At 40.1% G+C, this 144,179-nt stretch overlaps 1 protein-coding gene and 2 long non-coding RNA genes across 3 annotated transcripts; 2 read left to right on the top strand and 1 right to left on the bottom strand.

The window, feature by feature from the left end:
* Positions 1 to 25,779: 25,779 nt before the first annotated feature.
* On the bottom strand, positions 25,780 to 94,503 carry LOC131996350 (uncharacterized). The gene is made up of 3 exons (XR_009397790.1): positions 94,021 to 94,503; positions 66,223 to 66,289; positions 25,780 to 25,866 (listed from the first exon to the last, which is right to left on the bottom strand). It is a non-coding gene; the product is annotated as an uncharacterized LOC131996350 (long non-coding RNA).
* An 18,940-nt stretch (positions 94,504 to 113,443) lies between these two features.
* On the top strand, positions 113,444 to 123,830 carry LOC106082462 (uncharacterized). Its single transcript, XR_001220510.2, has 4 exons — positions 113,444 to 113,878; positions 113,939 to 114,464; positions 123,176 to 123,390; positions 123,460 to 123,830. It is a non-coding gene; the product is annotated as an uncharacterized LOC106082462 (long non-coding RNA).
* A 5,287-nt stretch (positions 123,831 to 129,117) lies between these two features.
* LOC106082458 (leucine-rich PPR motif-containing protein, mitochondrial) lies at positions 129,118 to 141,011 on the top strand. Its single transcript, XM_013244972.2, has 6 exons — positions 129,118 to 129,351; positions 129,638 to 130,166; positions 133,462 to 133,936; positions 134,002 to 135,413; positions 139,047 to 140,229; positions 140,297 to 141,011. The coding sequence occupies exons 1-6, from the start codon at positions 129,212 to 129,214 to the stop codon at positions 140,839 to 140,841; spliced, it is 4,284 nt and encodes a 1,427-aa protein (XP_013100426.2). The 5' UTR covers positions 129,118 to 129,211; the 3' UTR covers positions 140,842 to 141,011.
* Positions 141,012 to 144,179: the final 3,168 nt, after the last annotated feature.

Genomic DNA, 144,179 nt, shown 5'->3' with positions numbered 1-144,179 from the left:
TTAAATGTGGCTTTTATGGGCCTAAGACCCTAAATCGGTGAATCGGTCTATATGGGGACTATATCAAGAAATAGTCCGATATAGCCCATCTTCGTACTTAACCTGCTTATGGGCAAAAAACTAATCTGTGCAAAGTTTCAGCTCAATATCTCTATTATTAAAGACTGTGGCGTGATTTCAACAGACAGACGGACGGACATGGCTAGATAGTCTTAGATTTTTACGCTGATCAAGAATATATATATTTTATAGGGTCAGAAATGGATATTTCGATGAGTTCCAAACGTAATGACAAAATGTATATACCCCCATCCTTCGGTGGTGGGTAAAAATATATATAAGGTGCAAAATATCACACATTGGCAATTTTTATACCCTCCACCATAGGAAGGGGGTATACTAAATTGGTCATTCCGTTTGAAACACATCAAAATCTGGATCTGAGACCCAGCAAAGTATATGTTTTCTTGATCACCTTGACATTCTAAGTCTAATTTAACCAGGTATTATCCTCAGGGTAGTTGTGTAACTACGAATTGCCCTTTGAACAAACACTCAGTGAATTGTTGAAATGCCCTACACCAGATTAAAACACCAGGAGGCCACTGTAGTGCAGAGGTTAGCATGTGTGCCTTTGCCGCTGAACGACGGGGTTAGAATCGTGGCGAGAACATCACAGAACAGTTTTCGGCGGTGGTTATCCCCTACTAATGCTGGTGATATTTGTGAGGTACTTTGCCATGCAAAAACTTCTCCCCAAAGAGATGTCGCTCTGCGGCACCCATTTCGGACTCGGCTATACCAAAGGAAGCCGATTATCATTGAGTTTAAACTTGAATCGGACAACACTCATTGATATGTGAAAAGTTTGCTAGATCTCTGGGCAACTAGAATTTATAGTCAGTGCACAATACGCAGTTTAAATCCCAAACCCCCTTACAGGAATATAAGGCAACATTTGTTAACCTTTCCCAGAATGTTAGATTTGAAATTCACTTTTCTGTGAACCAAAACGCCAGGTATTTTACGGTCTAATTAAACGAAGAATTCTTTTTTTCCAAGAAGACATTTGCAAACATGTTTACTTTATATCTTCTACGAAAAAGAACAACGTCTCCAGAGTTTCAAAAAAAGCATGACAGCCTAATGGGCGAAAATCTTTTGTCTTGGTAAAATACAGTTTGCCCGCTTTTGGAATGAAAATGACCTTTGTGTCCGTCCATGCCACAGTATTTACCAACCTGCCGATATAACCTGAATGTAGCTCAATAAACAAGCGCTTCAATTCGTTTAATAGCTTGCAATTCAGCTGATGGTAGATAATCTGGACCTGGCGATTTAAAAGGGTAGAAAGATGTTATCGCATAATCGACTCTTGACTCAGGCACAACTTCCAACCATTCACGATGAATGCATCACAGTGACAACCTCTTTATTCGTTGTCATGGGAGAACGTTTGGGGAAATGTGAATTGAAGAGTAGTTCTAGTGTTTCCTCACTAGACATTGTCCACACATTTGATATATGACTCTCAGCTAACTCTTGTATTCTCTAAGCTCAGTCTTATATATGTCCCAGACCTTCTTGTGGCTTTTGCTTTATTAAATGAGTCTTCTGTAACCCTTCCTTAGACCAATCACTACTGTGGTCTACAATGGCGGTCGCCTTTCTCTCTTGATTTGCTTAAGGACATGGACATAAAATAACCATGGGTACCTCACCATGGGTAACCTATAGGAGACATGTCTTCGGATTTTGGAAAAAGAGATACCATAAAGTCCGTAGCACCTACGATTTGGTGATTTGATTTGCATATAATTTGTTACAAACTATTTTTATTTATATAAGTGACCAAGGTGGCGTATGACGTATGAATTATATGAGCATAATTGGAGAATAATAACCATACGTACCCCGGGCCAATAAATTTTATAGAGACATTATTTTAAATTCTGTGCGGAGTTCCATGCTGCTTCTCCCATCGGACGCCTCCCAGGTGGTGGATTGGGGAAGCTTATAAGATATGATGGCTACCGCAGAAATCAAATATTCGGGGCAAACCAACAAGTTCGCACAAACAGGGGGTGTCCCGCTAAAGGAAAAGCCAAAGGAAATGGCAGCGGATGAGCCAAATGAAATGGCCAAAGCGGATGGGCCACAGGAAATGGCCAACGGTGGCGCTCGCAAATCTTCAGAAGATCCGCCATCAAGAAAGCCCCGACTAGAGGGTCGCTGGCAGCCCCAACACTAGGTTTCGAAGCGATGGCCCAATCCGCCATCCATCAAAAAAAATCACGATTGCAGAAACATCAACAAGACATAATGGAACTGACATTCCCCCGATGACAACCTATGGATTTAGAACACGATTTATGATCAGAACCCTCTCAGAAGCATCGAGACTTTACCAAGTCCAGAAGAAGAGATCTCAAACTGTAACCTAGACATCCTCGGTTTAAGTGAAGTACGATAGCCGAAATCCGGAACTATGGACCTTCAAGGTGGCTATTACTTAATTTTTTCAGGGAATCAAATCTACGGAATAAATTGGATCGATCTTTTATTGTCGCCGAAAGCAAAGCCAACTCTTCTAGCATACAATGTTATATCTGAACGCGCCATGACGGCAAGATTAAATTCAAAATTCCGCAAAATATCCTTTGTACAAAGCTACGCGCCAACCAAACCCGATGACGACAAAACAAAGGATCAATTCTTTTCCCAACTCGACTCAGTGACACGCCCTCTACCAAAAGGAGACATTAAACTTGCTATGGGAGATTTTAATGCCAATGTGGGCAATAACAACAATAATCTTCAATCAATCATGGGAATGCAACAACTTGGTGATAGATTGCTTGATTTCTGAGCAAGAAACCGGCTCTTTATTGTAGCCACAAAATTCCCCCATAAAAGTATGCCCTAATATACTTGGGAATCACCAGATGGAAAAACCCGCAATCAAATCGATCACATACTTATCAGCAAATTCTTTCTGGGTTCGCTGATGGATGTGAAAACCAGACGAGGAGCCGACATCGATAGTGACCACATGCTCTTGGTGGCCACTCTACGTCTACGCCCAGTCGTAGTGAAAATGACTCAAACAAAAAGCACAAAGTTCAACCTTTTAAACCTAAAAGACCCCGAAACAGCGCGCGAATACAAAGCAACATTAACGAGGAAGCTGCAAAATAATACCCATACATGGGCCGTCATAACAGCAGCATGTACGGAGACGGCCACCTCTATCATAGGCATTGCTCGACGATCCCAAAGACCACAGATAAGCAACGAAACTATAGAGGAAATAAAACAGCGGAAACGTCAAAATCAAGTGTAACTAAAATCGCGGCCAGAACTGAATATCGCGCACCGCCTCGCTGGTCAAGCTCCTAGTTCGCAGAGATAAGCGAATATATTTTAATATGCTGGCAGAGCAAGCCGAAAATGCAGCTAATATTGGAAACTTACGCGGTGTCTACGAGTCAATAAAACAAATGAGCGGCAACACTATAAGGCCAACTGCAAAAAAATTAAGACGGAGCAGAATTAACAACACCCGAACAGCAATTAGAGCGATGGCGCGGTTTCTTTAGCTCCGAAGAATCAGTAACCAAAGACGTAAGCTCCGACACTCTTAATCCCCCTGTACGCCAAAACCCACTCAGGGATATATCTACTGAAGAAATTGAGGCCGTTCTGGTCTCGCTCAAAAATGGCACATCAGCTGGTCCTGATCATATACCTGCTGAACTGTTGCGATATGGGGCACACCCCATAGCTACAGCGTTCACCCCAATGATATAAAAGCTGTCTTCACGGAATGGAATAAAGGGATCATGGTCACAATCCCAAAAAACGGTGAGCTCACTCAGTGTAAAAACTGAAGGGGGATTACGAGGGTTGCCTTTTATATTTCGGAATTGGACAACCCTTGTGTTGCAATCTGCCAACTGAAAGCTCTATCGTAAAGCTTGACATTTTTGGGGTTATACTCACTCAGAACGTTTTGACATACGAGCGTTATTTGTGTGGTTTACAGTAATTTAAACGATTCATCTCACCCAAAAAATGGAATTAAATCGTGAATATTTTCGTGCGATCATTTTTTTACAGCTTTCGACGTGGATTAACTCAACAACAGTGCATCGCTGAACTTAATTCAATTTTTGGCAATGAAGCTCCATCAAGGACCAGTGTTTATCAATCGTATGGTGAATTTAACGGAGGTCGTAGTTTACTCCAAGACGAATTACGTGAAGGTCGTTCAAAATCAGTTGTTCCAAAAACAATTGATGAGGTTGAGACTACCATAGGCATTAGTGGGACCAGCATACATTCAAAATTGCATGCACATTTGACCGCTTAAAAAAATTTTTAGCGTTGGATCCCACACAATTTGTCAATCGCTCAAAAAAGGCTCGTGTCGATTAATCGAAAGAAATGCTCCAAAAATTCGAAACAGCTGAATTTTTGAGCACTCAAAACATCGATTTGATGAGTCATCCACTGTATAGTCCTAACTTGGCACCGAATGACTTATTTTTATTTCCGTAAGTAAAAAATAAAATGAGAGGTCAACGTTGTTCGACGTTAATGCGTTCAAAATTCATGTTTTGGAGATACCTTCGACAATTGGTTCAAACGCATGCAAAAGTTTATAGATCTTAATGGGAAATATTTTGAAAGACAATAAAGCTATTTTTGATGATTAATATTTGCTTTGTGTTCTATAATCCCGAAATATAAAAGGAAATCCTCGTAGATTGCTAAACGCAATAAATAAAGTGATGGCAAGACTTCTTCTGCAGAGTATTTCGCCTGCCTGTTTTCGGCCACACACAATGTTTGAAGATTATTCCATGCATATATTGACCGTTACTGTGCCTCAAATGGTCCATTCGCTTAGTACAATTTCGGCATACTTTTTCCAACATTTCGGTATCTCGCGAATAAATGATTCTTTATTGTCTTCCAATGCGTCAATTGAAGCAAACTTGTCTGTTGGGCATGAGCTTTAACATGCAAATGCAAATTTTGCCAATGAACATTCCACTAAAGAATGGCGTGCCCGCACCGCGGCACGCCGTTCGCACTCGGCTATAAAATGGAGGCCCCTTATCATTGAGCTTAAACTTGAATCGGACTGCACTTATTAGTATGAGAGAAATTTGCCCGACACCTCTTTGGAAAAAAGTTTTACATGGCATGGTACCTCACAAATGTTGCCAGCATTAGAAGGGGAAAACCAACGCTGAAAATTTTTTTCTAATGGTCTCGCCAGATTTGAACCCAGGCGTTCAGCGTCATAGACGGACATGCTAACCTCTGCGCTACGGCGGCCCATGAGCTTTAACTTAGCCCCACAAAAAAATCTTTACCTTACTTTAATTGGCTATTACAGAATATTTGTTCCACAAGCCGAATGTGGAATAGCGTTCAAAGCGCCTCCATTTTATGCGCTCATTCATAAATCTCTGACACCAAGTTTCGTTGTGTCTCCCACCCCTTGATATTTCCATCGGGCATTTGGTCTTCCCGGTTTGCGTGTACCACTGTGTTTGCCTTCACAAGACTTCTTTGCTGGAGCTTCTTCATCCATTTTGACAACATGGCCTAGCCAACGAAGCCGTTGTATTTTGAAGCGTGTAACTTTGCTATCGTCGTCATACAGCTCGTGGTTCAGACGCCGCCTATATTCTCAATTAACGCAAACTGGTCCATATATATTACAAAAAATATCCTAAAGGCGTTAAATTGCACGACGCAGACGGCCAATTAACCGGTCCCGAACATGAAATAAAATATTCACCGAACTCGCCTCTCAATGCGTGCTTGCCCCATTGTTATGCGTGCTGTGTGGCATGTAGCACCGTCTTATTGAAGCCACATATCATCCAAGCCAAGCTCTTGCATTTTGGGCAAAAAAAAAAAAAGTTGGATATCACGATTCGCATCATCTTTGAAGAAGTACGGTCCAATGATGCCACCAGCCTATAAATCGCACCAAACTGCATTGGTAACTCTTGCCATGGTTCTGGTTGATCTTCACTCCAAAATCGACTATTCTGCTTATTTACATATCCATTGAGCCAAAAATATATGTCGTCGATCAATGAAAGAAGAGCGCGATGAGCCTTCCTAACAGAGTACTCATTTTGATAATAAATTTCAATAATTTGCAAGAGTTTGTTTCGTTTGTAAGACGATTTATGGTTAAATTATAAAAAAAAACTGAAAATGTTTGAGAGTGAAAACATAAAACACGAAACGTACGTGAGCTGTTTAAACAGGTGTTTCCAAAAAGAGAATAGCTAAAAAATCACCCTTTATATTCTTGATCTTCATGTCCGTCTTTCTGTCCGTGCGTTTGTCGAAAGCACGCTAACTTTCTTACGAGCAATGGAAACCGCTCGATATTTTACACAAATACTTCTCATTAGTGTAGGTCAGTTGAGATTGTAAATGGGCCAAATCGGTTCATGTTTAAATATAGCTCCCATGTAAGCCCATGGCCTATTAGACTTCTTCACCCCCCAAGAGGGCGCAATTATTATTCGATTTAGCTGAAATTGGAACGATGACTTCTTTTATGACCTCCAAGTCAAGTATGACCCCATCGGTTCATAACTCATACGTCTCATCCAAATATGTTTATAAAGATCCATGAGGATTTCTTATGACTTCCCATTATTTTTCTGCCTGAAAAGGAAAACCGTCCAGAAAACTTGAAAAATACTCTTCATGGTGGAGGCTATATACGATTAGGCCGAGCCGAGTCCAATACCCATTCGCTTGTTTCAATTTTTTTTTTATTTTCTAATTCTTTTCAGAGTGGAATTTTTAATTTTAAAATGTCCGTTTTATTGAAAACCATTAAATTTTTTATACCTATAAATAATTACTACACTTGTTGTGGGCCCACATAATTTGGCAATAAATATGGTCCCCTTATACCCATACATTTAGACAATACATGCGTATATGCATCACAGAAATCCGCCAATGATACAATTCAAATTGAAGATGGCATCGCACTCAACGAGAGAGCCATAGAGCGAAGAATACCAAAATCAACTTCATGCAATTGTACTTGAATTTACTTTGTAAACTTCATTATCAACGCTGGCAATTTAGTGAGCATTGTCATGACAGTGGAGAAATCGCTACATTAGCAACGTCAGCAGAGACGTCGGCAGCAAGCAAACACATCAGCACAGAAGATGCAATCACAGAGGTCAATGACACAACACAAAAAAAAAACACACACACACACAGAAAACCCTGTGTTTGTTGCGGCACCATGTCGCGCACAACAAAATACGAAGCAAATAAAGAACAAAGAGTAACAAAGTTTAACTTAACGCTCTCTTTTAGATAAACTCTCTTTAGATTCTGCTACAGCTCAACTGACAAGGTGTTCAAGGGAACTTCTTTTTGGTTTTCTGCTTTAAGAGAACAAAATGGCAACTCTTAAAATCCATATGCAAAACTCGCACCCATACAAGCGCTCTTTATACATATATTTCGCCTCCTTGGGTGGTGGTGGTGTAGCAAGAGCGTAGGTCGAATGTATGTTTCCCAATTGGTATTTCATTGCAATTCACCGTTGGAATGCTTTTGTCTTCGATTAGTGAATGTTTGTGGCGGTGCAGTTGTTGTGCGGCGCATGCATTTGTGTGTGAGTCGGAAATTCAATCTTTGAATGCATCTCTCAGCTACGTGTAGCTGCTGAGTATTTTAAAAATATTTATGACTTAACAATGAAATATGTACAAAAAAAAAAAACAATAACAAAAACATTGAAAATAAAATTACAAATCAATTTGTTGAATTTCAGTGTTAATAATTTTATTTAATAATAAGTAAAATCGTGTTAAGTTCTGCCGGGTCGAATCTAATGTACCCAACACCATGGATAGTGCGCAGTAAATTTCTTAAAAAATTCGATATGAACAACTTTCAAACTCCATATAAAAATAATTACAATAAAAAATACCTGAAAAAATTAACGTTTTTTTTAGGTCATTGAAATAAGAACCCATGAGGAACTCTTCCTGGCTGCCAGTGCGGGACATACACACAACAGATGTTTTATAGTCTCTTCTTCCTCGATGTCCTCACAGCTTTTACAAAAGTCGTTACTTGCAACCTTCAGTCTGTCAGCATGATCAAACAGTGACCTATCCTGACGGACACTATAAACGATTAATCTTACACAGAAAAAATTGCAAAAAATGTAATTGAAAACAAAATTGTTTTCAAATAAAAAATTAATTGATTCAACCATTTGTTAATTGGATATGATTTTTTTACTATAACAGTCGTGATTGCAATTTTTTTCATTGTCAATTAAAAAATTAGTTGATTCAATAATTGTTTTATGGATTCTGAAAATTTCATCACAAATATGATTGAAAATTTTGAAATTATTGATTAAAAAATTCATTGATTCAAACATTTTTTTAAACGGATCTTAAAAAATGTTCAAGTATGGTGCTTAAGTAAATTCATTTTAAGGTAATTTTGTCCCTTAAAATATACGCCCCACATGGAGGCCACCTTGGCGCAGAGGTTAGCATATACACGTACGACGCCGAACACTTGAGTTCAAACCCTGACGTGGCCATCAGAAAAATTTTTAGCGGTGGTTACCCCTTACTTTTACTTAGTACATTTGTGAGGTTTCCTGCCATGTTAAAAATTCTCCACAACCCCTTACCACAGAGCTTAAACTTTAATCGGACTGCACTCATTTTTATGAGATAAGATTGCCCTCTAGCTAACGAAAACCGCATAAGACCCTGAAATTGGCATTCAATAGCCACTTTGGCCAAAGCAATTGTCTGTATCGCAAGCCACTTAAAAACAAAGTTAGCTAGAAACACACGCACAAATACAATAGAGTGAGAGATGCGCGAACGTCTTAGTATTCGTTTAGTGGATGTGATTTGCAATTTTGTCGACGGACATCGTGTGTTGTTTTTTTTTTTCTTACAACCAACACGGAGTTGATGTCCCCTATGAATGCAGCGCATTACGTTGGCGAATGGAAATTAGGAATTGAAGAGGGGAAGTGTTTATAGACATTCGTCTTAAATCCATATATATTTATTGACATTTGTCTTAATTCCACATAAGAACGGTTTGGGTGAGATAAGAATTATCTATAATGCATTGTACTGTCCGCTAGCCAATCCATTACAAATGGGTGTGAGTTCCCGGAATGTCTAGTATCTCTGACAAACATCCTTACATTGGCAATAAGAAAACGAATGTCAGATGAACACACACCATGAAAGTACCTCTAGAACTGCGCCAAACAACCCACATTGCGACGATGTTCAACGGAGGCAATAGAGTAAGATACCCTACTGTCCACAATCAAAGCCATCGCTCACCTCTGTATACGGTCCAGTAGCTCTAGGGATGATTTTGGAGCTCCAGCCCATACATGTGAGTTGTACTCCATTATCGGCCTTATGAAGGTGGTACAAATGTTAAGAAGATCAGAAGGAGTGAAGTAATTCTTACGCCGTTTAAGGAAGCCCAAGCATTTGAATGTTTCTTTCGACACTTCAAATACATGTTAAGCCCAACGGACATCACTTTGTATTTTCAGGCTCAGAAAATCAAGAGCTTCTGATTGCTCAACATCAACATGATCGTAATGGGTAAGCAAATCGTTTGTAAGACAAGAAACAGCACTGAGTCTTCAGTGCATTAAAATCTACTCGATTCATTCGACCCCACTCAGAAACGGCCAGCAAATCCTGGCGGAAGGTATCTTCCATAACACGCCTTTTGTCCTCAATCTCTCGAAGACTCGGCCTATGGCCGAATGGGTACAAATGACACAGATTACTGTTATCCGGATTCGATGTCTGGCTCAACAGCTCGTTGATGAAAACAAGAAAAAGAGAAAGAGAAAGGACAGTGCCCTGGGGTACACCTGTGGTCAATTTATGCTCATTGGATGAGAACCCATCTCTAACGACTCGCATGGTGCGTTCTCTGAGAAAGCTCGAAATAAATCGAACGAAGATTATGAGAATTGCTTTTATCAATGACGTACGTTCTGCCTGTCTCCGCCTTTTCAAAAGTGATAGACTTACTACCATTTTTTACCCAATCCATTACAAAGCACGCAAATTAATTTCAGCTCTCGTAACTTTGAAAGGTTGCGCTCAATGCGAGCCATCATTGCTTAAAGTGCAAAATATGATTGATTGGCAATCATTTTATGCTCATCGACAAAAAAGGATCATTTTATGTTTTGGCCGTTGAGAGTCGTAAGCGCCAACAACGATTGCTGGTATAAGGTGTGAGCTTGCCATTCGCTTCATATATATCGTGTGCACTTATTTTTAATGTGACTTGCTGCTGTTCTCTCTGGTTTCTAAATGGAATGTTCGTGGGAAATTTAGTATACGTCCCACCACAACAAGAACAAATCTATAGGACAACGTTACCCAACACTCACAATTTTTTGGAAATCTACCGCAGGAGAGTTTTGTTTGTATATGGGTGCCCACAGACATTTTCTTAAACAATGCACCTGAAGTTCATGTTTCAGAAGGTAAACATCTGTGTACCAAATATAGAAATTAATTGGAATTTTCAAAAAATTTCAATGATTTTTTAATTGGATCAAATAAAAAATTAAATGAAAATTTCAATCATTTTTCAATTGGATCAATTACAAATTATTTGAAAATTTCAAAAATTTCATTAATTTTTTTTAATTAAAAATTTTCTCAATTATTTTTTCAAAGACGGTGACTGATTTTATCATTTTCGTGATTGAATCACTTCCAACTAAAAAAATTAACTGAATCAATTAATTTCATTTCTGTGTACGGGAAGGATACCAATCTCTCCGAGGTATCACCTGGGATTTCTATCCTTAACCGGACAAATTGGTCCTCATGAAGCGTCCCCCATCTAGCTTGGACATCATTTTTTATGTCAGTTTTGTAATTTACCTCTAAATACCTTTAATTTGATACCCATACTATCCCAATCGGTAAATGTGTAATTTTGAGGATTTATTTTAGAGGGGGTCTGCTCCCAGAATGCTTGGGCTAAATTTGTTACGTTAGAGTCGTACTCTACTTCAAATACCTTTTCTTTGATACTCATATTGCCTCAATCGACAAAAAAATCCATTTTTGGCGTGGGGCGTCTCCCTAGGTTATCTGACCCCTAAGTAAGATAAAGAAGGAGAAGTCGCCAAATTTGTTTCTATCTCGCTCACTTGTTGCTTCGCAGCGTGTCTTCAGCGCTAGCCTTGAAATTCCTCCTCATAGACTCGTTCTTCTTCGGGAGTGTGGAAGTGTCGCTAAGCCCAGAAATAGACTTCAACAGACTACCAGAACTCCGGAAAATATCGAAAGAGTGAGGCGACTGCCTCTCCCCGGCGTTCGACTCGCAAACATACAACTGCTATGGAAAATTCTGACACCACTGTTCGACGAATCGACATCAAGACCTTAAATTTCATCCCTATTAATTGGCTGTCGTGCAAGAATTACCTGAATGAGGTGACACTCGCAGCAACAGCGAGAACCGCTGCGGTTGTCTGGCGTTTAAAGCCATGCATACAACTTCTGAAAGATGGACAAAAACATGGGTATGTCATGGGAGTGTATGCGATGGGAGTAGTGTAGTTGCGTAGACAAAAAATCTGCCACTGGACACACTAATACATGCATTGGGAAAATAAAAGCTGGCATGCAGGATATCAAGCGTGGTTAGAGAAGCCTTCACACCTAAAAGTATCCGATTATATATCCATCAAGACTTGCATCATACTATGGTTGGTATTGTGGTATCTTCTGCTTTTACTTTTCCATTGCAAAATTCGTCGCCTCAACAGAGAAATAAAATGAGAATTATAAAATAATGATTTTCGCCTAAACAGGCAAAACAAACTTCAAAACACTATGTTGTTGCCTGTGGAAATGCAAGTGGAATTGATCACTTGCCTGAACACGTGATAATATTTTCTAGAGACGAGGCTCAATTTTGCATTTCCGGAGGCGCCAACAAGCAAAACATGCTTTATTGGAGTGGTATAAATTCTCAAGAACAGCATTCGCGACGCTATTGCCAACATACCGATTGAAGTGCCGCAAAGAGCGGACACGACTTTTAAAAATCGTCTTAATCGGTGTATGCGCAATGGGGGTCGCAATTTACCCGATGTCATTTTCAAGACTACATGAAACAGATTGGGATATTGTATTCTCAAATAAAAACAAATCAAATAATAACTGAAGTAATTTTGGGACCATTGTAGCGCAGAGGTTAGCATCTCCGCCTATGACGCAGAATGCCTGGGTTCGAATCCTGGCGAGAACATCAGACAAAAAGATTATCAGCGGTGATTTTCCCCTCCATTTTGTATGGCTGCCATGTAAAAACTGCTTCCCAAAGAGGTTTCGTACTGCGGCACGCCGTTTGGACTCCATTATTAAAAGGAGGTCCCTTATCATTGAGCCTAAAACTTGAATCGGACAGCACTCATGGATAATGTGAAAAGTTTTACCCTGTTCCTTAGTGGAATGTTTATGGGCAAATTTGTATTTAATTTTGTTTTTATTAACCTTTCAAATATTCTTTGAATTTCCTAGTTCTTGCAGAGCTTTTGCCGACACAGGGGATCTACAGGAATCTATGCTTTAAGATGTGTTTATATCAACCTATAAAAAATCTTCAGCATAAAAGAAGACAGGCTAACAGGTCGGAAATCTTTCGCGTTTATGTTGTACAGTTTTTCTGCTTTTCATTAGAGAACATTTTATGAAAATTTGTCTTTAGAGAACATTTCATAGAAATTTTGTCTTTAAAGAATCTTTCATGGACTTCAGAAAAATTAATAAAAATTTGTCTTAAGAGAAAATTTGATGGACATTTTGTTTTTAAAGAAAATTTAATAAAAAATTTTGAAAATTTTGTATTTAAAACAAATTTTATGGCAATTTTGTCTTTAGAGAAAATTTTAGGGAAATTTCGTCTTCAAAGAAAATTTAGTGAAAGCGAAGCGAAATCGGGATGTCGTTTTATATGGGAGCTGTATCAAGCTATAGATCGATTCTGACCATATCGTATGTTGAAGGCCATGGGAGGAGCCGTTGTACAAAATTTCAGTCAAATCGGACGAGAATTGCGCCCTCTAGAGGCTCAAGAAGTCAAGACCCAAGATCGGTTTATATGGCAGCTATATCAGGTTATGGGCCTATTAGGATGATACTTCGCACAGTTATTGAAAGTGATATCAAAACACTATGTGCAAAATTTCATTCATATCGGACGAGAATTGCGCCCCCTATAAGCTCAAGAAGTCAAGACCCAAGATCGGTTTATATGGCAGCTATATCAGGTTATGGACCGATTTGAACCATACTTGGCACAGTTGTTGGAAGTGATATCAAAACACTATGTGCAAAATTTCATTCATATCGGACGAGAATTGCGCCCCCTATAAGTTCAAGAAGTCAAGACCCCAGATCGGTTTATATGGCAGCTATATAAGGTTATGGACCGATTTGGACCATACATCGCACAGTTGTTGGAAGTGATATCAAAACATTATGTGCAAAATTTCATTCATATCGGACGAGAATTGCGCCCTCTAGAGGCTCAAGAAGTCAAGACCCAAAATCGGTTTATATGGCAGCTATATAAGGTTATGAATCGATTTGAACCATACTTCGCACAGTTGTTGGAAGTGATATCAAAACACTATGTGCAAAATTTCATTCCTATCGGATAAGAATTGCGCCTTCTAGAGGCTCAAGAAGTCAAGACCCAAGATCGGTTTATATGGCAGCTATATCAGGTTATTGACCGATTTGAACCATACTTGGCACAGTTGTTGGAAGTGATATCAAAACATTATGTGCAAAATTTCATTCATATCGGACGAGAATTGCGCCCCCTATAAGCTCAAAAAGTCAAGACCCAAGATCGGTTTATATGGCAGCTATATCAGGTTATGGACCGATTTGAACCATATTTGGCACAGTTGTTGGATATCATAACAAAACACGTTGTGCAAAATTTCATTCCTATCGGATAAGAATTGCGCCCTCTAGAGGCTCAAGAAGTCAAGACCCAAGATCGGTTTATACGGCAGCTATATCAAAACATGGACCGATTTGGCCCATTTACAATCCCAACCGACCTACAATAATAATAAGTAGTATTTGTGCAAAATTTCAAGCAGCTAGCTCTACTCCTTCAAAAGTTAGCGTGCTTTCGACAGACAGACGGACGGACAGACGGACGGACATGGCTAGTTCGACTTAAAATGTCACGACGATCAAGAATATATATACAATACTTTAGACGCATATTTCGAGGTGTTACAAACACAATGTCGAAATTAGTATACCCCCATCCTATGGTGGAGGGCATAAAAAATTACGAAAAGATTTTAAGGATCAAAATAAAGTTGCTGTGTTGTAAGTCATGTGGCCTAAGCACAAATAGCACTTGCAGTGATATTCCATGTGATGTGTTTGTTGTTCTTCGCATTGATGTTTAGTTTGTAACGGAATAGTGGGAAGTAAGGCTTTCTTCTTTCTTACTGCACTACGAAGAGTTAGAGGACCTTCGAGCCCTGTTTCAAAACAAAAGCGTGCTCTACACCGTACTCAATAGTCGTTGAGTGTGTAGAGCACCTTAATCAATTTGACATAGGTGTTGAAGAAGATACATGGCGTAACAGAAATAGTGATCCACCATGCCAGTCAAAGTCTTTTGATAACCAGCACACACTTGTCTAAGTTCTTTGCTATGCTAATCTTTAAACAGAAATCATTGAATATGATCTCGAGCTGGAATATGTTCCAAAAATCGCGAAAAGATTTTAAAGATCAAAATAAAAGAGCGCAAGCAGACATAAAATTTTACTGAAAAAAATGTCTGACAAATTCTGCCTTTAGAAATATTTTTCAGAAAACTCCGCCTCTTGGGGAATTTTCGTTCTTTCCGAATATCCTTATCTTTTTTCTGGTGTTCCACTTACCCTGAATAGTTCCTCACTTATATCTGAAACTCTTCACAAAACTGTCAATTAATGTCAAAATTCTAGTTGGCTCTTGTCAAAAAGTTAATTTCAAATACTCTCCACCTCCCTTGAGAGTAGCTTGATGACCAAAGGACGAATCTGAAACCTAAACCCTCTCCATGAGTGTCTAATTAAATGTAATAAATTTTTAACACCATTCAAGAAAGGATCGACCACTCAAAAAACTGTTTTAGCACTTTACTAAAGAATTGAACCAAAAACAAAAAAAAAAAATGAAAGAAAAGAAACACGAAACTAGCACTCGACTGAACAACTAAAATCAAACAAAAGAATGAGATCGGAAAAAAGAAACAAATTTGTCCCTTTTTCAACAGTCTTTGTTTCAAAGACATAGCATATGGCCATTGTTGTCCATACTTGACTGAGCATGAATGAAAACTCTTTAAAAAGACAACAGAAGAAAATGGAATTACCACAAGACCAGGGGCAAAGGAGAAACGCAAAACTAAACTAAAGATGATGAAATTGCAAAATATTGACTAACTCAAGTGAGAAAAAGAAGAGAACTTCCCAAAAAAACAAAAGGATATAAATCGGCAACTTATTGTTGGACAAAACGTAGAAAAACATCAACACATGCACACACACACAAACACACCCATGCTAACATCAATTACTAGCACCCAGCTTTTCACAAGGATATTGGCTGTAGTTATCCTCATACGTCATCCTCAAAATGTCAACACTTGCATAAATTTCAGCATACTGCCTGCCTCGACAGGAAGCAACACCAAAGTAAACTTGTTTCAATTTTGCTATTTTTTTTTTCTTGTTTTGTGGCCTCTTTTGCTGTTGGATTTTTGGTGGTGCATCCTTTTGGTTTTGTCCCAAGCTTAGCGGCAAAATATTTGCTTTGCATTGAGATCCTTGTTTGTGTGACACAGTTGAGTGATATACAAACTGGGCTGGGCGCAATAACAAAACTATTCAACTTGGCCATTGACATGAGGGCTTGCAACTCTGTTATAGCAAAGACTTAAGTCTTGTGTTGCTTTAAAAGGACGATTTTTGCCATACATGGCATATAAGAATACAAAAAGAAAACGTTTTTAGAGCAAGCAAAGCAAGCAGCTTAAAAAAAGTCCTCTTTATGTTTGTTGGTATATGTTTATGAAGATTACTTTCGAAGAAAAGGAGATTCTTTTTGCAGCAAGCAGAAACTTTTTGAATTCAAATCTATTGGTCAAAATCCTCAGTCTAAACACATATCACCAATATTGCCAAAGGGTGCAAAATAAACTATAGAGGTAATTTTTATACCCTCCACCATAAGATGGGGGGTATACTAATTTCGTCATTCTGTTTGTAACTACTCGAAATATTCGTCTGAGACCCCATAAAGTATATATATTCTTGATCGTCGCGACATTTTATATCGATCTAGCCATGTCCGTCCGTCCGTCCGTCTGTCTGTCGAAAGCACGCTAACTTTTGAAGGAGTAAAGCTAGCCGCTTGAAATTTTGCACAAATACTTCTTATTAGTGTAGGTCGGTTGGTATTGTAAATGGGCCATATCGGTCCATGTTTTGATATAGCTGCCATATAAACCGATCTTAGGTCTTGACTTCTTGAGCCTTTAGAGTGCGCAATTCTTATCCGATTGGAATGGAATTTTACACGACGTGTTTTTTTGTTATTATATCCAACAACTGTGCCAAGTATGGTTCAAATCAGTCCATAACCTGATATAGCTGCCATATAAACCGATCTTGGGTCTTGACTTCTTGAGCCTCTAGCGTGCGCAATTCTTATCCGATCAGAATGAAATGCGCAATTCTTATCCGATTGAAATGAAATTTTGCACGACGTGTTTTGTTATTATATCCAACAAATGTGCCAAGTATGGTTCAAATCGGTTCAAAACCTGATATAGCTGCCATATAAACCGATCTTGGGTCTTGACTTCTTGAGCCTCTAGAGTGCGCAATTCTTATCCGATTGAAATGAAATTTTGCACGACGTGTTTTGTTATTATATCCAACAACTGTGCCAAGTATGGTTCAAATCGGTTCAAAACCTGATATAGCTGCCATATAAACCGATCTTGGGTCTTGACTTCTTGAGCCTCTAGAGGGCGCAATTCTTATCCGATTGGAATGGAATTTCGCACAACATGTTTTGTTTCGATACCCAACAACTGTGCCAAGTATGGTTCAAATTGGTTCATAACCTGATATAGCTGCCATATAAACAGATCTTGGGTCTTGACTTCTTGAGCCTCTAGAGTGCGCAATTCTTATCCGATTGGAATGGAATTTCGCACGACGTGTTTTGTTTCGATACCCAACAACTGTGCCAAGTATGGTTCAAATTGGTTCATAACCTGATATAGCTGCCATATAAACAGATCTTGGGTCTTGACTTCTTGAGCCTCTAGAAGGCACAATTCTTATCCGATTTGAATGAGTTTTTGCACGAAGTATTTCGTCATGATATCCAACAACTGTGCCAAGTATGGTTGAAATCGGTCTATAACCTGATATAGCTGTCATATAAACAGATCTGGGGATTTGACTTCTTGAGCTTCTAGAGGGCGCATATAATCTAATTGTGGTCCGAACCGGACCATATCTTGATATCGTTTTAATAGCAGAGCAACTCTTTTCTTATATCCTTTTTAGCCTAAGAAGAGAAGCCGGGAAAACAACTCGACAAATGCGATCCATGGTGGAGGGTATATAAGATTCGGCCCGGCCGAACTTAGCACGCTTTTACTTGTTTAAAATAACACTTCCTAGGCTTTAAAACAATTTAGCCAAAATAAGATAAATGGGAAGATTATGGATGGCGGCAACCCTACTTCACTTGAGGTGCCATCAGGCAGTTGTGGGAATAGGAATTGCCATTTATGTTGTTGAATTTCGTATGTTTTTATACCCACCACCATGATCTTGATCGTCTCGACACTCTGAGTTGATCTACCCATCCCAAGTCCTTCCTTTTATCTTTCGAAATTGCGATGGCGGTCGAGCGGGTAAAGCTAACCGCTTGAAATTTAGCACAGATACTTAAAATTGATAAAAAGTACTGTACCACTTATCCTGATAGAACCGATTGGAACTACGATATCCCTGGTAACAGAAGCTACATAGACTACTATACGGATGGTTCCAAACTAAACGACCAGGTGGACTTTGGGGTGTACTCTAAAGATCTAGAACTGGGCATATCGAAGAGGTTACCCGACCACTGCAGTGTGTGCAATTAAGGAAGGGATGGCAGCCCAAAAAGTAATTGCGGATTTTTCATATAGTCGGCGTTGACAATTTTTTTCACAGCTTGTGACTCTGTAATTGCATTCTTTCTTCCGTCAGTTATCAGCTGTTACTTTTAGCTTGCTTTAGAAAAAAAGTATATTTGATTAAAGTTCATTCTAAGTTTTATTTAAAATGCATTTACTTTCTTTTAAAAAATCCGCAATTACTTTTTGGGCAACCCAATATAATGTCATTACGACGATTGACATAAATATCTTCTCAGACGGCCAGGCAGCCATTAAATCCCTGGAGCACGTATTTCTGAACACGAAAACTGCCCTCGACTGTCGCAAATCTCTCAACAATTAAAAATTCACCTGCTCAGGGTGCCGGGCCACAGAGATATCCCAGGGAATTGTAAAGCGGACGAGCTTGCGAGACTAGGAACTACCCTTAACATGGCAGCCGGTTGTACGTACCGCATTGACCCGATTAGATCCTTCATTGGCAAGGGCTGCCGCCTCAGTGTACAACACACTGCTACAACAACAACTCTACACATTCCAGGGATACTGGAATCTGTGGGTATGCCTCTAGCGACTTGTAAGCTAAGTTTTCAGGACTAGGCCCGAAGTACAACGAATGATAGATGGTCACATAGAGGGGACTGTGAGCATTCCAAAACTATGTGGCCTTAACTAGACTTTAACAGGTCTGCCAGCTGTTATGGCATCAGTCAGAGTGTAGGAGGCCACCATAGCGCAGAGGTTAGCATGTCCGCCTTGTCGCTGAACGTCTGGGTTCGAATCCTCGCGAGACCATCAGAAAAAATTTTCAGCGGTGGGGTTCCCCTCCTAATGCCGGCAACATTTGTGAGGTACTATGCCATGTAAAACTTTTCCCCAAAGAGGTGTCGCACTGCGCCATGCCGTTCGGACTCGGCTATAAAAAGGAGGCCCCTTATCATTGAGCTTAAACTTGAATCCGACTGCACTTATTGATATGAGAGAAGTTTACCACTGTTCCTTAGTGGAATGTTCATGAGCAAAATTTGCATTTGCAATATGGTGTTGAAAGTGTCGAAGGTATGCGGTGTCCATCCCATTTAACTGCGATCCAGGCATGTGAAATCTCTTTAATGTTGCTCCCTTCCGAGAAATGTTCCCGTTATTGTTGTTGTTGTTGTAGCAGTGTGTTGCGTTCTATATTTCGTCTGCTTGATTCTGTTGAGGAGACAGCCCGTCGCAGTTCGAAGGGCAGCATTCTGACAGATCTGAATATTATTCCACTGCGTGTCACAGAGCTGACGAGACCACATTGGCGCTGCATAACTTACCATAGACCGGCCAATTGCTTTGTACTTGGTCAGCAAGGTTTCTTTGTCAGCACCCCAAGTACTTTATCGCAAATTGCTGTGGCATGCGGGAAGAATGTGTAAGAGCTGTAAAATGTGACCCCAAATATTTTGGGACACTTGATGGTGGAACTGTTTCTTCATTGACAATCACTTTCGGCGCACTATTCACCTCATGCGAATATGTAGTGGACAATGTGGCTGAAGATTTGGTGGCAGATATCTTCAAATCTCTTGCAGCGAAATAAGAGGCAAGTTCGTTGAGGTAGACGTTATACCTATGTCACAAATAGGTGGTGGTCTGATCGTACAATCGCCTGAATATGATACCATCTCTATACCGTCTGGAGGGGGTGGAATGGAGTATAGGTAGAGGTTAACCAGTGCCGGAGATATCACCCCGCCTTGGGAAACTCCCTGTTTCACTCTACGGCGCTTCGACTCTAATCCCTAAAGTCCACAAATAACTGGCGGCCATACAGATACTTCGCGACCCAGCGTTTCGGATCTGGCTGGAGGGACGTGTTGGCGATGTCCTCAAATAGTTTGGCATGGCTGACCGTGTCAAATGCCTGCGATAGGTCCAGTGCAACGAGGACCATGCTATCAAATGGCCTGAGCTGATTAAAGCCACGGCAGATGTGTGTGGTGATGGCATGCAAAGCAGTTGTTGAGCTATGACTGGTGACTACACAGATAATTCGCGACCCAGCGTTTAACGCCTGGCAGGAGCGACATGTTGGCGTTGTCCTCAAATAATTTGGCACGGCTGACAGTGTCGAATGCCTGCGATAGGTCCAGTGCAACGAGGACCATCCTATCATATGGCCTGGGCTGATTAAAGCCACGGAAAATGTGTATGGTGATGATGGCATGCAAAGCAATTGTTGTGCTATGCAGCTTTCGAAATCCATGCTGACGCCCGGTGAATGGAAATTCTCCCACGAGGTTTGGGAGCACCTCAAGCACCTGTCTGTACGAATCACTCTGCCCATCTACCAGACATCGAGAACTATAAGAGTGTTCAAAGACAGGTTGAGGACAGTTGTAAGTTACTCAACTCCAGGTAGATCCAGATTCTTCAGCATCAGTCTAGAGATCCTGTTGGGGCCAAACGCATTGAAAGACTTGGCACCACGGATGATATTCGTAACTTCGCCCACAGTTAATTGTGATGGCTAACCATCGGCTCTGAGACCACGGATACGACGAATGGCTCTCCTCCTACCCCTGCCACTCTCGGGATGCACAATAAATTGACGGTTGAACAACCTGGCGCATCTCTTCGGATCACTCAAAGTTACAACGCCAAAAGTGACTGAGGTCCTGTAATCCCGTCTACCGGGTCGAGATTGACTTAACAATAGACCACAGCTTGCCTAAGCCGGTGCCTAAGTTACATTGCTCCAAGTGTTCCAGCCACAAATTCCGCTTTTGTTCGTTGACTACCCTGCTTATTTCCAGATTCAGCTCGTTAGTTCTGGGGTTAGTGGGGTCCGTACAACTAATACAATCAAGCTCATCTGCGAATATCATTGCCTGTGCCGAGAAATTGGGCCGCTCTTGGGATATTCGAACGGCTGGTATAAAGCGAGCGGCTGCTAGCACATTCGAACGATGTGTCAGTTCACTAAAGCGGTGGTTGGTGTACTCTCTGAAGCCGACCCAATAGGACTTCTTTTGATGGATAAACGTCCGGCGCTCAGAGGTTATGGAGTTGTGAGGACGATCGTTGGTGAGAATTATGGGGAGATGGTCTGATCCCAAAGCAATGACGGCTTGCCAGGATACGTCAGTCAGGAGATCAGGGCCTGTTTTAGAAATGTCTGGCGAGCTTCTGAATCCTAGTGGGGGCCATCCTCATTCAACGTGCAAAACATGGAGCCTTCAATTTGCTCTGCCAAAGCTATGCCCCCCTGCTCGTTACGTAGGGGAGAATGCCATGAAATGTGATGGTCATTAAAATCTCCTAGAACTAGACGATTATGGCCAGACAGTAGCCCATTTATGTTGGGCTTATAAGTTTGACCATTAACTGGGATACAGCTACCAACCGGCGGTATGTACACGTTGTATAGCTCTATCTAGGCAGTACCGGGCCTGACTGCTATCCCCATGCACTCCATGCTTGGGTCACCAGCGCCAGGCGCAGGCGATATGGGTTTATACTGCACGGTATGGTGTATCAAGAAGGTCAATTCCCCACCTCCGTTCCTTGGCAATTCTTACGTAGCACATTGTATGCGTGACAACTGAGCAAGCTGCAGGTGTTGATCAGCTTTGTCTCATGGGTCGCCGCAACCAATATATTCTTCTGACTCATAAAATCCACAATCTCGTCGATCTTGCCTCTCAGACCATTGCAATTCAATTGCAAAAAAAATACACTTCCCGGCAATATTGGGGCTGGGATGCTGATGTTCCGTATATTGCCGCACTGAAGAGGTAGGCGGGTCACATAGTCCGACGACGCTTGTGACCCACTGCTGTATATGTGTGACTATACTCCCGTAGTATAGTCCAAGATCGGAAATATACCCACTCCACGCACCGGTTACACCTCACCTACACCGACCGATGATGGAGGCGGTTCTGGCAAACCGAAAAGAACCAGGGGCCGGGGTTCTTTTCAATCGCGGCACGGACCAGAAGCATGAGGAGAAGGCACTGCGGGATGTGCCTCTCCCATGACGAAAAAAGTACGAGCACGTACACTGAGTCGACAGCCCTTGCCAATGAGGATTCCATCGGATCAATCCGGTGCGAACAACCGGCTGCCATGTCATTGAAATGTTCCCGTCTAAGCCGTTTGCTCAGAAATATCACAAGTGACCATAATATTTATACCTTCCAGGATGGGGGTACACTAATTTCGTCATTCTGTTTGTAACTCCTCGAAATATTCGTCTAAGACCCCATAAAGTATATATTATCGATCGACTTGACATGTTGAGTCGATCTAGCCATGTCCGTTCGTCTGTCCATCCGTCCGTCCGTCTGTCTGTCTGACGAAAGCACGCTTACTTTCGAAGGAGTAAGGCTAGCCGCTTGAAATTTTGCACAAATACCTCTTATAAGTGTAGGTCGGTTGGGATTGTAAATGGTCTATATCGGTCCATGTTTTGATACAGCTGCCATATAACCCGATCTTGGAACTTGATTTTTGAGCCTCTAAAGGGCACAATTCTTATCCGATTTGACAGAAATTTGGTGCAAGGTGTTTTGTTACAACTTCCAACAACTGTGTTAGGTATGGTTGAAATCGGTCCATAACCTGATGGAGCTGTCGTTTAAACCTTTCTGGGGTCTTGACTTCTTGAGCGTCTAGAGGACGCAATTATTATCCGATTTGGCTGAAATTTTGCACAACGTGTTTTGTTACAACTTTCAACAACTGCGCCAAATATGGTATCAATCGGCCCATACCTGATATAGCTGTCGTTGAAAACTTTCTGGTGTCTTGACTTCTTGAGCGTCTAGAGAACACAATTATTATCCCTTGACTTCTTGAGCGTCTAGAGAACGCAATTATTTTCCGATTTGACTGAAATTTGGCACAAGGTGTTTTGTTATGACTTTCAACAACTGTGTTAAGTATGGTTCAAATCGGTTCATAATCTGATATAGATGCCATACAAACCGATCTTGGATCTTGACTTCTTGAACCACTAGAGGGCTTAATTCTTATCCGATTTGGCTGAAATTTGGCACAAGGTGTTTTGTTATGACTTCCAACAACTGTGTTATGTATGGTCCAAATCGGTTCATAATCTGATATAGCTGCCATATAAACCGATCTGGGATCTTGACTTCTTGAGCCACTAGAGGGCTCAATTCTTATCCGATTTGGGTGAAATTTTGCACGAGGTGTTTTGATTTGACTTTCAAAAACTGTGCTAAGTATGGTTCAAATCAGTACATAACCTGATATAGCTGCCATATAAACCGATCTGGGATCTTAACTTCTAGAGCCCTAGAGGGCTTAATTCTCATCCGATTTGGCTGAAATTTTGCACAAGGTGTTTTGTTACAACTTTCAACAACTGCGCCAAATATGGTATCAATCGGCCCATAACCTGATATAGCTGTCGTTGAAAACTTTCTGGTGTCTTGACTTCTTGAGCGTCTAGAGAACGCAATTCTTATCCGATTTGGCTGAAATTTGGCACAAGGTGTTTTGTTATGACTTCCAATAACTGTGCTAAGTATGGTTCAAATCGGTTCTTAATCTTATATAGCTGCCATATAAACCGATCTGGGATCTTGACTTCTTGAGCCACTAGAGGGCTTAATTCTCATCCGATTTGGCTGAAATTTTGCTTGAGGTCTTTTGATTTGACTTTCAAAAACTGTGGTGAGTATGGTTCAAATCGGTTCATAATCTGATATAGCTGCCATACAAACCGATCTTGGATCTTGACTTCTTGAGCCACTAGAGGGCTTAATTCTCATCCGATTTGGGTGAAATTTTGCACGAGGTGTTTTGATTTGACTTTCAAAAACTGTGGTGAGTATGGTTCAAATCAGTACATAACCTGATGTAGCTGACATATAAACCGATCTGGGATCTTGACTTCTTGAGCGTCTAGAGGACGCAATTATTATGCCATTTGGCTGAAATTTTGTACAACGTGTTTTGTTACAACTTTCAACAACTGCGCCAAATATGGTATCAATCGGCCCATAACCTGATATAGCTGTCGTTAAAAACTTTCTGGGGTCTTGACTTCTTGAGCGTCTAGAGGACGCAATTATTATCCGATTTGGCTGAAATTTGACACAAGATGTTTTGTAATGACTTCCAACAACTGTGTTAAGTATGGTTCAAATCGGTTCATAATCTGATATAGCTGCCATATAAACCGATTTTGGATCTTGACTTCTTGAGCCACTAGAGGATTTAATTCTTATCTGATTTGGCCGAATTTTTGCATGAGGTGTTTTGTTATGACTTCCAAAAACTGTGCATAGTATGGTTCAAATTAGTCCTCAACTGCCACATAAACCGATCTGGGATCTTGATTTCTTAAGTCTTCTAGAGAACGTGTTTCTTATCTGATTTGGCTGAAATTTTCTACAACGGCTTCTCCGATGACCTTCAACATACATATATAATCTGAATCGATCTATAGCCTAATACAGCTCCCATATAAACCGATCTCTCTATTTTACTTCTTTAGCGCCTAAAGGGGCGAATTGTCTGACATTTAAAACAATGAATTCTACTATGGTCTCCAACATTCAATTGTGGTCCAAACCGGACCATATCTTGATATTGCTTTAATAGCAGAGCAAATCTTTTCTTATATCCTGTTTTGCCTAAAAAGAGATGTCGGTAAAAGAACTCGACAAATGCGATTTATGGTGGATGGTATATAAGTTTCGGCCCGGCCGAACATAGCACGATTTTAGTTGTTTAATTTATGACACTATTGCACCACTTTTCTCGCTGAATGTCTAGGTTCAAATCCCAGCGATAACATCAGAAAAATTTCAGCGGTGGTTATCCCCTCCCAGTGGTGGCGACATCAATGCATGGTAAACTTGTACACCTACACATATTTTCATTTTGCTCCAGTGTCACTTACCTATCCTAGCTTTCATATCGCTTGACAATGTATCTTCTTTTTATTATTCCCCCAACTGAGTAACCTTTTCATGCATTGAAATGCATTTAGCTTGCATGTTGCCAACTGCATACAATAAATTGGTCTTTTTTTCAGATCATTATGCGTTAACATATTGAATTCAGGATTTTAATTGCATAACAACATAATTAATAATTTGTGCAATTAACTCTACACTTGCCACATTTCGCCCCGAAAACAATTGAAAAACAATGACCTATTGTGCTACCATTCATAATAGTGCTCAAAGTTCAATGGGCTTACAATGTTGCGAGTTCTTCTTTGAAATTATTCACATTATTGATGAGAACGGAAAATTCATTAACGATATTTCATTATGTAGGCATGACATACATACAAGTACGCATTTTTCATACAATGGAATGTATTATAAGTAACTTTTTCATAACCTATACCATTAAGGGGGTACAGGATATAACAAAATCGGGAATCGGAAATTTTCTTTGATAAACCGAAAAGAAATAAGCGAGTTAGACTAAAAAAACTTAACTTTACGACTTAAGTGTATTTGCATAACTTACCGAAAAATTTATCGATTACAAAAAGCTGTCATCGTTATGATGTATCTGAAAAATAAATCGAAGGTAATATTGGTTTAATTATAAAATCATTACAGTTTGGGTAAAATAGTTATCAGCTTCATGAACTTCTACGTTAACTTTACTTATCTTATATGTAACAAGTAAAAGCGTGCCAAGTTCGGCCGGGCCGAATCTTATATACCCTCCACCATGGATCGCATTTGTCGAGATCTTTTCCGGGCATCTCTTCTTTGGGAAAAAAGGATATAAGAAAAGATTTGCTCTGCTATTAGAGCGATATCAAGATATGGTCCGGTTTGGACCACAATTAAATTATATGTTGAAGGCCTGTGTAAAATGTCAGCCAATTCGAATAAGAATTGCGCCCTTTGTGGGCTCAAGAAATAAAATAGAGAGATCGATTTATATGGGAGCTGTATCGGGCTATAGACCGATTCAGACCATAATAAACACGTATGTTGATGGTCATGAGAGAATCCGTCGTACAAAATTTCAGGCAAATCGGATAATAATTGCGACCTCTAGAGGCTCAAGAAGTCAAGATCCAAGATCGGTTTATATGACGGCTATATCAGGTTATGAACCGATTTGAACCATACTTGGCGTAGTTGTTGGATATCATGACAAAACACGTCGTGCGAAATTTCATTCCAATCGGATAAGAATTGCGCACTCTAGAGGCTCTAGAAGTCAAGACCTAAGATCGGTTTATATGGCAGCTATATCAGATTATGGACCTATTTGAACCATACTTAGCACAGTTGTTGGATATCATAAAAAAACACGTCGTGCGAAATTCCATTCCAATCGGACAAGAATTGCACAATCTAGAGGCTCAAGAAGTCAAGACCCAAGATCGGTTTATATGGCAGCTATATCAGGTTATGGACCGATTTGTACCATACTTCGCACAGTTGTTGGATATCACAACAAAACACGTAGTGCCAAAATTCATTCAAATCGGATAAGAATTGCGCCCTCTAGAGGCTCAAGAAGTCAAGACCCAAGATCGGTTTATATGACAGCTATATCAAAACATGGAGCGATATGGCCCATTTACAATACCAACCAACCTACATTAATAAGAAGTATTTGTGCAAAATTTCAAGCGGCTAGCTTTACTCCTTCGGAAGTTAGCGTGCTTTCGACAGACAGACGGACGGACGGACATGGCTAGATCGACATAAAATGTCACGACGATCAAGAATATATATACTTTATGGGGTCTCAGACGAATATTTCGAGTAGTTACAAACAGAATGACGAAATTAGTATACCCCTTATGGTGGAGGGTATAAAAATCAATTTGTGTTTGTTTGTTTGTTTGTTTGTTTGTATGCTTGTGTGTTCCTTATAGACTCAGAAACGGCTGAACCGATTTTCTTGAAATTTTCACAGATGGTGCATAATGACCCCGTGGTGAAAATAGGGTTCTACATTTTTTGATATCTGAAGGGGTGGCGGACCCTCCCCCTTACCCTAATTTTCAGAAACGCCAGATCTCGGAGATGGGTGGTGCGATTTAAGCGAAATTTTGTATGCTTTCATATAGTACCCTAAAAATAAAAATTTCGTATCCAAATTTCGGATGGGGTACCTAGGGGGGCTGCCCCACCCCAAAAACCTACCAAACATATATTTAGACCAATCACGACAATATGGGACTCAAATAAAAGGTATTTAGAATAAGAAAACGTATCTGATATCCATTTGTCGAACCAAGTGCTAGGGGGACCACCCCAACCCCCAAAATACCCCTAAATCGGACATATTTACCGACCATAGCAATATGGGACTCAAATGAAAGGTATTTGCGAGTAGAATACGAATCTGATATCCAAGTGTGGGACCACATTTCTGGGGGTCCCCCCTTCCCCAAAACACCCCCCAAACAGGACTTATTTACTGACCATGGGAATATGAGGCTTAAATAAAAGGTATTTGAGTGTAGAATTAGAATCTGATATCCAAATATGAGACCAAGTGTTTGGGGGCCGCCTCTCACCAAAAACCTCCCCCAAAGGGGACACAATTACGACCAAAGCCTCATGGGGCTCAAATGAAAGGTCTTTGGGAGTAAAGCACAAATCTGATATCAATATTTGGGAAAAGTGTCTACGGGGCCACAACACCCCCCTAACACCACCCAACCGCCAAACCACCCCTAAATCGGACATATTTACCGATCATGGCAATATGAGACTCAAATGAAAGGTATTTGCGAGTAGAATACGAATCTGATATCCAAATATGAGACCACGTTTCTGGGGGGTGGACCCTTCCCCAAAACACCCCTCCCCCCCAAACAGGACTTATTTACAGACCATGGGAATATGGGGCTTAAATAAAAGGTATTTGAGTGGAGAATTAGAATCTGATATCCAAATATGGAACCAAGTGTTTGGGGGCCGCCTCTCCCTAAAAACATCCCCAAAAGGGGAAAAATTTGCGACCATTGCAATATGGGGCTCAAATGAAAGGTCTTTCGGAGTAAAGCGCGAATCTGATATCAATATTTGGGAAAAGTGTCTATGGGGCCACCCCACCCTCACAACACCACCCAAATAGTAAACATTTTCTGACTTTTGCAATATGAGGCTCAAATAAGAGGGTTTTCAGAGTGGAACACGAATCCGATATATATTTTCAAGGCCAACTCACTGAGTGGCCGCCCATCCCCCAAAACACCCCCCAAGTCGGTCACGTTTGCCGACTATGGAAATATGGGGCTCAAATTAAAGGTATTTGGGAGTAGACCACGTATCTGATATCAACATTAGGGACCGACTGTCTAGGGGACGTCCCACCACTATAACAACCCCCAAATAGGACGAATTTGCTCACCAAGATAATATGGGTCGTAAAGAGAGTGGAACTAAATATTTATAGTTTTTAGGGCCAATAACCCAAACCGGATATATTTGCTGACTTTTGCTATAAGAAGTTTAAATGAGATTAGGAAACGAATTTGATATCCAATTTTGAGGGCAATGGCAATATGGGGTTCAAATAAATGATATATTGATATATGAGAATAGAGCACGTTGCTGATATATTTTCCGGGCTTAGTGTTTGGGGGACCTACCCAATTCCCAAAACACCCCTAAATCGGCCATAGATACCGACCATGTCAAAAATTGCTGCCTGGCTTAGTGTTTGGGGGATCACCCCCCAAACCCCAAAACACCCCTAAATCGGCCATATTTACCGACCATGTCAATGTAGAGATTAAATGAAAGGTATTGGGGGGTAGAGCAAGAATTGTTACCCACCTTCGGGACCAATTTTCTGGGGGTCAACCCCTTTTCCAAAATACCCCACAAGCAGCAATTTTTAGTGACCATCGCAAAATGGGACTCAAATAAAGGTATTTGGAAGTACAATACGAATTTGATATCCAAATTTAGGATCACCCCTTCCCCAAAACACCCCGCAAAGGGTAAAAAATTTTCGACCATGCCAATATGTGGTATTTAAGATTACAAAATGAATTTGATAACCTATTTTGGGCCATGTGTTTGGGGGACGCCTAATCGTGTAAACTCCCCTAAACCAATGGCAATATGGGGTTTAAATAAATGGTTTTTGAAAGAAGAGCACGATGCTGATATTTTTTCAGGGCCAAGTATCTGGGAGACCACCTCACCCCCGAAAATACCCCTTAATCAGATATCATGAGTGTAGCGGGCTGAAATAAAATATTTTAAGAATGCAGTACACCTTACATCCAAACTTAAATTCGTAGACCAATAAAGATCATATGGGATTCGGACAAAGGCACTTATTTTGTTAAATTGTTAGACAAGCGACATACTATTTTCGTAGCATGGTATTTCACCAAAAACTCTTTAATTGTCGAAAATAAATATTCCAAGGAAACTTTTCTTCCATATAAAGTAAAAGAAGGCGCAGCGGAGCGGGCCCGGGTCAGCTAGTCATGCATAAAAATGAAAATAGAACCACAAATGTCTTCGTAAGTTGCAATATACGAAGCAGATCCCGGTCAAAATTGCAAAAAAAAATTAAAAGTCGCATATCCCCGAAACAAGACGAAGTATTGTAAATCTCATGCGTAGTTTTTTGCTGTTTGCAAAAAACAGCCCACAAACAAAAATTGGGCAACCCAACAAATTTTTAAGATATTGAGGTGACCAACTTTAGGGGCCTGCCAAAAGACGCCTCGACAACCAAGGCTATTGAAATTTTGCACACGATCTTGCTAACGCATCAGCTCTAATCATTCCGACCATTTTCTCTGACTGTGCGTTGCATCTCCATTCCCAAAGTGAATAGAAGAATATCGTGAGTTTATCGAGCTTCAGGTTCCCGTCTTCCTCAGTCTGAGAAAAATCTTCGTTGCCCCAAAATTCTACGGATTGGACCATGGAAAAGAGGTCCCTTATCACTGAGCCAAAACTTTAGTTGGACAAAACTCCTTGAAATGAGAGATGTATCCCCGCGATTGCTTAATGTTAAGCTCCTGGATAAATTTGCAGTTAAAGTTCATTTCCACTTTATGAACGTTACTTAAAAAGTTGAACATTTACTATTGGGTTGCCCAAAAAGTAATTGCGGATTTTTTAAAAGAAAGTAAATGCATTTTTAATAAAACTTAGAATGAACTTTCATCAAATATACATTTTTTACACTTTTTTTTCTAAAGCAAGCTAAAAGTAACAGCTGATAACTGACAGAAGAAAGAATGCAATTACAGAGTCACAAGCTGTGAAAAAATTTATCAACGCCGACTATATGAAAAATCCGCAATTACTTTTTGGGCAACCCTATACTTCATAAAGGATTCCGGGTATCCTTTGATATTAATATTTCCCTCCTTTTTTCGTTGAAAGTATAAACCTTGGAAAATTAATTACTCTAAATGTACCCCATTCAAATATATATAATAAAAGCAAACTTTGCAACATTTTATTTTTCTAATATCAAACGGTCTCCCATTTTCTTTTTTGTTCTTTTACACCTTATAACTCTTTTAAGCATTGCCCGTCCGGTTTGGCCGCATTTTTGCTCACGGACTACATTTGCCGAAACGAAATGCAAATGTTGTGAAAATAAACAAATGAAAGGCTGAAGCAACAAGGGGAGGTCGGTCGGTCGGTCGGTCGTTAAAATATACTAATAATAAAAATCAACAAGAAATAAATGAATGAAGTTTTCTTCCTCCTGGCTTGGCTGGATGACGTGTGCAAAAATTCTACATCATCATGCACATGGATGATGAGTGTGGCATTTTTGTGCTGCTTTGGCAAATGCATCATGGATGGATGGGGTTTTTTGCGACTGCAAAAATACTGCATGCATGGCTTTGTTGTCGGACTGCGGAGTGTTGGGTCGAGTTGAGTTTGGGTTATATGAAATGACTATTTAAAATTAATTTGTTGTTTGTTGGGTTAGGTTAGGGTTGCATGGCCGGTGCCAATTTGATCAAACGCACACATGCACACTCGGAAACATACAACAAAGGCAACAAATGCAACAAATACAGTTCAAAGCAGAGTGAACTGCTGTATTCAACATTTGCCACATTATGCAAAAGTTCAAAATCCTATGTGGTCGGCCTCATACAAACACAGGCACACACAAATGTGTACCTCAGTATCTATTGGGTTGCCCAAAAAGTAATTGCGGATTTTTCATATAGTCGGCGTTGGCAAATTTTTTCACAGCTTGTGACTCTGTAATTGCATTCTTCCTTCTGTCAGTTATCAGCTGTTACTTTTAGCTTGCTTTAGAAAAAAAGTGTAAAAAAAAGTATATTTGATTAAAGTTCAGTGCATTTAAAAATGCATTTACTTTATTTTAAAAAATCCGCAATTACTTTTTGGGCAACCCAATAAATATGTATGTCATCATTATCATAAACAGGGCTGGAATTTAGATAGACTATATCTTTGAGGCCTACGAAAGATGAAGAAAAATTTTCCTTAAAAATCAAATTTCGAAAATCTTTGAGTAAAACAAAGTTTTCCATACAAAATTTTTCTTTTAAAATCAAATTTCAGTTTTTGAATTAAAATTTCAAAAAAAAAATGTAAAACTTGAGTCATTTAGCAGGTGTATACACCACACTTGTTAAACCTGTACTCATCAAAAATCCCTCAAAAGCTTATAACTGAACACAAAAATCAACTAAAGCAAATTGTTTTCTTTCCCTTCCTTTTTACTGAAGCTCATCGTTTTTAAGCTTCCCTTGGATATTAACAATTTCGTTTTTTCGAAAATTCAACATGGCATCCTGCACCTTTTAGGGCCGTGTGACAATTTTTTCGGTACTTTTGGCATTCGCTTTAACACCTTTATGACCTGTGTTGTGTTGCCGACTCTTCCTCCTCCTCTCTGTGTCCGCCGATATTAATGATATCAGTTGCAGGCCTGTCATTAAAATAAATCATAATAATCACCTTTCAATAAACAATTCGGACAGCTAAACTGCCCACTGCCGCACTGTAAATACCAGTTCTGCACATCATAAGCACTGAGTGTTGCATGGTAAAATCCATGTCAGGTATTTATGTATATGGGAGCCTTGAAGTCACAATACACACAGAAAAAAAAGCAGCTGTAATGAAAGGTAAAAACGGAGACTTTGGTGTGGTGGTTACCATACCACATTTCAGCCAAATCGGCTAAAAAGACTACTTTTCTGGAGTCTCAAGTGCAAATTGCAAATTTGCTCATGTGGGACCTCCTTTTTATAGCTGAGTCCGAATGGCGTGCCACAGTGCAATTTCTTTTTAGGGTAGAAGTTTTTACATGGCACAGCTGACATTTTTCTCTGATATTCTCGCCAGGATTGGAAACTAGGCGTTCAGCGTCATAGGCGGAAATGTTAACCGTTTACCCAATCGATGTGCAAAACTTCAGCGCCCATTGGTGGGACTTCACCAAAAGCGCATTTCAGGCCCGATTTTAAAAATGTATTCTTTACTTTGATGTTCATATCCCGCACATAGTGTTCCAGAAATTCGACTTACAAATTTTTTATACCCATCACCATAGGATGGTTCGTCCGTCCGTTCGTTCGTCCGTCCGTCTGTCCGTCTCTCCGTCCGTTCGTCCGTCCGTCCGTCAGTTCGTCCGTGACTCTATCTGTCGAAAGCACGCTCTATCTGTCGAGTAAAGCTAGACGCTTAAAATTTTGCACAAATACTTTTTGATATTGTAGGTCGGTTGGGATTGTAAATGGGCCAAATCGGTCCATGGTTTGATAAAGCTGCCATATAAACCGATCTAGAGGGCGCAATTATCGTTCGATATATCAGGTTATGAACCGATATGAACCTTATTTGACACAGTTGCTGAAAGTAAAAATAAAATACGTCATGCAAAATTTCAGCCAAATCGGATAGGAATTGCGCCCTCTAGAAGCTCAAGAAGTCAAATCCCCAGATATGTTTATATGACAGCTAATTCAGGTTATGGACCGATTTGAACCATACTTGGCACAGTTGTTGGATATAATAACAAAACACGTCGTGCAAAATTTCATTTCAATCGGATAAGAATTGCGCACTCTAGACGCTCAAGAAGTCAAGACCCAAGATCGGTTTATATGGCAGCTATATCAGGTTATGGACCGATTTGAACTATACTTGGCACAGTTGTTGGATATCATAGCAAAACACGTCGTGAAAAATTTCATTCCAATCGGATAAGAATTGCGCACTCTGGAGGCTCAAGAAGTCTAGACCCAAGATCGGTTTATATGGCAGCTATATCAAAACATGGACCGATATGGCCCATTTACAATACCAACCGACCTACACTAATAAGAAGTATTTGTGCAAAATTTCAAGCGGCTAGCTTTACTCCTTCGGAAGTTAGCGTGCTTTCGACAGACAGACGGACGGACGGACATGGCTAGATCGACATAAAATGTCACGACGATCAAGAATATATATACTTTATGGGGTCTCAGACGAATATTTCGAGTAGTTACAAACAGAATGACGAAATTAGTATACCCCCCATCTTATGGTGGAGGGTATAATAATATGATCTGAACAACATTTGAGTTGGATTTTGGGAGGTTTAATACATGTCACTGTGTTAAATTCCAGCGTAATCGGGTAATAAAAGCAGATTTTATATGCTTAAGACCCTTAATCGGCAGATCGGTTTTTATGACAGTCTTATCTAAATATGGTCCCATCTTATCCATATTTAAATCGGATGTCGGGAGGCTTAAAACAACTCACCATTTCATATTTTATTGAAATCGAATAATAAATGCGGTTTTTATGGCTAAAGACTCTCAATCGGCAGATCGGTCTATAAGTCAGCTATATGTAATTATTGCCCGATCTGGACCATATTTAGCAGAGACGACGGAAGGCTTAAAACAACTCATTGATTCAAATTCCAGCGAAATCGGATAATAATTGTGGCTTTTATGGGCTGAAGACCCTAAATCAATAGATCGGTCCATATGACAGCTATATCGAAACATTGTCCGATCTGGACCATATTAAGGTGTGACGACAGAATACTTAAAACAACTCACTGTTTAAAATTTTATCGAAATCGGATAATAATTGCGGCTTTTATGGGCTTAAAACCCTAAGTCTGCAGATCGGTCTATATGACAGCTATATCTAAATATGGTCCGATATGAGCCATATTTAAATCGGATGTCGGGAGGCTCAAAACAACTCACTGTTTCTAATTTTATCGAAATCGGATAATAAATGCGCCTGTTACGGCCTTAAGACGCTATACCGATATATCGGTCTTATTGGCAGCAATATGTAAATATGGGCCGATATGGGCCATATTCGGTTTGAATATCGCGGCCCCTAGTACAACTTCCTGTTTCAAATTTCAGCGCAATCGAACAAAAAATGCGGCTTTTACGCGCTTAAGACCCTCAATCGCCAAATCGGTCTATATGGATATAGGTTATGCATTTTTTGATGTCCGAAGGGGGAGCGGACCCTCCCCTTTACCCTAATTCTCAAAAACGCCAGAACTCGGAAATGGATGGACCAATTTAAGCGAAATTTTGTTTGCAAGCTTATGGTGACCCAAAAAACACGAAAATGGTATAAAACTTTGAGGTCAATAATCTGCGGGAACGCCCCACCCCAAAATCCTTCCAAACGGACAGTTTACCACTTGGTAAAAGTAGAGTACAAACTAGATATAACAATTTTTTTTGCCGTAAACACTTAAGGGTATAGCGAAGCATACCGTGCCAGCTAGTTTCCTTTAAAAAAGAAATTATCCAAAAAAATCCTGTGAAAAAGAAATTTTAGAAAATTGCAGAAAGACAAGAAATTTGACAAAATTTTCTATAGACAAAAAATTTTGACTCTGAACTACTGGACGAACTAGTTCATTAAGCTTAAATAAACTTTAATAAACGAGTTTTGCCCTACAGTATCACTACAGTAAATTTTTATGTAGAAAGGCTGGTGAGCAAACTTTGGGGGATTGATATATCACTCACGTGCTCATCTTCATCTTCAAGAAATCATTCCATTTCATATCCATTATGACAAAATGTAATCCATCATTGGTCGTACCTGCCCTTTCACCAGACAAGTCATGGCAATGAACGAGGACTATACAAAGTAGTCAAAGCTTTTGACAGCTCACAGCTTTTGTATCAGTCTGCACATACTTGCATACATATCACATTTGTATGTACTCATATGCACATTGGGAGCATGTGCATGGGTGTGTGTGTTTAAGAGTACTTGAATACGTGCGTGTGAAAATAATTGACCAATGCTAGTATTTGTTGTTACAATTTCCTTTTTACTCCACTTGCAATGCAATTTATTGCAACAACTTCATAACGTTGCATTGGATGCTCAGCGCAACTCAGTTAAGTGCTGAGCATTGCATTGGCTTCACATTATTTTCAAGCATTTGTTGTTTCCTTTGGTTTTTTACTTATATTTTCAACACTCAAATAAAAAAAATAACATTAAAAGGAATCGATTTTTTTAATATCCATAAAAGCATACATAAAACATTCGGAAAACACTTGATGAAAAACGGCAGTTTAAGTTCGTTAAGAAAGGTCTAAAGTAAAAAAAAAATTTAGTAAAATTTTTATTTATTTAATTAATTTAAAATAATTTATGTTTTGCTTTGTCTAATTTTTAATTACTAGGATAGTGACTTGCAAAATTTGGTAAGAAAATCCTAAAGTATAAATCTTATATATAAAAATCAATTTGTGTTTGTTTGTTTGTTTGTTTGTATGTTTGTGTGTTCCTTATAGACTCAGAAATGCCTGAAGCGATTTTCTTGAAATTTTCACAGATGGTGCATAATGATCCCGTGGTGAAAATAGGGTACTACATTTTTTGATATCTGAAGGGGGGGGGGGGGGGGGCGAACCCTCCCCCTTACCCTAACTTTCAGAAACGCCAGATCTCGGATATGGGTGGTGCGATTTAATCGAAATTTTGTATGCTCTCATATAGTACCAATAAAAATTTGGTATCCTAATTTCGGATGGGATACCTAGGGGGGCTGCCCCACCCTAAAACCTAACAAACAAATATTTAGACCAATCACGGCAATATGGGACTCAAATGAAAGGTATTAAGGACAAGAAAACGTATCTGATATCCAATTGTCGGACCAAGTGCTAGGGAGACCACCCCAAAGCACGCTTAAATCGGACATATTTACCGACCATGGCAATATGGGACTCAAATGAAAGGTATTTGCGAGTAGAATGCGAATTTGATATCCAAATGTGAGACCACGTTTCTGGAGTCCACCCCTTTCCCAAAACACCCCTCAAACAGGACTTATTTACTGACCATGGGAATATGGGGCTTAAATAAAAGGTATTTGAGTGTAGAATTAGTATCTGATAACCAAATATGGGACCAAGTGTTTGGGGCGCCGCCTCTCACAAAAAACATCCCCCAAAGAAGACAAATTTACGACCATAGCAATTTGGGGCTCAAATGAAAGGTCTTTGGCAGTAAAGCGCGAATCTGATATCAATATTCGGCAAAAATGTCTATGGGACTACCCCACCCCCACAACACCACCCAAATAGTAAGTATTTGCTGACTATTGCAATATGAGGCTCAAATAAAAGAGTGGAACTAAATATTCATAGTTTTTAGGGCCAATACCCCAAACCGCACATATTTGCTGACTTTTGCAATAAGGAGTTTAAATGAGATTAGAAAATGAATTTGATATCTAATTTGGAGAGCAATGGCAATATGGGGTTCATTTTCTGATATATTCTCCGGACTTAGTGTTTGAGAGACCACCCCAATCCCCAAAAACATCCCTAAATCGGGCATATTTACCGACCATGTCAATGTGGAGCTTAAATGAAAGGTATTGGGGGGTAGAGCAAGAATTGATACCCACTTTTGGGTCCAATTTTCTGGGGGTCTACCCCTTTCCCAAAATACTCAACAAACTGCAATTTTTTACTGACCATCGCAATATGGGGCTCCAATAAAGGTATTTGGGAGTAGAATACGAATTTGATATCCAAATGTAGGACTATGTATTTAGGGCGTCACCCCTTTTCGACCATGCCAATATGTGGCTCAAATGATAGGTATTTGAGATAAGAAAACGAATTTGATAACTTATTTTGGGGCCATATCACGATGCTGATATTTTTTCAGGGCCAAGTATCTGGGAGACCACCACAATGGAGTACACCTTACATCTAAACTTAAATTCGTAGACCAATAAAGATCATATGGGATTCAAATAAACGCACTTATATTGTTAAACTGTTAGTCAAGTTAGCATGGTATGTCCCTAAAAGATCTTTAATTGTCGAAAATAAATATTTATATTACATATAAAGTAAAAGAAGGCGCAGCGGACCGGGCCCGGGTCAGCTAGTAATATATAAAAAATAAATAATAATTTTATACCCATGTATTGAAGGTCATGACCTGCAAAACTTCAGTCAAATATATAAAAATACTTGGTATAGTTGATCGATACCACATTGTTAAAGATCTGCAGGACCTCTTGTGTCTATCCCAATTTGAGGGCACAAAGTGTACTCTACTACCAAAGACCTCTTATTGATGTCCTATTATATCCTGATCGGCATTCATTTATTTTGTGTAGGATAGAGGGGGGGATTGCCTTCTGACACGTCCTTTCAATTGAGGTCGGTCCTCCCGACGCTAAGACCCAAAAGTCAATTTATTTGAGTAATTTGTTGTCGCGATCTATATGTCCTGGTCAACGGCAGGACGTGACCCACTTACTTGAATCATTACATCAACATTAGATTCGAACTCTACCTTATACACCTCTTTTTTCTTCCGTATTATCCTGATCGAACTACACGTCCTATTGAAGGGTATTTAGAAGGTGGGCAGGTCCCAGACTCTGTCCCAAATATATATACCAGAATCGTAGTCAACTCTCAATGACCTTTCATTTGATACCCATTTTGTGGCCTTGGACATTCATGCACATTTTGGGTGTTTTTGGGGTTGGGAAGGCCACGTCGACACCTTGAACCAAAAATCTTATAACTGATGTGTACTCAACTTCCAAACACATTACATCTGATGTCCCTATAGTCCCAATTGATAAATATGTCCTGTTGAGGGTTTTTGGTGGTGTGGATGTAAGTGGGAATGGAGTGGCGTGTTGGTTCGCCTCAGGCACCAAGAAATTAATTTTTATGTCAGATTTGTACTCTACTCTTAAATACCTTTCAATTGATATCCTAAATGCCGAAAGCGGTAAAAGTGTCCTGTTGGTTGGTGTTTTTGCTGGTGGGCTTTTATTGGGTAAATAGCCAAAAAATAAATTTTTTGGGTATTTATTTGTGTATTTATAATTTTGCAGATATCTTGGGTAAAAAAACATTTTCATAACAATTTTTGATGATTTCGTATTCTTTGTGTATAAACCTGCCCATCTGATCTCATAAAATCGAATTCTAGAGGCAATAAATTGGTCATTTTTCATCCAATTTCGATGAAATTAGAAAAACGGGAAATCGGGCGGTCGGTCGGTCTATAGGACAACTATATCCAAATATAGACCGATCTGCATCACACTTCAGAGAAATGGGTAGGGGTCTACCAGAACTCATTGTTCCAAATTTCACGGAAATCGGGTGAAAAATTAGCAATTTATTGCTTCAAGACTTTAAATCTGGAGATCGGTCTATATAGTAGCTATATATAACTAAAATCTGATTTTATGAGATCAGAAGGTCAGGTTTATATACTGAGAATACGAAATCGTAAAATTGTTGTTTGGAAACGGGTTTTATACCCAAGATATCTGCAAAATTATAAAAACCCATTTACCTAATTTATCCAATTTACCGGGTAAATACCTTTCGGGTACTAACTCATCGCCTATCTCTACATATTCGTAATCTACTCACGAGTACCTTTCATTTGAGTCCCATATTGTCATGATCAGTCAAAACGCCTATTGGGAGGGGTTTGGCGCCGGAACAGCCCTCTAGGTACTTGGACCCAATATTTAATATCAAATTCGTATTCTACCCGAATACCATTCATTTTAGTCCCATGTTGTCCCGATCGATGCACTCTTATTTTTGAGTGATGCTTTTGGGGTTAAGAGAAGGCTCCGCCCGCTTCCGTTATCAAAAAATTATATAGCCTACTAGCTGGCTCGCTGAGCTTCGATATACCCATAATTGTTTGCGACCCTTTTTGATATGGTCCAATCGTTTGTATCCCATATTGTCCCGAGTGGCCTACATGTTCGTTTGGAGGTGATTTTTGAGTTAGGTTCCCTTTGGATTTGTCCACAAATGTGTATATAAGGTTTCGTATTCTACTTCCAATTACTCATACTGCCCCAATCAGTTAACATGTAATTTTTGGGCGGTTCTTGGGTGTGGGGCGGACCCCCGACACATGAAGTCGAATTTTATATCAAGTTCGTACTTTACTCTTAAATACCTTTCATTTGACGATTGTATGACCTGCTCCTATTGTCTATCCACTTTTCTATTGCCTTAAATCTCTTAGCCGCAGTGCCTGATTCATGATTTATACCCAATCTGTGTGTCTATAGGTTGGAATTGTTCTATTGGGGTAAACATCATTCCCATCTCTCCGTCAATGCTAAGACAACGCATTCTTCGATTTTGCTATAATGATACTGAATACTCTGCTTGCCGCAGTGTCTAGACTTGACCTCAAATGTTATCTCAGATATCCGATCCGAAACCTCTTTCAATCTAGCCAGGTTTTCTAACGTCGCCTAGATTATCCCGCAATGGTTTGACCCGCTCCTAACTACTATCCACTCCTCCATACCCACAGTGTGGGCCGAATAAGGCTACGGGGTCAACCAGAGTCGAAGTTTTGAGGCCAGAGCCGAAGTCGATGTCGGACTATTGAGCCGAAGTCTGAGTTCAGTTCGGAGTTGAGCACTCTTGCCCCGACTTCGGCTTAATACTTAGATCTCGAGTCGGGTCGGACTCCTCAGCCCTAGATCCGATATCTAAAATTGTCTCCAATGCCCTAGTAGGCATTCTGTGCATCTCTTGTAATGCCCTTATATTCCTTTGCCATCCATGCCTTCATCTCCTTTGCCATCCACAATATTACCGAGGTCTATGTTAGTATTGGTCTAATTACTGTACTGCAAAGCCAGTTACTCTACTGCATAGGGTTCAGCATCTGTGAGCCTTCTCAGTAAGCCTATGGATGTGGCGCTTCCAGTTTAGTTTCCTATTCAAAATCACTCTCAAGTATTTCGCCTTATTGGATCTCGAAAACTATCTGCTGAGGAAACGTAGCGACGAGTCTACGCCTTCCCTGTAAACAGATAGGTTTCAGCCATCTCTGGATTGAGGTTGGGGGTATGAATCTTTTCGGCCTCTCATAGCTGATCGGAATTCTTGCGCTTTATAAGTCGTCTGCATAGCAGACACCCTCAACCCACTCTTCAGTTATGATCAGTGGCTATAAAATGCCCCCTTGTGAGATGCCCTGTCACATTTTTATACCCACCACCATAGGATAGGGGGTATATTCATTTAGCCATTCCATTTGGAACACATCGAAATATCCAATTCCGACCCTACCAGGTATATTAATTCTGATCATCGTAAAAATTTAAGACGATTTAACGATGTCCGTGTGTATGTCCGTCGGTTATAATCACGCTGCAGTCTTTAAAAATTGAGATATCGAGTTGAAATTTTGTACAGACTCGTATTTCTTCTATACGCAGGTTAAGACCTTAAATGGGCCAAATCGGACTATATTTGGATAAAGCTCCCATATAGACCGTTCTGGCGATTTAGGGTCTTAAGCCCTTAAAAAAATAAAGCATTTTCTGTCCGATTTCGCTGAAATTTAAAACAGAAAGTTGTGCACAACTATTCAAACCGAATATGACCTAAATCGGACCATATTTACATATGGCTGTCATATAGAGCGATCAGCTGATTTATGGCCCTAAGCTCATAAAAGCCGCAATTAGTAACCGATTTCGCTCAAATTTGAAGCATTGAGTTGCTTTAAGTCTCCCGCCATCCGACTAAAATATGGTTCAGATCGAACTATTGGGTTGCCCAAAAAATAATTGCGGATTTTTTAAAAGAAAGTAAATGCATTTTTAATAAAACTTAGAATGAACTTTAATCAAATATACTTTTTTTACACTTTTTTTCTAAAGCAAGCTAAAAGTAACAGCTGATAACTGACAGAAGAAAGAATGCAATTACAGAGTCACAAGCTGTGGAAAAATTTGTCAACGCCGACTATATGAAAAATCCGCAATTACTTTTTGGACAACCCATTATGAAGATATAGCTATCATATAGACCGATCTGCTGATTTACGGTCTTAAGCCCATAAAAGTCGCAATTATTATCCGCTTTCGCCGAAATTTGAAATAGTGAGTTGACCAAAGCCTCCCGATATCCGAATCAAATATGATTCAGATCGGTCCATATTCAGATATAGCTGCCAAATAGAGCGGTCTGCTGATTTAGGGGTTTAAGCCCATAAAAGCAGCAATTATTATCCGATTTCGCTGAAATACCGAGTTGTCGAAAGCCTTCCGTTATGCGACTCAAATATGGTTCAGATCGGTCTTTATTCAGATATAGCTACCATATAGACCGATCTACCGATTAAGGGTATTAAGCCCATAAAAGCTGCATTTATGCTGCATAAAAACTGCATTTATTACCCGATTTCGCTGGAATTTCACACAGAGACTTATATTAAGCCTCCCGTCATCCGACCAGTATATGGTCCAGATCAGATTATATTTAGATATAGCTGCCATATAAACCGATCTTCCAATATAGGTTCTTAATCCCATAAAAAGCGGATTTGTTGCATCATTTCGCTGAAACTGTGACTTATATAAGAGTTCTCGGGATCTGAATCAAATATGATCCAGACCAGCCCCCATTGGCAAATTACTATGAATATGACAGTAGAATTGTTATGAAACAGGATGGGTATTTTATCCAAGTGACTTAAAGTTAGCGGCTTTGGTAGCTTATCATTGAGTGCAATATACGCTCCCTAGTTTTGTATAGTAAAGGCAAAAAGAAGAAAGGACGTTGTAGATTTTGTAAAGTCTGTGGACCCCATCCGAATCTTGCAAATCTGTATGGTCATTCTGGGTTTCTCTGGAGCTTATTTCGTACTTCTCTCATATCAAAGAGTGCAGTCCGATTAAAGTTGAAGCTCTGTGATAAGGGGCCTCCTTTAGAGAAGTTTTAACATGACAGCATTAATAAGGGGATAACCACCACTTTTTCTGATTTTCACGCCGGGATTCCACTATTGCAGTCGAAATTCTCTTGACATTGCCTGCCCAAGTTTTTCTTTGTGTAGTCTTTCGAACTTTAGCTTAAGCGTCTTCCATTACTTTTCGTTCCACCCTAATATAATCCAATGTGCGCATATTGCAAGAGCAATGTTAATTTTCTTTTTGGTATTTTGCCATGGCGTGGTTGTCTTATTTCTTATTCTTCTTGCAGTTGGTGGAAAAACAGGTCTTTTGCTGTTCCCCATTGAATACGAGAAACACCAAAGTCAACGTCATTGTTTGTCTTGATAAAAAAAAGAGTTAAGGCCAGTTGTGGTCTGCAGTGCTGTCTGTACAGTCTGTGTGGACTATGGGCTGGTTGATTGTGGTGGTGGTGGTGGTGGTAGGTACCGTTATTACCAAGTGCTTTGTTAAGGTGATTTTCAACACCGGTAAATGCAATTTCCCCCCTGAACAGCAAAGAAACGACAACAACAGAAATAAGAAAAAAACGTACTCATAAAAATTGCATTACCACTAACAACAACAACAACAACAACAATAGAAATGTGCAGTTTGTGGTATGCGGTAATTTGATGTTATTTAAACTGAACGTTGCACGTTTTCTTTCATTTCATCCATCTACGATCGAATGTGGCAACCAAAAATACAAAACGACTGCTGCCGTCAAGCACAGCGTCAGCTAAATGCATGCACCTTGAGACCATCACTCTATCATCACCTCTCCGGAATGGTGTCTGTTAAATGAACATTGTGGCAATGTGGAGCTTGTGGGAAGGCAATTTCTGTCTTTTTGTGTGTTTGCAATTTTATGCAACAATTTTGCTTCCTTTGTTTCAATCAATTCCACAGACAGAATTTGTTTAACATACTACACCGTATGTGTAGTATGTTCTTTGTGGTTTTGAGGGGTGCACAAAAGGAAAATGTGATTTAAACATTTTTTTTTTATACTCTTCAACAGAAGATCTGCGGTAGAAAAGGCCTACAGATCTATAAGCGTTCTTTGTACTTAAAAACATGGAGTGTATAGGGGACACCATGTAAAAAGCTGAGTATTGAGCAGCATGCCTTTGTCAAAGGAAGATCGGTGGAGACCAACCTTCACGAGATTGTTCATAGATGAGTAGATTCTTTTGATTCTTTCGCTACACGTTAGCGGTATAAATTGACATCGAAGGGGCTTAAAGACCGCCCCACTGACATATAATGCTTAGACCTGAACAGGTGCACACACAAAAAATAACTGTTTGGTCCAGTTTGCATGTTGGCGACGACATTGGGCCATGCTTCTTCGTCGTCTATGTCAATCGTCACGTCACCGTGCATGGACAACTCTATCGCACCGTGCTCAGTGACTGTTTATGGCCTAAATTGGAACATGTGGTTGCAACATCGAATGTACCACAGGCCACACAGCATACTTTACAACCAGCATACACAAAAAATAACTGTTTGGTGCAGTTTTGCATGTTGGCGACGACATTGGGCCCTACTTCTTCGTCGTCTATGTCAATCGTCACGTCACCGTGCATGGACAACTCTATCGCACCATGCTCAGTGATTGTTTATGGCCTAAATTGGAACATGTGGTTGCAACATGGAAGGCATCACAGGACACACAGCATACTTTACAACCGACTTAATGAAGATTAAGTTTGATGGGCGTATTATCCCCGGTCGCCACGGCATAACTACGAGCACCACACAGGCTGGAATTTTAGCTCAGACTTATGTGGTGTACATCGTTAACACGGAAAGCTTAGATGAATGCTACCGGGCGCGTACACAAATTGCCGATAATGAAAAGCTTCGTTTTTATGCGAATTAGCTGCGAATACAGCCTCGGGCAGTGAGAGGTCAGGTTGCACTGGCTTTTATCTAAATACTGAGTGTCAATGATACTCGAGTGACAAGGCGAGTTATTGGCGCCTTCAAATGACCAATGCCCAACATCAGTGTCTGTTCCCAGGTTAGGGGCAGCTGGGACAAGCGACGGATCTAAGAACAAGCGGCTCGCGACATCCAAGAATACACGTGCGATAACACAAAACCCATGCGGTTTGGGCGCTGGGTCGGGTTACTGGCCCCCGGAAAATTATAAGAATTACTCTGAATAGTAAGAACGGGTTCGCCTTACATTGATGACCCACGCAAACGAAAACAGCATCTGCGCATCTGTATGTGGAATGTCCGGGCACTTTATAGACAGGGTGCAGTATACGTCAGTGCGGATTTATATGGACAAGGAATGGCGTCACTGCCAAGATATGAGAGGTAAATTTGGCTGTGGATTTGTGGTTTGTCGGAGACTGAAACACCTTGTCTCCAGATTTACTCCGATGAGTTAGAGGCTAGCCACATTTCGTATGAAAGCCTCATTTTTCAACATCAGTCTTATTTGTACCCCGACAAAAGGCAAGGACAAGCAGGCCAAGGATATTTTCTACGAGCGCCTAGAGAGAATAACACCCAACGTGTTTTCAGACAAGGAGACAGCCTATCGTGTGATCTCTTTAATATCCTGTTGGAGAAGATTATACGAGATGCCGATGTGAATAGATGTGGCACACTTATCATAAGAGAACACATGCCGCCTTTGCCGACGACATCGATATCATAGGTCGGTCACCGGAAGTCGAGAGAGTCGTGAAGCGGCGTATGGACTACGTGTTACAAACGAAATGACTAGATTAATATACCCCATCCTATGATGGTGGGTATAAAAATCAACTAAATTAGATAGAAATTGTGCCCTCTAGAAGCTAATCGGGAGATCGGTTTATATGGCGGCTATATTAGGTTTTGGACTGGTATATACCTTACTTAGGAGGCCACCGTAGCGCAGAGGTCAGCATGTCCGCCTATGACGCTGAACGCATGGGTTCGAATCCTGGCGAGACCATCAGAAAAAATTTGCAGTGGTGATTTTCCCCTCCTAATGCTGGCAACATCTGTGAGGTACTATGCCATGTATAACTTCTCTTCAAAGAGGTGTCGCACTGCGGCACGCCGTTCGGACTCGGCTATAAAAGGGAGGCCCCTTATCATTGAGCTTAAACTTGAATCGGACTGCACTCATTGATATGTGAGAAGTTTGCCCCTGTTCCTTAGTGGAATGTTCATGGGCAAAATTTGCAAATTTGCATTATACCATACTTAGCACAGTTGTTGGAATTCATACCAAAACGATATGTGCAAAATTTCTGCCAAATCGGATAAAAATTGCCTTCTCTAGAAGCTCAAGAAATCTAACCGGGAGATTGGTTTATATGGCGACTATATCTGGTTTTGGACTGATTTAGACCATACTTGGCACAGTTGTTGGAAGTGATAAAGTGATAAGTGATAGAAGATCAAGAAGTTTAATCGGGATATCGGTTTATATGCCAGCTACATCGGGTTATAGACCGATTTGAACCATACTTAGCACAATTGTTGTACAAAAGGAGATGTGCAAAATTTCAGCCAAATTGGATAAGAATTGCGCCCTCTAGTGACTCAAGAAGACAAGACCCAAGATCGATTTATACGGCAGCTAAATCAAAGCATGGACCGATTTGGCCCATTTTTAATCCCAACCGACCTACAATAATAAGATGTATTTTTGCAAAATTGCAAGCGCCTAACTCTACACCTTCGAAAGTTAGCGTGCTTTTGACAGACAGACAGACGGACGGACAGACAGACAGACAGACAGACAGACAGACCGACAGACAGACAGACCGACAGACAGACAGACGGGCGGACGGACAGACAGACGGATGGACAGACAGACAGACGGACGGAAGGACAGACGGACGGACAGATGGACGGACGGACATGACTAGATCGACTTAAAATGTCATGACGATCAAAAATATATTGGGTTGTCCAAAAAGTAATTGCGGATTTTTTAAAAGAAAGTAAATGCATTTTTAATAAAACTTAGAATGAGCTTTAATCAAATATACTTTTTTACACTTTTTTTCTAAAGCAAGCTAAAAGTAACAGCTGATAACTGACAGAAGAAAGAATGCAATTACAGAGTCACAAGCTGTGAAAAAATTTATCAACGCCGACTATATGAAAAATCCGCAATTACTTTTTGGGCAACCCAATATAAACTTTATGGGGTCTTGGACGCACATTTAAAGGTGTTACAAACAGAATGACGAAATTAATACACCCCCATCCTATGGTGAAGGGCATAAAAAATGCTGGACTTGTTTGTCGCACACTTTGGTAAAATTTTGCATTTTAAGTTTAAGCAAATTTTAATTTCGACTATTTATCCTGCATACGTATGGTGGTGTAGAGTATCAAAAGGCCGGCTTCGCACGACTATAGTCGGTTTTGCCCGACTATAAATGTGGTAGGCTCCTCGACGTCTATACACCAATCTCCCAATTTAGAGTCTTAGAAACATAAAATGCGCATATATTACCCGATTTCGCTGAAATTTGGAACGGTGCGCTGTGTTAGTCCCTTCAATATCTAATGTGGTTTATAACGGACCATAAAGGGTGATTTTTTTGAGGTTAGGATTTTCATGCATTAGTATTTGACAGATCACGTGGGATTTCAGACATGGTGTCAAAGAGAAAGATGCTCAGTATGCTTTGACATTTCATCATGAATAGACTTACTAACGAACAACGCTTGCAAATCATTTTCAGTGAATCATTTTCAGTGAAATCATTTTCAGTGAATCGACAAATTTTGTTCAGCGATGAGGCTCATTTCTGGTTGAATGGCTACGTAAATAAGCAAAATTGCCGCATTTGGAGTGAAGAGCAACCAGAAGCCGTTCAAGAACTGCCCATGCATCCCGAAAAATGCACTGTTTGGTGTGGTTTGTACGCTGGTGGAATCATTGGACCGTATTTTTTCAAAGATGCTGTTGGACGCAACGTTACGGTGAATGAACACATTTCGAACCGAACACTGATTTTGGTAATAAAATTCAATGATTTGCAAGCGTTGCTCGTTAGTAAGTCTATTCATGATGAAATGTCAAAGCACACTGAGCATCTTTCTCTTTGACACCATGTCTGAAATCCCACGTGATCTGTCAAATACTAATGCATGAAAATCCTAACCTCAAAAAAATCACCCTTTATTAGGATATAGCACCCATATAGACCGATCTCCCGATTGAAGCACAGATAAAAATAATTTTGAAAAACAACAACTTTGGTCGAAAAAACAATTACGAAAGTTGTTCATTTTCCTGCAACAGTTTATTTGAGAAAAAAATGAAAAAAATAGGTAAAAACCACTCTAAAAATTTTTATGCCGAATTTCCTAAAATAGGTTTAATGAAAAGAAAATATTTTTTTTTTTTGCCGAGCGGGGGACTCGTACCTGGGTTTGCAAGTCATGAATGGGATGGGAGTTGTGTGCTCTACTTGGTAGTACGTCTATTTTTAAAACTAGCTCAACTAAAGAATTTGTTGAAAGTCAACAAAATTTCAATAATTTTGTCTGTCAAGTCTCTTGTAGAGACTTACTTAAGTATTTCAAGAAATAATGTCTTCCATTCAATGCTAGAATTTGTTTAGACTTTAAAGTTTCACATACCAAAGCTGGTTTTTTCTAAGAGTTATATTTTTCTGTGAGGTCTTTCGTTCATGTATGGCGTCTTTATTAGCCGATTTTGCTGGCACAGTGAATCTCATTAGATTTTTGAACATTCTCCTTGCATATGGTGCAGATCAAACATTAAGATCGATACCCCGATTTTAAGGATATAAGATATTAGGCCCATTAATTACCCTATTTCACTAAAACTTCAACCACTAGGTTGTGTTCCTCTTGTTCCTGTGTTATCACAAAGGAATACAGAGCCTTTCTTACAAACTTCTGCCATTACCTAACCTAAACCAACTCTGCTCACTTTCGTGCCAATCTTTACAGCCCTTTCGTAGTTTCAGGTTTATTTTTCTTAAATTATTGCAATCCCATATTTGCTTGGCTTATTTTCATTTTCATATTACTTTACCCATGAACACCCACATAACTGAATGGCTCTCGAAGTTTGCGGGAGTATCGAGGTGTAAAGAATTTTCTCCTGTACAAATGTAAATACCAGAATAAAGGATGTCCGCTTTATGCTGTGGTCATATGAAAGACTTCGCTCTCTCTCTCTCTCTTTATTGCATCGCCCGTTGAGTCCATTGAAACACAATGTAAGCATTCATTTGGTATTCCTCTATTTAATCCTTCTTTGTAATGGGGAAAATCATAATGGAAATTCAATTACACAGACTTGGCATTCCTTGGTTAAGTGTATGCAAGGATGGTATTTACTTTGTGCGATGTTTGGAAAGTTTTACCCATAATAACCAAAAAGAAACAAATTATTCCAAAGGGTTTTAAGAGCATTTCTTTGTTACTTGGATCATAATTAAACTGCACCTGAACTTCTAGCTTAAGGCACAAGAAAAATGTAAATTAAATAAATTTATGTTTGATATTCATATGTTAAGAAATGGGAAAAAATGTGTAAAAGAATATTTCTTTGGAATATTGAAATATACTTGTGATTATTGTTTAAAAGTCCATTGTAAATGTTTCGAAGCAAATGAAAAAAAGAAATATAACTTCTACCTCAAGTATTGATAAGCAAAAATACCTATAAATATCTTTTTTTTTAATATAAAAATAAATTAAAAAATCTATCATATCGGTTTATGCCTTATTCCAACTTCTATCTCAACCTTGGTATTCTACAAGGACGTAGCCAAGATTTTATTTTGTGGGGGGCATATTAGGACTACAAAGCAATAATAAGTACGTAAACGTGCTAACATTTGTAAAATAGGAATTTTAGGGGAGGGGACTCGGACCCGATAGACCCCCCCCATCCCTACCTGGTAACGTCCCTGGTACCATAGATACAAAAATCGTAGATTCTTAACATTTTTTATGCCTGCGCTTTTGCCTTTGTTTTTGCACACACATACATACACAAGCCCATGGAAACAATACAAAAAAGGTGTATGTGTGCGTCCATTGCTGCTTACAGTACTGTGACTGTCCTGCAAAATAAGAATAAAATGACATTCACACTATGTGCAAGTTATCCATCTTCGAACAATGAAAAAAATATGACAATTATCATATTTGTCCCAAGATTTATTCACGACTGTCCTTCTATCCACCCATTCATTACTTTAAGTTGTGCATCCATCATTACATGGATTTATGCAAATCGGATAGTGAGCACAAGAAATTATGAGCTGTCCGGTCTCAAACATTAAAACCTCACAACAAAAACCCAACTACTGGCTACTCTTAAGCTTAACACACAACAGGACACAGACAGAACTGATAAAATAAAGATGGTGTTTTACCATTAAATATGAATTGCATACGAGATGCATATTTGGTAGGCAAATGAGGCATAAATAAAAGTTTTTTTTTTTGCAAAGGGGACCAAAGACAGACACTCGAGAAAAATTTTCATAAAATATGCCAGATAAACCGAAACTATTAACGCCTGACCATAGTGTGATTTTGAAGAAAACAAGTAAACATGTTTGGGCGGTGCGAATATAATACACCCTCCACCATGGATAGAATGTGTGGAGTTCTTTGCACAGTAAGGCAGAAACTAAAAGATGATGACGAGATGTCAAGCAATAAATCCCAGAAATTGGTTCAGCAAATTCAGCAAAATCGGATAAGAATTGCGCCCACTAGAGGCTCAAGGACTCAAATCAAGCCATTCTCGAACCCTGGCACTAGGGATGATGTACCTCTGTCACTTTCGACAAAAGCATATAGGTGCGGCAGGTTGTTCAACCGTCAATTTATTGGGCATCCTCAGAGTGCTAGGATGTACAGGAGAGCCATTCAACAACAAATACCATCACATATTACCGGCGACAAAGTTATAAATTTCAAGTCGTAGCCAAGTTCCCTAAGGCTTTGGACCCGGAAGGAGTCTCAAAACTGATTTGGAAGAACCTGAATGTAGCGGGAGTCGAATATTGCTCTCAAGCCTCTGGACAAGTTGAGGACCTTCGTTAGATCCTTAATTTCTCAATGTCTAGAAAATGGACTACAGAAGACAGGAAAGAGTTCAAACAAGCAAGATTCGTACAGACCGATTTCACTTAGCTCACCAATAGATGAGATGGTTGTGCCACAACTATTGCTCATTTCCAACTGATGCCAAAGAGCTGGAGACCACAGTAGGTTAAACATGTCCGCCTTTGACGCTGAACGTTTAGGTTCGAATACTGGCGAGAACATCAGACGTTGTTGTTGTTGTAGTAGCAGTGTGTGGTACACTGAGGCGGCAACCCTTGCCGATGAAGGAATTCATCAGGTCAATCCGGTACATACAACCGGCTGCCATGGGATTGAGAACATCAGAAGCAATTTTCAGCAGTGGTTATCCCCTCCCAATGCTGGCTATATTTGTGAGCTACCATGCCATGTAAAAACTTCTCCCCATCGAGATGTCGCTCTGCGGCACGCCGTTCGGACTCGGCTATAAAACGGAGGCCCCTTATCATTGAGCTTAAAAATTGAATCGGACAGCACTCATTTATATGTGAGAAGTTTGCCCCTTTCCTTAATGGAATGTTCATGGAAAATTTTGCATTTTGCTTACGAGCAATAAGTGGGTACACACGTAAGCTGTTCATCAGCCCAGCCAATCCTACTTGACAAACTACCAGATGCATGAATTCAAATTGTTTATCATTAGCCACTGAACATTAAGTGGCTATTTTGGACCAGAGCAATCCCAAAGGCCGGCTATCCTCTAAAAGATATTTGATTATTAAAGAAAGACTTCTCCGAGCTCTATTGCAAGCCATCGAAAAAGCTAAGGACGGCTTCTTACGAATTTCGATGGCGCCAAATAGCCGTCGGGGTCATTGAATGTGGTAATGTGCAGAAAAGTAATTGCGGATTTTTCATATAGTCGGCGTTGACAAATTTTTTCACAGCTTGTGACTCTGTAATTGCATTCTTTCTTCTGTCAGTTATCAGCTGTTACTTTTAGCTTGCTTTAGAAAAAAAGTGTAAAAAAAGTATATTTGATTAAAGTTCATTCTAAGTTTTATTAAAAATGCATTTACTTTATTTAAAAAATCCGCAATTACTTTTTGGGCAACCCACTAGCTTTTCGACCTGCTTCAGTGGCCTTGATCTTCTATGGCCTGGTATGATGATAGAGCTGGTCCCCATTGGTAAAACTCCAGCTGGTAACGTAGCGTGTGTGTATTGTCTCTTTTGTTCTGAAGAAAGAAGTCATACTCAAGCTGCTGGAAATGCAGATTAAATGTTTTCCAGCGGAGGATTCAGCAAATGTAAGAGGACGAGCGATAGATAAAGGCAATGGCAAGGATGGTGCACACTCCTAGTTACTCCTTTAGTCGAACACCAATAGAAATATAGTTGGGCTTCAACCATGTAAAATTGGTTCTTCTGTCGGACAACGAATACATAGCTACGCGCGAGCTGCTCAGGACTATGGATGTGAAGATATGCGAGGGACTAGGACCTTGTTCACAAAGTACCAAGGTACGTGGATCCACATCACGCAATCTAAAGCGCATCCCTCCCCAAGCAACAGCAATGCGAGTGATACATCAGTTATATGGATTTTTAAAGAGCTGTCCACCAGATCACAACACCATATACCATTATAACTCTGAAAAATCCGCGCTTTTAATATCCCGGCAAGGCTTAACTTTGAACACCAAACAAGCTAAAACTTTGAGCTCCCATATGTATGGTGTTCAACACGAGAAGCTTTGCTGGAAGCTATCGGGCTCGTCCACAGGTTGCTGATAGTGATTTGATCTATGTGGAGTAGCTGCAATTGCAGTTGAGGAAAATCAGCGCTATCGAGCGGGTGAGAGACAGGGCGGGACCGGCTCTTGCTTAAATTCTGAGTGTCTATTATGTGCGATACAGTCAGTTAGGCGAGTTATTGGCGCATTCAATGGTCATCATATTCCCGCGACGATCGTTTCTAAAAACCGAAATCAGCTTGCTCACCTATAAGAGCTTGACGAGGATCGCTACCTCCATATGAAAATAGAACTACGACAACAACAAAGATCTCCAACGGTTGTACATTCCCCTCTAACCGGTGCGTATGATAAGAGTTCTCTTTCCACCCCATCCAGAAAATTCTAAACGAGTACCCAAATCTTTCACATAGATGCCCCTAGAGTGCGAAGAAACTTCAGCCTGGTGAGAACAGAGGTGGTCATTCCCAAAGCGGGTCCTTCAGAAAAGCTAAAATGAAATGTTCTGATTTCATTCTTTAACATCTGTTATTAAAAGAACATCAAGTTAAGCTGCTTTAGCTCTTTTCTCTGAGTGTCGATAATCAAAGAAAAACAAAAAAGAAACCGATAAAAGAGCTTTCGCTGTACCATTATCAGCAACTCCATTAAAAACTGTCGAAACAACAGAATTTCTCATGGCAGGCAGCCTGTCTTACAGGTAGGCCTGGAAAGCAGAAGACTGGCAAGCATGTCACAACTTACAATGAAAGCATTCCATCAACGAGCAGAAAGCATCAGCTTTAAAGACAAGAAAGACAACGACAAGGCAAATATTGACTCGATTCAATAATGCTGGCAGGCGGCAGCGTTAGCCGGCTGATTGGCAGTATGGCATGCGTTTTTGCAAGGGATTGAATAACACTTCCAGCGCCATTCTCGTTTCTCAGATGCCATGCAAATATATGCAAATGCATCAGGCCTTTAATCTTCGAGAGGAGCAGCATTCACATCACCACAGCACCATCAGCAATGCAGCCCATTCATGTTAGTTGTCTGTCAGTCAGTCAGTCGGTCGTAATTAAACAACCTACTACGTCAAGTGCAGACAGATTTCTTGTTTCTCTTTTCCCTGAAGATTCAATGAGATCTCCTTCAATGTTTCATTCAATGATTGATGTTGTTGTTGGTAGCACACATAATTTTAACTTACAGGACATTTTGTATGGCCTAAGGTGTGATTAAATGAATAGTGGTGCACATCTCAACCATACGACATAGTGTCAGATACAGGATAACAATGGTAAAAAGCATGTAAAGCAAGTCCTTGGAAGGGAAAGAATAAACGAAGGATAATTTTAATGATAATAGGAAAAGGAAGAGACACATTTCCAAGAAATTTTCTCCAAAGACAAAATTTCCAAAAGATTTTCTGAAAGACAAAATTTTCATGAAATTTTTTTTTAAAGACAAAATTTCCGGAAAATTTTCTTAAAAGCCAAATTTCCAAAAAACGACATTTCTATAAATTTTTCTTAAGAGACAAAATTTCAAGAAAATTTTCTCTGCAGACAAAATTTTCTCTTAAAACAAAATTTTCTGTTAAGACAAAATTTTCAGAAAATTTTCTCTTAAAACAATAATTCCACAAAATTTTCTCTTAAGACAAACTTTCCACAAAATTTTCTCTTAATACAAAATTTTGAAAAAAATTCTTTAAAAACAAAATTTCCAGAAAATTTTCTCTAAAGAAACAATTTTCAGAAATCATCTCTTAAGAGAAATTTTTCTGAAAATTTTGTCTTAAGAGAAAATTTCTGAAAATTGTTTCTGAAAATTGTTTCTTCTTTCTTAAGAGAAATTTTTCTGAAAATTTTGTCTTAAGAGAAAATTTCTGAAAATTGTTTCTTTAGAGAAAATTTTCTGAAAATTTTGTTTTTAAAGAATTTTTTTCGAATTTTTGTATTAAGAGAAAATTTTCTCTTAAGACCAATTTTCGAGAAAATTTTCTCTAAAGACAAAATTTCCAGAAAATCTTATATATAAAATTCAATTTGTGTTTGTTGGTTTGTTCCGTATAGACTCAAAAACGGCTGAACCGATTACCTTAAAATTTTCACAGATTGTGTATATATATTTGATATCAGGAGGGGGGCGGACTCTCCCCCTTACCCAGAAGTACCAGCCAAAAATTTAAGTGGACCGATCGGGACAATATGGGATTCAAATGAAAGGTATTCAAGAGTAGAGTACGAATTTCATAACAAAAGTTGGGTCCAAGTACCTGGGGGGCCGCCCCACCCCCAAAACCCCTTCTAATAGGTTTATTTGACGATCATGACAATATGGGACTCAAATGAAAGGTATTCCGGAGTAGATTACGAATATGGTCAGGAAGTAGGAATAGGCTTAATAATTTATTGATAATGGAAGGGGGCGGACCCTCCACCGTTATCCCAAAAACACCAACCAAAATTAAAAGTGGACCGATAAGGACAATATGGGTATCAACTGAAAAGTATGCGGGAGTATATAACGTATCTGGCATACAAATTCATGTCGAAGTATATGGGGTTACCCCACCCCCACAAAAACGCTCAAAATGGGCACATTAGCCAATCACGGATATATGGGACTCGGTTTGTTTGTTCCGTATAGACTGTAAAACGGCGGAACCGATTTTCTCCAAATTTTCGCATATAGTGTAGGTTGGTCTGAAAGGAAACATAGGCTATATAATTTTTCTGTATCGGAAGGGGGATGGACCCTTCCCCTTATGCCAATAACACAAACCAAAATCAAAAGTGGACCCATCGGGATAATATAGGTATCAAATGAATGGTACCGGAGAGTAGAATACGAATATGGAATAAAAATTTTAGTCTAAATACCCATCGGGCCGCCCCAACCCAAAATTCCCCCAAAACAAACATATTGAACGTTCATTTCAATATGGGGCTCAAATGAAAGGTATTCGGGAGTAGATTTCGAATCTGGCATATACAATCAGATCGAAGTATAGGGGTCACGCCACCCCTCAAAAACGCCATTAGACCCATTATGACTATACGATATTTGGCTGGATCGATTTTCTTAAAATTTTCATAAATAGTGTGCGTTTGTCTGGAAGGAAACATAAGCTATATAATTTTTAGATATCGGGAGGCAGACCCTCCCCCTTACCCCAACAACGTCACCCATATCAAAAAATGGTCCGATGGGCACAATAAGGGTATCAAATGAAAGGTATTGGAGACCAGAAAAACAATATGATACTAAAATTTGCGTCGAAGTACCCAGCGGGCCACCAACCTCAAAACTCCTATAAACAGATGAATTCGAAGTTTATGTCAATACGGGACTCAAATGGAAAGTATTAGACAGTAAGTTACAATTATGGCATAAAACATTAGGGCCAAGTAATGGGAGGTCGCCCACCCCCAAATATCCCCAATGGGCATATTATCCGACCATGGCTATATGGGACTCAAATGAAAGGTATTAGGGAGTAGATTTCGAATCTGGCATACAAAATCGAGTCGAAGTATATGGCTGACCCCAAAACTCCTCAAAACAGATATATTCGAAGTTCATGTCAATATGGGACTCAAATGAAAAGTATCAGGCAGAAGATTACAAATATGGCTCCAACCCAACCCCAAATGGGCATATTAGCCGCCCATGGCTATATGGGACTCAAATGAAAGGTATTAGGGAGGAGATTACGAGTATGTCATTAAAATTTGCGTTCAAGTCTAGGTGGCGCTTTACCTTCTAAAGTTACGTCAAATGGGTTATTTTAACCATTATGACAATATGGGACTCAAATGAAAGGTATTTGAGAGTAGCAAACGAATTTGATATCCAATTTTGGAGGCATGTGTTTTGGGGTACGCCCTAAAGCACCCCCTAAACTGAACTTAATTTCCGTTGGGAATAAAGAACGAATTTGAAATCTATTTTCAGAGCAAAGTGCCGGTGGCCGCCCTAGCCCAGCAAAACACCCTCCAAACGGTTTATATTTACCGGCCATGGCAATATGGGCCTCAAATTAACGGGATTTGGAAGTTTAGCACGCTGATATTTGATATACAGCAATTTGATATCCATATTTGAGTCGATGTCTCTGAGGGGAATCCCTCCACTATAGGGCAGAGGTTAGCATGTCCGCCTATGAAGCTTGGGTTTGAATCCTGGCGAGACCATCAGAAAAAATTCTCAGCGGTGGCTTTCCCCTCCTAATGCTGGCAACATTTATGAGGTTATATGCCATGTAAAACTTCTCTCCAAAGGGTTGTCGCACTGCGGCACGCCGTTCGGACTCGGCTTATCATTGATCTTAAACTTGAATCGGATTGCACTCATTGATAGGTGAGAATTTCGCCCTTGTTCCTTAGTGGAATGTTCATGGGCAAAATTTGCAATTTTTTTTTGACATCCCCTCCCCTAATGAGAACATTACCCTAAGGAAGAACATTACCACCAGGAACCGAGATGGGGCAAATTCTCACACATCAATGAGTGCTTTCCGATTCAAGTTTAATTGTTCAATAATAAGGGACCTTTTTTTATAGCCGAGTCCGAGCGGCGTCCCGCAGTGCGACACCTAAGCACAGCTGTTGGAAGTCATCACAAAACACTACATGCTCAATTTCAGCCACATCGGACAAAAATTGAGGCTTGTAAAGGCTCAGGAAGTCAAATCGGGAGGTCGGTTTATATGTGGGAGCTATATCAGGTTATAGACCGATTTGGACCGCATTTGGCACAATTGTTGAAAGTCATAACGGAACACCACATGCTCAATTTTAGTCAAATCGGACAAAAATTAAGGCTTGTAAGGGCTCAAGAAGTCAAATCGGGAGATCGGGTTATATAGGATTTATATAAGGTTATAGACCGATTTGGACCGTACTCGGCACAGTGGTTGAAAGTCATAAAAGAACACTACATGCAAAATTTCAGCCAAATCGGACACAAATTGCAGCTTGTAAGGGCTAAAGAAGTCAAATCGGGAGATCGGTTTACATATGAGTTATATTAGGTTATAGACCGATTTGGACCGTACTTTGCACAGTGGTCGAAAGTCATAACAGAACACTTAATGCAAAATTTCACCCAAGTCGCACAAAAATTGCTGCTTTTAGGGGCTCAAGAATTCAAATCAGGAGATCGGTTTATATGGGAGCTATATCAGGTTATAGACGGATTTGGGCCGTACTTGGCACAGTTGTTGGAAGTCTCAATAGAACACTACATGCAAAATTTGGGTCTGCATAAAAATGGGCTCAAGAAATCAAATCGGGAGATCGGTTTATATAACAGCTACATATATCAGGTTATAGATCTATTCGGGCCGTACTTGGTACAGTTATTGAAAGTCATAAGAAAACATCACATGCAAAATTTCAGCCAAATTGGACAAAATTTGAGCCTTCCAGGGGCTCAAGAAGTCAAATCGTCAGATCGGTTTATATGGGACCCATATCTTAATCTGAACCGGTATGGCCCATTTGCAATCTCCAACGACCTACATCAATATTAAGTACCTGTGCAAAATTTCAAGCGGCTAGATTTACGCGTTCGACCGCTGTCGGGATTTCGACAGACGGACGGACAGAGCTAAATCGAATCAGAATGTCGAGACGATCAAGAATATACATACTTTACGGGGTCCTATGGGGATTGACTAGATCAGTATACCCCCATCCTATTGTGGTGGGTATAAAAATTCAAGAAATTTTCTCTTAAAACGAAATTGGGTTCTGCGTCTTTACCTGTTTGTTTTCAATTTTTATTTTTTTTTTTTCCTTTCGATGCTGTTTTCTTCCCACTGGCATCTTTTATCTCTAACAGTAAGGTGCAAGGTAAGCAAAACAAACACTGAAGTCCAATATTGATGACGTTTCTTCATTTGTTTAGGTTTTTTATGAGAATTTTTCGACAGGCGAACATGTCTTCGACAAGATACAAGCATCGCTCTAACTATCCTTAACACATTTCAAAGTTGTCAACAAAACACCAGAGCAATAATGCAAGTTACGATGTTCCCTAAAGTTGAGGAAACAACTACAGCTTGCGGTGTCTCCCCTCCACGGTGTGTTTTTTTTTTTTTTTTTTGAATATTAAGGCATTTTTGTTTTTATTTGCAAACATTAACATAACTTTAAATACCGTTATTGACCGACTAAAAAGCAGACGGTTTTTATTTTTATTTTCTTATAAAAATAAAAACAAGAAAAATGGAGGTCAAAACATGTTTAAATGTTTGTGTTTGCTGTTTACGCTTGCCTAACTGTACTCGCCGAAAAGTGGCCTCAGTAATTTATCCCCTGGCAGAGGGATATAATATGTGTGCAAGGTATGTGTCCCTCCTATAGACCTAAACTCAAGGGTTTGTATGTTCGTATGGCAGTCAGTCAATTGACTGAGTGACTGACTCACTTTACAAGCCGCTATATGTGGTCTTGCTCAAGTCGAGTAATGCAAAAAAAGAAAACAGGCAGGGCAGCTCGCATATAAGAATACGCAAAGAAACCAGAACGGAAAAGGATGTCAAGTTTTGATCATGAGCCGATATTATCTCGCTTTTTTTGGATGTTTTTTATTTTCTTTCTTTTCTTCAACGAAATATGTATATGCCTTTATATTTTTATATTCTTGGGTTTTCTTACATTAAATATTGCATTGAATAAATGATGATATCTTTTAGACTTGAGATACAATGGAACAATGGTTGCTTTGAAGCAATTGGAAAATACTCCTACATACAACATTACATCAGATGACCATAACACTACTACAGGACTTCAACTCTGTCAATTTGTTGTAAAACAAAAAAAAATATGGCATATTTCATTTACGATACCTAAAGTATGGATGGACTGTACTCTATAACGTCGTTTTCCAAAACTCCAGCACTTAGGGATGAATACTCGAAATAAAGAAAAATTTACTAATGGTTAGTAAATGTTGTATTCAAACTGAATTTGAAGGCCGAGGCATTATTAATTAAAACAGTAACACGTGAAAGGGTGCTAAGTTCGGCCGGGCCAAATCTTGGAACCGACAACCATGGATTCTTGTAAAAATTTATGCAAAAAAAAAAATTTGTTGAAGGGCATAATTTCATTCTACATATCAAACTTCTGTCTAACCAACAAAAATGAAAGCTTCTAGGAACCGAATAAGGATGATCGAGAGACCGGTTTACGTGGAACCATATAGGGTTATAGTATTTGGCACAGTTATTGGAAGTCGAAACAGAACACCGCATGCAAAATTTCAGCCAAATCGGACAAAAATTGCGGCTTGTAAGGACTCAAGAAGTCAAATCGGGAGATCGGTTTATAAGGCAGCTATATCAGGTTATAAACCGATTTGGACCGTACTTGGCACAGTGGTTGAAAGTCGAAACAGAACACTACATGAAAAATTTCAGCTAAATCAGGCAAAAATTGAGGCCCAAGAAGTCAAATCGGGAGATCGGTGTATATAAGAGCTATATCAAGTTATAGACCGATTTGGACCGTACTTTACACAGTGGTTGAAAGAACAAAACAAAACAGAACACTACATGCAAAATTTCAGCCAAATCAGGCAAAAATTGCGGCTTCCAGAGGCCCAAGAAGTCAAATCGGGAGATCGGTGTTTATGGGAGCTATATCAAGTTATAGACCGATTTTAACCGTACTCAACATAGTTGTTGGAAGTTCTTACAGAACACTACATGTTCAATTTCAGCCAAATCGGACAAAAATTGCGGCTCGTAAGGACTCAAGAAGTCAAATCGGGAGATCGGTTTATATGGCAGCTATATAAGGTTATAAACCGATTTGGACCGTACTTGGCACAGTGGTTGAAAGTCGAAACAGAACACTACATATAAAATTTCAGCTAAATCAGGCAAAATTTGAGGCCCAAGAAGTCAAATCGGGAGATCGGTGTATATAAGAGCTATATCAAGTTATAGACCGATTTGGACCGTACTTTACACAGTGGTTGAAAGAACAAAACAAAACAGAACACTACATGCAAAATTTCAGCCAAATCAGGCAAAAATTGCGGCTTCCAGAGGCCCAAGAAGTCAAATCGGGAGATCGGTGTATATGGGAGCTATATCAAGTTAAACACCGATTCGGACCGTACTCAACATAGTGGTTAAAAGTCAGAACAGAACACTACATGCAAAATTTCAGCCAAATCGGACAAAAAATGGGGCTTCCAGAGGCTCAAGAAGTCAAATCGGGAGATCGGAGTATATGGGAGCTATATCTGGTTATAGACCGATTTGAACCGTGCTCAACGTATTTGTTGGAAATCCTAACAGAACATCGCATGCCAAATTTCAGCCTAATTGGATGAAAATTGCGGCTTCGTGAGGCTCAAGAAGTCAAATCGGGAGATCGGTTTATATGGGAGCGATATCTAAATCTGAACCGATATGGCCCATTTGCAATCGCCAATGACCTACATCGATATTAAGTATCTGTGAAAAATTTCAAGCGGCTAGGTTTACGCGTTCGACCGCTGCCATGATTTCGACAGACAGACGAACAGATGGACGGACCAGGCTAGATCGACTCAGAACGTCAAGAGGATCAAGAATATATATACTTTGTGGGGTCTTAGACGAATATTTCGAAGTGTTACAAACGGAATAACTAAATTAGTATACCCCCATCCTATGGTGGTGGGTGTAAAAATGTGCAAAGCTCGGCTGGGTCGAATCTTATGTACCCTCCACCAAGAATTGCATGAGTGAAGTTCTTTGCAAGGTTTCTCCTTAAAAGCAGAACTAAAAAATGATAACGAACTGCCAAACATTACACCCCGATGATTTTTACACCTTCTACCTTAGGATAGGGGTGCACTCAACGAAATTTGTTATTCAAAATCGCAATAATGTTTGCTAAAACCACAATTTTTGCCTACTGAAAATGGAAAAGAAGACACGACCGCTGTTTGAGCAAACAAAGGGCTGCTGCTTCAGCAAACATTTCCGTCTGCTAATTCAACTAACGAAATCTGCTGTTTTAACTACAAAATCTACAAATATTCAACACGTATTACTGCTAAACAGGCAAAGAATTGTTGTTGCGAAAGCAAATAAAGCAGCTGGCATTTTCAACAAACAGCAGACATTTTAGCAGACAGCCTGCTGGTCTGAAATTGCAAACAATTTGCTATGACAATAGAACTACTGCTGTAATAGCTGAAAAATTAACTACAAACAGTCAGCAGACAATGTCTGCTATTATCAGCAAACTTCTTTCTATGAGTGTATACTTATGTCGTCATTCCGTTTGTACCGCATCGAAATATTGATCTAAGACCCAACAATTTAAGCTTCAAACCATTAAAGTCACCCGGACCTGATGGAATATTTCCGGCGATACTACAGAAGGAGGCCGACTATCTGGCGCCCCATCTGGCCACTATTTTCACAGCGTGCCTAGGACTTGCATATACTCCGAAAGCCTGGCAAGATGTATGGGTGGTATTTGTACCCAAACCCGACAAGGCAAGTTATGCCTTAAGTTATGATACCAAAGGCCTACAGGCCTATAAGCCTTACGTCCTTTCTACTTAAAACCATGAAACGTATTGTGGATATCTGGATAAGTAGAACATCCAGCGAACTGCTCAAACACAAACTGGAGACTATTCTAGATATCCGACTCATAGACATACAGATTTAGAGTGAGGCAGCCATTGCGGCTATGAGACTTAAGGCTTTGGAGAATGGATAGAAGGTAGCAGCAGGTCATATCGTCGCGGTATAATCGTCTCAAGTATCCGATCAGAAACCTCTTCCATTCCTTCCAGTTTTCCTATTTTCGCCACCTATATATCCCAAAAAGTCATTCAAAGTATGTGTCAAATGCCGTACTTGGTGGTGGGTACCCAAGATTCGGCCTGGCCCAACTTAGCACATTTTTACTTGTTATACCCAAGTTTACCAAAACGCAGGTAAAGTTCTTTAATGGTCCAAATCGGACAATATTTGGATATAACTGCCAAATAGACCGATCTGGCGATTGAGGGTCTTAAGACGTAAAAGCCGCATTTTATGGCCGATTACGCTGAAATTTGAAACAGGAAGTTGTACTAGGGGCCCCGATATGCAAACCGAATATGAACCATATGGTTCACATCGGACCATATTTAGATACAGCTGTTATATTGACAAAATTAGATCGGTCCATATTAAAATATAGCTGCCATATAAGACGATCTGCCGATTAAGGGTCTTGAGCCCATAAAAGCTGTATTTATAACCTGATTTCGCTGAAACTTGAGACAGTGAAATGTTTTAAGCCTTCCGTCATCACACCTATATATGGTTCAGATGGGACAATATTTAGATATAGCTGTCATAAAGACCGATCTGCCGATTTAGGGTCTTAAGTCAATAAAAGCCGTAATTATTATCCGATTGCGCTGAAATTTGAAATCATTAGTTGATTAAAGCCTCCTAATATCCCACTTAAATATGGTTCAGATGGGTCTATATTCAGATATAACTGCCATATAGGGCGATCTGTCGATAAAGGGTCTTGAGCCCATAAAAACTTCATTTATAACCCGATTTCGCCAAAACTTGAGACAGTGAGTTGTTTAAAGCCTCCCATCATCACACCTAAATATGGTTCAGATCGGACAATATTTAGATATAGCTGCTATATAGACCGATATGCCGATTTAGGGTCTTAAGCCAATAAAAGCTGTAATTATTATCTGATTGCGCTGAAATTTTAAGTAGTGAAATCATTAAAGACTCCCGATATCCGACTCAAATATGGTTCAGATCGGTCTATATTCAGATATAGCTATCGTATGGACCGGTCTGCCGATTAAGGGTCTCAAGCCCATAAAAGTTGTATTTATTACCCGATTTCGCTGGAATTTGATACAGTGACTTGTATTAAGCCTCCCGTCATCCGACTAGCATATGGTCAAAATGAGACTATATTTAGATTTAGCTGCCATATAGGCCGATCTTCCAATTTAGGGTCTTAAGCCCATAAAAATCGGATTTTTTGCTCGATTTCGCTGAAACTGTGACTTGTATGAGAGTTAGCGGATGCTAATTTAGACATGATCTAGACCAACCCCAGTTTGCATAGTACTATGGATGTGGTAGAGGAGTTGTTATAAAAGAGAATGGTTAATTTATCCATGATGGTAGGTACCCATGATTCGACCCGGCCGAACTTAACGTGCTTTATTTATTTTGTTTTTTTTACGTCATTACTCACAAAACTATGATTATTACGCTTCTAGAATTAAACAATTAAATTATTAAACAATTTCTATTGCGTAGTTCCGTTGCAACACAACTTTTGTTTAGTGTTCTCACACTGCATTTGTTTGCAATAATTAAAATGACCCATTTTTTTGCACAGACTTCCGTAAGACTTTAATTCTTTGTGCATAATAAAAAGAGCACATATTAAATGAAAATTGTTACAAATTAATGCCAGCCTGTTGAGAAACTAATTGTAATTCCATTAGAATATGAATGAATGTGAAAATTAAAAAAAAAAAAGAAAAATGCTTCAAATTTATATCCGATTAAGGCAGTTATTAGGAAAGCAAGCTAGTTGCTATAGAATTTTACAAAATTAAGTTTTTAAGAAAAATTTTAATAACTTTAATGAGATTAATACTTATTTGAAGTATTCTCATTTATTGGGTTGCCCAAAAAGTAATTGCCGGGTTTTCATATAGTCGGCGTTGACAAATTTGTTCACAGCTTGTGACTCTGTAATTGCATTCTTTCTTCTGTCAGTTATCAGCTGTTACTTTTAGCTTGCTTTAGAAAAAAAGTGTAAAAAGAGTATATTTGATTAAAGTTCATTCTAAGCTTTATTAAAAATGCATTTACTTTCTTTTAAAAAATCCGCAATTACTTTTTGGGCAACCCAATAAATTATAGTAAGGTTAGGTTAGGTTTGCTGAAGACCCTTGAGAGATTGATAGAAACATATCTTAGGGCAAAGATCCCTGGAGATCACTTGTCGCGTCAGAAGCATGCATCCACTTGTCGCTGCAGAAGCAAAATCCAGTAAAACAGCCCTTCACGACCTAATCGGCTACATAGAGCGTTCTCTCGCTGTCAACGAATATACAATGGTAGCATTGTATATTCCTTTACATTGAAGGGGCTTTCAATAATGTGAAACAGACGCCAGTCATGAAGGAGTTGAAGTTTCTAGGCATCAACTCTACCTTAAGAAAGTTTATTAATAACCTACTACTAAAAGATGCATTACAGCAGGCTAGGGATCTGTGGATCTAAAAAGATGGGTCAGCAGAGGAACACCTCAAGTAGGTGTACTATCTCCTCTACTTTGGAATATGGCCATTAACAATATATTATTGTCTCTGGAAGAAAAAGGCGTAAAAGTGGTCGCGTTTGCTGATGACGTGGCAATTGCGGTTAGGGGAAAGTTTCCCAGTACTCTAAGAAATATACTTCAGGAAGCTCCACGTGCAACAGCAATGGGCTACCGAAAGTGGTCTGGGTATAAATCCGTGCAAGACTGAAGTGGTTCTTTTCAGCAGCAGATACAAGTTGTCTACAGTGTCACCTGTCTCCTTGAGAGGAGAGAATATTCCATACTTACAGAAAACGCAAAATACCTTGGTGTTTTGCAACTCTCGCGCAAGAAAGGCAACTCTAGCCCTATACTCCTGCAAGAGAACCATTGGCAAAAGGTGGGGTATTAGACCGCGGGTCATGCACTAGGAATATACTGCAGTTGCCAGACCTATAATGCTATATGGTGTTGTGGTCTGGTGGACGGCGTTTCAAAAGTCCACCTTCTGTTCAATACTGTGTTATCCTGGATTCAATATCTCATGTTTCAGGAAGTGCTGATTACACCCTACCTCAGCCGCTTTGTTTTGATAAAAAGAACTGTACCACTATTCCTGACAGAAGTTACATAGACTTTACCGATGATTCCAAACTAAATGACCAGGTGGGCTTTGGGGTGTACTCTAAAGGGGGTGTACATCTAGAACTGGTCATATTGGAGAGGTTACCCGACCACTGCAGTGTGTATTAATTGGAAATCCATGCAATTAAGGAAGTGGTGGAATGGTTAAGACTGTGCCTGGCAGCCATTAAATCCCTGGAAATGTATTTCTGAACACAAAAACCGCCCTCGACTGTCGCAGATCTCTTAACGAGATGGCTGAACAGTTCCAAATTCAACTGTTCTGGGTGCCGGGCCACAGAGATATCCCAGATAATTGCAAAGTGGGTGAGGTTGCGAGACTAGGAACTACCTGACACATTTCAGGAAAACTGGAATCTGTAAACTAAGTTTTCAGGACCAGGCCCGAAGGGCAAAAAATGATAGATGGTCACAAATAAGGGGATGTGAGCATTCCAAAACTATGTGGCCTAATCTAGACTTGAAGAGGTCTACCGCTTTGCTGTCACTGGCTAGAACAGTCATTGTGTCCGTCATGACAGATCACTGTCTAATCGGAAAACACGCTGACAGACTGTAGGTTACCAGCAACGACTTTTGCAGAAGCTTGAAGAAGAAGAGACTATAGAACACCTTCTGTGTGTGTGTCCCGCACTGGCAGTCAGAATAAGTTCCTCTTAGGTTCTCATTATTTTAAGGTATTTGAGGTATTGTTGGGATTTTTAATGCAACCTGGATGGTTCAACGGTAGGAACTAGAAGGTATTTTCCTTCTTCTGTTTCCGTAATATCACAATGGACGAAAACGTCTAAGTGAGTCTGATGGCAGACTGCCACTTAAACTCACCTAGATTTGGTAAAAGGTAAATGTTCACATTCTCTTAATTATGGTAATTCTGTACAAATTGTGCTAAAAGAATTTTAACTCACCTTTGTTTTGTCAAAGAATCAAAGAAGTTAACAGCGATTATAAAAATCAAATTCGAAACTTCAATTCCTGCAAAAAAAAAGAGAAAAATATCAAAATTAGAATTTTGTTGAAATTTGTTAAATTTTAAAGCATTTTCTTATAAAGGGTGATTTTTTTGAGGTTAGGATTTTCATGCATTAGTATTTGACAGATCACGTGGGATTTCAGACATGGTGTCAAAGAGAAAGATGCTCAGTATGCTTTGACATTTCATCATGAATAGACTTACTAACGAGCAACGCTTGCAAATCATTGAATTTTATTACCAAAATCAGTGTTCGGTTCGAAATGTGTTCAAATTTTGACAAATTTTGTTCAGCGATGAGGCTCATTTCTGGTTGAATGGCTACGTAAATAAGCAAAATTGCCGCATTTGGAGTGAAGAGCAACCAGAAGCCGTTCAAGAACTGCCCATGCATCCCGAAAAATGCACTGTTTGGTGTGGTTTGTACGCTGGTGGAATCATTGGACCGTATTTTTTCAAAGATGCTGTTGGACGCAACGTTACGGTGAATGAACACATTTCGAACCGAACACTGATTTTGGTAATAAAATTCAATGATTTTCAAGCGTTGCTCGTTAGTAAGTCTATTCATGATGAAATGTCAAAGCATACTGAGCATCTTTCTCTTTGACACCATGTCTGAAATCCCACGTGATCTGTCAAATACTAATGCATGAAAATCCTAACCTCAAAAAAATCACCCTTTATGATAATCTAGTCGTTCCGTTTGTAACACCACGAATTATTGATCTAAAACCCCATAAAGTATATATATATTCCTGATCGTCTCGACATTCTGAGTCGATCTAGCCCTGTCCGCCCGTCCTCTGTCGAAATCATGATAGCGGTCGAACACGTAGAGCTAGCCACTTGTAATTTTCGCACGGATACTTTATATTGATGTAGGTCGATGGGGATTGCAAATTGGCGATATCGATTCAGATTTGGATATACCTCCCATACAAACCCATCTCTCGATTTGACTTCCTGAGCCCCTAGGAGCCACAATTTTTGTCGGATATGGCTGAATTTTTGCATGTGATGTTCTGTTATGACTTCCAATAACTGTTCGAAGTACGATCCGAATCGGTCTGTAACCTGATATAGGTCCCTATATAAACCGATCTCCCAATTTGATTTCTTGAGCCCCTGGAAGCCGCAATTTTTGTCCGATTTGGCTGATAGTTTGCATGTAGTGTTCTGTTATGACTTCCAATAACTGTGTGAAGTACGGTTCAAATCGGTTTATAAGCTGATATAGCTCCCATATAAACTAATCTCCCGATTTGATTTTTTGAGCCCCTGGAAGCCTAAATTTTTGTCCAATTTGGCTAAAACTTTACAGATAGTGTTCTGTTATAATTTCCAACAACTATGCCGAATACGGTCTAAATTGGCCTATAACCCGATATAGCTCCCATATAAACCGATCTCCCGATTTGACTTCCCCTCGAGCCCTTACAAGCTGCAATTTTTGTCTGATTTGGCTGAAATTTTGCACAGTTGTTCCATTATGTGTTCCATAATGACTTCCAACATCTGTGCCAAGTATAATCCAAATCGGTCTATAACCCGATATGGCTCCCATATTTTAGTAGAATCCGTGGTAGTGGGTTCCCAAGATTCAGCCCAGCCGAACTTAGCACGCTTTTACTTGTTTTTCTTAAATTTAAACCCAAAACCTCCTTAATGAAAGCCTCCATATCCATTCATTTTAAATGGAAAAGAGCGACATCCAACTAGAGCTCAGAGCTCAAAATTGTGCTAATTATTGCAGGTCACAAAGCAGACAAGACCAACAACATCATCCCATCACTTCACTAACTTCGAAGACAACAGTGTGACAATAACCAGAGCATCAATTGTAACAAAACAGACCCTAGAATTTAGCACTGCATACACAAAGAGATCTCAAAACGGATACTTTACTGTAATGTGTGACAAAATAAAAAAAAAATAGACTATGAACGGAAATAAATTTCATGAATGAAGAAGTGGGTTGACTGCAAAAAACAAAAACCACACCCCACTAGAAATGCCAATGTGAGTGAAAATATATGAAGTCTAACAAAGACATGGTAGTTAAATGCCACCAGACAATCACATCCCTGCAAATGGGAATAAGTGATGTCAGCGAGTAAAATATGCCTGAACACCTACAGCTAAAGGGTGCATATGAATATTAGGGTGGGTCGATTTAAAATAGGTATAAAATAGATTGGTTGCAATAATAACCAGGACGATAAAATCACGAATAGTCTTGGAGTGGAAGAAGGAGATTAACGCCTTCTCTGAGAATGGCACGATCCACATCGATTGAGTGTCGACCCACAGCGGAGTAAAGGGGAATGAAAGGGCAGACGATTTATTTACAATACGTTTCGTGATTTTGAGTGGAAACGATGTAAGGCTTATACGTATGTGGGCCTTTGCTGTCCCCTTGCCGGGTATAAATACCACCCTTATCTCCTGCCAGGCTTTCGAAATGCATGCTAGCCACAATGTGACAATAGTGGCCAGATGAGGCGCCAGATAGTTGGCCTCCTTTTGTAGTAACGCCGCAAAGATTTCTTCAGGTTCGGGTAACTTAAATGGTTTTAAGCTCCTCAAGTCTTCCTTGACTATAAATTACGTTATGATTAACCTTCTATCAACCTCATTATTCCAAGATTCCGGTGTCTCCGTGAGTCCCATCGTATCCTGCGGAAAATTAATTTTCATCAAAAGCCTCAACATGCCCTCCGTTGTCTCTCGTCTACTAACTTTTCAGTTTGGACATGGGTTTTTGAAAGAAACTTTTTCATCTTGGCGGCGTCATTAACGCTATCAACCTGGGCGCAGAAAAGCTTCCAGGAGGCACGTTTTGCCGCCCCGGTAATCATATTGTATTCCTTGAGCCGTGTGTAGCACACATCCCAATAAACTTCCGCTTTTTTACGATGCGTAAGTTCTGATATTGGCCGTAACTGCTGATACGAGTGTTAAGGGATCTGATTAGGATATGGGACTTTTGTGCGTTCAATGCCTTCAATCAGAGAACAGCTCTAAGACTTTATGAACTCAAGATTTCTTATCGGGAGATCGATATAAAGGGGGCTAAATTAAGATAGAGGCTATCTTTGAACTTAAGGCTGTAAAATTATTTCAACAAACGGAAGGACAGACATGTCTAGATCCTATACGAATAACGACGATCTAATTCTTCTAATTCTTTGTAGCGTTGACAATTTATAATTCAATGTGTTCCAAATGGATTTGCAAAATGGCCAACTCTTCGGTGGTGGTTATAAAAACATGTGCCCCATTTTTGGCCATCCGCAGAGAAGGCGTTAATGTCCTTCTTACACTGCAAGACTATTTGCGACCTTACCATCCTGGTTGTTATTGCCCTTATGGCAATTTTACTGTCCGTAAAGATAGTCAGGCAATCTAAAACAGATATCAGTCCCTGGGTTCTAAATGTAGAACCCCAGGCCCACTTTGTCTGAGTTAGTTGGGACTTTTCTTAAATATTGGTAGGAAATAATTTTCTTGAGTGGCAACACTGGTTATGAGGACGTAAAGAAAGAAGAGACTATAGGACATAAATGGGCAGCACACACATCCGCACATAAATTCCTATGCCCGCGGTTATAAAAAAAACGAACACAAGCACACAGACAGTTTAAACGACTTCGGGTGGCTTCGACTGACTCGATGGTTGGTGTTACTCACACAAACACAGTTTGGTCTTTTTAACAGTGGTAGTGTATCCATCCCTGCTTTAGAACATCTGCTTTGTGTGTGTCCCACATTGGTAGTTAGAAAAAGTCCCACTTCAGGTTCTCATTTTTTTGAGAAGTTATGTGAAATCTGGCTGAAATTTTGCACATAGTGTTCTGTTATGACTCCCAACAACTGTGCCAAGTTCGATTACAATCGGTCAAGAACATGATAAAGCTCCCATATAAAGCGATCTCCCGATTTGACTTCTCGAACCCTTACAAGTCGCGAGTTTTTTTCCGGTTTGGCTGAAATTTTGCATATTGTTGTGCTATTATGACTCTCAACAGCTTTACCAGAAATGGTCTAATTCGGTCTATAACTAGATATATCCCATATATTTTAGCAGAATCTATGGTGGTGGGTTCATCAGAATCAATCAGCGATCGAAATTTGAAACGGATGCTCGTGTCCGTTAGTTTATAGGAAACTAAATTTAACGATAGCATCTTTAGTCCAAAGTTTTAGTGCTTTGGCTCGTTTTCGTTGCTAAAATCCTACAAATAAGGAAATATCTTAAATTTTGGGCCAACTTTTTTTCTGTGTAAGAATACCAACCTATAAAGTTTTCAAAATGTTTTGCCTAATTTTTCCACCAAATTGATTATAATTCGGCATGCCCGAATTAAATTTGTCACAAATTTCACCAGAAATCCTCAACACCTAGAAAATGTCAAACACTATTTGTTGATGTTTGACATTTTCTAGGCTACCCTTTTGCTACCATTTAAAATAACTACTAAAAGCCTCATTACACCTCCCTCGTATGTCTAGCAGACATTCAACAAAAAAGTTCAACTGTAAACTTCACCTCTCTCCCTTACTCTTATGCCATGTATCGCAATAAACAGTGGTTTGTGTGTGTGCTGCCTCCCTTTCACACACTATTCGAATGTAGGTTTACTGGTCTTTCTTCTTCGTCTCTAACCATAGACGAAGCTAGACAATAGAAAAATTATTTTATTGTTGTTGTTATAGTTGTTATTGTTGTTGCTAGTTTAATGAGTTACCAGAAAATGAGTTTACAGTCATTTAGTCACTTTGAATGAAATGTCCCCCTCCCCAACATCCATCTACTACTACTCGGCCATTTTTATTATGGATTTTTTGTTTTTTTATGTCTTGCCTACTTCGGGAAGCCATCTCTATCATCTCTTGGTGTTTGTTGTTGTTGTTTAGTGATGAGTGAATAAGAGAAGGGGTGGTGGTGGTGGGATGAATGTTCGTTTCTCTATGCATATTTAAATGCAACTACAACAACAATTCCATTCACTTTGCCATAGAAACAGTTGCAGTGCAAAACGCAAATGAGATGATGATGTTGATGTTGAATGGCAAAGATGACGGCACCGTATAGAAATTCTTAGAAAATTCATAGAATGCATTGTGCACAAGGAAAAGGAAACGACAATGGAAATGAGCACTTGCCATCGTAGCCGTAGTCGTCGTCATCGACATCATCATCTATTGCTTTAGCATATCCAGATTGGCCATAGTTTCTGAGGAATGATAAAATTATGCGTAATTTTTGTTTTATTATTTGCGTTGTATAGAAAAAAAATGTGTCATTATTTTCAAATTATGCCAAACTATAACTGAAGTGACTAAAGTTGGCAGACTGGCGATAAAAATTATAATTATATCCTCCAACATAGTATAGGGTAAACTAAGTTTATCATTCCGTTAGTAACACATCGAAATACTTGCAGAAGACCAAATAAAGTATATATTTTCTTGATCGTCATAACCATTTAAGTCGAACTAGCCATGTCCGCCTGTTTTTCCGTTCGTCCGTCCGTCTGTCTCTCGGTGGAAAGCACGCTAACTTTCGAAGTACACAGAAAAAAATATCACGAAAATTTTTTCAATTAATTTTTTAATTGACTAAAAAATATTTGTTTAAGGTGACGATAGGTGAAGAAAATCCTATGGGGGGATCCAGATCGAGAGACGACGTGGCTATTACTGAAAGGAGCAGGAGGAGTAAGAAGGAGGTCAGTATAGCAATTGGTCTCATAACGGGATACATAGGACTACGAGCTCACTTATGTAAAACCGGTGAGGCAAGTGAAAGCATGTGTGAACATGAGGGGAAGGTGATGAGACGTTGGAGTATTTCCTTTGTCAGATACCGGCACTTAGGGAAACCTGGAAGGAATGGAAGAGGTTTTCGATCGGATATCTGAGACGACACTTGAGAACGAGTTCGAGGCACTGCTGTCAGCGACACAGTCTTGAATTGACTAGTATTGCCATCTGGAAGATCATGTTACACAGTTGGATCAAAGCTAGAGGACAGAATGGGCCCGGAAGTCTACATTGAGAACCCAAGGACTGAGATCAGTTTTAGACTGCGTGACTATAAGTCAGGTCATGCAGGCGTAGATCCGAGCGATCACGGGCAATAACAACCAGGACGGTAAAGTCACAAACAGTCTTGGAGGGTAAGAAGGGGATTAATGCCTTCTCTGAGGATGGGACAATCCGCATCATTTGGGTGCTGGGCCATAGTGGAGTAACTGGCAATGAGAAAGCACACGATTTGGCTATGAAGGCCAGAGAACTGCCGTCGATAAACTTTGTTAAACCGAAACCTTTCGGGTCGACGCAGTCCAAATTAAGGGCGTGGGCGATAAATGAGCAAGCAACCCTGTGGAACAGCGAAACGGTCGGGGTGGACAAAGTAAATCTTATGGAGAGATCTGGATTGTGAGAAGACGAGACTATTACTGAAAGGAAGTAAGAAGTAAGAAGCTCTCGTTATCATAATGGGACACTTATGTAAAATCGATGCGGCAAGTGATAGCATGTGTAGGGCATGCGGGGAATATGATGAGACGTTGGAGCATTTGCTATGTCATTGCTCGGCTTTCGCGTCTATAACAGATACCGGCACTTAGGTGGGGACACAATACCAGACATTACTGAAAGGAAGTAAGAAGTTGGTCAGTATAGCTCTCGTTATCATAATGGGACACTTATGTAAAATCGATGCGGCAAGCGATAGCATGTGTAGGGCATGCGGGGAATATGATGAGACGTTGGAGCATTTCCTATGTCATTGCTCGACTTTCGCGTCTATAACAGATACCGGCACTTAGGTGGGTACACAATACCAGACATGAACTAACTAAGGGCGTGGCATGAAAATAATTAAGAATTTTGTCAGTAGCACAGAATTAGATTTAGATTTTCTTTTCTTTAGGTGTATGTCCATAGTGGATAGGGGCGAATTAATATCCGCACCCTTTTTTCATCCTAACCTAATTGGATCAATTAAAAAATTAATTGAAAATGTCAAGAAAACTCAATAATTTTTTTAATTGGATCAATTAAATAATTAATTAATTAAATATTATTAAACATTTTTTCAATCACCTTCATCAAAAACGTGATTGATTTTATCATTTTTATACCCTATACCACCACTCTGGTATAGGGTATTATAAGTTTGTGCATTTGTTTGCAACGCTAAGAAGGAGAAGAACTGGACCCATTAAAAAGTATACCGATCGACTTAGAATCACTTTCTGATTCGATTTAGCCATGTCCGTCTGTGAGTCCTTGTATTCTTGTAATCAAGGTACAGATCGCTTTTGTTGTCCAATCGTTACAAAATTTTGCACATATAATTTTTTTGCCCAAGGACAAACGCTATTGATTTTGGTAAAAATCTGATCAGATTCAGATATACCCCCCATATATATGTATCGCGCGATTTGCATTTTAATGGCCGTAGTAACTAAAATTTTCAACCGATCTGCATAAAATTTCGCATGAACTGTTTTGCTACTGATCTCAACATATCTACAAGATTTCATCAAAATCGGTTCAGACTCAGATATACCTTCCATATATATGTATCGCCCGATTTGCACTTTAATGGCCGTACTAACTACAATTTTCAACCGATCTGCATAAAATTTGGCATGAACTGTTTTGCTACTGATCTCAACATTTTTGCAAGATTTCATCAAAATCGGTTCAGATTCAGATATACCTCCCATATATATGTATCGCCCGATTTTCACTTTAATGGCCGTAGTAACTACAATTTTCAACCGATCTGCATAAAATTTGGCATGAACTGTTTTGCTACTGATCTCAACATATCTGCAAGATTTCATAAATATCGGTTCAGATTTGGATATAGCTCCTATAAATATTTATCGCCGGATTTTCACCTAACTACAATTTAAAAAAAAATATCTCATCGAAAAAAGTCGGTAATTCTTGAGCTCCTATAAGGCGCAATTCTTATGCCAATAGGCTGTAATTTTGCACAACAATTTCTACTATGACCTTCAGCATACGTGTCAAATATGGTCTGAATCGATAGAGATAGAAAACCTTATATAGCTTCCATATAAAGCGATCTCCCGTTCTTATCCGATTTCGCTGAAATTTCGGACAATAACTCTTACTATGACCTTCAACCGATCCTTCGATCTTATCCCACTTCGCTGAAATTTCGCACAATGACTTCTACTATGATTTTCAACATACGTGCCAAATATGGTTAGAATCGGTTCATAACCTGATAAAGCTTCCATATAAACCGATCTCCCGAATTTACTTCTTGAACCCGTATAGGGCGCAATTCTTATCCGATTTAGCTTTCATCTTGCACAATGATTTCTACTATGATTTTCAACATAGGTTCCAAATATGGCCTCAATCGGTCTATAACCTGATATAGCTCCCATTTAAAGCGATCGCCTGATTTTGCTTCTTGAACCACTATATGGCTCAAATTTTATCCGATTGGCTGAAATTTTGCACAACGACTTCTATTATGGTCTACAATATATGTGCCAAATATGGTCTCAATCGGTCTATAACCTGATATAGGTCCCATACAAAACGATCTCCTGATTTTACTTTTTGAACCCCTATAGGGCGAAATTCTTATCCGATTTGGAGGTCATCTTGCACAATGACTTCTATTATGGTCTCCAACATACGTACCAAATATGGTCTGAATCGGTCTATAACCTGATAAAGCATCCATATAAACCGATCTCCATATTTTACTTCTTGAGCTCCTATAGGGCGCAAATCTTAACCGATTTTGCTGAAATTTTGCGCAATGAATTTTATTATGGTCTCCAACATACATGCCAAATATGGTCTGAATCGGTCTATAACCTGATATAGCTTCAATAGCATAGCAATTCTGCTCCATTATCCTATGTTTGCCTAAAGAGATATGGGTCAAAGAACTTGACAAATGCGATCTATGGTGGAGGGTTCATAAGACGCTTTTACTTGATTTGCGAAGTGACTTTTTTCAGATGTGTATTAATTATACAAATACTAGTAGGCTAGGAAGCAGGTGATCCTCTTTTTGTTTTTTTCATACTGTTTTGTCCCCTTCTACAAGAGCGAATTAAGGGTCCAGGGCATCACTGTCTGTTATACTTTAAATTCGTTGCTTTATAACGATGATGATTAGTGTTGATGGGTATTTAGATGTGTGGCTGTGTGTGTGTGTGTATTTCATATGCCAGGTTTGTATGTTCTCAGTTCTATTCAATTATAGTTTCCTATAGAGAAACCAAAAGCTATAAAATGCCTATGAAATAAACTGTGATGTTAGACAACAACAAAAACAACAACAACAAAAACCGACTGAAAGATGACTGTGCTCTAGACCCCTTATGACAATGTTGACGATGATGCAGCTGGGAATGTTTGTGAGCCATACTGTTGTTATACGCTTGTTGTCATTTCATATTTTCTAGTTTCATATTTCTTTAATGATAGCTCTTGTTGTTGCCATGGAGAGAGCGAGAGAGAGAGAGAGAGGGAGAGAATGTTTGTTAGTTCAGCAGTGGCCTTTTAACCAGAAATCATAAAATTCTTTGTGAGGAAAAATTCATTATTTGCAGCAAGCGTTTTTTTTTTCTTGCTCAAAATGATGCAAAAATAATTTTTGATATTGTTTTGTAATAAAGATTTTGTTGTTCTTTGCACACATTTTTGTAGGTTTATATATCCTCCTCGACAGCAATACCCATTGTTATAGATATAGTCACAGCCATAGTAATTTAAATTAATTGGTTCGAAATGGTATTCCTCTGACATAATCAAATGTTGAATACTTTTCAGAAGAAGTGGACGTGAGTAAGATGGCACTCGAGGGGTTAGTAAGAATTTCTAGATCATAATATATGTCAAGCGTAAGGGATACCAATTATAGCCATGACAGTTGTGGACACTGACTCCGTGGTGCCATCTGGATTAGCAAACTTTTACATCTTTTGAAAGTCCCCCAATAGCCGAGTTGGTGGCGTGTTCGGATCAACAATGTGGGGTTCGTGGGTTCGATTCCCATCAGAAGCCTTGTCTCTCACTACTGTGTTATCACAATGAACTAAAGTTGAATAAGTGAGGCTGTTAAAAAAAAAGTAAAGTAAAAGCAAGTAAAAGCGTGCTAAGTTCGGTCCGGCCAAATCTTGGCAACCAACCAATATGGATTCTGTTAAAAATTTATGCAAAGTAATTTTCGTTGAAATTGACCACGTTGTGATAGAAGGAGAGCATTCATCCAGAGTGTTAGATGTACAATCGATCTATGGAGCGAATGTAGATTCGGATCATTACCTTGTTGCAGCAAAGTTTCGCACCCGTTTGAGTATGGCGAGGAAAGTACGATCTGACACTGCACGGAAGCTGGACATTGAAAAGCTGCAAACACAACAGATTGCAACGGCATGCTCCACTCGACTGAGTCAACTGATTGATGAAAGCACTCCTTGTTCTGATGATATAATGGTGCAGTGACAAACTATTGCCCACTCCATGGAAAATGCCACAAAACCCGTACTTGGGTACCGGAAGCCTCGCCCAAGAAACTCATGGTACCACCAAGAGTGTCAAGAGCTACTGAAGTCAAGAATGCGGCATATAGACCAACCCTGCAATCAGTAGCAACACGCCAAGGGAAGGAGAGAAATCGAGAGAAAAGGAGAGAGGAGAAACGTCTATTCTGCAGAAAGAAAAAGGAAATGGAAAGACGTGGAAAGGAGAGAGAAGAAACGTCTATTCCGCAGAAAGAAAAAGGCAATGGAAAAACGTGAGTGTGAGCGAGTGGAAATGTACAGGAGTCTCGGACAAAAATTGCGGCTTCCAGGGGCTCAAGAAGTCAACTCGGGAGATCGATTTATATGGGAGATGAAGGAGAGATATCAGGAGAAAAGGAGAGAGGAGAAACGTCTATTCCGAAGAAAGAAAAAGGCAATGGAAAAACGTGAGTATGAGCGAGTTGAAATGTACAGGAGTCTCGGACAAAAATTGCGGCTTCCTGGGGCTAAAGAAGTCAAATCGGGAGATTGGTTTATATGGGAGTTATATCAGGTTATGGACCGATTTAGACCGTATTAGGCACAGTTATTGGAAGTCGTAACGGAACACCACATGCAAAATTTCAGCCAAATCGGGAGATCGGTTAATATGGGAGCTATATCAGGTTATAGACCGATTTGAATCGTACTTGGCACAGTTTTTAGAAGTCATAATAGAACACAATGTGCAAAATTTAAGCTAAATAGGACCAAAATTGCTGCTTCCAGGGGCTCAAGATGTCAAATTGGGAGATCGGTTTATATGGGAGCTATATCAGGTTAAAGACCGATTTGAATCGTACTTGGCACAGTTGTTGGAAGTCGTAACAGAACACTACATGCAAACTTTCAGCCAAATCGGACCAAAATTGCGGCTTGTAAGGACTCAAAAAGTCAAATCGGGAGATGGGTTTATATGGGAACTATATCAGGTTATAAGCCAATTTGGACTGTACCTAGGACAGTTGTTAAAAGTCATAACAGAACAACATTGCAGCTTCCAGGGGATCAAGAAGTCAAATCGGAAGATAGGTTTATATAGGAGCTATATCTAAATCTGAATTGATATGGCCCATTTGCAATCCTCAACAACCTATATCGATATTAAGTATCTCTATCGTGATTGCGACAGACGGACGGACGGACATCGCTAAATCGACTCGGAATATCAGGAAAATATATACCTTATAGGGTCTTGGACAAATATTTCGAGGTGTTACAAACGGAATGACTGACTTGAAAAATCTAAGACAATCTAGCCATTTCCGTCCGTCTGTCCGTCCGTCTGTCTGTTAAAATCACGCTACAGTCTTTAAAAATAGAAATATTGAACTGAAACTTTGCACAGATTCTTTTTTTGTCCATAGGCAAGTTAAGTTTGAAGATGAGTTATATCGGACTATATCTTGATATATCCCCTGTATAGACCGATCCGCCGATTTATGGTCTTAGGCCCATAAAAGCCACATGTATTAGCCGGTTTTGCTGAAATTTGGGACAGAGAGTTGTGTTAGACCTCTCGACATCCTTCTACAATTTGGCCCAGATCGGTCCAGATTTGGATATAGCTGCCATACAGACCGATCCCTCGATTTAAGGTATTGGGCCCATAAAAGGCGCATTTATTGTCCGATTTCGATTTGTGTTAGGCCTTTCGACATTTCTTTTCAATTTTGCCCAGATCGGTTCACATATGAAAATAACTGTCATATAGTTCGATATCTTGGTTTAAGGTCTTGGGCCCACGAAAGGCGCATTTATAATCCGATGTCGCCAAAATTTGGGACAGTGAGTTGTGTTCGGCACCCCTTTTATATTTGGCCCAAATCGGTCCAGATTTGGATATAGCTGCCATATAGACCGATCTCTTGATTTAAGTCTTGGGCCCATAAAAGGCACATTTATTGTCTGATTTCTCGGACCCCTCGACATCTTTCTCCAATTTGGCCCAGATCGGTTCAGATTTGGATATAGCTGCCATATAGACCTATCTCTCGATTTATGGTCTTGGGACCATAAAAGGCGCATTTTTATCCTCTTTCGATTTGTATTAGGCCTTTCGACATTTCTTTTCAATTTGGACCAGATCGTTTCAGATATGAATATAGCTGTCATATAAAACGATCTCTTGGTTTAAGGTCTTCGACCCATAAAAGGCGCATTTATTGTCCGATGTCGCCGAAAATTTGGGACAGTGTGTTGTGTTAGGCCTTTGGCACCCCTTTTCAATTTGGCCCAGATCGGTTCAGATTTAGATATAGCTGCCATATAGACCGATCTCTCAATTCTTGGTCCTATAAAAGGGGCATTTATAATTTGATTTCGCTGAAATTTGACACAGTGACTTATGTTAGGCTTTTCGGCATCCGTGTCGTATATGGTTTAGATCGGATATAGCTACCATAAAGACCAATATTTTGTTATGCAATATTGTACTTATAAGACCACTCAATGTCCGTGCCGAATTTGGTTGGAAAATCGGATCATATTGCAATAGAGCTGCTATGGGGGCATAAATTGTGCTTGTTTCACCGGATTATGACAGAAGGTTGTTTACATATATGCCCAAGATGGTGGGCATCCCGGCCGAACTTAACGCATTTTTACTTGTTTTTGCTTTGTACTAGCGTTTGACTAGTTTCCTAGATCGAGATGTGGAATCATTAAATTTTTAATTCTATAAAATTTTTTTATTAAAAATTATAATAAATATTAAAAAAAAACACAGTTTGATATAATTGCATAAAAGTGGAAACACCTATGCGATTTTTACTTAAAAATATGTGTAAAAACTGCAAACAAATTTTACTCCATTGTCCGGGAAAATCGATTATCCATAATGCCTACGGTCTCGAGCATCCCGGATAATCGAGGTCTGACTGTACAATACAATAGGTTCTCTTAAGATAAATATTCATTCAATTATTCTCTAAAGAAAAAATTTTAGTGACACTTTCTCTTAAGATAAAATTTTAGTTACTTTCTCTAAAGACAAATTTTCAATGAAATTTTTTTTAAACACAAAATTTCCATGAAATTTTCTCCAAGACAAAATTTCAATGAAATTTTCTCTAATAACAAAATGTTAATGAGAATTTCACCAAACACAAAGGGAGAAAGTCATCCTCAATGTTCCATTGGGTCCTCTATCAGCTTCTAACATTGCGTTAGGCTATGACCTAACTCTTATCCATCCATAACTGACAAATCATAAAAGACAACTATCTCCTTGATGGCAAATGCCAATGGTTTATAAAATATCCTTTGGAAACTTTTCCATCGTTCTTTGTTTACTACTAATAGTGCACTCTCTATAGAAATGCAAACATGCGCTGTGAATTTTTACACTTGTAACACAAAAAAATTTAACAAAAGAAAACAATAACAACTTATAAAGACTATAAAGTTTATTTTAAAAAAAAGCATTTGGTTACTAACAAATGGAAACTGAAATTTTTTAAAACTAAACCTGCAGTTCATAAGAAAACTCAACAAAAATCCTAGTATTTCTGCGATTCAGATAAGTTTCTATATATAGAAAAAAAGGGTCCCCTAAAAATGTTATTTCAAAATACAACTACAAATTCCCCAATGCATGTGGGTTTTAGGTTGGTGTGTGCATGTAAATAATTCTCTGTGAAAGTGTGTGTGGGTGCATGTGTGTGTGAGCGTAGGTCATTTTATTACGTTATAGTTGTAGTATTATATCACATGATGGCGCTTACGCAAAAAGGATGGCTGGCTGGTTAAAGGACACCACGACAGTTCAAGTGCAAGTGAATACACACCAATGGAAATGGATTGCTTGTATACAAGCGCAACAACACCAAAAACACCATTACATACTCGCACACATGTAAACATGTGTCTTTCTACATATCACCTCTCTCTTTGAAGCGGCTGATGACATCTCTTCCTCCCATGGTTAACTAGACAGACAGAATAGGAAAAACTGCCGCTAGAGAAGGTCTTAGGCAAAGAGGGGGTTCAAAAGGCGAAGAGGGAGAGAGAGGGAGAGAGATATATATAGACAAAAAGGGAGGGAGAGTTTACTATTCTTTGCACCAGGGGCAATGGAAAATTAAATTGGAAGTGAAAAATAAACGCACTCACTCACACAATCATATTTTTGGCGAAAGAGAGTAAGTTGCTGTGTCTTAAAGGGAAAACAAATACAAAACTAAAACTTATATTTTGTGTGTAGGTGTTTGTGAGTATGCGTTTGTTCGTGCGTATTCGTTTCGGCATATTGAGTGAGTGCATTATAAAGAGGTTCTTATAATGGTATTGTGACGGTATACCGTCAACGCGCGTGTATATGCCTATGTGTGGGTGTATTTTCCATATGAAACTCGCACTATATGTGAGGGTTTTTATTATAGAGTATGATTAAAATTTAATATAGTTTCTCATATATACTATAGCAGATATCTATTTATATGTATACATAGTTATACACATACACTCAAAGAAAGTTTTATAACACTTTTGAGTAAATTGAATAATATGTTAGAAAATTATTGCTCATTTCACTTTCCAAAAAAAGGTATTTTCAATAAGCATCCATACATCCTTTAAGAAACTAAGGAACCTTCCCTGGAAATCTTCTATGGAGTCTACATATAAAAATGAATAATTTTTTGACTTTTCAGACTAAGTAAGATTGTATTAAAATTAAGGCTGCTTCCGTAGTTAAAACGCATATCGAATTTAAAGAAAGATATATATGGGAGCTATATCTTTATGGTGGAGGCTACTGTAGCGCAGAGGTAAGCATATCCGCCTATCATGCTGAAAGCCTGTGTTCGAATCCTGGCGAAAACATCAGAAAACAAGTAAAAGCGTGCTAAGTTCGGCCGGGCCAAATATTATATACCCTCCACCATGGACTGCATTTGTGACATTCTTTGAATTACTTTTTCAAATATATTTAAAGCTATTGACCGATATGGACCATAATAGTCTTAGAAAACTATCACCTCAAAAATTTCAGGCAAATTGGAGGATCGGTTTATATGGCAGCTATATCAGGTTATGAACCTATTTAGATCATACTTTGTACAGTTATTGAAAGTCATAACAAAAAAAATATCAGTTTATGGACTGATTTAGACTATACTTAATAAAGTTGTTGGAAGACATACCAAAAAAATATATGCAAAATTTCAACAAATTTGGATAACAATTGCGCGCTATAGAGGCTGAAGAAGTTTAAATGGGGGGTTCGGTTTATATGGCAGCTATATCAGGATGTGAACTGATTTAGACCATACTTGACACAGTTGTTGGCAGTCATAACAAAACACCTCCCGCAAAAAGAGAATTGCGCCCTCCAGAGGCCCAAGAAGTTTAAACGGGAGATCGGTTTATATGGCAGCTATATCAGGTTGTAGACGGATTTAGATCATACTTGGCATAGTTGTTGGAAGTCATACCAAAACGCCATATGCAAAATTTCAACCAAATTGGATAAACATTGCGCCCTCCAGAGGCCCAGGAGTCTTAATGGAAGGTCGGTTTATATGGCAGGCCATACTTAACAAAGTTATTGGAAGTCATACCAAAACGATATGTGCAGAATCAGCCAAATCGAATAAGAATTGCGCCCTCTAGTGGCTCAAGAGATCAAGATCCAAGATCGGAATATATGGCAGCTATATCAGTTTATAGACAGATTTAGATCATACTTGACATAGATATTGGAAGTCATACCAGAAGAACATATGCAAAATTTCAACCAAATTGTATAACAATTGCGCCCTCTAGAGGCTCAAGAAGTTTAGAAGGGAGATCGGTTAATATGGCAGCTATATCAGGTTAAAGACAGATTTAGACCATTCTTGGCATAGTTGTTGAAAGTCATACCAAAAGGCATATGCAAAATTTCAACCAAATTGTATAACAATTGGACCGATTTGGCTAATTTGCAATCCCAACCGACCTATACTAATAAGAAGTATTTATGCGCGCTTTCGACAGACAGACGGACGGAAGGACGGACATGGCGCTCAAAACTATATAAACTTTATGCGGTCTTAGACGAATATTGCGAGGAGTTGCAAACAGAATGACGAAATTTGTATACCCGCATTCTATGGTGGAGTGTATAAAAAAATTCAACAGGGGTCCTCTATTTATGACAATTATATATAAACTCTCTGTACCCAATTTTGGCCGAATCTGTTACAAAATTCACCTTTTGTGAACTGAAGAAGTTAAATCTGAAGATCGGTTGAAATTAAGAACTTCAACTGTCCAAAACAAAAAATATCTTCTTAAAAAACCTTTTCAAAATTTTTTAAAAAATTGGCATTTTTATAGTAAATATCAGAAAATCGACACTTTGCTATTTTTTAAAACTAAAAATCAAAAAAAAATGCAGAAAAATCGTCAAATCTGGCAGCCCTGATCAGATGTCGGGAGAAAAGGAGAGAGTAGAAACTTCTATTCCGCAGAAAGAAAAGGGAAAGATGTAAGTCTTAGCGAATTGAGATGTTGCTATAGAATGAATTCCGGAAATTTTACCAAAGAATCAAACATCAAACCGACGGCACATGCTCCTGCAGAGACTAAGAATGAAATCTGATAACTGACACAAACAGTGTGTTTGGGATATGGTGTCGATGGCGACGAAGAGTATACCGCAGAATCATTCCCTGATGGTGGTATAGAATGTTTACCTCCTAATCAGAATGAGCTCCAAATAGCAGGGCCCGGACAGAAGAACAACAAGGCAGCAGGAACATATGGTTTGTCCGCTGAACTATTTAAAACCATAGCCGACTCGCTGATTAGGCGTATGCATCAGCTTGTCGGCGCGAGCTGGCTAGAAGAACGTATACCGGATGATTGGAAGCTCATCATGCTATGTCCCGTACACAAGAACAGAGACAAGACGGAATGTGTCAACTACATAGCAATAAGTCTCCTCCCCGTCGCATACAAAATACTCTCGAGCGTACGTGTGAAAGATTGAAACCTAGGTTAGGTTAGTTACAGTGGCAATCTACCATCAGACTCACTTAGACGTTTCCGTCCATTGTGATAACACAGAGCAGGAGAAGAAAGATGCCCCATAGTTTCTACCGTTGAACCATTCAGATCGCTTTAAAAAGCCATACAACTTGTGAATGTTTACAAACGCTAAAGCAGACAAGTTCTCAAAGTAACGAAAACTTAAAATATTGGGTTGCCCAAAAAGTAATTGCGGATTTTTCATATAGTCGGCGTTGACAAATTTTTTCACAGCTTGTGACTCTGTAATTGCATTCTTTCTTCGATCAGTTTTCAGCTGTTACTTTTAGCTTGCTTTAGAAAAAAAGTATATTTGATTAAAGTTCATTCTAAGTTTTATTAAAAATGCATTTACTTTCTTTTAAAAAATCCGCAATTACTTTTTGGGCAACCCAATAGTACTCCTTCTGACTGCTAGTGCGGAACGCACATACAGCAGATGTTCTATAGTCTCTTCTTTCTCGACGTCCTCACAGCTACGGCGAAATTCGTTACGGACAACCTTCAGTCTGTCAGCATGTTTTCCGATCAGACAATGACCCGTCATGACGGACACAATGATTGAGACGTCTATTCTAGCCAGTGACAGCAATGCGGTAGACCTCTTCAAGTCTCGATTAGGCCACATAATTTGGGAATGCTCACTGGCATAGTGGTAGACTACATTTTATCAAAAAACGGCTCGAGCAAGTTGTAATCCACACTGCCTGAAAGATCGGGCATTATATCAAGTATAACAATGTGTCCGTAGCTGCCACCTGGCTAAAGAGAAAGCTCCCTTAGCCTCACAGCAGTGGTCGCAGCAATTTGTCTCTCCATGGCATTAGGTGGAGCATTAAATTCTGTGCATCAATTTGGTGTCGTCCACATTGCGGCTGTGATGCATAAACAAGCCGTTCGAATCCGGTTCATTATTGAACAGTAGGTGGACTTTTGAAGCGCCGTCCACCAGACAACAGCATCATATGGCATTATATGCCTGACAACGGCAGCATATACCCAGTCTAAACTCCCAACTTTTGCCAATGGCTCTTTGCAGGTGTATAGAGCAAGAGTTGCCTTTCCAAAATGTTGGATTTGAAGTTCAATTTCCTGTCCAGCAAAACACCCTGGCTTTTAGACGCTCCTTGCGTCTATTGTTCTTGTATTTATTCAAACTTGTGTCATTCGTTCTAATTACGGCGGTGTCGAGGTAAATAAAGTTGCTGACTGTCTTAAAGTTATGGTTCCTAATTTCCTTCCATTTTCGTTATCTGCTCCGGTGTACAAGGTGTTGTGGGAGTTGATATCGTCCATTTTGTCTTATCTCCATTCACCGCCAGAACCACTTTCACTGGTTCTCTTTCGATTATTTCAAATGCTACACTTACTACTGCCGGTGATCGATCCATGATATCGATGTCGTCAGCATAGGCGAGTAGCATGTGTTTTCTTGTGAGTAGTGTACCATACCTATTCAGTCAGAACAAGGCCAACTCTCGAGAAATGAAGATGACACTATAAAACAAGTAAGAGCGTGCTAAGGTCGGCCGAGCCGAATCTTATATACCCTCCACCATGGACGCATCTGTCGAGTTCTTTGCGCAGTATCTGTTTGTAGGCAAACAAAGAATAATGAATACGGACGAAAGAGGAGCTATATCAAGTTATAGACCGATTCGGGGCTCAAGAAGCAAAATCGGAAGATCGGTTTATATGGGAGCTGTATCAAGCTATAGATTGATTCTGACCATATTGCACACGTATGTTGAAGGTCATGGGAGGAGCCGTTGTACAAAATTTGTGCCAAATCGGATGAGAATTGCGCTCTCTAGAGGCTCAAGAAGTCAAGGCCCAAGATCGGTTTATATGGCAGCTATATCAGGTTATGGACCGATTTGGACCATACCTAACAAAGTTGTTGGAAGTGATATCAAAACACTATGTGCAAAATTTCAGTCAAATCGGATGAGAATTGCGCTCTCTAGAGGCTCAAGAAGTCAAGACCCAAGATCGGTTTATATGGCAGCTATTTCAGGTTATGGGCCGATTTGGACCATACCTAACACAGTTGTTGGAAGTTATATCAAAACACTATGTGCAAAATTTCAGTCAAATCGGATAAGAATTGCGCGCTCTAGAGGCTCAAGAAGTCAAGACCCAAGATCGGTTTATATGACAGCTATGTCAGGTTATGAACCGATTTGGACCATACCTAACACAGTTGTTGGAAGTGATATCAAAACACTATATGCAAAATTTCAGTCAAATCGGACGAGAATTGCGGCCTCCAGAGGCTCAAGAATTCAAGGCCCAAGATCGGTTTATATGACAGCTATATCAAAACATGGTCCGATTTGGCCCATTTACAATCCCACTCAACCTACACTTATAAGAAGCATTTGTGCAAAATTTCAAGCGAATAGCTCTACTCCTTCAAAAGTTAGCGTGCTTTCGACAGACAGACGGACGGACAGACGGACGGACATGGTTAGTTCGACTTAAAATGTCACAACGATCAAGAATATATATACTTTATGGGGTCTTAGACGCATATTTCGAGTATTTACAAACAGAATGACGAAATTAGTATACCCCCATCCTAAGGTGTAGGGTATAAAAACACTGATTCTACCCGTGTGTTATATGGTTCTCAGGCAAGGGTTCTTGTGAAAGCAGACAACGCAGTGCTTGGAGTATTTTAGAGAAAGATTCGAACATGGGCACACGGAGCTACAGCGAGACCCATTGCCGTTGTCTAGCGTTCGAAGCCATCAATACAACTTCCAACAGATGCACAGAATCATGTGTATACCATGGGAGTAGTGTAATTGTGTAGACAAGAAATCTGCCATTATACAAAAACACATGCATTGGGAAAAGTACAGCTAATAGACAGGGCTGTCGAGCGTGGTTAATGTGGTATTTATAGCAAAGAGGCGTTTTGTAAAATCATTTCGCTCATAGCTTCCAACTGTATGCGAAGGGCGTAGTGTAATTATGTAGACAGGAAATCTGTCATTATACAAAAACACATGCATTGGGAAAAGTACAGCTAATAGACAGGGCTGTCGAGCGTGGTTAATGTAGTATTTATATCATAGAGGCGTTTTCGCAATAAATTCTGTATAAGTACAACATACCAATGTACGGCCCTTGAATCCTTCACATCTAATATGGCTGATGAGTAATTCTAACCAAATTAAGGAAACGCGTCCCATAGAGGTTGGTGTGTGTAGCGATCTCTGGCTACCCTTTTCCATTTACAAAGAAAATCTCCGATCATTGAGCATGTCTCGAACTAGACAAGCTCAAGCTCTTCGCCCTAACAGGCAAGAAACTTCAAATTGAGAAAGATTCTTCGTAAAATGTATGGACCAGTTCTCATTGATGGAGAATATGGGCATCGTATGAATCACCAACTGCAGCGCATGAACTCCCAACGTATCAAAATACAACGGTTTCTTTGGCTAGGTCATGTTGTCAGAATGAATGAAGAAGCTCCAGTGAAGAAGTCTTTTAAAGGCTGTGTACAAAAGTCACGTAAACCGGGACGACTAAAAGTCGTCGATGAAAAAATCAAGTGGTGAAAGACATCTGGAAACTTGTTATCAAAGATTTTAGAAGGAGCACAGAAGACTGAGGCAATTGGAAAGCAATTTTTAGCAAATTGAGGTAAGTAACCAAAGTGATATCACGGCGCCTCTTCTAATATTGGTTGCCCAAAAAGTAATTGCGGATTTTTCATATAGTCGGCGTTGACAAATTTTTTCAACGGCTTGTGACTCTGTAATTGCATTCTATCTTCTGTCAGTTATCAGCTGTTACTTTTAGCTTGCTTTAGAAAAAAAAAGTGTAAAAAAAGTTCTAAGTTTTATTAAAAATGCATTTACTTTCTTTTAAAAAATCCGCAATTACTTTTTGGGCAACCCAATGGTAGAAAACTTTACAAAGTTTTTGCTGCACGCATCAGTACTACTGCAAGACGTCTTAAAGACATATAACGACAGGTTTGGAATTTATAGATCTACACAGATTAGTAGAGGTGTGTGTGTGTTAGTATCGTATTATTAAATGTGAATTTATAAATTTTTTATTTGCATTTAATTTCATCCACTATTGATATTATGGCAAATCACGTGTGTTGCCTGCCTGAATCATAAGATTGTAAGATTTATCTCATTTTCTTTGCACACACAATACAAATAGAATATACTCACACAACCACATATACCATATATCACACAACCATTTGTGACACATACTCGTACATGCATAGATTGTGGTTTTTATTTCTTGTTTGACTTAAGATCGAAATAATTGTAATATCATGCTCTTGGAACACTTTGGCTTTCCGTAATTAATGAAAGTAGAACACAAATATTAGGAGAATTGACACACATTCAAGAAAATAGATACCAAATACAGTTTATTCTACCAATTGAATAAAATTAGTGTACACCGATAAACAAAAGTCACAAAATAAAGCTCTTTAAGGCAGGAAAAGTTTATAATAAGAGGCCACAATGAGATGACAGGAAATATGAATTGGATTTGCAAACTCCATTAGGAAACCACTGATTCGAGTTGCGGTCCTGGACTCACAACCAGCAGCAGGTTAGCTTAGGTAAGGTTGAAAAGAGGGTGCATACATACACCTATGCCAGTAATCGGCTTGTTGTCAGTTCTAAATACTAAAAAAGTAAAAGTAAAAGTAAAAGTCGAAAAAGAAAATCTAAGTTAGGAATTCAGAGCTACTTACAAAATCCCTAATTTTTTTCCATGCCACGCACCTGGTTCATGACTGGTATTGTATCCGCTCCTAAGTCGGGTAATGACATAGGAAATGCTTCAACGTCTCATCATCTTCCCCACATGCCCTACACATGCTATCATTTGCTGCACCGATTTTGAAAAAGTGAGCTCGTAGTCCTAAGTCTCCCGTTTTCATACCAAAAGTTATACGGACCTTCTTCTTACTTCCCTTCAGTAATAGCCTCGTCTTCTCACGATCTGGATCCCCCCATAGGATTTTCACCGTCCTACCGACTATTTCGCTGTCCCACGGGATGCTTAAACATTCATCGCCCACGTCCTTAACTCGGACTGCGTCGACCCGAAAGGCTTCGGGTTAACCAAGGGTTATTGACGGCAGTCCCCTTGCCTTCACCGCCAAATCGTTTGCCCTTTCATGCCGCTCCGTTATGGCCCGACACTCAAACGATGCGGATTTTGCCATCTTCAGAGAAGGCGTTAATCTCCTTTTTACACTGCAAGACTGTTCGTGACCTTACCGTCTCGGTTGTTATTGCCCTTATGCCAATTTTACTGTCCGTAAAGATGTTCATACTCGACGTCCTCGCGTTAGCCCCACACCACTTCACGCATTCGATGATCGCCCGGATATTCGCCTGCAGGACCGTATTATGGTCAAATGCAAATTTTGCCCATGGACATTCCACTAAGGAACAGGGGCAAACTTCTCACATATCAATGAGTGCAGTCCGATTCAAGTTTTAAGCTCAATGATAAGGGGCCTCTTTTTTATAGCCTAGTCCGAACGGCGTGCCGCAGAGCGACACCTCTTTGGAGAGAAGTTTTACATGGCATAGTACCTCACAAATGTTGCCAGCATTAGGAGGGGAAAACCACCGCTGAAATTTTTTTCGGATGGTTTCGCCAGGACTCGAACCCCAGGCGTTCACCGGACATGCTAACATCTGCGCTACGGTGGCCTCCGATTATGGTCAGGCAGTCTAAAACAGATCTCAGTCCTTGGGTTCTCAATGTAGACCCCCAGGCCCACTTTGTCCTCTAGCTGTGATCCATCCATGTAACATGATCTTCGGAAACCTGGTAATACTAGGTTTCCGTCAATCCAAGACTGAGCCGAAGCAAACAGTGCCTCGCACTCGAATTCAAGGTTCTTCTCAGGTATCCGATCGGAAACCTCTTCCATTCCTTACAGGTTTCCTATCGTCGCCTCGATTATAACGCGATGGTATGACCTGCTCCCATCCTCAATTCATTCTCCCATCGCCTTAAGTCTCATAGCCGCTGTGGCTGCCTCACACTTAATCTGTATGTCAATGGGTGGGATATCTAAAATAGTCTCCAGTGCTGCAGTGGGCGTGGTCCTCATCGCTCAGCCTATGTCAAGACAACATGTTCTCTGCACCTGTTGTATGGTCCTTATGTTGCACTTTTTCTCCATGGCACTCCAACAAACTACCGAAGTGTAAGTAAGTATTGATCTAATCAAGCTCTTGTAGAGCCAGTGGGCTATCTTCGGATTCAGGCCCCGAGCCTACGGCCCGTCTACATAGTGCCCAGCATCAGTGAGCCTTCTCGGTACGCTCCTGAACGTGACGCTTCCAATTCAGTTTCCTGTCTAAGATCACACCTTAGTATTTGACCTTGTAGAGCCAGTGGGCTATCCTTGGATTCAAGCCCCATTTTGAGCCTACGGCCCGTCTACATAGTGCCCAACATCTATGAGCCTTCTCAGTACGCTCCTGAATGTGACACTTGACCTTGTCGTGAACACGCATATTTCAGTCTTCTCTGGGTTAACATTGAGTCCTCTGGGTCTAGCCCAGTCATATGCCATATGCAAGACCCTTTTGGACCTTCTGCATAGCTGATTCGGATCCTAACCCCTTAGAAGTATGATAACATCGTCTGCGTAGCAAACTGGTTCAAATCCCTCCTCAGTCATAATACGCGATAAAATGCCCCCTGTGTTGTGCCTTGAGCCCCTTTCCCCCTTATATTTATGCCATGGGACACACAATTTATCCACCTGCGCCTCGGCCGAGTACCAGTGTTGGCATAGAATAATTGAACTGAACCATCTCAACTGGTTCAGTCCAGAAACTTTGTTTCGGGTCGTCCATGGCTCCTAAATTAAGGCAATATGAATCCTGCCCTAGCTGATTTTCTCCATCAGAACGGTCCGGTGAAGGTTTATCTGGATAACCTCAATCATTGGTCCTGCAGTAAATGGGCATCTTGGGAGTAGATGATGATCTCATCGTCTGCTCCCTGTTCTTTAGACTGCATTGACTTTCCTGTCACTGCACTACCTGATGTCATCGTTTTAGCTTCTTTGCCATGTCTAGTCTTGCGATTCGTTAGGCTCCATTGAGACTCCTGTCGCTGCGCTACGTAATGTTTTAATATTAGGATCTTGACCTATCCTTGTCTTCCAAATTTTGAAGTCGGTGATGTTTGTTTGTTAGTCGGTGATGGCTGTTTGTTAGGCTGTGTTGGGTCTCTCGCCACTGCACTGCCTGATATTTTAGTATTAGGATCTTTGCCCCCCTGATATGGCTCCCATATAAACCAATCTCCCGATTTTACTCCTTGAGCCGTTAAAAGCCGCAATTTTGGTCCGAATCCGAATCGGTCTATAATCTGATATAGCTCCCATATTAACCGATCAACAGATTTTACTTCTTGAGCCCTTACAAGCCGCAATTTTTGTCCGATTTAGCTAAAATTTAGCATGTAGTGTTCCGTTATGACTTCCAACAACTGTGCCTAGTACGGTCAGAATCGGTCAAGAACCGGATATAGCTCCCATATAAACCAATCTCCCGATTTGACTTCTTGAGCCCTTACAAGCCGCAATTTTTGTCCGATTTAGCTAAAATTTTGCATGTAGTATTCCGTTATGACTTCCAACCATTGTGCCTAGTACGGTCCAAATCGGTATATAACCTGATATAGCTCCCATATAAACCGATCTCCCGATTTGACTTCTTCAGCCCTTATAAGCCGCAATTTTTGTCCGATTTGGCTGATATTTTGCATGCAGTGTCCTGTTATGACTTTCAACAACTGTGCCACATCGGTCTATAACCTGATATAGCTCTTATGTAAACCGGTCTTTCTATCATCCTTGTGCGATTCATAGAAGCTTTAATTTTTGCTGGTTTGACAGAAGTTTGATACAACTAAATAAATTTATTTTGTTTAAATTTTTAGCAGAATCCATGATGATGGGTTCTCAAGATTCGGCCCGGCCGACCTTAGTACGCTTTTACTTGTTTTAAAAAACATTTTTGTTAAAAAAATTACTACGTCACTATAAATGATCCAAATAATGAATATATGAAATTTCAACAAAATCGGATAAGGGAATTGAGCATCAGGCGCTAATGTGTTAAAGTACGTTTTAAACGAGTTTATTTCGGCCAGAAGTACGGACGAACGAAGGGGCGGACAGACGTCGCTACATTAATCAATATGATCAAGAACATAAGAACCATATATGGTCTTAAAACAACAATTCCTTCCAATCCTATGCTAGAGGCTATACAAACTAGCCCAAATTTGTGGAAATTGCTCAAATTTATGGAAATTGCTCAATTCAAAGTTCAGCCCAAATGTTAGGGACCTACTTTTTGTAGACGGACACATCTCTCTACAAAGAGAGAAGGCTAAAATACTCACAAATGTTGGCACCTCTGAAAATTTGTATGTATGTTCTCGCTGTAAACAAAACCAGGCAGCTTCATGCACAGACATGTTAAATTATGCACCACGGTGGCTGCCACCAATCATTGGTCAACTAATGGTCATAGTTTATGGCACTTTATATATTTGTTCTTTTGTTTTTTTTTTTAATAAAAATAATTATTCATTTTAATATTACATCTCATTTCACCATTATATAGAATTTCCTTTTTAACTGAAAAATAGTTTTTCTGGTTAAATTTTAAGCATTTTCTTTGTCTCCCACATACTCATTTTGTTGAAAGTTTTTTCACAGTTTCTTTCTAATATTTTGCCTTTTGTTGTTAAAATTATTTTATGGACAACACCAAGTTTTTTTACAAACTATTTGTTGTTTACTTGAAAAATCTTTTTTGTTCTAGGCATCAATTTGTATGTGAAATCTTTTATATTGAGGCAATAATTCATCGTTTATTTATTTAATACTACTATACTACTGTTCGCAGTTTTTTTTTGTTCATATTTCTTTTGTCTCTCACTTTAGGGCATCAACTCGCTCCCTAGGGTAGCCAAAAGTAGTAGTAGTCATAGTCATAGCATTTCAAACTCTCTGGCTCCCTACCTCTCTCTGCCAATGTTGCTCTCACTTTATATTTGCTATACTAAAGCCTGATGAGTATTAGGTGCATTTTTCTTTTCTACTGGAAAATTTACAATAAAAATAATGAAAATAATGACAAAGAAGAACAAATTAGCAAGAAGTGGTAGAAGAAGAGAAAAGGCCAACAAAAACAACACTTGAAAAATAATCTAAAAACTAACACATACATATATTCTCTGTATGTGTGTGTATAACTAAAGAGGAACTGACAAAGGAAAAAGTTGATCCCAACACTCTATAAAAGCGGAATTAAACACATGCATTCATGGATCCCCACTGCATTTATGCATATATATACACACACAGACACAAAGCATAAAGCAATAAAACTTGTTATGCTTAGTTGTATTTGTGAGTCATGCGCAGTATGGAATGTGCAAGTTTTCAATATTGTTAGGCTAGGTTCGGTTTTTTGGCCACTCTTGTGTGTTGGTGTGTTTATAATGACTGTAGGAAGTGAACAGCACAGGGCTTGCTATGCGATGCAACAATAACACATAGCAGTTGAACCCCCCTCCTCCAACAAAGAGCCTTAATAACAGTCTCTGACACCGAAGGCACTCTCTGCCATTTCCATAGTTGTGCTCTCCTATGCGAAGTGTTCGTATTATTCTCTATGCTTGTTTGTCTCGCCTGTATTAAAACGAATGCTTTCGTTTGGTATATGCACAAGTGAACGCAGCAGACCCTACTGCTGCTAACGCTGCTGCTGCTGCGGCTAACTGCAATAGCAGTGACTAAGTGATGGCATGTTATGCCTTTGAGTGAATGAGTGTGCCTGTGTTCTCTTGCCGCTATGTCTTCTCTAGATGGTGGTGGCAAAAGAACATTATTTTTTGTGTGCATTGCATTTTGATTACATTTCCTTTGTCGTAGGTCAATATACAAGAATTTTTTTCGCAATACTCCTTTATTCCTTACAGACAGATCGTTGTTTTGAACATAGAACAACAGAAAAAAACACAATAACAAATCTAAATGTTCTATAATTTGTTAGTAGTTATAAAAAAATAAAATATTCACAAAAAATTACGTTTTGTCTAATTGTTGTTCCTCAGGAGATTTGACGTTTGTTTGATTTTTTTTTTTTTGTAAACAATTCACACCAAAGATATTTTTTTAAAGTTATGTTTTGTTTTTGTTAATTCCTTTTTTTATAATCTTTTAAAACACAAAATACACCCATCTGTACATATAAAGTGTGTATGTTGAAAAACACTAGTGGGAGATGATACTACGTTATAGGGGTCCCTAGCTGGGCCCCTGGCATATAGTACACCAGCCCAACAAACAAACGTTCATTTCAAAGTCGCGCTCCATACTGACTGACTGTATTTTTGCGAAAAAGACGCAGCTAAAGGGTAGAGAAAATTGTTTCATTTCAATGTGTGTGGTGTTGTAGTAGCTTTTGTTGTTCTTGTTGTCGTTGTTGCCTTCGCTGGCATTGCCGTTTTCTTTTTCTCCCCTTTGCTTGGTATTTTGTTGTTGTGATTATATGCACTTAATCGTCATCATCATCATCATCATCATCATTGCCATTGCCGTTGTCGTCGTTGCGTTATTGTCGTGCACAGCCAAAGTATCGCCTCCAGAGTTTCAAGCAATTGCTAACTGGTTGGAAGGCTGAATCGCTGGCTGACTTCTGGGCCCGCCAGACATTGTTTGGTTAGTTAAGACTATTTCTTGTTGTTGTTGTTTCTGTGTTATTATGATTATTTCATTCTCTCGTTGTTGTCGTCATACCGCCAAGTCAAACCGCCCCAGTCATTTACTCACACTTTTTTTTAAGGTGCCACAATATTACAGCCCCTCTATTATAGTGCGATTGCAGAGATACGTTACATTATTAAAAAAAAAATACCTTCTCCAAGCACCTATTGAGCATAGCAAAGCAAAGCGTATGCATAGCGTAGGATGCGGTAACGCGTCAAAAACTATAGCAACAACAAATTCCACTATCATCCTCATCAACTAAAATACACTGCAAATGAATATGCGAGTACAGATGAGTGCATTGTAAAATGTTACTCTCTTTAACAGTAAACTTGATATGGTTGTTGCTTTGCAATGGGGAACAAACATAACACAACAACACAGCGATAGGACTTCTCTGTCTCCCCAAATGTGCCAAGAGGTAAAGTCAATTGAAAATTGATGAAGAATTGTTAATGGGGAACATCATGTTAAAGAGATTAACTTAGAGCTTGATACTCAGATAGATAGCAGGTTTAACAAGTAAAAGCGTGCTTAGTTCGGCCGGGCCGAATTTCGGGAACCCACCATCATAGATTCTGCAAAAAATTTATGCAAAACAAATTTAGTTGTGGGGCATAATTTTATTCTACATACATATCAAACTTCTGTCAAACGTAAAAAAAAATTAAAGCTTCTAGGAACCGAACAAGGATGATCGAGAGACCGCTTTACATGGGAGCTTTATCAGGTTATTGACCGATTTGAGCTAAATCGGACAAAAATGCAGCTTACAGGGGCTCAAGAAATCAAATCGGGCAATCGGTTTATATGGGAGCTATATCAGGTTATAGACCAATTTGAACCGTACTAAGCACAGTTGTTGGAAATTATAACAGAGCACTACACGCAAAATTTCAGCCAAATCGGAGAAAATTTGCGGCTTGTTAGGGCTTAAGAAGCCAAATCGGGTGATCGGTTTATATGGGAGCTATATCAGGTTCTTAACCAATTTGGACCGCACTAGGCAGAGTTGTTGAAAGTCATAACATAACACTGCATGCTCAATTTCAGCCACTTTGGACAAAAATTGCGACTTGTAAGGGCTGAAGAAGTTAAATCGGGAGATCGGTTTATATGGGAGCTGTATCAGGTTATAGACCTATTCGGATCGTACTAAGCACAGTTGTTGAAAGTCATAACGGAATACCACATGCAAAATGTCAGCCAAATCGGACAAAAATTGCGGCTTAAGAAGCCAAATCGGGAGATCGGTTTATATGGGAGTTATATCAGGTTCTTAACCGATTTGGACCGTACTAGGCAGAGTTGTTGAAAGTCATAACATAACACTACATGCAAAATTTCATCAAAATCGGACAAAAATTGCGACTTGTAAGACCTCAAGAAGTCAAATCGGGAGATCGGTTTATATGGGAGCTATATCAGATTAAAGACCGATTTGGACTGTACTTTGCATAGTTGTTTGAAGTCATAATAGAACCGCTTTTGCAAAATTTCAGCCTAATCGGACAAAAATTGCGGATTGTAAGGGCTCATGAAGTCAATTAGTGAGATCTGCTTATATGGGAACTATATCTAAATCTGAACCCATATGGCCCATTTGCAATCCCTAACGACCTAAATCGATATTAAATATCTGTGCCAAATTTCAAGCGACTAGCTTTACGCGTTCGACCGCTTTCGTGATTTCGACTGACGAACGGATAGACGGAAAGGGCTAGATCGACTCAGAGCGTCCAGACGATCAAGAACACTTTATGGGGTCTTCGACGAATATTTCGAGGTGTTACAAACGGAATGACTAAATTAGTATAGCAGTGATGCCACCAAATACGAGCTTGATGCTCCAATATCAGGGTTAAAAATCTCCATAGCAGTGATGCCACCAAATACGAGTTTCGCCATTAGGGACAAGTAAAAAGAGTAGAATCCTCCACTAACTTAGGGTCACAGCATACATTTGGAAAATAAACCGCCTTGGTCTCACATACGGACCCAGCAGATATCAAGACAATGTTTTCATATTATTCTCTTCAACTCAAACAAGCTTATATGCACATAAGGGCTGATTTGATTCAGGTACCGGAAAGTTGTATGCAAGTCACAGTTTCAACGAAATTGAGCAATAATTCATATTTTATATGATTAAAGACTTAAATTTGAAGATAGATTTATATAACAGCTTTGTTGAAATCCAGTCCGATCAAATCCGTATTTGGCAAGGATGTCAATAGCTACCATATTGACCGATCAGCGAATTCGGGTAATATTTGCTCCTGTTGTGGGCCAAAGATCCTTAATCGGCAGATCGTTCTAAATGGCAGTTATATCTAATTATAATCCGATCTGAACCAGTCGGACTTCACTATATCAAATTTCAGCGAAATTGGATAATAAATGCGGCATTTATGGGCTTAAAACCCTACATCAGCAGATCGGTCATGGCAGCTATATATAGATCTAGACCATTCTCGGTTCGAACAACGGAAGGCCTAATCTAACGCAATGTTCTGAATTTCCGCGAAATCTAGTAATATATCAGGCTGTTATGGGCCCAATATCCTAAATCGGCAGGTCAGTTAATATGGCATTCTCATTTGATGGCGGGAGGCTTAAAACAACTCCCTGTTTCAAATTTCAGTACAATTAGGTAAAAAGTGAGGCTGTTATGGTCTTAAGACTCTAAATCGGCAGATCGGTCAATATGTTAGCTATACCGAAATATGGTCCAATCGAAACAATGGATAATGAGAGGCCCTAAAAAGATCTCTGTTCCAAATTTCAGCGAAATCGGATAACAAATGCCCATTTGATGGGCTCAAGACCCTAATTATCAGAACATCGGTCCGAATGACAGCTTTATCCAAAAATGTTCCGATATGGTATGTTCAAGAACCTAATGTGCGTATTAATGAAATGCGGAACAGTGCAAAATTTAAGCTCAATATCTCAATTTTCATACCCACCACCATAGGATGGGGTATACTAATCCGGTCATTCCGTTTGTAACGCCTCGTAATATTGATCTAGGACCCCATAAAGTATATATATTCTTGATCGTCTCGAAATCCTGAGTCGATCTTGCCATGTATGTCCGACCGATACTACAGATGTCCGACCGATACTACAGATAGCTGAAATTGTGCACATAATGTTCTGTTACGACTCTCAACAACTGTGTCAAGTAGGGTCCAAATCGGTCAAGAACCTGATATAGCTCCCATATAAACCGATCTTCCGATTTGACTTCTAGAGCCCTTAAAAGCCGCGATTTTTTCCCGATTTGGCTGAATTGTTGTATAAGGTGTTCTGTTATGACATTCAACAACTGTCCAAATAAGTCCATAATCAGAAATAGCTCACATATTTTATCAAAATCCATGGTGATGGCTCCCAAGAATCGGCCCAGCCGAACTTAGCACACATTAACTTGTTGAAGGCTGTAGCGTGATTGCAACAGACTGACGGACGGCCAAACACACGAACATCGTTTAGTCGTCGTAGAATTTCACAACGATCTGAAATATTTACCTATACTTTGTAAGGTCGGAAATGGATATTTCAATGTGTTGCAAATGGAATGACTAAATGAATATATCCACCACCATCCTATAATGGTGGGTGTAAAAACCTGGCAACCATGCTCTCAAAGATCTTGTGACTGCATTCATTTGTGGTGATTCGCATTGCCCACTACGAATCAGACGTAGGCTAAATATATGACCATCCATAAGCATATTGACATGCACACACTCACTCATACACACACACACACACACCTAATCGCATAGGTACTTGTAAATACGAATGTTGGCATTCAATTCGAATCGATTCGAAACAAATCGAAACTCTCACCAAAAGCGACAACTGCATGTGATGGAGTGCAGTGCAGTGCAGTAATATACAGGTCTTGGCATATTACAAAAACAAAAATACAGAAGAAAAGAGAATAATTTACAAGAATACACTTCACTTGGTTACTTAGCTCGTCATTGTCGTGGTAGCTGTTTTGGGGTCTGTCTTTAGGTTGCCTTGGTGTTTTGTACGTTTTTCTCTCGCTCTGGATTTTTTTCTTTTTTCAATTATCTTAGTTGTTGTAGTTGTCTTACTTGGTAGGTACTTTGCAAGCTTTCTTTCTACTCTCGTGAATGCAATCGCTTCTTTTCCATACCATTTCAAGATTTATTGTAAGCTCCAACAATAACAACAACAGCTGCAGAGCGCAGATATGCAATTGTTGTTGTTTTTTTTTTGTTTTTTGCCTCAATCTCCACAGTTGCCGTTTGTCTTGTTGCATTCTGGTTACAAGTTTCCCGACGGTAATTGCAGATTAAAAGCATTGCATTGCTTGGGATTGCATTGTCTTGCTTGCCTTGCCCTGGCTAAATTTCCAGATGGAGATGATGATGATGATGATGAGTAGGCAACAACAACCACAATGGCATTGTCTGCCACGACCTGGTTGACCGGGGAAACAAGTTGATATTAATTTGGTTTTCCCTTACACAGTACTTCGAATTGCCTGGAAAAAAGAGGCAATAATTGGAACTTAATCGAACTATTCGATAAGTTCGCACAGACGCATCCTATATCAATGCATAATCAATAGAGTCCGAGTGCCACCACTAACTAAACTAAAAGAAGAAGAAAAGCTAGCACCATAGTTTAAAAATCTTTCTTTGATTCCAATAAGCCATGTCCGTCTATCTCTCCGTGTTTACGATTGAAGGGCAGAGGCCATTGGAAAGACCAAGTATGACCGGGAAGATTCCTAACATTGAGAAGGAGCTCGGCAGACTTTATAACAAGGACACAGCTTCATGAAGGAAGCGGATAATTTAAAAAATGTCATCGCTTTTCCACAGATTTTCCATCTTCCTCATGCTTCTGTGCGCCTGGTATCATCAAAAATCGCCCTACGCCAATACCAAGTACGCCGAATGTAGGCGATCACTGCCTACATATAAGACAGCAGAAAGGCAGAACAAAGAAGCCAACACATAAGACAAGAAATATAAACTCTCAACGGCGAGAGTATAGTCCAGTCAATTCAAGCTTCTACAGAACTCCAGAATGAGAAGATAACTATGCGCCTTTAGGAAATCCAGGCACTAAAAGTAGTGTTTAGCCATTATCCTGTGTCTTCGCCTTGCTATTGCGGGCTGTGACACCAAAGGTGTTCAACCTTCTCCAACTCCTCTTCCCATCTGCAAGAGAGCAGAAAAGACACAACAGAGAAGCCAACGCATAAGACAATAAATAGAAGCTCTCGCCGGAGAAAGTCCAGTCCAGTCAGGCGATTCAAACCTCTGCAGAACTCCAGAATGAGAAGATGATTAAGTGCCTGGAGGGTATCAAGGCCCGAAAAGAGGTGTTCACCCATTATCCTGTGCCATTGCGGGGCTGTAACACAAGTGGTGCTCGAACCGTCTCGAACCCCTCTTCGTCATTGCATTTTCTGCAGAAGTCAGCGTCTAGCGCCACTTTAAAGACCTGACTTTGCAATGGCCAGATAGGACTTTTATCAGCAATCCAAAGTCATGCTTCAGGATAAACCCCAGGATAAGCAAAATACTGTTTCGCAAAATTCTTGGCCGCAGGGCCTTAGCCACCTTGCAACCCACAGCATCTTCCTCGCACGATCATCAAGAAGACGACCACCCCACCAAGAAGCTCTCACAGTAGAGCCCTAACTGATCCCGTAACATGATATGCGCCAATGACCATCTATTCCTGGCCAGTTTGCCGGCCACACGCCTTGATGTTGCGGGCCCAAGCAGAGCCTAACAGACTTTCTCGAAGTCGAGAAGACGACCACCCCATCAAGAAGCTCGCACAGAGGAGCGCTCACTGAACCCATAGTGCGATTTGCGCCAATGAGCCATCCATTCCTGGCCAGTTTGTCGGTCACACACCTTGATGTTGCGGGACCCAGCTAAGCCTAACAGTCTTTCCCATGGTTCGTAGAAGCTCTGTGCATATTCTAACATTTAGACCCCACATTATCAGGAGCCAAAGCCTTCAGCGTCGCCTCACTGCCCACCGTACACATAAATCGTAAAAGTCTGATCAGGCCTTTGGTCATGCTTCATCATGAGCCATCCATTCCTGGCCAGTTTGTCGGCCACACACCTTGATGTTGCGCGGCACAGCTAAGCCTAACAGTCTTTCTCATGGTTCGTAGAAGCTCTGTGCATATTCTATTCAGCGTCGCCCCACTGTCCACCGTACACGTAAATCGTGAAAGTCTGATCGGGCCTTCGGTCATGCTTCATCAGCCTAAAGATAAGCAACATTCTATTGGCCACAAAGCCTTAGCCACCTTAGCACTCACTGTTCCGTTAGCACGATCTACTCCAATGACCATTAATTTCTGGACAGTTTATCGGCCACACACCTGAATGGCCCGGCAACCAGCAGAGCCTAACAGTCTTTCTCAAGGTTCGAAGCAGCTCTCTGCATATTCTAACCTTTGGACTCCTCATTGTCAGGCGCCAAAGCCTTCAGCGTCGCCTCACTGTCCGCCGACACGTAAATCGTGAAAGTCTATCCGGGCCTTCGGTCATGCTTCATCAGCCCAAGGATAAGCAACATCCTGTTTGCTACAAGGCCTTAGCCACACTCTAACCACAGCATCCTCCTCGCGCGGTCAACAAGAACACGACCACCCCACCAAGAACCTCGCACAGGGGACCGCTCACTGAACCTTTAACTCGATCTGCGCTAACGAGCCATCCATTTCTGGCCAGTTTGGCGGCCACACGTCTAATGTTGGTGGACCACGCAGAGCCTAACAGTCTTTCTCATGGTTCGTAGAAGCTCTTTGCATATACCAACGTTTGCATATACCTTCAGCGTCGCCTCACTGTCCACCGTACACGTAAATCGTGAAAGTCTGATCAGGCCTTCGGTCATGCCTCTTGGCAACAGAGCCTTAGCCACCTTGCAACCCACAGCATCTCCCTCGCACGGTCAGCAAAAAGACGAACACCCCACCAAGAAGCTCGCACAGTGGAGCCCTAACTAATCCAATAACACGATCTGTGGCAATGAGCCATCCATTCCTGGCCAGATTGTTTGCCACACACCTTGATATTGCGGGACCCCGCGGAGCCCAACAGCCTTTCTCAAGGTTCGAAGCAGCTCTTTGCATATTACAACCTTTGGACCGCACATTGTCAGGCGCCAAAGCCTTCAGCGTCGGCCCACTGTCCACCGTACATGTAAATCGTCCTGATGGCAACTAGGCCTTAGCCACACTGCAACCCACAGCCCGCCCGCCCAAGGGAGGGCGGTCATCAAGAACACGGCCAAGAATCTCGCACAGGAGACCGTTCACTGTTCGCTTAGCACGATCTGTTCTAATGAGCCATCCATTACTGGTCAGTTTGTCGGCCACACACATTGATGTTGCCGGACCCAGCAGAGCCACAGGGAGTCTGACGCCAAAGATTCCGCGTCGCCTGACTGTACACGTAAATCGTAAAATTCTGATCGGGCCTGCGGTCCGGTATAAACATCGTCTCCTGTTCCTTAAGAACTGGGAAGACTTCCGGCAAATATACGCTGTACCCGTCCAGAAATCTATAAGATTCCCTGATTCCAAGGAATTCAATGAAGACTCCTGCTCCAGCGCCACGTCCAATTTGGACATATCTGTATATACAGAGGGCCCAGCGAAGGGTCGGGTCCCCACAGCCCAGAATGACGTACAACTCGTCAATAAGAAAGGACAGCGCTGGTAAATAATCACAACAAGCCGATTACAGCCTTAGGTGTATATGCATAGTGGCATGGGGCGGATTAATATCCGCACCCTCTTTTCAACCTATAGCTATCCCGGCTTGTTGTGCGCTCTAAATACTAAAAAATAACATCGAAAAAGTAAATCTAAATCTAAGCCCCGGAAGGGTATGAGTTAACCAAGTTCATTATCGGTAGTCCTCTAGCTTTCACTGCCAAATCATCTGCTCTTTTATTTCCCCTTACTCCGCTGTGTCCCAGTGCCCAAAAGATGCGAATCTTGCCATCCTCAGAGAAGCCGTGAATCTCTTTCTTACACTCGAAAACTGTTCGTGAACTTACCGTCTCGGTTGTTATTGCCCTGATGACCAGTTTACTGTCCGTAGAGATGTTCACACTCGACGCCCTTGAGTTAACACCACTTAACGCATTCCACCTGCAGGTTCTTCGCCCCCAGGCCCACTCTGTCCTCTTGCTTGGATCCATCTATGTATATGATCTTCCAGATGAGAAACCAAAGTTCCGTCAATCCAAGAATATGCCTCTGGCAACAGTGCTTCGCACTCGACCTCAAATGCCATCTTAGGTAACCGATCGGAAACCTCCTCTTTTCCATCCGGGTTTCCTATCGTCACCTCGATTATACCGTAATGGTATGACCTGCTCTTATCCTCTATTCATTCTCCCATCTTCTTAAGCATAATAGCCACAGTGGCTGTCTCACACTTAATCTGTATTTTATGGGTCGGATATCTAGAATAGTCTCCTTGCCATGCCCGTCCACCTGTCTGTCGAAGGAATGATAACTTTCAAAGGAGTAAAGCTAGGCTCATGAAATTTTGTACATATACTTCTTGTTAGTGTAGGCCGATTGGGATTGTAAATGGACCTGTTCTTTAGTGAAATATTCATGAGCAAAATTTGCATTTGTATTTGCCTCTAGAGAGCGCCATTCTTATCGGATATGGCTGAAAATTTTACTATGAAATACACATTCAATAGATGTGCTTACTTTTCGAGCCCTTAGAAGGCGCAATTTTTCTCAACCTCAACCTACCAAATATGGTCTGAATCGGTCCATAACCTTATATAGCACCCATATAAACCGATCACACGACTTTATTTCTTGAGCCCCTATAGAGCGTATTTTTTATCCGATTCGGCTGACAATTTGCACAACAACAGCTCCTATGACCTTCAATTTACGTGCCAAATATGGTCTGAATCGGTCCATAGTCTGATATAGCTCCCCTATAAACCGATCTCCCGATACTATTTCTTGAGCCCCTATATGGTGCAATGTTTATCCAATTTGGCTGAAATTTTGCACAATGACCTTTACTTGAGTCTCCATCTAACCCTCCATCTAACCCTCCATCTTCATCTATGGCCCGAGTCGGACCATAACCGGGCAAAATACAAAACAAATGCGAACAATGGTGAATTCTACTCGCCCGAACCTAGCACACTTTTACTTGAGACATTTTTACGTTTTTATACCCTCCACCATAAGATGGGGGGTATACTAATTTCGTCATTCTGTTTGTAACTACTCGAAATATTCGTATGAGACCCATTATTAATCGTCGCGACATTTTATGCCGATCTAGCCATGTCCGTCCGTCTGTCTGTCGAAAGCACGCTAACTTCCCAAGGAGTAAAGCTAGCCGATTGAAATTTTGCACAAATACTTCTTATTAATGTAGGTCGATTGGTATTATAAATGGGCCATTTCGGTCCATGTTTCCATATAGCTGACATATAAACCGATCTTGGGTCTTGACTTCTTGAGTCTCTAGAGTGCACAATTCTTATCCGATTGGAATGAAATTTTGCACGACGTGTTTTGTTGTGATATCCAACAACTGTGCCAAGTATGGTTCAAATCGGTCCATAACCTGATATAGCTGCCATATAAACCGATCTTGGGTCTTGACTTCTTGAGCCTCTAGAGTGCACAATTCTTATCCGATTGGAATGAAATTTTGCACGGCGTGTTTTGTTATGATATCCAATAACTGTGCCAAGTATGGTTCAAATCGGTCCATAACTTGATCTAGCTGCCATATAAACCGATCTTGGGTCTTGACTTCTTGAGCCTCTAGAGTGCACAATTCTTATCCGATTGGAATGAAATTTTGCACGACTTGTTTTGTTATGATATCCAACAACTGTGCCAAGTGTGGTTCAAATCGGTTTATAACCTGATACAGCTGTCATATAAACAGATCTGGGGACTTGGCTTTTTGAGCTTCTAGAGGGCGCAATTCCTATCCGATTTGGTTGAAAATTTTCATGAAGTATTTTATTCTTACTTTCAACACCTGTGTCAAAGAAGGTTCAAATCGGTTCATAACCTGATATAGCTGCCATTTAAACCGATCTGGGATCTTGACTTCTTGAGCCTCTAGAGGTCGCAATTATTATCCGATTTGCCTGAAATTTTGTACTACGGATCCTCTCATGACCATCAACATACGTGTTTATTATGATATGAATCGGTCTATAGCCCGATACAGCTCCCATATAAATCGATCTCTCTATTTTACTTCTTGAGTCCCCAAAGGGCGCAATTCTTATACGAATGGGCTGACATTTTACACAGGTCTCCAACATATAATTTAATTGTGGTGCTAACCGCACCATATTTTGATATAGCTCCTTTTTTGCCTAAGAAGAGATGCCGGGAAAAGAACTTGACAAATGCGATCCATGGTGGAGGGTATATATCAGATACGGCCCGGCCGAACTTAGCACGCTTTTACTTGTTTTTATTATCTTTTCGATAACATACTACAACAGATCCATTTGACATCGCCCGCTGATGATATTTCTTGGTCGAAATTGAAATCGCGATACGGGATAACCAGTCAAATGCTTCTAGCATAAACACACTTTTGCTGACATTTAAATGTTTTTTGCTATACCATTCTTTGAAAAGAAAGCCGGACAATATCCTGCAATGGAATCTCTATACTTCAATATATTCAAGAGGTTTGGCCGATAGTGCACTGTTTCGTTTTTCGCTATCGCTGACATCTCAATTTCAGTTTTCGCCTTTATCTTTGTAGTTTTTCTATTCGATGCCATATCCCATTTATAGTGGGGGCCATTACAACAAATAATTATGTTGGTCTCCTCTTCGTTTGCCTCATCCATGCTCAAAGAAATAATGACAAAATTACCCAGACGATAATGAGATACTCGTACATGGGTACTCACAACAACCGCTTTGATACTATGGTTACTTAAATTGTACCAACTACCTAAACATATAACTACAAACTACACACACACACACACACACTCACATACATACAGAGTTGCTTTTACCAGTAGATACGCACATAGATAATATAACTACAATAGTAATTGAAGATTATGGGCAACAAAGCCTTCTGTCGTCATCGTTTCCGTTGCATCGTTTCGCCATTGCCATTGTAGTCTGTCTATCTTTCTGTCCGTCTTACACCCGTGCAATGCTTTATTTCATAGAATGAGCATCAAATTAAAGAAAGTTGTTTGTTATATGTGCTCCATGTTTTTTTTTTCTTTCTTTCTTTTGTTGCATTCGTTAGCAAAGTTGTTGCAATACAAGCAAAGCTTCAATAGTTGCTTGGGTATTAGATTTGTCCAAAAGAAAGTTGCCAAAGAGGAGATTTCAAATAGTTAACCTTTTACATGCTGATAGAATGAGATAAGATAGACATAGCATAGGATACAGAAACATTGTAAAAGTCTTATTTAGATGACATCCGTGGAATTTTTATTTTGAAAAAATAAGGATTTCTTGGAATGTACTGAAAGGTAGATGTTTAACAAATGGTTTGCTTTTTTTTGGTCCAAGAATATTTTATGACGGAAACTTTGCATAATTAAAGTTGATACTTATTCATGTCTATGACGAGAGAGAGGCTTCTAGGGTCTCCAAAAAACCAATTAAAGGGTGAGAGGGTCTGTGTCTATATATGGACTGTATTTCACGTAGATGTTTTAGGTTACAGATGTACTTCTTACAGTAAATTTCCACTTAATCGAACAAAAAATCAGAAGCTCCAGAAGCCAAATGAGTTTTTGTGAGGGTTATATCTACATCTGGACCTTTAATGTTGTAGATATTGGTGGTCTTCAGATGACTTTCTTAATAAAATTTCAGCAAAATCGGTCAGCAATTGAGATTTCTAGGAGTTTAAGAAGTCAAGTCGAATAATCTGTTTACTTGGCTTCTATATCTGCCTATGGATTCATCGGGGTCATTCTCGGGTTGGAAACTGTAGGTAATACATTAATTGCTTTGTTTGTGCTCACTTTTAAAAAAAATTTAACCCATGGTAACCAGCTAAAGTTAGATATGCCGAATTTTTCAATTTTTAAGAAAACATTTCCTTCGATTAAAATATTTTTACTTGATCTTAAGGAATTTTTAACTTATATCCAATGATTTATGTCGATAACATTATTTTTAAAAAACTGTTAAATGAGAAAAAAATGTTTCTAAACTTTGAATTTAAAAATCTCATATTTTCCTACTATTAAAGGCAATAATTTATTTTGACGAAAGATTTTTTACTTGATTTTAAGAAATTTTTAACTTAATATAATAGATCCTTGGCTGCCTAGTTGGAGTATAGGGGTGGTGGAGGATCTTGCTGCTTGGTTCTAATCTAGAATTTCCTGTTCTTTCTACTCGATTGAAGCAGACCGTGAATCCACGACGTGAAAGAAAATTTTCTTGGGCACAGCCGAAAAGAAGTAGATGAGCTAGACCCATCGGTAAGTTCACCGGTCGGTTAAGTCTGTCCATGTATTCTTCTAATCATAATATATAATCAAAATATATAAATAAAGGTCGCATTTGTTGTCCGATTGCCATGAAATTTCGCACATGCGACATATTAAAGCCGTTGAGTGGAGCGGACTTGTTTTCATTGCGCTCCTCAATGAACAATATTCGTATTTCGGAATAGATATTTCCTATTAAGAAAAAATGGACTCCCAACGGCTGCGGTGGTTGCGTCAGATCGTAGTGTGTTGTTCTCCCCTCCTATAGGTGTGGGTGCCTTGGCACCTGTAATCGAGAGTAATGCTTCAAGCGCACAACTAGTCGTCAGACTATTTAAAGAGGAAGAGACGGATAAACCAGATGGATGCAGAGTTCGTCCCGAGCCTATAAGTAAGGGTGGTGTTACCGACTAGGTTTTAGACAGCGACGGTGTCAATGAAACACCCATCGCAGCCGAATCGAGAGATGAGGGCAGCGGGATGACGGCAGAAGTGAGCGATGGCTTTGCTAAGCTCACTAGCAGACCGAGAAAGCGATCCGGGGCACGACGAAGGAGACAGAAGAGTATGTACCGGCAGCGCAATAGGGCGAAAGAGCAGGATCCTGGAAGGGATAGAACCGACATTCCAAGCACTTCTACAGAAGCTGGATAAAGAATCAGATCTCCCGAAGAGCAAACACTGGTAAAATGCTGAAGAAAAAGAAGAGCTCCTGGCCCTTCCTGGCTGGCTTGGAGACTTCAGACAGTGTCCTGCGGAGGTAGACAAAGTCGGAACAGGAACCAAGGAAACGCGTACGGCCCTTGAGTCTTCATGGAGGATTGTGACTTCCAAAAAGAGGCCACAGCCATCACAGAAGGGAAGGTGGTCGCTGAGAATGTTAAAAAGCCGCCCCCTTACGCCAGAGTGGCAAGGAAACACAACAGAGATGAGCTGACATATGCAGGCTTAAATTGTGTGCAAAATTTCATCAAAATCGGTTCAGTTTTAGATATCATCCGATGTGCCCTATTATGGCTGTATCAGCCACAATCTCGGTCCGATCTTTACAACATTTTGTATGAGGTGTTTGATTTAATGTCTCAATTTGTGCCCAAAATTTCATCAAAATCGGTCTAGGCTTCAACATTTGATTAATAGTAGTCGGCAGACTCGATGGTGTAGGGCATTAAAGCAGTACACGAAGGCTTCGTATGTGATATATGAGCGATGAGATCACTGGTAAAAGCATCCTAAGTTCGGCCAGACCGAATCTTATATATCCTCCAGCATGGATCGCACAGAGGTTAGCATGTTCGCCTATGACGCTGAACGCCTGGGTTCGAATCCTGACGAGATCATCAGAAAAAATTTTCAGCGGTAGTTTTCCAGGCATCTTTGTTTCTATGTGATATGTTTCTATTAACCTCTCACGAGTCTTCACCATAAAGGATGACACACCAATAAGACGAAAATCTTTCGCCTTCGTGTGGTAAGGTTTTCCTGCTTTTAAAATGAAAATGACCTTCGTGTCCCTCCCACACACGTCCCTCCCACAGGTATATAAAGGGTGATTTTTTTGAGGTTAGGATTTTCATGCATTAGTATTTGACAGATCACGTGGGATTTCAGACATGGTGTCAAAGAGAAAGATGCTCAGTATGCTTTGACATTTCATCATGAATAGACTTACTAACGAGCAACGCTTGCAAATCATTGAATTTTATTACCAAAATCAGTGTTCGGTTCGAAATGTGTTCATTCACCGTAACGTTGCGTCCAACAGCATCTTTGAAAAAATACGGTCCAATGATTCCACCAGCGTACAAACCACACCAAACAGTGCATTTTTCGGGATGCATGGGCAGTTCTTGAACGGTTGCTCTTCACTCCAAATGCGGCAATTTTGCTTATTTACGTAGCCATTCAACCAGAAATGAGCCTCATCGCTGAACAAAATTTGTCGATTCACTGAAAATGATTTCACTGAAAATGATTCACTGAAAATGATTTGCATTTTATTAAATTTTCCTAATAACCTTCGACCAGCATACCAGTGAAAACCGCTTCTGGCACCACGTTGTTCATTGGAGAGTTTACCGGAAAATGTGTTGACAACAAGTAGTTTTAGTGTATCCTCACTAGACCATGTCCATACATTCTCTGAATATATCCCACCGTAGTAGGTATCGAGGATTGGATTTTTCATAGCCTAGAGGCCTCAAATGTATCCTCCCAGAATTTGTTCTGAGCCTTTATCAGCTCGCCCTTGTATTTTCTTAGCTCAGCCTTATAGACGTCTCAATTGTGTGGTGCCATTGTGTCCTTCGCCCTGTTGAAGAGTTCACTGCAGCTCTTTCTTAGACAAATCAGTTCTGGGGTCCACCAAGGCGGTCGTTGTTTGCCCCTTGGCTTAGTCTAGGACATGCTGACACAAGCGAGCCATCCAGGGCCCTTGTGGTCCGCTTGACCATATGTCTATGTCCTCGGGAGTTTCCGCCTCCTGGTCTAGAAGAGATAGACGTGCAGAATTTTTGCCAAAATTTATTCCAATTCGCCTTTCTATATAATATAACGATGATCAGAGAAGCTGTGGTCATCCAACACCTCCCAGTCCCATATCTTTCCGCTTATATCTCCTAGTACCCCCTGCCTGTTCCTTGTAATAAAGGTCGGTTCATTTCCTTTATTACAAATCGCCAGATCGCAACTTATAAAATAAGGCTGGTTTCTACTGAATCTTCAGTGCTCAGCGCTGAAGGAAGAAAAACATTTTGAATCTTTTTTTTTTGCAAGAATACAGGTTCTGTGTTTCTCATTTCCCGTTTCCGTGAGTAGTTTGAATCCAGGAATTCTTAGTCCACGAATCCACGAAGAATTTTATATTCTTGTTGTGCGGGTGTAAATATATAAATTACAAATTACAAATAAACCATTCCTCCGCACACCCATGGTTCCAGGACAAGACTACCTAAAATTTTCCTGCCACCAGAAGGACCTTTAGTGCCGACGAAGTGGCCTTGCTATGGTGGAGACCGCCAGGGGGTTCATCCTGACGTAAAATCTTCCTGCCACCAGAAGGACCTTTAGCATCATCGAAGCGGCCTTGCAATGGTGGAGACTGCCAGGAGTTCATCCTCACAAGATTCGTTCGATCTTGTCATGATGAGTTACCTTCCGCATTCAGAGGCAGCTGAAAAGCAGTAGCACCACTATTCCTCAGGACACTGGATACCTGCAGTGTGGACGATTCCTCCTTACATGCTTCAGTAGCTGCTCCTGCCGATCTCCCGATTGGACTTCTTGAGGTCTTACAAGCTGCAATTTTTGTCGGATTTGGCTGATATTGAGCATGTAGTGTTTTGTTATGAATTTCAACTACTTTGCCAAGTACAGTCCGAATTGGTCTATAACCTGATATAGCTCCCATATAAGCCGATGTCCCGCTTTGACTTCTTGAGCCCATACAAACCGCAATTTTGGTCGATTTGGCTGAAATTTTGCACAAAGTGTTCCCATATAACTTCCAACAACTGTGTCAAGTACGGTTCAAATCGGCCTATAACCTGATATAGCTCCCATATAAACCGATTTCCCGATTTGAGTTCTTGAGTCCATACACACCGCAATTTTTGTCCGATTTGGCTGAAATTTTGCATGTGGTGTTCCGTTATGACTGCCAACAAATGTGCCAAGTACGGTTCAAATCGGTCTATAACCTGATATAGCTCCCATAGACACCGATCTCCCGATTGACTTTTTGAGCCCTTAAAAGCCACAATTTTTTCCGATTTGACTGAAATTTTGCACAAAGTGTTCCGATATGACTTCCAACAACTGTGTCAAGTACGGTCCAAATCGGTCAAGAACCTGATATAGCTCCCATAGACACCGATCTCCTGATTTGACTTTTTGAGCCCTTAAAAGCCACTATTTTTTTCCGATTTGACTGAAATTTTGTATGCGATGTTCTGTTATGACTTCCAACAACTGTGTCAAGTACGGTCCGAATCGGTCCATAACCTGATATAGCTCCCATATTCACCGATCTCTCGATCATCCCTATTCGGTTCCTAGATGCTTTAATTTTTGCTGGTTTGACAGAAGTTTGGTATGTAAAATAAAATTATGCCCTTTAACTAAATTAATTTTGTATAAATTTTTACCTGAATCCATGATGGTGGGTTCCCAAGATTCGGCCCGGCCGAGCTTAGCACGCTTTTACCTGTTTTCTGATGTTGTTGCCAGCATTCAAACCCATTCGTTCAGCGTCAAAGGCGGGCATGCTAACCTCTGTGCAATGGTGGTATATATTTATTTAGACAAATCCCTCGTTTAAACCGATAGCCCAATTTGACTTCGCAACCTTTGGTTCCAGCATTATCTAACCTAATTATACCCTACACCACTACTGTGGTACAGGGTATTATAACTTAGTGAATTAGTTTGTAACACCCAAAAGGAAGAGAGATGGACCCATTAATAAGTATACCGATCGACTCAGAATCACTTTCTGATTCGATAAAGCTATGTCCGTATGTCTGTCTGTCTGTCTATCTGCCCCTCTATCTGTCCGTCTTTCCACGTTAATTTGTGTACAAACTACAGGTCGCAATTTTCATCCGATCGTCTTTAAATTTGGTATGGACATGTTTTTCGGCCTAGAGACAAAGCCTATTGAAATTGGAATAAATCGGTTCAAATTTGGATATAGCTACCATATACATATATGTTCGTCCGATTTGCAGTAATACTGCATTAAAATGGTCATTTATAAACCGATTCTCTAGAAATTTGGCAGGAAGGATTTTTTTATGACTCCCGACAATACGAATGAATTTCATCGAAATCGGTTCAAATTTGGATATATCTCCCATATATATGATCGTCCGATTTGCAGTAATAATGCAATAAAATTGTCAATTGTTAACCGATTCTCTTGAAATATGGTAGGAATGATTTTGTCTTGACTCCCGACATTACTGGTGAATTTCATGGAAATGGATTGCAGTAATACTGCATTAAAATGGTCATTTATAAACCGATTCTCTAGAAATTTGGCAGGAAAGATTTTTTTATGACTCCCGACAATACGAGTGAATTTCATCGAAATCGGTTCAAATTTGGATATATCTCCCATATATATGATCGTCCGATTTGCAGTAATAATGCAATAAAATGGTCAATTGTTAACCGATTCTCTTGAAATATGGTAGGAATGATTTTGTCTTGACTCCCGACATTACTGGTGAATTTCATGGAAATCGGATCAGATTTTGATATAGCTGTCATATATGTATATCGCCCGATTTTCACTTCTAGAGCCATTGCAATCGCATTTTTTGACCAATCTTGCCTAAATTTTGCACAACGCTTTTCTCGACGAGTACCACATTATCTAAGAAGTTTGCTCGAAATCGGTTTAGAATTAGATATAGCTCCCATATATATGTTTGTCAAATTTTGGGTAAATTGCAATAATGTTATCATTTGAACATATTTGCTCGAAATGTGATACGGATTGTTTAACAACCCATCTGAAACCATACGGCGAGGTCCATCAAAATTGTTTCATAATTATACATAGCTCGCACTTTGTACCTATAGGGTAGGTGTAGGGTATTATAAAGTCCGCACCCCCCAACTTTTGCCTTTCCTTACTGGTTTGGTCAATAAACTTGATATGTAAAGCAATCCTTCATTTCCACTTCCTTAAAATCATACAAAGCCCTCGCTTGTAAAAGCTGTTGCTATCTATTCAGATAAATTTCTTGGCTGTGGGTTTAAAAGTTTCAGCCTTTCTAAATTCCTTAATTTTTAACTTATTTCATATGATTTCATTACTGAAATTGATTTCCAAATGCCGTCGGTACTTTTGATGCGACAGCAGTGAATAAATTGAAAACTTACCCGTTTGGCAATTGGGAGGGACAGACAGACGAGGTGCGTCCCACGTTGAAATGTAATAGTAATCATAACAGTGTCGTTTTCATTTGCTTATTGTGTACACATGTCCGTCCGTCCGTGCACCCATCCGTCCTACCATGAGTAGTTCATATTTATTGTTGGCGATTTCCTTCTTTGGGCTTGTTGTGATTATGTTTTTTGTTGTTGTTTTTGTTTAATTTTTTGCTTTTGTATATCCATATGCATGTATTGGTGTTTGTCATCATATTATTATTCACTCTTTACATTGTTTTATATCAATTTTCATTTATTTTTTCATGTTTCTTTATTATGTTTTTTTTCCTTCGGTTTTTTGCAACTGTAACACAAAAATAAAACCTTTACTCGCACTCGTAGTAAGCAAATAAACTTCACTGTCTGCTTCTGCTGCTGCTGCTGCGGCTGCAGCGAGACTGCAGCGGCCGTTGAAAGATTTATGACATCAAGCAAGAGAGCGACAACAGAGGCGGCCGGTAGAGCACCAATACGGCACGGCGTATAATCGAAACGAAAGTAATGAATGCAAAAAATCAAAAACAACAAAACGAACGAACCGCCATGGTGTATGCGAATTTTTCATGACGATATTTAACAGACACCGCAAACAGCAACAACAACAACAATAAGCAGCAAACAAAAAAAAGTTTATCACCAAGCACTTTTCCAGATTTATCGATGCAAATATAAAGAAATGAGCAATGGCAAAGATACAAAGATGCAACACTGTAAGTTTTCTCAATTAAATGCAACACTGTTCAATGGTTAATATCCAATTGTTGTTTTAGTGGAGTTCTTATGATCCAGTTTAGAATTTTCTTAAAATTATGCATTTTTTGGTTACACTCACAATATTTATTCATTAAACAAGTGTAAGATTTTTCTAAAGCTTTTGTTGTTGCTTGGCGGCGATTACTGAATGGCAATGACACGGACTGGGCATGGACAGTGTATGGTGTTCACTGTTAAACAACGATAGAGGAAGTGACATACACAATCAAAAAGTGCATTGTGCACTGCTACCTACAACGACTACAGCAACGACAACAACAGCTAAAACCATCGACCACGATATCATTGGAGAAGAGCGAACAAACGAGGCAACGACAAACCAACCAACGAATGGCAAAACGTTGGCGTCAACGTTGGAGGCAACCCAGAGACAGTCATAAATGAATACAAAAAAGTACACACGAGAAATATAGCAGACAAAAGCAGGTGCTGTTGAGGGCAGGCCTGAAACAAACAAAAGGCCTGGTAACTCTGGCAGTTGACAAATATATCGATCAGGACAATATTAAACCATAATGAAAGGTATGTGGGATTAGAACAAAGTTCCCGAGTGAACATGTAGGCCAGATGGAATACAAATCAAGGTATTGAGAATTTTATGAGAAAATTTTACATCCAAAGATTAGGTTTAATAGAGCATTAGGGGACCTCCTCACAACAACCAAAACCTGATTGGGACTCAAATGATGATATTTGAAAAGAGAACATAAATCTACTATCCAATTTAGAGAGGAAATGCCCAACACCCAAAACAGGACAATATGGGAGAACTAGCCATGTCCGTCCGTCCATCTGTCGAAATCACAATAGCGGTCGAACGCGAAAAGATAGTCGCTAGAAATTTTGCACAGATACAAATGGGCCATATTGGTTCAGATTTGGATATAGCTCCCATATAAACCTGTCTCCAGATTTGACTTCTTGAGCCCATACAAGCAGCAATTTTTGTCCGCTTTGGCTGACATTTTGCACATAGTGTTGTGTAATGACTTTCAACAAATGTGCTTAGTATTCTCCAAATAGGTCAAGAACCTGGTATAGATCCCATATAAACCGATCTCCCGATTTGACTTCTTGAGCACATGGAAGCCTGATTTTTTATCCGATTTGGCTGAAATTTTGCATGTAGTGTTCTGCTATGATTTCCAACAACTGTGCCTAGTACGGTCCAAATCGGTCTATAGTAGCCAAAATTGTGGTCCGATCTTTACAAAATTCTGAACAAAATGTTTTATTCATTGTTCCAACATGTGTGCAAAATCTTATCAAAATCGAGTCAGTTTTAGATATAGCTCTCATGTTTATCTTTCATCCTATATGGCCTTTTAAGGCTGTAGTTGCTACAATTTTGGTCCGATATTTACAAAATTTTGCAAAAGTCGTTCGATTTAATGTTTCAACATGTTTGAGTTATTGTATTAAAATCGGTTCAAATTTAGATATAGCTCCCATATATATCTTTCATCCGATATGGCCTTTTAAGGCTGTAGCAGCCACAATTGCGGTCCGATTTTAACAAAATTTTGCACAAGATGTACTATTTAATGGTCCAACTTTGAGACCGCCTAAACAATATACTAAGGAACAAATGGATAACTATGGGCCCCATGTCATAAAGATAAGTGAGAAAGTGACACAGCGCGCCCCCTTTTCTCGGCAGAAAGATATTCGACAAGGTCAAATACTTAAGAATGAACTTGGACAGTTCACTGCACTTGAAGCGTAATATTCAGAAGCGTATTGAGAAGAATCACATATGAAGCCTGAATGAGGGGAAAGTTCACTGGATCTACAGGAGCGTGAATAATCCAATACTAACTTACGTCTCAGTGGAGGACACCGTAGCGCCGTAGGTTGGCATGTCCGCCTATGACCCTGAAGGCCTTGGTTCGAATCGAATGACGAGAACAGATACAAAATTTTGCATTTGCAACTTACGCCTTGCATGACATGTGGTTCCAACAAGACGTTGCCACACAGCACGCGTAACAATGGACTTATCGAGAGGCGAGTTCGGTCAATATATTTCTCGTCCGGGACCGGTCAATTGGCCGCCTAGATAGTGCGATTTAACGCCTTTTGGATGAAATAATTTTCAAACATTAAATTATATGGACCGTACTATCGATTCAAATAAAGATTGCATGAATTTTTCTGAATTTTATGTGTTTTTTTTTTTTTTTGAAAAACTTTCCTAAATCTCTTAAAAAATCACCCTTTATATTATAGTTTCAAACCAACCTGTAGTATACTGGTTATATAGAACGCGGATAAACTCTGTCTCTAAAATCCTTGCCTTTGCACCGAACTAAAGCGACAATGGAATTTACATGCGTCAAGGTTTTGAAGACGGAATGAAGTATGCCTATTTTGGTCCGAACCCGAGAATTGGAGTCAAACTCCCCACCCCTACTCTAACAAAGTCTTTATTACTGTCAGGCAACATCGACTAAGGTTTATAGGTTGGCGCTTGCTTCCCAACCATCAAGAGGAAATGAGGGCCCAGAACACCTTGTAAGATACCTCAACCCATGAATCAAAATGACTTGAGGTCTAGAAGACCTTGTACGACGCCTCAAGTCAGCAGGCTAAGTATAAATATTGAGTACAAATGTCTGCTTTTTGGGAGAGACGGCGCAGCAGTGCGGCCAGGACCCAATCGGCGCCACGCAATATTTTGCACGCAAAGTTCTGTTTGTTTTGTATCTGAAGTTCTGCATGTTCTCAATGGGCCCTAAATTTGAAGTAGTCTCATATAAACATCAAAGGTTTTTAAGCCTAAACCTGATGTTATCATAGATCATAGACCTACTATGCCAGAGTAGCTGTCATCGGGCATTGTCATCAGTCATCGGTCATCAACAACAACAAAAACATCGTCGCAAGAGAATCATTAAAGTGACCAAGAATTTGAAGCAAATGACAAGAACAATTTCAACAGCCCTTACAGAAAGGCTCCTATAGAGTAGCATCAACAACAACAAGGCGCACCTTCACCCAAACCACCACTGAAAGTCAAGAGAAATAGAAGTAGATCCACGAAGCTGACGCTTCGTCCATTGCAGTCGTGATTTTAGGGCGGTCGGATGAAACGAAGATCTATGGCCCCAAAACATAAACAAGGCAAAGGACAGGGCCAAACACAGGGATAGATACTCGAAGAGGCAAATGTATACATGTATGTTCGCATATGAAATAGCTAGGCTAAACCGATACGAAATACCTTTGTTGAGCAGCAAACTGCCATTCAGTCCAACTAGCACACACCGGTTGTGGGGGAACTAGTCCAAGACATTGGAATGTGCAGTGCATCGAACATGTATGCATGTACATATGTACATTCAACAGACGACAACGACAACGACGACGCCAGACAAAGAAGTAGAAAATAATGGCTGACAATTCGTATCGTACATTCGTTTGCATTGTGTGTGTCATCATCGGCTTTTGTACGTACGCCGCCTAGAAAACTGACGAAGATGGGATAGATACAAATTTAAGCAGCGCAATACACTTTTGCCACTCACACAAACATGCGAGGCTCTCTTGCACTTGCATACTCAAGCACACATGCACACACACAGTGCTATGTATGCATACTTGTATATCTATATTCTGCAATCCAAACGCACATAAATGTGGTTGCCATTGCCTTGCACTCGGAAATATTCCAGCATCGCCCTAACGACTGCCAATAATGACGGCGCGTGTAATGTTGGCAGATAAGCGTGATAATGATGTTTCAGATAAAAGTAATTTTAATTCCTTATTGTTGCTGATTTCCGTTTGGAGAATTAAAGAACAAGTGATTGAGAAGAGTCAGCAGCTCGCTCGGCCATATTCCCGATGCACTCACTGTCCATGGGTTTTGCAACCATATATTCAGAGAGCACAATGGGTGAGATAATCAGTGGGGAAATAAATTTCAACAGTGTTGCCACTGTGAAACAAAATACAATACAGGGAAAACTAAAAATAAGAAAGTTGGCTTTTTGAATTAAGAGGGAATTACTCCCCTTAGGGACGTTTTTATAAATATTCGAAAGATGAGGTAAGCAGAAGTGAACGAAGTGCATTGCTGGATTAACAAGAAAACCGAAAAAGCCCTTCAAACCAAACGAAGGACACCGGGAAAAACTGCCTAAAAATTGAATTCGGGAAGGACCTACGGTGTCTTGAGAATTTTGAACCTTGTTAACATAGGCAATATGGGTATCAAATGAAAGGTACGATGGAGAAGATTACGATTGATATCCAAAAAAAAGCTCAAAAAAATATAAAATTTGTTAAAAAAAAGGACCTAAGGAGTCTTGAGAATTTTTTACCCAGGTAACATAGGCATACCGTAGCGCAGATGTTAGTATGTCCGCCTATGACGTTGAACGCCCGGGTTCGAATCCTGGCAGGAACATCAGCAAATTTTTCAGCGGTGGTTATCGCCTCCTAATAATGCTGGCGACATTTGTGAGGTACTTTGCCATGTAAAAACGTCTCCCCAAAGAGGTGTCGCTCTGCGCCACGCCGTTCGAACTCGACTATAAAAAGGAGATCCCTTATCATTGACCTTAGAATTGAATCGGATGGCACCATTGATTTGTGAGAAGTTTGCCCCAGTTCCTTCATGAAATGTTCATGGGCAAATTTGCATTTGCAACATACAAGATATTATTATTCATAACAAGTAAGAGCGTTCTAAGTTCGGCCTGGCCGAATCTTACATACCCTCTACCAAGCATCGCATTTGTCGGTTTCATTGTGTGGTATCTCCTTTTAGGCAAACAAAGAATAATAGATAAGAATTGTTATGCTATTGGAGATATATCAAGTAATAGTCCTATTCGAATGTTGAAAACCATAGTAGAAGTCATTGGGTAATATTTCAGTCCATTCGAATAAGAATTGCGCCTTGTAGGGGAATCAAGAAGCAAAATCGGGAGATCAGTTTATATGGAGTTATACCAGGCTGTAGATTGATTCAGACCATATTGGACACGTATGATGAAGGTCATGGGATAAGCCGTTGTTTTAAATTTAAATCATGCTAAGCACAATTGTTTAAAAACAAAAAAAAACACCTCATGCATAATTTCAATCTCTAGAGACGTAAGAAGTTAGGATCCCAGATCGGTTTATATGGCAGCTATATTAGTTATGGACCGAGTTGAAACATGCTTAGCACAGTTATTAGAATTCATAATAGAACACTTCATGCAAAATTTCAGCCAAATCGGATGGGAATTGCGCCCTCTAGTGGCTCCAGAAGTCAAGGTCAAAGATCGGTTTATATGGCAGCTATATCAAGTTATGAACCGTTTTCAACCATACTTAGCACAGTTGTGCAAAATTTCAGCCAAATCGGATAAGAATTGCGACCTCAAGATGCTCAAAAAGTCAAGACCCAAATCGGTTTATATGGCAGCTATATCAAAACATAGATCGATTTGGCCCATTTACAAGTCCAACTGACCTACACTAATAATATATATTTGTGAAAAAATTCAAGCGTCTAGCTTTAATCCTTCGAAAGTTGGCATGCTTTCGACAGAAGGAAAAAAAAAAGAAAATTTTTTAAAATTTTTTTTTGTTATTTAGAGCTTAATTTATGTTTTGGCATATCTATCGTAATCCACTCCTTCGTACCTTTCATTTCTCAACCGACCTACACTAATAATATATATTTGCGCAAAATTTCAAGCGTCTAGCTTTACTCCTTCGAAAGTTGGCATGCTTTCGACAGAAGGAAAAAAAAAAGAAAATTTTTTTGAAAATTTTTTTTTTATTTAGAGCTTAATTTATGTTTTGGCATATCTATCGTAATCCACTCCTTCGTAGCTTTCATTTGACACCCATATTGCCTATGTTAAAAGGTGCAAAATTGTCAAGACCCACAAGGTCCTTCCCGGTCCAACTCGACAATAACTTGTCGAGGTTCCAACCACTTTCTCCCTAGGATGGTTGTTGGCCCCAAGAACGGACTTCCGTTTCGTGTTCCTGGGGTCAACCCACATATACAGAGCGAAATCGAAGGTGCGTCCTATAAAGTTCACTTTTGCCGGACACTGAAAACAGATGTACCGACAGGTTGAGTATGCCCCTAGGGATAAAACCTAAACTCCAACAGCTTTTGCGGAATTGAACCGTACAGAGGAGGGGAACAAAGCTCTACATCGGACGGGCGAGGGACATCCCCAGCTCATAAGGCTAATGGTCTTCATCGAAAAGACATCTCGGAAAAGGAAGAGGTTGCCAAAAGGACGTCGTAGCCTTCTTGGAAGAGGAAGTTTAGGTGATGTCCTTTTACGGAGGCACCACAGCGTCGAGCTGACGTATGAAGTTATCGATATCAACAGAGCAGCATAATGCTCTTTGAATGGTATATTGACCTAAGCAATCTCTCCCTAGCGGGAACAATGACTTTACCGATTATAATGGAGAGAGAATTGGGGATATGTAACCTATGTGTACTCTGGAGATGTAAGCGTGAGTGATTTTCCTCTGAGGTTCACGCACGCTCACGAGAAAAAACTTTTTCTCAGGCACGACCTTTTATTCCAACTCACGTTCACGAACGCTCACGAGACACTCACGACTGTCAAAACAATCACGACTAACAAAAAACTCACGAGTGGCGGTTTAACAAATAATTTTCCATCCAGCCAATGTATCAGCCCTGCATAACCAGTTATTTGATATTTTCATTTTTATGCACATGTGGTCAGATTCGTTCGTGAGTCGTGAGTGCCTCGTGAGTCTTGATTTTCTCGTGAGAAGTAATTTTCTCGTGGGTCGAGAGTCGTGAGTGTCTCGTGAGTATTGATTTTCTCTTGAGTTGTGATTAGTGTCGTGAGCATGATTTCACTCATTCACGCTCACGCACGAAGAATTTTAATTCAAGCACGATTGCGTGATTGGATTTGGAACTCACTCACGAATCACGTGACTCACGCGTGACACGATAACTCACAACTCATGTGCATACCTCTAGTGTACTCCCTGTTCCCTCGGGGAAAACCGCAGATTCGAAGTTTTTCCGGAGTATTCAGGACGGAGTCGGCTTTCGCAGACATAGAAGGTGCTTTTAATAATGTGAAGTAAAATCACAGAGTGGACCTGGGGGTCTGCCCAGGGACTGCAATCCTGTTTTCGACTGCCTGAGCATAATACGGTCCTGCAGGCAGAAATCCGGGCGATCACGGAATGCGTGAGGTGATGTGGTGTTAACGCGAGCCCGTCGAGTGTGAACATCTTCACGGACAGTAAACTGGCCATCAGGCCAAGAACAACCAAAACGGTAAGACCATAAACAGTCTTGGAGTCTAAAAAGAAGATCAACGCCTTCTTTGAATCGTTTAAGTGCCGGGCCACAGCGAAGTAACGGGGAATGAAAGAGCAGACGACATGGCAGTGAAGGTCAGAAGACTGCCGTCAATGGACTTGGTTAATCCGGAGCTTTTCGAGGCGAGTTAAGGGCATGAGCGACGAAAGCGCATCTGACAATGTGGAACAGCGAAACGGTCGGTAGGAAGACAAAAATCCTATGGGGAGATCCGGATCGTGAAAAGGCAAAGCAAGACACGGTAGCAAGTGCGGTGAATAGCTACCGGGTAAATGTGGTCCTTGGAGAACGACTGCCACCCAAATTGACCTCCCTCGGCACACCAAAGTAGTTCTGGCTCAATTACAATCCAGCAGATGCAGCCGCCTCAATTCCTACAGAGCAAGAAATGATGCCAATGTCCAGGATGTATATCCTAATTGTGACCAAGGACCACACGACACCTGTTTAACTGCCCAACCAGACCCACTCGGCTCAGACCCAGATTCCTCTGGACGCAACCCATCTTAGTCGCAGAGTTCCTAGATCTAGATACTCAACAGAATCAAGCAGACGAAAGATAGAACTTAACACACTGTTACGACAACTACAACAATATGACTTCTTCACCACATTTACTGATAGAAAAATGACGTTGCAAATCATGCACCAATGGTGTCATTTACATGAACAGGCGTTGTTGAAAATATTGTGGATGCGAGCATGATTTTGCGAATGCGAGTTGTTGATTTCATGCTCCGGCCGTTATAAACTGTGGAGGCCACTGTGTGGCAAAGGATAGCATGTCCGTCTATAACACCGAACGCCTAGGTTCAAATCCCGGGGTGAACATCTGAAAATTTTTCAGCGGTGCTTATCCCCTTACAAATGCTGGCTACATTTGTAAGGTATCCTGCAATGTTAAAACTTCTCTACCAAGTGGTGTCGCTATGCGGACTTTCGGAGTCCTCGAAAAAGAGGACCCTATCATAAGTTTAAAACTTTAATCGGACTGCACTCATTGATATGAGAGAAGTATACCCTATTCCTTAACGGAATATTCATGGGAAATTTAGTATTAGTAGATATGAACCTAAGTTTAAAGGGGTTTGTAAACACATAAAAACTGTTTTCAAACCTTAAAAAAAAACTGTGCAATAGACGTTGTCAGAATGTGAACTGTTGTGGACGTTGATATGTGGTTGATCTGATACTATACGTGTGTTAATTCCGTATTAAGAACCAATATGACAACGCCATGCCTGATTTTTTAATGAGTGTTGAGAGCGCAATACTTATCCGATTTGGCTGAAATTTTGCATAATGACTTTTCCTATGACCTTCAACATACGTGTCCTATATGGTCTATATCGGTCAATAAACTGATGTAGCTTCCATATAAACCGATCTTCCAATTTTACTTCTTGGGACCGTAAAAGGCTGATTTTGCTGCAATTTTACACAATGTCCTCTCCTATACTCAGTGACTTCTGCTGTACGTGCTAAATGTGGTCTGAATCGATCCATAACCTGATATAGCTCCCTTATAAACTAATCTTCCGATTCTACTTCTTGAGCCCCTAGAGGTCGCAGTTCTTATCTGATTTGGCTGACATTTTGCACAAAGACTTCTCCTATGACCTTCCACATACGTGCCATATATGGACTGAATCGGTCGATAACCTGATATAGCTCCCATATAAACCGATCTTTCGGTTTTAATCCTTGAACCCTTATAGGACGCAATTCTTATATGATTTGGTTGAAATTTTGCACAATGACTCCTCCTATAACCTTCAACAAATATAAAATTAAAATTTTCTCACTCGAATAAAAACACCTCACTTAAAAAGTATAAAACCATTTCACTTACATTTATGCATATTTATGATGCAATGGGTTTCTTTTCCTTTGTAAGATCAACAGTTATATGGCATCTTTCTAATAAGACGAGACAAGGCTTGACAATGACTTCATGCATCACCCCACACATCAAATATGTCTATACAGTGCACACTACAACTGCAAACTATTAACTCATGTATATGCACTCACACACTTTGAATTACGAGAGGCTAAGCCGAAACCGAAAACCGAATACAAAACGTCTAAGGCGCGAGCTGTGAACAAATGGTAAGAATTTCTTTATTATTGTTTTTAATTTTTACGTTGCTGTTGTTGTTGTGGTTGTTGCTATTCTAGCTGAAGCTTTCTCTTTGGATTTGGATTATTGTTACACACACACACACTTCCTTTGAATGGGTTATAATAAACAGACGAAAAGGTGCAAGAGCACCACCGGCAGCGTAGGGCAAACACTTCGACCGAGAAACAACGAAAGAACGAACAAATGAACCGACCGACCAACCGACTCTGTTGGAACAAAAAACAGATTTGCAAAACGAAAGAAGCACGAAGAACCATCATCAATGTTTTTTTTTATTTTTGATTTTTGCTCGAACAACGACCTTAAACGTACGCGGCAGTTGTGATGAATGCGACGCATATCTCAATTGCAAAAAAGCAATTTCTCTGTAGGGCTGACGAGCAACAAATATATACATACAAACACACATGTGTATATTTATTTATGCATATATTGACATACACACGTTTTCATATGCACATTCAAACGAGCATGCATGCATGTGCATTTGAACATATGCATGCGCATAAGGCCAACAACCAGTAAGTAACTCCATACAAAGCTCAAGAAGAGGAATGTTCGCATACACACGCCGTCGTTGCCGTCATCTTCAACGGGAAGAAAAAAAAAACACGCACACACAAAAATAACCACAATACCGTAATATTGAGTTCAAAGCTCTCTTTGATTATGGAATACGAGTGCCTATTAGCAAAAGAACAATACCAAAAGCAAATAAAAGATACCTATATCAAAATAATCTTAAAGAAACTTGCACAAAAAAACGTTAAAATTTTGAAGGAAAATATTTAAAAGTGACTGTTAGTTTGAATGTGATTTGGATTTTTAAAGTTTTTTTTATTGCATACACATTGAACGACCACCAAACACCACAAAGTGACAGTATAACTGCATTTGCATTTCTCTTGCATTATGCTCTCTTATTTTGCCTGTATGGCAAAGAGTATAGAGAATGTTGTTTATTTTTATCTCTTAAGAGGAGTATTTCTAAATGGAGTATTTTTTAAAATGAGACCTAGAGCTTTAAATTTCTAATTAAATTCTAAAATTTTGTTAAAATATTCTAAAATTTTGTTAAAAATTCTAAAATTTTGTTAAAAAATTCTAAAATTTTTTAAAAAATTCTAAGACTGTATTAAAATTCTGGAATTTTATTCAAAATTATTTTAGAATTTTGAAAAATGTTTTTTAAGAATTTTTAAAAATTATAAATTTTTGGTAAAAAATCCATAAAATTTGTTGAAAATAAAAAAAAAAATCATTAAAAATTCTAAAATTTTTTCAAAATTCAAATATTATAATACTAGCATCCCGGTGGTCCGCTTCGCTGCCAATATTGGTACCAAATGGTGCCAATATTGGTACCAAAATTTACGAATTGTAAAAAGATCATAATCATCATCACATTTTTCCTAGTTGTTGCTACATGCCAAGTTGCAGACCTATAGCGTCATCTATAAAAAAAAGTACCAAATGGTACCAATTTTAGCACCAAAATGTACCAATTTTGAAAAGATCATTTAGTCACCCATCATATAATTCAAAGTTTACCTGCATGCCAAATTTCAGACCTTTAGCTCCATCTGTAAAGAAAATACCAAAGTACAAAGAAAGTAACCAAGCCACACCTTATTTTTTCGAGACGCCCTTTTATATGATAAGAACATAATTCTAGCCCTTTTCATTCGCGCTGGGTAAATATGTACAATTTCGTACTTTTTAGTACCTAAACGTACGAATAGCACCAAATACGTGACGCTCTTTAATTTGATAAGAACATAATTCTAGCCCTTTCCGTTCGCGCTGGGCAAATATGTACCATTTCGTACTTTTTAGTACCTAAACGTACAAATAGAAAAAAATTCAGCCTTATCCCGTGCCTAGGACCCAAGATTAACATTCGTGCAAAATTCCATGATTACTGAAATCCTAATATTTTATTGCCAAGTTTTTAATTGTATTGACAATTCAAAAAATTTTATTAAAATTTCTTAAATTTTGTTCAAAATTCTAAAATATTAAATAAAATTCTATAACTCTTTTTAAAATAGAATATAAATCACCGAAACGTTTCCACAAGCTCTCAAAGCTTAAAAATGTTGGTACTTAAGGCCGATTGTTTTCGAATGCAAACTAATACAAAAACCACTCATCTTTTGACATTTGCCCTAACACCTTAAGAGAAAATCCGTTAGACTCTATTTTCTCTTGACCTGAGAGAAGAAAATAACATTAGTCGCCTATACACTTGCAAATACACATTTTATACACACTGTATATGTATGTACGTGTAAGTAAAACAATGAATAAGGGGAATGCATATCCGTTTGTGTACTGTATACAAACACCAATGCATTTGTTTGTATGCATAATGTACACATATTAATCTCTATCTCTTAGTTTTTGAAAACCTAAAACCTGATTCTCATCAGAAAATGTATTTACGTTTCATTTAATTTTTACTATAAAGGTCCTTACTTGCGTATTCGTGTGTTTGTATGCATGCTATGGTAGATTTAGCTATTAAGAGTTAAGTTGACTTACGTTATAAGCATGCTGTTGGTGTTCGCTTTTATTGTTGGGAGATGTTGTCTTAGGTCATGGTCTTTTTACCCAGTAAGAATATGTGTATATTTGTAGGAACATCTACTTACCCCTCAACTTAGAGCTTTGGCAAATGCAGTTGTTTTTGTGACACAGTGATGGATCATCGATTAGGTTACGTTGAAGGGCACGTGTCTAGTAATCTCGATCGCCAGCCGCCTTGTTCGTAGACTTTAGGTACCTTGTGTTCGCCTAGGAGAGAAGAAAAAGAGTAAAAATAAAAGTTTAACACAATAAGATGCAAGAAAAAAGAATGAGTAGAGAAAGGAAGGGAATCCAATAATCAAGCACATAACAAAAATGAAAGAAGCCAGTCGGACCATTGACTCTTGGTTTCATAGATGTCTTATGGCTCTCAGAGAAAAATAGCCGTGAGTTGCTGCGAATAGAAATCTGACGTTTTCTTTTGCTTTTTCTTTAGAGAAGTGAGAAGAAGGAACTGAGAGAACATACAAACGTTGAAAACACAATTAGGGCGGGTTTCTCGTAGAAAAAATGAAGTTCGTGTAAGCTAATCGAAACATTAATTTAACGTGGGGATAAACCTGCTGTTAACATATTTGGTTTTCTCGTACACTTTTAAGGTAATTTACAAGATATGACAAAATTGCACACCAATCAACAATTGAAGTGTTCGCGTACTCAGAAATTTGTACTAAAGTTTACGGAAAGTCGTTAGTTTTTTAGTACAAGACAGTGTGAGAGCGAAAAACATTTGGAATGTTTTGTAAATGAAACGTTGCAAATTTCTTTTTGTGGTTCTTTACCTCGCATAAGTATGCGAACACACCATTATATTAAACAAAACACAGCTGTATTTATCGGGACGATTTGTCGCTAACCGGCACCCATTAGAGCTGGCAAACTATCGATAATCCCAACATTCCATATTTTTCGATAGTTTTAATAATAAATATCGATACTATCGTTAATTTCACATCACTTATATTTCAAACCATGGTGAACCAATTGAAGGTGGTCTTATTTGTACAACAACCACAAAGCATATGGTGCAATCCGCCATCTTGTCATCAAGCTGATCGACGTTTCACACCAACACACACAAAGAAATTTCTGTGCGTGCGTATATACCTGTGCGTACATGAGCAGATAATATGCGAGAAAAAAGATAACAGAGAGAATGCAAACAAAAATCTTTCATTTTAATACCGTCAAACCTGGCCGGCTGTTAACAGCTGTTCGCGTGAGACCACCTTTTTAAATCCGCCTTGATTTCATACGAAAATGAGAAGTAAAATTAAGGTGATCGATTTATATAGAAGCAATATCAATGCACAGACCAAATTAACAAAGACCAAATTAGTTGGAAGTCATGAGAGAAATCATTGTACAAAATGTAAGCCTAATCGGATGAAAATTGCGCCCTCTATAGCCGCAATTTATCCTAAAGAATACATTCAGTGTCGGATTGTTTATTTTTGTTTAGTTTTGCAAAAAATTTAATATTTGCGATAGTATCCATTGGAAAAATATCAATCGATATTCAGTCAAAAAATTAAATATCGCTAGTGCCATCGATATTTTGCCAGCACTAGCACCCATCTGCCAGTTAAGGTTTATCGTTATGCTGAGTTTACATGGCACATCTGATGTATGGTCATTGTAATAGTATTTGTGAAAACAAAGGTGTATTCGTAACAGTCATGGCTGAAAAATCAAAATCATTTGATTTTTTTCGATGATGAACGTCTATCGATTACCGTTTACAAGGAAATGTGTAATCATTAATTGACAGATATTGAATTAGTATTGAATCAGTATTAAAAATTAAATAAAATCAAAGAAAGGAAAAAATCGATGCACCGTTTTAGGCAAAAGTTGTAATCAACACGTACACACGATGAGTACGATCATGATGTGCCATGTAAACTCTGCTTTGCGATGAGCAATAAACATATTTTCAGAAAACCAAATTCCTATATCGATTATCGATACGATAAATTGAAACCGGAGAATGAGAAACCCGGCCTTAAATTAACAAAAAAAAGTAAAATGCAAAGCGTAAACTTATTAAAAAAAATTATAATTCAAAAGCAAAAAAGTTACAACAAGTAAGAGCGTGCTAAGTTCGGCCGAGCCGAATCTTATATACCCTCCACCATGAATCGCATTTATCGAGTCCTTTGCGCGGTATCTCCATTCGGTTAAGAATTGCGCCTTGTAGGGGTTCAAGAAGCCAAATCGGTTCATATGGCAGCCATATCAAAACATGGGCCTATATGGCCCATTTACAATCCCAATTGACCTACACTAAAAAGAAGTATTTGTGCAAAATTTCAAGCGCCTAGCTTTACTCTTTCGAAAGTAACCGTGCTTTCGACAGACGGACGGACATTGCTGGATCAACTTAAAATTTCATGACGATTTAGAATATATATCTACTTTAGGAGTCCTGGATGAATATTTCGAGGTGTGACGGAATGACGAAATTAGTACACCACCGTTCTATGGTGAGGGTATAAAATTGGTTTAATTGTGGCTAAATCATCTTTTTTTTCATTCACAACACCTTCAAGTCAGATTTTGTGAATAGAATATCAGTGCTAAGTTGTACAGGTAAGTTATCGATATCACACAATTACAGATCAAAGAACCGATTTATCGTGATTAGCAATATATAGTACAAATAGCACGTTTACATTGAAATTTTTATGATCTGGATTAACCTAAATCCAAAAACAAATCCTGTCCATTTACATGCGAATACATGAATGGGCATATCACACACATCCATACACAATTCTTGAAACAGTGGCGTATTTTGGTACTTTTATCGATTATTCAGCCATGAAATCGGGTTTATTTGGGATTTGAAAATAAATCCTTTTTTGTATGGTAAAACCTGCCAATGAACACAGTATTTAGCACTAAAATCACGGAAAGACCATAAACCTGGATTTAGTGGCTAATGTTAACGTAGTTTTGAATAAAACAACAATCGTATGCCATGGCCACAATTAACATCATACCCCCAATATAACCTGAATATCGTTATCGTTGAAAAACTAAAATCGATTATTTCCCAAAATTAAATCGACTTCAAAACATACGGTTTTGACAGCTCGCTTTTCTTGTTTTCGCTTTTCGGTCAGATCGAACATCAGTCGTGCGTGCCTGCCGTAATTCCAATAGAAAGAAATCGCAACATTTATTACAGAAAACATGGCCTCTATATTGAGAACCGGCAAATTCCTGCGATATTTTGCGGGCTTCACGCGAAATGTGGTTGTGAATACGGTGCGTGAGCCCGAAAGCGGTTCCCTGTTGCAAAACACCTCATGCATGTGCACACAATTCCATAAGTAAGTATACCCAATGAGCAATGAGGGGTGCGAAACCCGGTGTTGTAAAGCTTATGCAATAGAACAAAAGAATGTTGAAATAAAAACTCAAGTTTTTGAAAGAAATTTGTTATTTCATTACAAAATTATTAAAGTACGACTTTGACTCATACAGATTTAAAAAAAAATTTCCTAGTTCTTGTGATTTTATGAAGTAGCCTCTATGGGGGATGCAATCCAATGACATAACCTCAAATCATAACTCCTTTAAATAATTCTATTGTTTCTTTTTTTCTTATATTAACAGTGGCTTTGCCAATGGTGCTGCTGCACCCAAAGCCGATCTTAGTTTGGATAAGCAGATCAAGCGTATTGACAATGATGTACGACGCATGGGTCGAATATCGCGTCGCGACATTGAAGATGTTATGGAGGAGATACGCCTACAACGTTCCGCTACTAGTTCTCAGTCTTTGTTGGTGATTAGATGTTGCGGCAATCTGGTGCCAGAAGAAATGCCTGAAGTTCGCACAGCATTGGTGCAGGAAATATGGAAAACATTGAATACCTTAAATGTTCCCATGGATATATCACACTACAATGCCCTGCTACGAGTGTATTTGGAAAATGAACATCAGTTTTCACCCACCGATTTTCTGGCCGAAATCGAATCCAAGTCCATAGAGCCAAATCGTGTGACATATCAGCGTCTAATTGCACGTTATTGTCAGCAGGGTGACATTGATGGAGCCACAAGAATTTTGGAGTACATGAGAGCTAAGAATTTATCTGTGAACGAGGCTGTATTCAATTCCTTGATTTTGGGACATTCTCAGGTGAGTAAAAGGTTTATTACTAGTTTATGGTCTTGGCAAGCCTTTGGCACAATGTTCTATGTTGACCTAATATGTTAGGAAAGTGGTCTGCCAACACATTTTCCCTTTGGACACAGTATCAAATTGAAAGCGTCATTTCTTTAAAAAGGTAGATAGCTGCCAATGCGCCAGATGTGTGTCCCAATTGTAACCAGAAACAATGCTATACACGTTACCTGTTCAGCCAGTTTTACATGAAGTTGCAAAGTTCCCAGATATGAATATCTAACTGAACTTAGATAACAAATTAGAGATAGAGCTACAATACACTTTTGCAACAACAAAATTTTCATCACAGCCCCCTGTTCATGGAGGCCTTCGAGTCCGATCTTTTAAACTCAACGAGTGGGTAGATCGTGAGCTGTATAGCAGATTAGTGTAGACAGTCAATAATAGATCTTAGAAACACGGGATTACAACCCGAATTCGACCTTCATACATATCGAAGGCTTGTAGATTTAAACTGAGAGTTCCCTAGTTTGAAGTTCGCTCCCGATTTTGTTTCACCTCTTCCTCTAAACTTATTGCTGGTGTGGAGATAATATATTATGCATATAACTGCTCCTCCTTGGCAATGATTAATAAGTGCATCATTGACCATTATGTTCACTAATTGATGAAAAAAAATCTTCCTGGAGCTAGAAGTCAAAGTTGATGGAAAAGTTGTTTGGTTGTAAATTATACGTAAACCTTAGGAGAAACTGTCGACCGACATACAACTGCAAGGTAACAAACAGAAAACAAAGATTCTGAGTACTTGGAGTATACTGCTAAACTACATATCAAACGACTGATCGAGCGTTATCAAGGGAGCGAGCAAAACCCAATCTACAGGTTCCCCGTAGATTTGTCGAATTGCGGCTTTAAGAGCAATCACGGGCTGGCTTGAGAGTGAGAAGAAGAACACAAAAGAGATCCACCATAGTGCGGTGAAAGACAGTATAAAGAAAATAAATGAAAAACCCAAAGCGTAGGATAAAAATGAAAGATAAAACGACCCAGGCTGGCTGAAGAAGATTTCTTGCTTATCGATGAGAAGGAGATTTGTTCATTCAACCGGCTTAGATCCTACAAATGTCCCGACATCTTCGATACCCCCTGTCGAGTTTATTTTCCGAGTTCACTTAAGTGATACTCTGTCCCTCCAAAAAGTCAAACACATGCCCTGGCCAAACTGTTCCTTTTTCCCGGTCATCGTCGAAAGCTTCTTTCCTACTAAAGAGCTCGTACAGTTGGGTATTTTTAGAGATTCATTAGCCAGATTTAGCATTTACCACCGTTCCATTCTTGACCTACTCGTTTGCTGCCTCATTCCCTACCACCCCTTGATGGCCCAATATCCAACAAAGCCCAATAGCATTCTGATAGTTTGAAGATATTCTTTGTAACTCTTTACCAGTCTTGGCCTCACATGTTTCGACTGTTCACGTATATAGTGATATTTTGATCATTCAGCCGTTTCTGCATCGAATTCGACTCACGGGATGCGAAGGTCTCCGCTTGAAACATCCTGTTTCTAGAAAATCAATGTACCAAGGAGCTCAACACGAGAGGATTCATTGACCCAGCAAAGCCCGATAGCCTTCGCTGATGCTCTTGACATTTTTTCACTTAGCACAACCCGACACCAGAGCCTTCAGCGCGCCCTGACTATCGTGATATTCCTATCCTGAAAGACGCAACACACGTCCAAAAGCCTACATAACTTTGTAATTCCAAGGAATTCAATGTAGTCTCCTGCCCCGGAGCCCCCATCCAAATTAGGTCATTGTTGTTGTTGTAGCAGTGTGTTGTAGGTTTCATTGATTGGTCCGGGTCCCAGCTAAACCCGATAGTCTTCCCCATAGCCTTCGCAGATGCTCTTGACATTTCTTCACTTAGCACAACCCGACACCATGGAAAAGGCGGAGTACCGCCAGCTCTGAGATGCCTTTCCTAGAAAACAACATCCACCACGTCATTTAGAAAGGACGCCACTGGTATAAATCCATCGCGTCGCATACAACCTGCCGCCATGTTCCATTGCCAACTCCCATTAGAAATTAGCCCTCAAATCCTTATAGAATTGCAGTAGAAGTAGGGCTCATTGCCCCATTCTGATGCTTTCCTCGACATGTTTCCGGCTTAGTTTCTGGAGAAGAATCACGCCAATGTACTTGGCCTCCAGAGGAACGTTACCCCATTCAAGAGGCGTCTCTTTAGAACGTCCATATTTCTGCTGGTGGTCAATGAAAAGTCTGTTTCCACTCGCCCATCCATACAGTCTTCTCAACACCCCATGAACGAGGTCCGTAATAGTGAAGAGGAAACGACCACCCATCATAATGGTGGCTTAATCCACGTAGGCAACGACCCCTCCCACTCGAAAGACCCCAGAATCCCAATGATAACCAAAGGCGACAAAGAAGGACAAAACCCCATTTTGGAGTTTCTCTGGTCACAATCTTCCTAATCCGACCCTACAGCATCGTATCAACCTATTGTATCAAAAGAGGGAGGTCCTGCCCGCGTCCATATATGGACTCCAATTTCTAGTTATTAAAAATCTTTGCCATGTGCAACAAGCCCACCAAATTAAAGTTGTCCACACCCAAATTCCCTTCGATGTAGCCAACCTCATCATGAAGAGCACTCACAACCGACCTACTTTTGTTGTTGTTGTTGTAACCACATTCGTATATGAAAATGACGATCCTCGTCAAGCTCCTGTAGTTTATCAAGCTCCTTTCAGTTGTAGTTGAGCAAGCTCCGTCCAGGGAACGATCGCCGCGGAAACATGGAGGCCATAGGTTATTTAAAAGCGCCAAAAACTCGCCTTTTCGTATCGAGTATCATAGGCACTCAGTTTTTAAGCATGAGCCGATACCCCCCGGCTCTCACTGAGACTCTCCGCTCGATACCGCTGATTGTCCGCGACTGCCGTTGCATCTACTCCGTATGGTGCATTCCTCTATCCGCAACCTGTGGTCGCACCCTGTAGCTCCCAGTTAAGCCTCTATAACAGCTGTGAGCGCCACACAGATCAGACCTCAAAGTTCCAGCCGGGACTTTTTCACACAGAACAAAAAAAATCCCAAGACGGAAATCACAGGTTGTCCTGTGACCTGTAGCCCGGCCATGTTTTTTAAGTCATTTATTTTATTTTTTTTAGCTTTTAAAAAGTAAATTGAAAAAATTCTAAAAAATTCTTATTGTTGTCACAAAAAGTTGTAATATTTTATCATAATTTTTTAACTTTCCTGTTTTCTTCCCTTAGGCTGGTGATATGGAATCTGCCAAAGGCATTTTGACTGTTATGAAACAAGCCGGCTTAGAACCCAGCGCAGAAACTTTTACCACTCTTCTGTGTTGTTATGGCAAACATGGTGATATGGACAGCATTAATGCAACTCTAGCGGAGTGTGAGAAAAATGAAATACTTTTGCTCGACAAAGACATACTGGACATTATCTATAACCTAACTGTCAATGGCCATGGTGACAAAATTGATGGACTTTTGAGCAAATTCCATTTCTCGACTGGCTTCAATCAGGATTGTGTCAACACAATTTTAAGATTAACCAATAATGGCTATGAAGATGTTTGTCTCAAGTTGTTGCGCATAATGCCTCGAGGTAATCGTCCCGATGGCCAACCTGTTGATGTGGGAGTCTTCTTTATACGCCAACTGGTAAAGGCAAATCGACCAGTGGAGAAAATTTTATCCATATGCAAAACTTTGCAAGATGAAGGTAAGTAAGGAAGTGCATTTCCAAAAATTAAATAAGATTAAAATACTTTGCCATCTTCACTCAAGGTTTGAATGGCAAAGCCCTTTTAACAGCTACCGAAGCAGGCCTTACTCAAGGTTTGGTTAACAGCACCTTGCCTTTGTTGACTGAAATGAAGAATGCTGGCCTGCCTATAAGACAACACTACTTCTGGCCCCTCATCTGTTCCGTGGAGTCCAATCAAATTGTGGGCATACTACGCAAAATGCAAGAAGAATTCCATATGACCCCCAATGCCGAAACCCTAAGAGACTATGTTATTCCACATCTCAAGGAGAAAAACATGGATAAAATCATCACACTGCTGCGAGATGTTGGTGTGGCAAATGGCACAGCCGCAGCGGCTGCTTGTTGTGTTGCCTTAAACAACAATCAAATAAAGGAGGCAGCTGCGATCATGGAAAACTACAATGCCATTTATAATATACAAACTTTCCGCCAACCTTTGGTGCAAGCTTTTGGCAAGGTGCAAAACTATGAGGCATTTGTAAAATGTGTGCGTCAATTATATGAAAGTGAACAGAAGAAAGCTGCATCAGCAAATGCAGCCACAAAGTCCGAACAAGCAAATGAACAGCAAGCAGAAACCGCGGAGGCAACTGAAGCAGCTGAAGAAGCAGAAACGGTGTCCAACAACAAAGACGCCAGGGATATTGTGGGCGATTTAATTATCGACGTAGCCTCATATTTCCGCACAGATCGCATCAATGTCTTGGAAAGACTTCTACCCAAATTGGTACAACAAGGTTTTACCATCAGCAATCAAAATGCCGAAAAACTTTCCGATAAACTTGGCTCAGAAATGACACCAAAAATATCCGAATTTTTGGGTAAATTATCATCTGGCGAATTGGAATTGGTGCCCTTAAAGAATTCTCCCAAAAAACGTAGTCTTGACTCTCTGACAGTGGATGAGCTAGAGCGTTTTATTGCCAATGTTGAGGCCAAGGGTGAAAATGCCAATCATTTGAAACGTCAACTACTCAATGCCTGCTTCCGTGCAAAAAATATTGAGAAAACTTCGGAGGTCATGGAGCGCCTGGAAAACGCGAAATTTGCCGTTGGCTCTGGCGTCTATGCTCAATTAATTGATTTATACAATCACCATGGACGTGTGTCAGAGGCCATAGGCACCTTTGAAAAAATCAAAACCAAGGATCCCGAATTCCGCTTGGACAATTTGAAATCAATTAGCATTGTAGAGGGTTTGCTGAAAGAGGAACGCTTCGAGGAGGCCCTCAAGTTCTTGGAGGAAAACAAAAAGCCTCAAGTTATGGGAGAGGGAGAGAATAACTACAATAATGCCTCAAAAGTTTGGCGCATTTTGAATGCTTTGGCTGAGCAGGGTAATGCGGAAAAATTGAAAAAATTATTCGATGCCTTTGTGCAGGGTAACTTTATTTTGCCCACAAATGTTATACTGGGACCTTTGATTAAGGTGAGTTCATACAAGTTTTATATCCACCACCATAGTCATAATCTAGTCATTCTAAAGAATATATATCGGGATTTCCAATAAACACTTGACAACTTTTTTTTAAAGACAACCGAAACCATTTGAGACATTAAAAAAATTTTTTTATCTGCTTGAAGTACAATCCCGGCACGGGCTGGAACATTGATGTCCGTTCTGACAGCAATGAAGTATCAGGAGAATCTTAGCTGCGAGCTACCGGGTGCGTCCTGAGCTTTTCCAGCGTCGTCGGCTTGTTGGCATAGACCAATGACTCGACTTGAGCCCCAAAGAAAATAGTCTAGAGACTTCAAATCGCACGAACGAGGCGGCCAATAGACTGGGACATTTTATGAGATAACACTTACTTTTCAATACATTGAGGCTCGTGACACCGCCCTGTTGAAACCACGTGTCCTGCAGGTCCATATCTTCCAATTCAGCCCAACAATAATCAGTGGCTTTGGTGCGGTGGTCCATTCACTGTAATATGACGATTGACATCGTCGACGAAGAAGTATGGGCCAATGACGCCGCCGGCATGTAAACCGCACCAAACAGTTATTTTTTATAGAATACGTGTTGATTCGTGAGTCATATGTGGATTTTTACCTGACACATGTTTTGCCCATTGACGAACCCATTAAGCCAAAAATGAGTTTCGTCACTGAAGATAATTAACACAAATTAAAAGTTGTCAAGTCCCTATTGGAGAACCCTTTACTAAGGATCCGAAAGTCCTAGATGGAATTCTGAGAGACGGCGGAGCCTGAGCTCTGAAGCGCTTCAGCTATTGGTTGCAACGCACTTTGCTGGTTGCTCATATTTAACCGGATGTTCGGTGTACCCGTATGGTATCCAACACAGTACCGAGTCACGGGGGAATGTAGTCAGGGCAGTGAATTCGTTTGAACCCTACAACTTTAGCAGAGCCATATGTTTATTTTTCATCTTGACACCATTCTACCCAAAGACTATGTACCAATGATTTTCTAATCTTTCGTCCGAAAGACCCTGGAAAGGCTAAGTGACACTTATATTAGGGTCCGTCTCCGCAACCTGTGGACGCGCTCAGTAGCTCCCAGATGAGCTTCTTGTGATAACGAAGAACTCCACACAGATCGAAGCTCAAAGTTCCAGTCTGTGTGATGCTCATAGTTATCCCGTGCCGGGACTCCTAGAGATGATTTTTAGTGGCTTCGTTTTGCTGGACTACTTGCCGCCCAGGTGATGGGAGGAAAGGATGGTGTTTATCACGAAGCCGTGGAAAACATATAAATCAACAGTTTCTCATCCTACGTCTGACAGATCCTGGAGGGACCCGTTCGACTCTTCACTGGTATGCAGGTGTCACCATGTTTACATGTTTGGTTATAGTTACATCGGAGGGAATCGGTTGTGGGCGACTTCACTTTAGCCGACTTCGGTTGATATGATGTTGAAAGGTCGGATTTTCAACGAATCACTGGCGGAGAGCTTGATTAGGAAGATTGTGACTAGAGGAAATCCACAAGGACAGGTTTTATGGCCTCTTCCTTATACGGCTTTTGGTTATCAATGGGATTCAGACGTATTTCGAAAGGGAGGGGGTGAAGATCGTTGCCTACGCTGTTGACGTCGATTCCTCTCTGCTACTACGCACCTCATTCAGAAGGCGTTAAGGTTATCAATGGAATCCAGAGGTATTTCGAAAGGAAGGGGGTGAAGATCGTTGCCTACGCGGTTGACGTCGACATCGTGGTGTGTCGCCTCTGCTATTATGCACCTTATTCAGAAGGCGTTAAGGAAGATATCGGCACGACAAGAGAGAGCCAACAGGCTATAGTCCCCAAAAATAATGTGCTGGTGTTTTCTTTGGCAGGAGACGAAAACTGCGGGATTTCAGAGGACCTGTTCTTTATGGAGTTGAGCTGCAAGTCTCTCCGTAGGCCAGGTACCTGGGTGTTATTCTTGATAAGAGACTAAACTGAAGAAGAATCTTCAAGAAAAAAGTCAAAAGTGGACCGAATGGGTTCTACTTCTCTCCCAACTCGAAGGGAAGGACTTGGAGTCTTAGGCCAGGGATGGCATACTGGATATTTATGATGATTGATCGACCGATTCTCACCTGTTGAAGTCTGGTGTGGCGTCTAGCTTTGGACAACGGTTCGTTCTGCAGTATAATCGACAAGGTAATGACAGTCCCAATTTCTATGGCAATGAAAAGAGCTCCAAGGCACTGAATGCAATACTCCATCTTAGGCCTTTGCTACTGTATGAAGGGTGTATGATTACGAAACTTGCCCTTTGTCTGAGAGAGCCAGAAACCAAGCGCTCTTATAACTTTGGGCACTCCCCGGCAGGGGATAGCTGTGAGCACCTCACAGTTTGGAACTTCGAGGTCTGATCTGTGTGGTGCTCATAGCTGTCACGAAAAGCTTAGATGCCAGACACCGGTCGTGTCCACAGGTTTCGGATAGTGGAAAGCTCCATACGGAGCAGATGCAACGGCAGTCGCGGACAATCAGCGGTATCGAGCGAAGAGTCTCAGTTAGAGGCCGGGCTATACCGGCACTAGCATAAATACTGAGGGCCTAAGATGCTTGATATGACAAGGCGAGTTATTGGCGCCATTAAATAACCAATTTGCAGGAACTTGACGAGTATCGCCACCTCCACATGCAAACATGGTTACAACAACAACTCTTCTGTTTAACTAGAGGATGGAGATGCGATAAGCTATATGAGGCATGACCTTTGTTAACAGTTGGATGTAGTTTTTCCGGAGAGGGATCTCCGGACTGAGGATCCTGCGACCTGAAAGGGTGCAGCGAAGTAGGTGAAAGGCTTCTAGACGGGTGTAGCGTTTTACAGGCGGAGGTCTTCGCGGTCTTGAAGGAACTAGAGACGATGTCGATGATAGAGCGATGGCCCTATCAGACTGTCACCATATACGTGGACAGTCAGGCGGCGCTGAAGGCTTTTATGTCAGGTCACGAGAAATCGACAATGACTAGAAGATGCAAGGAGTTTCTTCGAGGGTCCCAAGCCATCAATGTTGGCGGGGAATGAGGCGTCCAAGAAGCAGACCAGGACGTACTTCTGTAGTTGGCGTGATGATGAGAAAGAGTTGGAGATGGTACAACATTTTTTCTGTCACTGCCCCCAATTGCGAGAAGATACAGAAAATGGGTGAACTCTTGGAGTCCTTCCAAGCACTAAGTCTTTTGAAGTTCTGTATAGACCTGAATTGGCAGACTGGACCATATTATCAACAATAAGGCCTACTTCCAGGTCGGCCTGGCTTGGTACATTTTGTCTGGTGCGCAACCTATAGATTCGCCCGTTAGCCCTCATCCGAGCTTTTCATGATAACGATGAACGCTACACAGCTCGGAGCTTAAAGTTTCAACCCATGTGGTGCTCGGAGTTATGCCATTCCCCAAGTATTACAAATGGTCCATATCAATCGAAGGCCACCATAGCGCAGATATTGGCATGTCCGCCTATGATGATGAACACCTGGTTTCGAATTCTGGTGAGGACATCAGAAAAAAAATTTCAGCGGTGCTCATCCTCTCCGAATACTGGCGACATTTCTATGTTTATAGGCTAACTAATTTTCCCCATTTTTTTCAGGTACATTTGGTAAATGACAACATACCCAAGGCCATAGAAGCCTTTGAGAAAATCTGTGAAGAATACAAATCAACACCCTGGAAAAATGAATTGGCCCGAAGACTGATACAAGCCGAAGATGCAGCCAATTTGCAAAGGGTTACCGATCTAAGCACCAACATACATGGCGAAATAAACAGTCTTTATGATCTGGTGTTCTCCTTTGTCGAGTGTGGACGTGTCAGACAGGCCCGCAAGATATTGGAAACACCCGGCTTGCGCACCCGTCCCCATCGCATTGATAGCGCCTGTGACCGTTACCGCAGTGAGGGCATGGTGGAGCCCTTAGAGGGTTTGGTGGAGGCCACACGTGACCTAAGTCACATAGATCGCAACAAAATTTATTACAGCTTGCTGTTGAGTTATTGCAAAACTGAAGACACCGATAAGGCTTTGGGTTTGTGGACTAAAATGCAAGAGGAAAACATTACACCCAACGATGAGTTCCTTAACAAATTGGCTGAATTGTTAGAGTCAAAGAACCTGCCAGTGCCATTTGTAGTGGAGACAAAGCAAGCGGCGCGTAAAAACAAAATTGCTGCCGTGGCCAAGGCTGCTGAGGCGTCTGTAAAGAAACCTGCAACACCTGCTGCAACTACAGCAGACACAAAACCCCCTAAACCCTCAGCGCCAACTGCTGAGTCTAAAGCTCCCTCTTCACTTTCAGTTTTCCGCAAAGCTTTGAAAAATAACGATTTGGATGCAGCGCTGGAAGCCCGCAATCAAATGAAACCCTTCGAACAGCCTTCCATATTGGACAATTCTCATTTAATTGAATTGCTGGTAAGAGCTGGCCGCTTGAGTGAAGCTACCAAATATGTCAACGAACTGTTGGCCGCAAAACTATATCCCATGCCCAAAGTTTTCAAATTCTACTTGAATCGCATCGCAAACAGTGGCGACTTGGAGACCATGCAAAGCATAGGCCAACAGTTGAGCGAAGAGCAGAAGCGTATCGTTTCATTTGATAACCGCTATTGTCATGCCAATATTGTGGCTGGCAAGGGGGAGCAATATTTCAAGAAGCTAAGTGATGATATTGCTGCAGCCAAAACCGAAGAAGAAGTTAACAAATTGGCCGAAACATTCCCCAGAGGAGGAGCCTTAGGAATTTTAGACAAACATCCTGAAATGGTGGAACAATGTAAGTTATTGCTGTTGTAGAGTTGCCAAGATGCCATACTAAAACTTCATTTTCTTAATTCTTTTAGTCCAAAAATTGGCCGAAGACTATGCCAAACACAACCAATTGGGACCCATGAATATCCTATGGATTCATCATGTTTCCAAGGGCAACGATGCTTTATCCAAATCTATTTGGGACAAGTATTTATCCAGTGCGCCACGTCTTATGTTCCAACGTGTCTTGCAGACAGCCCGTGATCAAAACGATGACAAAATGGCCCAGAATGTCATTAGCCAATTGCGTGAATCCAAAATCTCCGAAGGAGCCATTGGCAATGCCTACTCCTGCCTCATCGATATTCAAACCTCAAAAGGCAATTCGGAAAAAGCTTTGGAGACCCTTAAGACCGCCGTGAAAGATGTCAGCTTGGAGCACATAAATCGCACCGCTCTGCAACGACTGAAAACCGCCTTAGAAAGTGAACAGAAGCAATTCCCCTATACCATACCTGACAAGAAGGTGGGCGGTAAATCGATTTCTTCTTCATCCTCTTCGTCAAGTAGTGACGATGATGTTACGCCCAAACGACCCGAAACTAGACCGACTAAACCATCTCAAAAGGATGCTTAATTGCTTTAATTATTCTCTTTTTTTAATTTAGTTTTAATTTATACCTCTTACGTTCGTATTAAATGTATTCTTTATTCATTATCACAATATGAAACCATGATAACTATTAAGAATTGTTTTCTGTTATTGAAAAAGATTATAAATAATAATAATAATTAACTTCAACGTGATACGTTAAACGTGTGATACAAATTGCGGAAAAATCTATAGGTAGGTAATTCAAGAACGATAGGAAGTTCGAGTTGGGACATAAACCCCGGAGCAGCCGTTTTATGGGGTTAACGTCTCATTGTTAACTGTTCTTTTCTTGAAGGAAACCCCTGACCCTTTTTTCGTAAAGTAACGATGTTTGCTGTGGAGTGTAACCTATGTAACATATGGATTGGGTGCACTTTCGTAGATGCTATAGACTGATTTCGATTCGAAAAAACAATTATACAGACTACGGGGCCTTCTGCCAATGTAGTCAGCTTTGGATTACAAGCTTCGTCGTCTCAGTTTGTTATTTTTGTCGTTTCTAGAACAGCGTCATACCGGAATGCCTGCCCCGGCCATATAATGGAATCCCAGACCCTCTTTCTGTTTCGATTGCCGAAAAGACCTTGCTTCTCAAGGAGTGCCAGCCCGCACACAATGTGTCTGCAACAAAAATTCATAAGGAGCCAGGCGGTCCATACAAAGCCGTTATTGGTGTGAGTTTTTCCACTCAGCCATTGCAGACCCGTACATTTGTCCGGAATGCGAGAGGGTGCCTGGAGAGGAAAGAGTTTGTACCCATAATCCTTTCCGTCTTCTCCCCACAATTGCAGGACTGTGACACAAAATGCGCTGAACCACCTCAAAATCTTTCCCATTATCACACCACCGCCTCTGACTGTGTTCAACGCGGAATCAAAGTCCTGACATTGCAATGAACAGTCAGGATTCCTATCAGTAGGAAATATGGGTATCAAATGATAGGTATTGTCGAGTGGATTACGAATAGGCAAAAACATATCTAAAACTTGGATCCGTGAAGGACCTAAGGGGTCTTGAGAATTTCTAACCCAAGTAACACAGGCAATATGGGTATCAAATGATAGGTACGAAGGAGTAGATTACGACGGGTATGCCCCTCGGGGGCCCAGGAGTCTTTGTCCCAAAAAACGGACTTCTGATTCGTGTGCCTGAGGTCAACCCACATCTACATACCAAATTTCTGCTAAATCGAAGATGCGCCCTGTAAAGTACATTTTTGCCCTGCAGCATCAGCCTACGCCACATTTGAGCTATCGAGGTGGGACGTTTTTATTCCACATATGAACTTGCACAATATTAGGAATATGCAAAAACATATCTAAAACTTGGACCCGGAAAGGACCTAAGGGGTCTTGAGAATTTCTAACCCAGGTAACACAGGCAATATGGGTTTCAAATAGTAGGTACGAAGGAGTAGTTTGCGATAGGTATGCCCCTCGGGGGCCCAGGAGTCTTTGTCCCAAAAAAAGGACTTCTGATTCGTGTACCTGAGGTCAACCCACATCTACATACCAAATTTCTGCTAAATCGAAGATGAGCCCTGTAAAGTGCATTTTTGCCTGCAGCATCAGCCTACGCCACATTTGAGCTAACGAGGTTGGAAGTTTTTATTCCACATGAACAAAACATATCTAAAAATTGGACCCGGGAAGAACCTAAGGGGTCTTGAGAATTTCTAACCAAGGTAACACAGGCAATATGGGTATCAAATGATAGGTACGATGTCCCAAAAACGGACTTCTGATTTGTGTTTCTGGGGTCAATCCATATCTACATACGAAATTTCGGACAAATCGAAGATGCGCCCTGTAACGTGCATTTTTGCACCTGCTGCATCAACCTACGCCACATTTGCGCTATCGAGGTCGGAAGTTTCTATTCCACATATGAACCTACACTCATCAGCGATCCATTACATGCTTGCTCTTCAACAGCCTTATACGCTGCACACCCTTGATGAACTAAGGCCCAGTAATGCTTGATAGCATTCCTACCAACCAATCCCATCTGGCCCAAAGCTAGACTCTTGAGCACATATTGACTGTCCACATATATCGTTATAGAGGCCTCTGTATTGAAATGCCTGATCTGGCCTACTCTGGAGCCCTGAGCGCCGCTTGACTGTACACGTATATCGTGACAGCCGCTCCTAATTCTACAAGGATTTCAGCACGGCGAATGCTACAACAGCCCAGAGTCCTATATGACTCCCTGGAACCTTGAGCTCTGCTTTGTATGTTATTCATCGTTATTGCGGAAAGCCCTCCTAGGGGTAAAAAACCCTTCCCTCCGGGGAGAAGTGGTCCAACCTAAGAAATATGCGTATCAAATGAAAGGTATTGTAGAGTAGATGACGAATATGCTAAAAACATGTTTAAAAATTGGACCGGGGAGGGCATAAGGGGTCTTGAGAATTTCTAGCCTCGGTAACATAGGCAATATGGGAATCAAATGAAAGGCACGATGGAGGAGATTACGATAGGTATGCAAAAAAAAAACCTCCGTAGGTCGGTTCCCTGTCAAATTCTTAGGCATTCGTAATCTACTCGACAATACCTTCCATTTGATACCCATATTGCCTAGGTTGGACCGCTTCCCCCAAGGGGTGTTTTTTGAGACCTAGGGGGCGCCTTTGTCCCAAAAACGGCCTTCAGATTTATGTTCCTGGAATCAACCCACATCTACATAGCAAAATTCAGTGAATGCGGAGGTGCGCCCTATAAAGTGCAGTTGTGCCAGAGCGACATCTTAACTCCTCGCCTTCTTCTTCTGGTGAATAGTACCAACTCTGTCTCACTGGGGTTTTTTGCCAAGCGCATGGGCCATCGCAGCACCCAGACTGCTCATTAATGCACTCTGGACGAGGTCTTTAATAGTAATATAGACATCAAGCGACCCATCCACCCCGGCAAGAGATAGCTGTGAGCACCACATAGGCTGGAACTTTGTGATCCGATCTGTGTGGTGCTCATAGCTGTCACGAGAAGCTTAGACGAACACCTACTTCAATCAGCCTAGGGCATGTGATAGGACTGTCCTCATGCCACTGGACCTATCGAAGACATTCGACGATCAGTCATCCCAAACTATTTGAGGACATCGCCAACACGTCCCTATAGCCAGGCCTGAAACGCTTGGTCGCGAATTATCTGTGTGGTCGCCACTCATTTGCGGAATTTAGGGATAAAAAGTCGAAGCACCCTAGAGTGAAACAGGGAGTTCCCCAAGATGGAGTGATGTCTCCAGCACTTTTTAACGGCCTAGAGATCGTATTATATGCGCACGATTGTACGATCATGGCATCAGGTCCCCCACCCTTT

This window comes from Stomoxys calcitrans, chromosome 3 (assembly GCF_963082655.1).
Source record: "Stomoxys calcitrans chromosome 3, idStoCalc2.1, whole genome shotgun sequence".
Taxonomy (NCBI): Eukaryota; Metazoa; Arthropoda; class Insecta; order Diptera; family Muscidae; genus Stomoxys; species Stomoxys calcitrans.
The sequence above is the reverse complement of the archived record's forward strand: the minus strand, read 5'-3'. Positions and strand labels throughout refer to the sequence as shown.

Bases quoted from the DNA above. Each gene is read 5' to 3' on its own strand.
- LOC106082458 (XM_013244972.2), top strand. From the start codon at position 129,212: ATGGCCTCTATATTGAGAACCGGCAAATTCCTGCGATATTTTGCGGGC. The intron at 130,167-133,461 runs GTGAGTAAAAGG...TTCTTCCCTTAG, and splicing joins TGATTTTGGGACATTCTCAG to GCTGGTGATATGGAATCTGC. The intron at 133,937-134,001 runs GTAAGTAAGGAA...TCTTCACTCAAG, and splicing joins CAAAACTTTGCAAGATGAAG to GTTTGAATGGCAAAGCCCTT.